The sequence below is a fragment of the Chamaea fasciata genome, unplaced genomic scaffold, assembly GCF_029207755.1.
Source record: "Chamaea fasciata isolate MVZ Bird 193981 ecotype frontalis unplaced genomic scaffold, bChaFas1.0.hap1 SCAF_17, whole genome shotgun sequence".
Taxonomy (NCBI): Eukaryota; Metazoa; Chordata; class Aves; order Passeriformes; family Sylviidae; genus Chamaea; species Chamaea fasciata.
Window position 1 is genome coordinate 12,228,801 of NW_027094102.1, and position 140,239 is coordinate 12,369,039.

The following is a 140,239-nucleotide window of genomic DNA, read 5'->3' on the forward strand; positions in this document are numbered from 1 at the left end:
AGGCTGCCCTGCGCTCAGACAATTGAAACCCGAGACAACATCAGGCACAGCGGGGTGGGGGCAATGAATAGTTGTGCCGTGACCCTGCTCTCCTCTCTCAGCCCAGCCTGACACGAGCACGGGAGCTCTGCAGCAGGTACATCCCCCGGACAGCCGCATCCCCGCCCGGGATGCCCATGGCACATCGCAGGTGCCCCAGCCGAGCACCGAGGGCACAGAGAGGCAGCAGCTCGCTTGCCCACAGGCCTGCCGAGCCTTGCACGGGCACTCGATACCCCGCGGCTGTCGCTGGGTGCAGAGCTGGGCGCTGCCTGCCCCTCCACGCCTCCAAGGAGCTGCTCATTACTCGCACACTCGCTTCCCTGGTACCCTATAATGAGAAAAAAAAACCCCAAAGCTTCTTTGGGTTCTCTTTTGCATTTCCAGCTGCAGAGAAACAGATTTAGTCCGGTCTGAGGTTTTGGGCAGCTCAGGATATTTGGGCATCAGTGCAGAAACCAGTGTTTGCCATGGAGCAGCCCCAAAGACACGGCAGGAGGAGATGATGTGGTGCCCAGCACCAGACCCATAAAGAGAGAACAACAGGGCTGTTTTCATGGAAGACAGTTCAGAGGTCTCCTCGGGGAGCCAAACCGCTTGCTGGACCATCATCCACAAGAAAAACAAGACAGCTCTGGAACCCTGGCTTCCCTGCGGTAAAAGCACCAGCTTCAGCCAGGGTGTGACAGAATTCTATTGTCTCGAAGACTGTATTTCGATGCTCTGGTAGAGCCAGCAATCTTCCTCTCCCCCACGTGTGGCTATTGTTTGAAGTGAAGAACAATTGAAGGGTGCTCTCATGGGCTAAAGATAGAACGGCAGCTGGTGCTGTCCTTTCCCCTGTAACTGAGAATAAAACAATGCCCGAGTATTGTCTGCATTGCTGGAGCGGTGACACCGGACTCTGCCAAGGGAGCATCTAAAAGATCAATGAATCCCGGGTTTATTTATAAGCGAGTAGTGTCATTTCTTCCCCAAAGTAATTTCACTTCCTTGGCTTTTCCACCAGACCCTTCTGTGCCGTGCAGTGGCCGTGGAGTGAGGTATAAATAGCCCGAGCCCGGCTGCCAGAGGGGCAGCAGGACCGGGGGTGGTGAGCGGAGCTGCCGTGCCAGGCTGCACCTTTGCTTCCCCGAGCTGTGCCCAAGCCTCCGCAGCAGCGGGCTGGGGCCAGCCAGGGATGAGGATCCCGTTCTGCCGGCAGGGAGCAGGTCCCTGCAGGCACAGCCCCGGTGCTGGGTGGGCAGGGACACAGCAGCTGGGCCTGGGAGCAGATCCCCACCAACAGCAGCGCTTCACTTCCTCAGGGAGCTTTTATAATATCCCGAGCTGGATGGGACACACTGGGCTCATCAAAGCCCAGCCCCTGTCCCTGCACAGACACCCCAACAACCCCACCCTGGGCATCCCTGGCAGCGCTGTCCAAAGGCTCCTGGAGCTCTGGCAGCCTCGGGGCCAGGACCATTCCCTGGGGAGCCTGGGCAGTGCCAGCACCTCTGGGGAAGAACCTTTCCCTGATGTCCAGCCTGACCCTCCCTGGCCCAGCTCCAGCATTTCCTCTGGTCCTGTGCCTGTCACAGGGAGCAGAGATCAGTGCCTGTTCCACTGCTCAGGAGGGTGTCACAGACTTCTAGGGAGGGTTATTACACTTACCAGCCACCAAGCAGGTGGGAGCACAGACTGTGTGTGTGTGTGGGTGTGTGTGTGTCCAGCTCAGCTGCTGTGCTGGGGTGCTCAGGAAAATCCTGAGCCTAAAAGCCATGGCACAGAGCCTTGTTTAGGGACAGGGGATGCCTTACAGGGGAAAGCTGTTGTCTGCAGTCCAGACCAGAGACTGGATACCTGGAACCAGACATTCACTGCAGTTTTGACACAGAAAAGACTGTCTTGGCCGATGTACCATAGTGAGGCGAGAAGTTCTCCTATCCTGTGATGTGAGGACATGCAGGAATATTCCTCCCTCCTGGGTCTTGAGAAAGGTCCAAGCTGAGCAGATCCCATAAGGAACTCCCATGCCTGTGTTCACTCCACACTGAACAACTGTCCCCTGCCATGACATGGGCTGAGTTCGATCTCCTGTGAGGGTTGATGACCCAGAGCAGTGGGGAGACTTCCCAAGGAGTGAGGGAGAAGGTGCAAGAGGGATGGAGATAGCAGGGGGCTGGGATGGGATCATCCCAGGAATGGGTTGTGTGGGCTTGGTGTGTATGTGCAGGACAACATCCACCCAACCTCCTCCAAAAATCGCCCAAATCTGCTCCCAGATCTTGCACCAGATGAAAACTGGTGCAAAACCAGAGCAGCTGGGGCACTGCAGGGGCAGACTGTGCCCACACAGTGTCAGAATTGCAGCCCAGCTCTGGTTCTGATCAGCCTCTGCTCCTCCCTTGCAGCCTCCAAGGCAGCTGCTGGTCATGATTTCCAAAGGCTGCCGTGTTCCAGGGTCTGTCCTGGCAGGCCAGCTGCAATTAAGGTGCTATTAAGTATTCAGATGAACAGGGGAAGATTCTCTTTTCTCTCACTGTTTTGAAGTGCATTGCCAAAACCTCACCGAAGGCTCACACCCTCCTGTAATTTTGCAGTGTTCAGTACGACTTTCATTCCTACACAGATGCTTCATCATGGCCATCCCCAGAAGAAAACCCCCAGAACCCCAAGCTGGAAAATTCAAGGAGAACAAACAAAACCTCTCCAATTTTCCCACTCTCCAGTGACCTCACTCTCTCCATGCCTGCGTGTGACCTTGTGTGTTAACTCTATACAGCAATTTCTCATGCCATGTCTCTTCCAGGAATTTTCTCATTCCTGGTATTCATTTTGGAGGCTCCCTATGTGCAGGGTCAGCCCCCAACATGCCTGTGCTGCCCAGGGCTCATGCATGGTGAGGCAGGAACGCTGCAGGAAGGTGCTCATGGCAGCAGCAGCTTTGTGTTTTCATGGAGGGTTAGAGAGGCAGCACTGCCCGCCAAAGGACAGCACTGTCCCCAGGGTGGGACATCCAGGCAGCACTCACGGTGGGAAGTGCCCAGGGAGCAGTGAGATGAGGGGATCCAGTGCTAACCCCATCCTAAACCCCACAGGAGCACCTTAACTGTGGGATGCCAGCACTGCTGCTGCCCCCATCTCCTGCTCACTTCGAGGGGGTTGTGCTGGGCTGGTGGCTGCTATCTCTGTCACCCTGGTGGGACAGGGCTGGGGGGGTTGCCTTGGAGGGGGCCTTGCAGGGCCAGGCTGAGCTGGAGGGATGTGAGCAGTCTGGCAGCACTGGCCTGTCACCTCCTGCCTCCCTGCAAGCAGACATTCCCACTCCATGGAAATATGCCTGAAATAGCCCCTCTGCAGATTGTCTTTATCTAATCAGCCGCCTTTGCACCCCTCCCTCCAGTGCATTTCAGGGAGCTGATAGTGGGGATATGTTAAGTGTGGAAACCTCTAGCAAGCTGCCCGACACGGAGAGTAATTCTCCTTCCTGCCACTTATCAGAGCCTGCTAATGGGAAACATTCCTCCTGGGGGTCAGGGAGCAGCCAGGGGATTTCTCTGGAGAGGGTGGCTGAGCCCCTGGCACCCTCCTGGCCCTCCAGGGCTGGGCAGGAGCTGGTCTGACCACAAAATGTTCACTGAAGGGGCAGCTCTGCTGTCTGGTGCTGGTGGTGCCCTGTCCCACGGGGAGAGGCTTGTCCAGCCTCGGGGGCTTGGCTGAGGAGCCCCATCCTTTTCCATCATCTCATGGGACACCAAGCACAGAGCCCAGGGGGAAGAACAGGGCTGTCTCAGTGGTCAGGGGAGATATCTCACTGCTGAGAGTGGGATCGTTTGGGCAGGCTGTTCCCTCTGGGCAAGAGCCACCTAACGAAACTCCCCTCTGCTCAGGCTGAAGTCGTGAGCTTCCCGTTGTGCCCATGGCATTTTGTGGGAGGTCCATAGGATCCTACTGCCCTGTCCCACCTGCCTGAGCAGGGCAAAGCCATACAGGGATGAGCTCCCCACCATCCAGAAAAACCACATCACAAACACCAGCGCCAAAAACACCCAAACCTGGCGGAAGAACCCTTCAGCAGCTGCTGGAGTGACCAATTCCCATTTCCCCTTCCACAGATCTGCTTGGCCTTTGATGGACCCTGCTGGAACCTCTTCAAAGAGGGAGAGAAACCAGGGTGAACAGAAGGAACTGCAGGAGGAATCTCCGAAAATAAAATCTCTTTAAAGATAAGGCAGGGGAGGGGGTGAGCAGAGTGCGGGGCGAGTACATGCCCTGAGAAGAATGTGTGAGGCTGGGCCAGCTGGTGGGTCTGGGCCAAGGGCTCATCCCACTGCCGGGGCGCTTGTGGCAAAGGTACTTGGCACAGGACCCACCAAAGCCTCGGGTCCCTCCAGGGAGTGGGTGGAAACCTGACTCCGAGCCCAGGACAGAGAGGCAGAAGACCCTCAGGGTAACTTCAGAGGGACCTGTGGTCCCCCAGAGCCTGTGGCTCTTCAGGACGCTGGAACTCTGCCATCTTGGCAAGACTGAGCATGCCATGGTCAAGAGGGACCTCAGGAGTGGTGTCCCCGTGGTCTCCCCTGGGGGGTTGCAGTAGATACTTTGGTGGAGTTCAGCTCTGCACCAGCTGCTCACAAATCCAGATGATGACCTGCACTCCTGAACACTAACCTGCTGAGGAGTGCCCATATGGGACATGGAGATGGGGCCCTGCACCCCATTTTATCCTGACGTACCCAAAGTCCTTGTTCATGCTGCAGGTTCCCCTCCATGGGAGCATTTCAGTTCTTGGGGGAGTCTGGCACCATGCAAAGCACTGACATTGCACTGCACTGCCAGTGAAGGCAACATCAACCCATCCCTGAGCCCAGGCATCCTCCCTGCTGGGGCTCAGCCCTCAGGGGATGGGTCTGGAGTCCTCCTCCACCCCATGAATCTCCCAAACTTCTCTCCAGAGCAGGGTGGGAGGGCAGGGGCCTTTCTGCTGGGGGGTGCAGAGATGATGGCACTGGGAACCCAGACTGGGGGGGTGTAGCAGCAAACCTGTGTGCTGGATGGGAACACTGACTGTGGCTGGGGCTCCGATTCAGGACAGGTGCTGGGGCTGCAAAAATCTCCCTGCAGCCTCGGCTGTGTGCCCAGGCTGAAGCCACACGCCCAAAGCAGCCTCCAGTGCTGCTATTCTGGCTGTGACAGAGCCTGTGCCACATCCAGCCTGGGCACAGCACTGCACAGCTGATCCTGAACCACCCCTGCCTCAGTTTCCCCCACTGTCAGGAGGGTACAGCAGCCCCAAGTTACTCTGGGGTGTGAGAGGTGCTGAATGAGGAATATCACACCCTGCAGCCACGGGCCCTGGTTCTCCAGGGTAGAAACCTCACTGCACTTTGGGTGCCAGCAGCTAAATGGCTTTTTCTTGAGCTGGTATGGCACCAGGGTGTCCCGTTCCCATCTCAGGCACCCCATGGTGGGGCTGCCAGGATGGAGGTGTGCTCCAAACTGTGATCACCGTGCTGTACACAGCACCTTTGGGTGCTGTCTGGGTAAAATGGTGTGCAGGAAACCCAGCAACATCTCTGTTGAGAGATTCTGAACTTGTCTTAGTCGTAAAACAAGCTCCCAAGCCAAGGTGAGGGGTTCAGGCAGCAGAACCTGGAGGATCAAGCCCCAGGGCCCTTCCCCTCCTAGACAGTCTGTCTGGGAGAAGCTAAACCAGAGCTGAGTGAGAAGTTGGGATGTTCCAGCTGGAAAAGCCAGGGGCCACACACATCCCACCGAGCAGCAGCTCCCCTGGCATGGTGTGATGCAGGAGCAACAGAAGCTCAGGTGCAGGAGGAACTGGCAGAGCTCTCACTCCTCAGCTCCCCACTGGAGCAGGCAGAGCAGGCTGGGAGAGCTGAGCTGCCTTCCCAAGCTGCAGTCTCTCACTTCTGCCTTTGTACTCGCCTGACAATACAGGAATAAAAATAACCAGGCTGCATTTGCAGAGAGATAAAAGTGAAGTTTGCCTTTTGTGTCTGTCCGGGCAGTGGGACAGCAGCACCAATGGAGCTGTGTGGACATGACACATGGGAATTTCTGACATATCTTTTCCCACTCTGACCTTGACAGACACAATAAAAAGGGGCTTTGCAGCATGCACAGAGCCACTCAGTCCTAGCACCAAGGTCAGTAATACAGAGCATGTCTGTGTGCACGCGTGTCCCCTGTACTAACCCGCTTCACTCCTGCAGGGTGGCTGGTCCCAGAGGACAGGGGCTGCCTCTGGTAGCACAGGGGAGGGTGGGACAGACCTGGATCATGAGCATTTTTGCTGAGGACTGTGTGTTTTGCCAAGTTGTGGCTCCATTCGTGATGGCTGCGCCGTTCCAGAGCTCTGCAGGGTGGCACTGCATTAGATGGATATTAAGAAGCACAGTCATAAAAGCGCTTTTCCAAGCAGCTGCCACAGCAGCCTCCTAGAGGGGTCTTCCCAGGGATAATCCATCTAGCCTTGCTTTTATCTCCCTGCAGTACCACCCAGCACAGCAGCCCTGGGTCTGTGTGCAGGGCACCAGGGCTCCAGCGGGTCTGTAGAGCTGGGATAGGTCTTAGCTGAGCTTATCAAGGACAGGGATGTTATTGACAATCCCACCTAAAGTGGGAATGTGGATTTTGACACCAAAACGATTCCGACTCACCCAGCTGGGACTTCCAGTGTGGGGATGACAGCAGCAAAAGGGAAATTATTCAGTAATTGTCTCATCGATATAATTTTTATCAGCTAGCAGTGTTGTCGCTGTCTTCTCTCACTCCCTAGAATTAAAAGTTTGTTTGGTGTCTGTGTTGCTCTTGGTTCTCAACCCAGTGGCGGGTGCTTTCCCCGTGCACTGACCCCTTTTCCGTCCCTCCTTTCCGTGCTCAGGTGTCTTTCACTCTTTGCTGCCGCCAAGTCTCCCTGAGATGGACAAGCTGCTGGACATGAGCGAGTTTGGGGAGGCAGCTCCATACCTGCGGAAGAGCTACACGGAGCAGCTGAAGCTTCAGACAGTCCCGTTCGATGGTGAGAGCCCCGGGCTGCCCAGCACAGCCCCGAGTGTGTCCCCGAGCCTGCCCCTCTGCCACGGCTCCCTCAGGAGTCCTCCCTGCCCCTCAAGGCACCACAGGCACTGCACAATTCCCCCAGTACCCTGGAGGGCAAGAAGATCTCACTAGTGAGAAAAGCAGGGTTTTGACTTCCCCCTGGTTTGCTGAGGTGTGGATGGAGGTGATCCTTCATCTCCCCCGACTCTGAAAGGCAGTAGGGCTGAGGGACTGGTGTCAAAGCCTTCTGCAGCTGTTTCATTTGGAGGTGTCCTCTTTGTCCCAGCCACCCTGCTTTTCCATGGCTTGCCATGCTCAGGATCCAGGGCCCAACTTGCTCCTTGCAGTTTGGCAGAAGAGTTTTATTTCCTCACACTGTCCTCTTCTCATGAATGGTCTGAGTGCAGGCACACATAGGCAGCAGATTTCTGTCAGGCTAGAAGTTGACTTCACTAAAGTAAAAAGCTGCCAAACATGAAGGCGGCAAAGAAACCCCAGGTCTTATGACCAAGAACATAGGAAGGAATAATCACTGTCCTTCCACATTATCAAACTGCATTTATGTGGCTTTTGGTTGACTATTTCACAGGGTGTCCTACATTTCAACCTGTATTATGTCTCCTTTCCCCTTTCCTTTCCTTTCCTTTCCTTTCCTTTCCTTTCCTTTCCTTTCCTTTCCTTTCCTTTCCTTTCCTTTCCTTTCCTTTCCTTTCCTTTCCTTTCCTTTCCTTTCCTTTCCTTTCCTTTCCTTTCCTTTCCTTTCCTTTCCTTTCCTTTCCTTTCCTTTCCTTTCCTTTCCTTTCCTTTCCTTTCCTTTCCTTTCCTTTCCTTTCCTTTCCTTTCCTTCTTCCATTTCTCCTCCAGGAAAGAAGCGAGCTTGGATCCCAGATGAGAAAGAAGCCTACATCGAAGCGGAAATAAAAGAAAGCTCTGGTGGCAAAGTCACTGTGGAAACCAGAGATAAGGAAGTAAGCAAATACCTTTCCTTTTCCAAGGGAGAGCAAGTGTGTGTGTGAGGGGGGATACGTGTGACAGGATCACGTCTGAAGCCATGAGCTCTTGCTGATAACCCTGTCCCGCTGATAGTCGTGCCCCGGGGGCACACACACGGCAGTGTCAGCACACGTAGCCCAGTTCCTTGCCAAGAGGGGCACCAGTTCAGCATCTCCCACCGAGGGGTTGCTGTCACAGCCGGGGTGTCCTGCGGGACACGGCGGGGCTGGCCCAGCAGCGCTCCTGCATGGGGAAGCAGCCCCAGCACAGCCCTTTGTGATGCTGAACCGGTGCCCGGCTCATCCCGGAGCCAGAAACGACAGGTAAGGGGCCAATTGGCCAATTCCTGCTCCTTTCAGCCCAGATTTGCGGTGGGGTGAGCTCTTGGGAGGACAGGCTATGGCTGGTGGTGAGGCTCCAGCTTTCCGCGGCAAGGCAAGCAAGGACCAGCTGGTATTTGTCAAGATAATATCCAGTGCAATTAGCTGCAAATGAGCTTAATTAATATTCCTTTCTTGGCTCTGGGAGTCTCATGACCCTGCAACTTCACTGCAGAGCAGAGACTCACACTGGTAGGAAACTGGGAAAAAGAACAAGGACCTCACCAGGCAGTAGATGATAGACTTTGTTATTTCTATTTCTTCTCTAGTCAGAATAGCACTAAGGGTTTGTGCCTGCTAAATGTGGGGGGGAAAAAAGTCAAAAGTCATCGTCTTTGAAAAGTGTTAAGGCTTTGAAAATATTTTTGTCTGAATTTTGGAAAGGAAGTAAAGAGATTTGCCCTCTCCAAAGTAAAATTTGTCATAGAGGAGTTATAAATTTTAAAAGTTGATTCTGATATTCAGAACACCTTCAGATTCTGAGAACAGAGCAGTTTCCAAACCTTCTTTTGCTGTTTTCTCTTGAAACTGCCTTTTTGATGATTTGTCATGGATTTACAAAATCAGAAACTGTATCAGCTTTCCCTGGGTAAGCATTCCAGCAGAAAGTTTCAAGGGACATAAAGCCCTCCCTTATCCTTCTGTGTACCCTCCTCCTTTTAACACCTGGTGCCTTTTAACACCACACACTTCATCTTCACCCATAAAAGAGGTAAACCTCTGAAAGATTTAATTTAATCTTTATTAACAAGACCATTTGCTAAATCCAGCTTCACCCGTCCAGGCCAGATACGTAACGTGATATTTTCCCCGTGCTTGGTCTCGTGGGATTAAATAAATCCAGTTTTAAGTGATGGGGAATAGGCTTCAGCTGTTTGCCCAAATAACCAGGGATCTCTTGGAGCAAAGGACAGCGTTGGCATGGGCTTTTAGGCTGGGAGGGAGAACACGGGATGGGGGTGTCAAGCACATTGTGGGGGAACAGTTTGGGCCCCTCTGCCAGGCTCAGCAAGACCCCTCTCCCTGAGGAGGGAACAAGCAGGGCTTGCTTGTCCCAGCTGGGCTTTGTGGCAGAGTGCTGCTGGGGCTGCCCTGGGCCTGTCACCCCAAAACCTGGGGCAGCCCTGCCAGGATGACAGCAGGCACCGTGGCCAAGGCTGTCCCCAGCATGGGACTGCCAGGGTGTCCTTCCACCTGGCAGGTTTTGGGGTGTTGGGTGAGGACTGGGCTCCCTCTGACGTGTCCCCCTCCTCCGACAGACACGGGTGGTGAAGGAGGACGAGGTGCAGCCCATGAACCCCCCCAAGTTCGACATGATTGAGGACATGGCCATGCTGACACACCTCAACGAGCCCTCCGTGCTCTACAACCTGAAGCGCCGCTACTCCCACTGGATGATCTACGTAAGCCCGGGGCACCGGCGGGGTGGGGAGGTGAGGGGCCACCGGGACACCCCCGTGCCTCATCTACCCCTTTCCCCCCTGCAGACCTACTCGGGGCTCTTCTGTGTCACCATCAACCCCTACAAGTGGCTGCCCGTGTACACGGCGCCCGTGGTGGCAGCCTACAAGGGCAAGCGGCGCTCGGAGGCACCGCCGCACATCTACTCCATCGCCGACAACGCCTACAACGACATGCTGCGCAGTAAGCCCTGCCCCGGGGGACCCCAAACTCAGGACTCCGGGCTCCTGGGGCAGGGCTGAGGTCGGGGCAGCGCTGCCCTAACGCCGGTTCCTTCTCTTCCAGACCGTGAGAACCAGTCCATGCTCATCACGTAAGTGCCCCTCCATCCCCTCGCCCCGCCCGGCCCCGCTGTGAGCAGAGACCCCCGTGCTGTGCTCCCTGGACGGGCACCCTGTGCCCAGAGGAGCCCCCCCTCCCCGGCAGTGTCCCCTCCCCGTCCCGGCCAGCTGTCGCCCTTCCCGCCCAGGCTGCCGCCGCCACCGTGCCAGGTGACAAAGCCCCGCGCGGGCCGGGCTCCCCCGCACCCCGACAGCTGCGGGAGCTGCCGTGCGGCGCCCCGACCACCGGCACCCTCCGGGCAGCGAGGGGAAAGCGGAGATGGAGGCCAAGGCCGCGGGGAGATGCTGGCCCGAGGGGCGGCGGCGGGGGAGGAGGGTGACGTGGGAGGGTGGAGGCCAGGTTGATTTCAAGTGACATATAGATAAGGGCTATATAAAGGACTCTAAAGGACCCTTCGCCGCTGCCAGGAGCCGCGGACATTTTTAGCCCGGGCCATGGCCTAATTAGGAAAGGCAGGGGCTGCGGAGCGATGCTTGGCGCGTGTCCGGTGGCGGCTCCGCTGCCCGCTCCCCCCGGCTCTTTGTCATCTGGGATTACAATGGGAGAGCGGCTCACTAACTATAGGGATGAGCTCAGCGGGGCCCGCCGGCCCCCCGCAGCCCACAGCGGGCACCATCCAGGCCGGCACGACGCCGCTGCCATCTCCGAGATGCCCCAAGAAAGCCGGGCGTGCTGAGCCGTGCCGGGCTGATCCCGGACAGCTGCAGCCCCGGGGCCCGGCCGTGTCCGCGGCGGGCAGCTGAGCCCCCGCGGCACTCCGGGAGCCGGGCACGGCCGGGGCTGGCAGCCGGGGGGGCACGGACAGCCTGGAGCTGGCTGTCGCTCCAAAGGCGAGCCCCAAAGCCGAGCACGTACCCCCCGCCGGCCGGGGCATTGAGAGCTCCAGCTCCCCATCCCTCTGAGGCTTTGCTTCTCCCTCCCGTCGCGGGGCGCAGGCCGGCAGGGTGTCTGGGATGAGTTGTGCCTGTTCTTTGCCTCATGCCCTTGATCTGTGTGTATTTCTGTTACTCTAAGCGGAGAATCTGGTGCTGGTAAGACTGTAAACACCAAGCGGGTCATTCAGTACTTTGCCATTGTCGCAGCCTTGGGCGACACACCGGGCAAGAAATTAGTAAGACCTTCTTTTGAAACAAGTTCTTGTTTTCTTCCTTTCTTTCTTAATTTTTTTTTTTTTTTTTTTTTTAAATTTTTTTCCCTCCTTCCCCTTTGTTCTTGCTTTTTCTTCCCCAACATTTTGCGTTTGGAAACGTGTTTTGGTCTGACCCACCCAGGGCTTGGCTTTTCCCTGACTTTTGAACAAGCAAGGCTTGAAATTATTCTGCTCAAGGGGAAATGGATTTTTTTGTTTTTTTTTTTTTTTAATATGGCTGCACCCGTGCAGCCTGGAAGAGGTGCTTTAGTTGTTCTCTTCTCTTCCTCCTTCAATACCCCGGTGATCTTCCTAAGGAGCATTAAAGGGATGAAGCAAACCTTCCATTTCCTACCTTGCCTCTTTTAAGCCTTGCTTTTCAGCATTTTCTCCTTTTTTTCCCTCCTTTTTGTTAATTTTGACCCTTTTCAACCTTGTGCTTTTCTTGCTCTTGTTTTGAATCTTGCTTTTCTTTGGTGCTGGTTATTTTTGAGCTGCCCTTGCAATTGCTTATTTCTTCTGGATACTTTGAGGCTCCAGCCTGCTTTCCCCTTGTGCAAGCAAACTGGCTGCTTTAGGTATCACACAAGCAATTCTTCAGCATTATTTTCTTTCCTCTTCTTTGAGTTTGAATTTAACTGTTCTTGCTTTTTGATGCATTTCTTTATTTTCTTGAGCTAATCTATTTAACAACTTTTTGGCCTCTCCTGTAAAGTTTAATCCTCTGAGGTTTTTTTTTTTTCCTTGGACTTTTTTTGGCACTAAATGGTCATGCCCTGCTTTTCTGACCATGCTTCTTGTGGTTCTTGCCTGGCTTTTCTGGATTTCTAAAGACAATTTTCTCTCCTTTCTCTAGGCAGCTCTTGCCACTAAAACTGGGGTAAGTGTTGTGGGTTCTTTAATGCTGAGGACAGAGTTCTGCTGCACCACAGAACTATGATGGGGTGACGTGTGGGGCCTCTGCCTTAGGTCTGGGAGCAGCACCTGGTAGTACTTAGTTCTCCACTTGGCTTTGTATCTCCCTCCTTCCCGTAGCTGGAAGTTTTGCTGTTTCATCTCCTGGTGTCTTTCTGCCTCCAACCTCTCCTTGAAGGGATACTTACTCTTCAAACATTCATTTCTATCCAGTGTTTGCCTGGGAGTGGTGTGGGCTCCTCCAAAGGTGAGGGGAAGCCTTCACACCCTGAAGATCCTCCTCAGCCTCAAAGCCCAGCTGGGGCTGGTGGTGCTGAGGGGCAGGAGAAGACCCTCTGCCACAGGGGTGCAGCCCTGTGCTCTGGCTGCAGACCCGTGCCCTGCTGGTGCCCAGACTTGCAGAGCCCTGGACTGGCGCTGCCCACGGCTGCAGGCAGCTGATGCCCTTGCCTGGGGGACATTCCTGAGGGGTTTGCTCCAAGGAAACCCAGCAAAGGTTCAGCCCTTGGGGCTCCCAACACCCCAGGGGCTCAGTCCCACATCCTTGGCCCTTGATTTCTCTGAGCCTTTAGCTGGTGCACGCCCTTGGCTGGGGGGTCATCACACAAGTGAGCACTTGGGCAAAGAGAGTGAGGCAGCTCAGGGCTGAGCCTGTGGGTCTTGGGGCTGCCCTCACGGAATCTCCCAGGCCTGGCTGAATTTAGAGATAAGAGATCAAGGGATGCTCAGGTGATAGTGTGTTGGGAACTGTGTGATTCACAGCTGCTCCCTGCCTCTTTTGCCCTCACATGCCTGGAGCTGCAGAGGTGGGGAGCAGTTGTGGTTCCAGCTTTGGAAAGAGAGGTTGGCTCTGGCTGGGCAGCCCAGAGCTGGTGCTCCCCACCTGAGGAAAGCCCTGCGGACTGTAATGTGTCAAAGCATGGGCAAAGCTCTCATGAGAAATCCTGCAGGTGCCTGTGCCATCAAACTCTCTATCAGGTGTCAAATCCCACCGTCCTTCATGTGCCTTAGCATCAGTCTCTTGCTCCTCTCCTCAAATCCTTGTCCTGCTTTACCTGCATTGGGCAGATGCTGTCTCTTTATTTTTGAACAGAGGAACACACTTGGGAAAAACAAGGTTAGGAGAGGATTTATCTCAGGGCTTGCTCAGGAGAGCCCCAGTGTTCCCAGCAGATCATGCCCACTGGGACTTGTGGTGTATTCCCATCACACTGGGACCCTGCAAAGCATGCTGTTGGTGTAGGGACCTCTTGTTTCACAATATGCTGCTGATGGGAGCTCTCCTAGACTTTGGTTTGGTGGAAGAGGAAATGCCTGATGTCAGGGAGCCTGACATGATTCAGACTGTTGGGACAATACAAGCTTGCTCTTGGTTGCTCCTAAGAAAGGGGGTAAGGACAGCTGTGTGCAGAGGGGACAGCAGCCTGGGACTCCAGTTGAGGCGAGGAGAAGGCCACAGAGGGCACTGCTGCAAACCCCAGCTGTGCTGGTCCCTAAACTGAGCTGCATGGCCTGGGCACACAAGGAGATGCCTGGGGAGCAGCAGGTCCCACAGACAGCTGAGGAGTGCAGCAAGGAGCCGCTGGCACTGCCCCGTGTCTGTGGTGACAGATCCCCTCTGGCTGTGTGGGAACTGACACATCCTTTGGTTTTGCTCTCCAGGGCACCCTCGAGGATCAAATCATCGAGGCCAACCCAGCCATGGAAGCTTTTGGCAATGCCAAAACCATAAGGAACGACAACTCCTCGCGTTTTGTGAGTGCCTCAGCGGGGCAGGGAGCTGTGGCTGCTTGTGTGGGCTGCCTGCGCCGTGGGTGGCACTGGGGGGTTGTGCACTGGCAGCCACAGGCACGAAGCAGGCAGCTGGGTCTCCTTCCTGGTGGGACTGGACTGCCAGAGCCAAGTTCTGGTTCCGTCAGTGCAGCAAATGGTGGCCAGCACAAATGGCCCTGGTGTCACTGTGGCTGGAGAGACATCCCTGGCAGGAGCAAAGCTGAGAGGGACAGTGACCACAGCCGGGAGTGCTCTGGGACAGACAAGTGTGAACCTTCCAGGAAGCAGCACCGTTTTTGCTGAGCCCAGCCTGGCTCTGCTGTGGCTCCTGTGCCTGGAGGGGAGGGGGGCACTGCTGGGGGAGACCCTGAGCCCAGCACAGAGCAGGGGCTGCAGGCAGGCTCAGTGTCACAGGGCCCTGCAGAAATGGTCAGTGGTAAGAATAGACCTGAGGACAGGGCTTTATCTGCTGTCAGTGAAATTTCTGCCTGCCTGGTATTTAAACCCTTGGGCAATGCTCGTTGAGCTTCTTCACATTACAAACCAAAGAACTTCACCCCTTTACAGAGCCCAGTAATTTGCCTGGCATCAGCAGAAGCTCGAAAGCAGGAAATGAATTCAGTTTCCCGGAGCTGTTCAGAACTGTACATCTGTAGCCAAGGCCAGCACTTACATCCTGTGTGTGTTTTCAGGGCAAGTTCATCCGGATCCACTTTGGCCCCTCGGGGAAACTGGCCTCTGCAGACATTGACATCTGTGAGTGGCTGCACTGGGGAGGGAATTCCTCCCACCATTTGTGCTCAGCTCTGGGAAGGAACAGGCCCTGCTCTGATCCCTCTGCCCTATTTCATTCTAGATCTTCTGGAAAAATCCAGAGTGATTTTCCAGCAACCCAAAGAGCGAAGCTACCACATCTTCTACCAGATCCTCTCTGGGAAGAAACCAGAGCTGCAAGGTGAGGCAGCCAAAGGTGCAGCACAGCCCTTAGAGCAGGATGGCCTGGAAACAGCTTTGCTAGCTGTGCAGAATCATAGGATTGGTGGATAATTCAGGGTGGAAGGGATTTCAAGAGGTCATCTAGCCCAGCCTCCATTATCCTCACAGGCTGAGGTGCCAGACTAAAGCACTTTCTTCCACTTTGTAGGAGCAGAGGCCACCCAGGGTCCATCTGCAAGGTGTGCTTTGCAAAGCTGCCTTGCACAGAGTCCTCGTGGGGTGGTGGGTACAGCACTGGCCTCAGTGTGGTCAAAAATCCCAAAAAATTTACTCATTTTGGGATAGAGGGAAGTGTTTTGCAGCCTGCTCAACAACTGAGAAGACCTGTTTCAGGTGAGCTTGGAAACAGCTGCACAGCTCCCTCTAGGCACTGGTGTAGATGTGATTCCCAGGACAGCCCCACCTGATTTGAGTTTTTGGGGCAGCTCTGTGCTCTGAGCAGCCTCCCGGTGCCCCATCACACTGGGGAAACCTTTCCCCACGCGGAAGGATGGCTGGCACAGCCCCCTGGGGTGGTCAGCTCTTGGCTGAGGGCTCCTGAGCATGGTGCTGAGCAGTGCCTTATTAGGCAGGTCTGAGAGAGCAGTAATCTTATCTGGAGTCACAAGGGCATGGTGGCCACTTCTAAATCAGTCTGCAGCCAGGCCACATCCCAAGATAGCAAGCAGGAGGCAAGCACAGAAGAGGTGGACCCATGTGTGGACCTGCCTGTGCTGGAAGAGCCAGCTCCTCTCCCAGCTGGTGCCCTCTGGTTGAGGCTGGTGAATCCTTCCTGCTCCATCTGTGTGCAGGGCCGTCCCTCTGCCCGGGGATGTCCCTGCCAGGCTGGCCTCAACCTCTGCCTGTCATCCCCCTACAGATATGCTGCTGCTGTCCCTCAACCCCTACGACTACCACTTCTGCTCCCAGGGGGTGACCACGGTGGACAACCTGGATGATGGCCAGGAGCTCATGGCCACTGATGTACGTGCACAGCCCTGGGCCTGGGGAGGGCACAGCCTCCCTCTGGGCAACTCTGGGGATGTGTCCTGCTTTTCTGTGTGTCCCTCTTTAAGTTAGCTGGGAATTCCCTCTGGTTTGTTGGTGGTTGTTGTGAGCCTAACAAGAGAGGCAGAGTGACCCTGATCTCCAACAAGAGCCCAATCCAGGCAGGGTAGGGAGAGTAATTCCCTGAGTCAGGAAAAGGCTGTGGCACATGAGCACTTCCCGTAGTGCCCGTGAGAATGAAGATCACAGAGTCATTAGATTTGGAAAAGACCCCCAAGATCATTGAGCCCAACCTGTGATCTATCCCCACCGTGACACCCAGCCCAGAGCACTGAGTGCCACCTCCAGTCCTTCTTTGGACACCTCCAGGAATGGGGCTTCCACCACTGCCCTGGGCAGCCCCTGACAATTCCTGACAACTTTTTCTGTGAAGAAATTCCTCCTGATGTGCAACCTGAGCCTCTCCTAGCACAGCTTGAGGTTGTTCCCTCCCATCCTGGCCCTTGCTCCCTGGGAGCAGAGTCCAATCCCCCCTGACTCCCCACTCCTATCAGGGAGCTGTAGAGATCAGCTTGAGCCCTCAGCTTGGAAAACTCCTCTTTGTGGATGCTAGGCCAGTCCTTTTGCTTTCCTATAGGTCTTGTGGGAGCTGGAGGCACATTCAAAGCCCGTGGACAGGATTCCTTGGTTAGGTGCCCACCAGAGAGGACACCCTGCCCACCCCAGGACAGGGAGAGTACCTTAGGAGACAGTGGGAGAAGGAACCAACCCTCACCAGCAGTGGTGAATTTGTTCTATCTCTACTGCTTTGTGTCTCCTCAGCACGCCATGGACATCCTGGGCTTCAGCAACGATGAGAAATACGGCTCCTATAAAATAGTGGGGGCCATCATGCACTTTGGGAACATGAAGTTCAAGCAGAAGCAGCGAGAGGAGCAGGCAGAGGCTGATGGCACTGAAAGTGAGTGGGGCTCTGTGCTCCAGACCTGCCCAGGCTGGGATAACTCCCCACTCCTGGCCTTGGAGGTCAGTGACCCTGACCCCAAACACCCCACACTGTCTTAGGCTCTGCTGGGTGTGCACCAAGGGCTTGTCCTTGAGCAGGAATATTTGGGACAGTCTCTCTGCAAGGTGGTCTCATCTGCATCAGACTTGTCTCAGCTGCACCACAGGGTGTCACACCCCAGTCTCCTCCTGCTCCTCCTCTCTTGCACTTCACTGGGCAGCATTCCAGGCAGGGCATCCAGAGAGCTGGACCTGCTCAGCTCACAGCCTCCTGAAGAGCAGTTAGAGTAGGACACAATTGCTGTCTGACACTTTTCCTGGTTTGTTGCACAGCAAAATCCAATGCAATTCACAGATCTAGGAACAGTCAGGCTGCAGAGCAAACCTGTAGGGAGAGGGTGACGTTCCAGCATGTGGAAGGGCGAGATGGGGGAGCCCTGGCACATACTTGGAAGGTTTCAGCAGGGATCCAGCAGAAATGACTGCCTGGATCAGTCTTTGTCATGTTAACATTCATGAAGGAAAAGTTCTCTTTGCCTCAGGAGTGGCAGCATAGGCTTTAGCTGCTACCTGGTAGTTAAGGCTTTGATATGGCAGTGATTTCCCTACAGAGGGGATTTTCTAGCTACAATGTGCTATTAGGAGTTTAGAAAAGACAATCACCTCTCTTCTGGTCAATTCAAATTCACTGTGTGGAAATTCACACCTCCACTGGAAAACGCATAGAGAATCCCAGATCAAGAAGACTAAAACCTGCTAAGCATTTGATAAGGTGCAGCAGGCATCCAAACAGTAACTTCTCAGGCAGGACATTCAAACTGTAAAGCATCATAGACTATCCAAGATGGAAAATCACATTAGACACTGGAGGAGACTCTGGAGCAGGTGGAAAACCTAATGTGGTTAGTACTGATCATCGTAAGAGCAGGTCATTTTTTATTTTGGTTCCTTTTTCCCTTCCCAGACCCTCCCTGTGGGCTCCTCACACCTTTGTGCTGCTTTCCAGGTGCTGACAAAGCTGCCTATCTCATGGGAATCAGCTCAGCTGACCTCATCAAGGGGCTGCTCCATCCTCGTGTGAAAGTGGGCAATGAGTACGTGACCAAAGGTCAGAACATGGAGCAGGTGAGTGACAGGACAGCAGGACATGTGTCCCCTGCTCACGCTGGGTTGCCACTGGTGTTTCACACTGTCTTGGGTGTAGCAAAAAAGCAGCAGGAGAAGGTGTAACCACAGTTCTTGGCTTTTAGGAGCATGGAAAATGGGTGGCAGAGCTGGCTGATAGCTCTGCACATCAGCCAAGGCTGGAGGTTCAATGCAGTGTCTTTGAAATGTGGGTTGGATCCCAGCCAGAGGAGGTCCAGGTTCTATGGATCTGCTTCAGACACAGTCACACTCCTGTGGAGAGTTCAGCCCTGAAAATTAGAAAACCCTAGATATCTAAACAACTTGATCTCCAAGTTGATCTCGTAGAAGACTCAAATGCACCAAACGGGTGTCTTGTCAGATTCCAGCCACACCCCAGCTGGGAACCCAGACGTGGCCTGAATAGCGCAAGCCAGGCCTCGAGCACAGTTCAAGAGGACCTCAGGAGCTGGTGTCTTATCCAAAGTGGGCTGTAGCTCCTGCCAGGCACAAGGCTTCTGAAAATGTCACTTTAAACTGAATTTATATCCTAAGACCTTGCAGGCAAGATAGTCCAGGTAGGCAGGAACACACCTGTGAGGAATGTAAAACTGATTTCGGAGCTTGTACTGTAACCACGAACACCTTGGATCCGTCTGTCCATCCTTTGTGTGCCAGGAGGAGCTGTCTGTCAGCCTGTGGCTCCTGCAGGAGCAGGGAGGAGCTCACTGTGTGCTCTGGGTTTGCCTTGGCAGGTGCTCTATGCCGTGGGGGCCCTGGCTAAGGCCACCTACGATCGCATGTTCAAGTGGCTGGTGGCCCGGATCAACAGGACCCTGGACACCAAGCTGGCCAGGCAGTTCTTCATCGGGGTGCTGGACATTGCAGGCTTCGAGATCTTTGATGTGAGTCCTGCAGGCCCCTGCAGGGGTTCAGGGGAGTGTTGTAGGGGCAGATCAGTCCCCTGGTGTTTGAGAGCTCTGTCTCCTCTAAGAAACTGCTGGCCTTGATGAGAAAAGGAGCTCTTGTCTGGACTGAGGTGTCTGGAGCAAACAGGCAGCTCTCAAGGAATGATTTAACACTGCTGTGGGCACATCTCTAGTGATTGCTGGCTACCTGCTCTGGTAGCAACACAGCTGAGCCCGGCAGGCATCACCCTTCACACCCAGGGAAGGAGCACAGGAGTCAATCCCTTCCCTTCTGGAGCTCCTCCGTCTGACTCAGCTCTGTTTTGTTCCTGCAGTTCAACAGCTTCGAGCAGCTGTGCATCAACTTCACCAACGAGAAACTGCAACAGTTCTTCAACCACCACATGTTTGTCCTGGAGCAGGAGGAATACAAGAAGGAAGGCATCGAATGGGTCTTCATTGACTTTGGCCTGGACCTGCAGGCCTGCATTGACCTGATTGAGAAGGTAGAGTGTGAGGCAGGGCATGGAAATGGTGCTGCTGAGGGTGGTTTTTTGCAAAGGCTGCAACAGGGACGCTCTCTGCTACCAAAATTAAATTATTCCCTCCCCAGTCCGTGGCAAGTGCCCAACTTTTTTTGCCCCCACGCTTACGGCTCAGAGCCTCCGGCCCCTTGAGACCTTTTTGACACAAAATTTAACTTTATAAAAACATGGAAATTTTGTTTCTACCCACTGGGGAGCCATAAAACCTGGTGCAGCCTTTTCCTCCAGAGAGCAATCATCTCTTCCCCTTTCTTCCTACCCACTTGCAGCCCATCAATGCCTCTAACTTCAGCATTCACTCATCCAGAGCAGCTTGTAGAAAATATTTCCACCATTGCATAAAGGAAACTGGTTTGTTTTTTTTTTTTTTTGGAAAGAAGCAATCCTGGAGAGGATCCCTCCTTCTCAACAATCTGTTGGACCAGGGCAAACTCTCGTGTCTTGCAGGCTTGGCCAGTCCCACATGGGGCTGGGAGGTTAGAGACAGCCTGGAATATGCCAGTGGCAGCTTGGCCCTCTGGCCAATGCCTTTCACCTGGATTAGGATGGGATCTCCCAGGTCAAGCCCGTGCTCGGTGGCACAGAGAATCGCGTTTTGGGATGCGATGTGGCATCACTGAGCTCAGTCCTCCTTATTCTCCCCCTCTCCCTGCAGCCCATGGGAATCCTGTCCATCCTGGAAGAGGAGTGCATGTTCCCCAAAGCCTCTGACATGACCTTCAAATCCAAGCTCTATGACAACCACATCGGGAAGTCTCCCAACTTCCAGAAGCCGCGGCCGGACAAGAAGCGGAAGTACGAGGCGCACTTTGAGGTGGTGCACTACGCCGGGGTGGTACGTCCCTGCCTGCTCCTCCCAGTCCCCACCCCTTCCCCTGGCAGGGACAGCGCTGTCCTGACCTTTCCTCTCCGGGCACAGGTGCCCTACAACATCGTGGGGTGGCTAGACAAGAACAAGGACCCCCTGAACGAGACAGTGGTGTCCGTCTTCCAGAAATCCCAGAACAAGCTCCTGGCCTCTCTCTATGAGAACTATGTGGGCTCTGCTTCAGGTGAGGAATGCCCTCACCCCGTTTTTTACCTTGGTCTCTCCCCTCCTCTCCTCCATGCCCAGCTGTTGGTGCAGCATCCCTGTTCCTGGCAGCCCAGGCAAAGGGAAAAGCCACATTGATCCCTAAAATCTTCCCTGGCCTCAGTAGGTGGGTGCTGGTTTAAGGGCTTGTGAGGGGCTGTGGGGTTGTTGTGGTGGCCCTGTGACTTTGGGAGTGTGAAAGGGGTGTCTTGCTACCAGGAGATGAGGATCAACACCCAGAGCTGGGTGCTGTGGGAGATGTTTTTGGTGGTCGGTGCCGTTGTCCTGCAGCAGGACACAACCATTTCTGCTTTAGAGACAGCAAGGGCTGTGGGAATTTTGGGGGTGTTTTGGGGTGCCCCTGACTCCTTCAAGGCAGGCAGATGTTTTGCTGATGTAAGTAACCAATATTTCAACCCAACAGAGGAACCTCACAAGCCAGGGAGCAAGGAGAAACGTAAAAAGGCAGCTTCTTTCCAAACAGTGTCGCAGCTGCACAAGGTGAGAGCCAGCCCCTCATCCAGGGCCATGAGGGAAACATGCTCCGAGGGTCCCACTGGCAGTCCCACTTCCCTGCCAAGACTCCTGGCTTCTTGCACCCCCTGGGGCCTGAAGGACCATGAGATCACCTGAAGGACCATGAGATCTCCTGAAGGACCACCACTAGGCACAAGCCCCCAGCTCCCTCTCATCCCTGGGCAAGGGGCCTGTGCCTGGCAGAGCCCCAGCTCTGTCCCTGTGCCCCCAGGGCAGGACACGAGGCTCCAGGCTGGGAGAGCTCCCCTGGGGCTGGGCTGGTGCTGCTCCTGCCCTCGCAACGCTCGCGGCAGCCCCTGCGCCTTTGAGAGAGCGGCAGTTAAGACTTGTAGTGATGTTTAGATAATTAATTACATGAACATCACTTTAAGTCTGTGCTACTTCTCTCCTCACTCCTGTCAGCGGGAAGGACCACCTTTGGGCAGAAGAAAATCGAGGAGGATCTTGCAGGTCTCTGGGCAGGCAGCTCCCTGGCTGGGGGGTGACCTGTCCCATTTTACAGCTCAGGATGTCACACAGCTCCATCCCATGCTCACCACAGGAGTTACTTGTCCAGCCCAGAGCTCACCTAACTGGAGAGCAGCACAGAGGGTGCCATGGCAGCCTTGTGGTGACAGGGCAAAGGTCACAGCCCTGAGGCTGCCACAGCTCCAGAGTGTTTGGACAACGCTCCCAGGCATGGGGTGTTACTGCTGGGGTGTCTGTGCAGGGCCAGGAGCTGGGCTGGATGATCCCTGTGGGTTCCTTCCAACTTAGAAGGAGTTCACCTTGAAGAAGCTCTGTGACAGAGCCCCTGTTCAGGGAAAAATGTGACTTTCTTCCTTCTGGACAAGTCACAGGCCCTGGGGAAAGGTGTCTGTGGTGAGGAGTTGCCCCATGGTGCTGTGGAGCTCTGGGAAGGTGTTCCTTTCCCTGAGCTGGTCCTGGACAGGCAGGGGAAGGCAGCTGGAAAGATCAAGGGTAGAGATGCCTTGGATAGAAAAGGAGGTGCAGTCTGGCTCAGCAGGGCCTCCTGTCATGACTAAAGGGGGTGAAGCACTGTGGAGGTGAGGGGAAATCCTGCATATCTTAACATTCTCTATGTGGGCTGGAACTGCAGAGTGCTGAGCACAGAGCTCTGTACCAGGAATATGCTCAGTCCCTTGCCCCTGGCTCTGCCCTGCAGCAAAAATTTACCTACAAATGCTTGGGAAGCATCTGGCACAGGAAATTTTTGTAGCACAGCAAAACCTGCCCAGTGCCATTTGGCCTGTCTGCGAGCCCAGTGCCCTCTGCCACCCTGGCAGGAGGCACTGATCCTGCCCCAGGGGTGGATGTCCACTGCCAGGACAGCAGGGGGAAATTCCCCCTTCCTCATGCCGTAAGGGGCTCTCAGGGTCTGCTCCCTCCCCGCCTGTGGGGGAAAGGGGCTGGAGAGAAAGAGAAGCATTGCAGGGAAGCAGAGCTGTCCCCCTCAGCCCCTGTGTCTGCCCTGCAGGAGAATCTCAACAAGCTGATGACCAACCTGCGCTCCACCCAGCCCCACTTTGTCCGCTGCATCATCCCCAACGAGACAAAGACCCCAGGTACGGGACAGCTGGGGCAGCAGCCTGGCAGTGCCCCTGGGCACAGCCACATGTGGGAGCTGGCAGGGATTCCTGCACCCACCCTCTCCCCAACCCTTTCCATGCTGCCACTGAGCCCTGACCCCATCTCAGTGTTCACACTCCTGTGACCCAGATCAATCTCCTCTGCTGGGGAGAATGAGCTTTGCCAGGCTCCCATTTTGGCCGTGCAGCCTGGCACTTGTGTAACAGCAGGCATGGATGAGTCTTCCAGGCCGAGTTCCACCATCCAAGGCCCAGGCTGCAGCACTGGTGCTCAGCACAGACCCGCAGGACAGGCTAACACCCGTGTCCAACCCACGGGATGTTCCCAGGGTTCAGACCCAGGCTGGAGCTCCATTTCCTCTGTCTTGGGCCGAGCATCTGCCCCATGTGTGTCCTCCCCCACAGGAGCCATGGATTCCTTCCTGGTGCTGCACCAGCTGCGGTGTAACGGTGTCCTGGAAGGGATCCGCATCTGTCGCAAGGGATTCCCCAACAGGATCCTCTACGCGGAATTCAAGCAGCGGTAACCCCCTCTTCTTCCTCACCCAGCACGTGTTTCAAGGGCAGACAGACTTGTCCTGGCTCTGACCTGCTCCCCAGCTTGTGCAGGGCTGGTCTGAACCCTCACACACCCCCAGTGCCTGTCCAGTTTGGGATAGCTCTGCTACTGGCTCTGGGCTGCAGACATGGAGAGTTTGGGATGAGATCTGGATGTCTGAGATGCTGAATGCAGGGCTGGTGCAGGGGGAGCTGAGGATCAGCTCAGGCCTCTCTGATCCTGGCTCAGATTTCTCTCTGCCCTTGGGGTGGATCTTAGGTTCTCACCTTAGGGACCCATCCATGCTGCTTAGCCCAGGCCTAGTGAGGCCAGTGGCCTCCTTGCACAGTCTCCCTGATGTTCAGGGACTGAAATCTGCCAGGGCTCCCTGGTGCCTGCAGTCCTGTGCCCTGGAGCAACTGGTTCACATGCAGCTCCAGCCTTCGGTGCGGCCCCATGGCTCCAGTGGGAACTGGCATTCCTGGGGCTCTGGGATGATGGTGGTGCCGCAGTCTCCTCTTGCATGGCTCCTTCTGCTTTGCCCCGCAGCTACCGTATCCTCAATCCAGCAGCCATTCCAGAGGACAAGTTTGTGGACAGCAGGAAGGCCACAGAGAAGCTGCTGAGCTCCCTGGAACTGGACCGTGCACAGTACAAGTTTGGTCACACCAAGGTGAGAGTGGGCAGCTGGTCCTTGGGAGGGAGAAATTTCCCCTCCTGTTATTCTCCGTGCCTGTCTCTGCCTGGCGACAGCCCTGCACTCTGCAGGGTGTGTGTGGCCCTTGAAGGGATGCAGGAGGGCAGAGGAAGGTGCAGGCTGGGAAGAGAAAAAACAGCTCTGAGCAGGTCACTGCTGCCTGACCTCATCCCGCCCACCACACCATCCTGTCCCTGCTGGGGAGCATGCTGTGCTCAGGGCAGGTCTGGTTCCCTGTGCTCTGTGTGGGTGCACCTCCATGTTTCCCTGGCAGGCTGTGTTACCCCTGAGCCCTCTGTCCTTCTGCTGGTGACTCCGCTCTCTTGCCCACAGGTGTTTTTCAAGGCTGGTTTGCTGGGCTTGCTGGAGGAGATGCGAGATGAACGTCTGGCCAAGGTCCTGACAATGCTCCAGGCCAGGATCCGTGGGTACCTCATGCGTGTGGAGTATCAGAAGATCATCAGCAGGAGGTAGAGCTGTGGGGGCAAAAGGCAGAACCTTGTGTCTCCTTGTCTCTTCTGCTTGTGTCCATGGGTTTGACCTGTGGTGTTTGCCTGTGTCTGGCAGTGACTGGTCCTGAGGGATGGAGGCAAACTTGCAAGAGATCTGGCATGGCCCTGGTAGGGGAGATGTAGGTGTGGGGAGCCTCTGGTTTCCACTGGAAGATTCAGAGGGAGGCAGAGTGAGGAGAGCTGAAATCCAGGCCACCTCACCCATCCCAGCAGGGCCACTACAGTGTGCAGACCATGTCCCATTCAGTCACCATTCTGCCATTTGTCCATCTGGTGGAGAATACAGCCACATCCAGGCCTGCAGAAGCCAGGATGGGACATGGGGAATGTCCACCCCCGATGATACTGTGCTTGTATTCCCCCAGGGAAGCCCTCTATACCATCCAGTGGAACATCCGTGCCTTCAACGCTGTCAAGAATTGGTCCTGGATGAAGCTGTTCTTCAAGATCAAGCCTTTACTCAAGTCTGCTCAGACTGAGAAGGAAATGTCCAACCTGAAGGAGGAATTCCAGAAGCTGAAGGAGGCTCTGGACAAGTCTGAGGCTAAGAGGAAGGAGCTGGAAGAGAAGCAAGTCTCCATGATCCAGGAGAAGAACGACCTGGCTCTCCAGCTGCAGGCAGTGAGTGCCTCACCCTCTCTCTGGGGCTGTTAAGACAGTGCAGGGTCCGTGGGTAGAAGAAGGAGCAGAATGTCCCAGACCCCTCCTTCAGCCTCTTGCAGTTCTGAAGCTCTCTCGTTGCCACAATCTGTCTGAAGTACAACCTAAGACTGCAGACCTGAAGTACCATCACATCCTGGGGCTGTCACAGGGATCTGTGATCCCCTGGCTCTTGGAAGAGTGTTCTCCTCACAAGCGAGTGGGAGGGGAATGGCAACGTTTGCTTGCCAAATTTTGTGCTGTTTTTTGTGCCAGTGTGTCCTTCCTCTGGAAAGACTGAATTCTCTTTGGCCCTGGTTAGTGTGAGTGGTTGTCCTGCAAACCTTGATGATGGGCAGTTACTGGAGCTGTATTTTTGGTACACCTGAGTACCTCAGGCTTGCTCTGCCCCTTCCACAAGGAGAAGGCCAGGACAGCAGGGCTGAGAGCAGAGTCCTGGGGCAGAGGGTGAGCACTGGCTCTCCTGTGCCTTTCCCAGGAGCAAGACAACCTGGCAGACGCAGAGGAACGCTGTGATCTGCTCATCAAGTCCAAGATCCAGCTGGAGGCCAAGGTGAAGGAGCTGATGGAGCGTGTGGAGGACGAGGAGGAGATGAGCTCAGAGCTCACTGCCAAGAAACGCAAGCTGGAGGATGAGTGTGCAGAACTGAAGAAGGACATTGATGATCTGGAGATCACGCTGGCCAAGGTGGAGAAGGAGAAACACGCCACGGAGAACAAGGTAACCCCTGCAGGGTCCAGCCTCACTGCCCTGGGACCTGAGTGCTTGTGGGGACACCAGAGAAACATCTGGGATAAGGCTGCTGGTGTGGGGGAACTGGGGCAGGGCAGTGGTAAAAGGGGGGTATGAGAGAGAAAAACCCTCTGTGTCCCACCTCATTGCCCAGAGAGCTGTGGGACAATGGTTCTGTGCTGTGGCAGGTGATTTGAGGCATGGAAAACCAACCTGGTGGGGCCAGCCTGGCCAAGGGGAGAGGGGCTGGCTGCTGGTGGGGAGCCCAGCTGCTGTTGCCCATGGATGGACTCTTGCCTTTCAAGGGCTAGGCTGCTGGGGTTGCTTCCCTCTGAAAAGATGCTCTCTACTTTTGTCCTCACTGAACCAGGTTAAAAACCTGATTGAGGAGATGGCTGGTCTGGACGAGATCATTGCTAAGCTGACAAAGGAGAAGAAAGCCCTACAAGAGGCCCATCAGCAGGCCCTGGATGACCTGCAGGCTGAGGAAGACAAGGTCAACACACTGACCAAAGCCAAGGCCAAACTGGAGCAGCACGTGGATGATGTGAGTCATAGGCCAGTGAGAATAAAGCAAAAGAAGTTTGAGTCACATCGCCAGGAGAGCCGAAAGGCTGTCCCTGAGTGGGATCTGGAGTGTGGGATTGTTACCAGATCCCCCTATAATATGGCCAGTTGATTAATAATCCCATTGACAAACTACCCCTGAAACAAGAGGTGGTGTAGAGTACCTCATGGACAGCAGTCCTGGGCTGAGGGAATGGGACTGGAGACCAGCAGGGAAACACCTCTGGCTCCCAGGGGATTGGTGAAGTTCCCACAGCAATGGACATGGGTAAGGGTGAGGCTGCAGAAGGTCCTTTCCCTCCCTACCCCACCTCTCTTCATTCTCCAGCTGGAAAGTTCTCTTGAACAAGAAAAGAAGGTCCGCATGGACCTGGAGAGAGCAAAGAGGAAGCTTGAGGGAGACCTGAAGCTGTCACAGGAGTCTGTAATGGATCTGGAGAATGACAAACAGCAGCTGGATGAGAAGCTCAAGAAGTGAGTGTGTGGCACGTGCCTTGACTCTGGGCTTGCCCTGCACCTCTAAATCCAGCAGATGTGTGATCCCTGCAGGGGTGGCTGGGCTGTGGCTCTGGGCCCTGCTGTGTGACCAGTGCACAATGAGGGCTTGGTTTTCCTGGTTTTCCTTGGTTTTCACTTTGCAGAGGGGCTGAGGAGCTTGTGACAGGCTCATAGACCAGGGCACAATAGACCCTCCTTTGTACATGGGGCTGGAGGGGAGGGACCTGCCTGGCAGGATCTGACACACTGCTGGGGCCTCCGCTGCAAGAACAGACTTCAGTCATGTCCTGTTCTCATTGGGGAACTGGAGAGCACCTTGGGACCTCGGAGGGTAACTCTCAGAGCCAGTTGTTTGCCAATTTGGCTACTTCAGCCCTTCCTGTGAGCCTTCCATGAGCTGCTGCTTATCCCTGCAGTCCCTTTCCATTGTGGGTTTGTCCGTCCTCTGGCCTGGGTGTAAGCGTGCAGGGAAATTTAGGAGCCACAAGGACCTGTCAGGACAGTGTTTGTCTGACCAGAGACTCTATCTTCTGTCTGTACAGGAAAGACTTTGAGATGAGTCAGCTGAATTCAAGGATTGAAGATGGGCAGGTGATGGAAGCCCAGCTGCAGAAAAAGATCAAGGAGGTCCAGGTATGGTGGGAAGAACTGTTCTTACATCCTGGGAGTCCAAAATTTCCATTAGACGTGATGTGCTGGGGAATCTGCACATCAGATGTGCCAGTCCCTCTCTGAGCACAGGGGCATCTCCTTGGAAAAACTGGCATGGGTAGCAGGATCCAAGCCCTCTGCCAAAACATGGCAGGTTGAAAATTAAAGAATTGAGGTGAACACTGTCACCAGCCTGAGGAAGAGCTTCTAGGATGTAGTTCTCCGTCCAAAATAAAACCTTTAATCTAAAAAACAAACGGAAACCCCAAATCTAGGACACTGGGCTTCTTCCTATTGGAGACAGGTCCCCCCAATCATGAAAGTTCCCATTAAAAGAAACTAATGCCAGCTGGATCCTGATGGCAGGGAGAGAGGAGAGCAGGTGCTCCAAACGTGCTACCAAGGAGCACCTGCCTCCCAAAACAGCCCAAGACCGGTGGTGGCTCTTGCCTCTCATCATCATCAGAGATACTGCCCCACTGTGGAGAGCAGAGACGCTGGAGCTTCCCCCAGAGCCTGGCGCATCTGCCCTTTGCCGTGTGTCCAGGGACGCGTTGAGGAGCTGGAGGAGGAGCTGGAGGCCGAGCGAGCGGCCAGGGCCAAGGTGGAGAAGCAGCGGGTGGAGGTGTCGCGGGAGCTGGAGGAGCTGAGCGAGCGGCTGGAGGAGGCGGGCGGCACCACGGCCACGCAGCTGGAGCTCAGCAAGAAGAGGGAGGCGGAGTTCCTGAAGCTGCGGCGGGACCTGGAGGAGGCCAGGCTGCAGCACGAGGCCACGGCGGCCGCCCTGCGCAAGAAGCACGCGGACAGCGTGGCCGAGCTGGGCGAGCAGATCGACGGCCTGCAGCGCGTCAAGCAGAAGCTGGAGAAGGAGAAGAGCGAGATGAAGATGGAGATTGACGACCTGTCCTCCAACGTCGAGTACGTCACCAAGAACAAGGTAGGTCATGGTTCTCCACGGGGCTGGTTGGTTCTCTCCTGTGGACATCAGTGCAGCGGGGTGCAGCGTGACCAGCACAGCCACGTCCATGGGGTGGTGTCTCAAACAGCTCTTTGCCATGGCCAGGTCCATGTTTGACCCATAGCTTGTCCCTATGTCACTATAGGATGTTTTACTTCTCCTAGTCAAGTCCAGAGGCTCTGGGAAGACATTTCCTGGGAGGCTTGACTGCAGAGAGCCACTCTTAGCTTAGCAGCGAGCTCTGGCTGGCTCCTGCTCTCTGCCTTGTGTGCCCATAGGATCCACTGAGCAGGACAGGCTGTCCCAGGGTGGGAGACCCGTGCTCTGTGGCCAGAGCTGAGCTCAGCCAGGCTGTGCTTGGTGCCTGCAGGCCAATGCTGAGAAGCTGTGCCGCACCTACGAGGACCAGCTGAACGAGGCCAAGGCCAAAGTGGACGAGCTGCAGCGGCAGCTGACGGATGTGAATGCCCAGCGGGGCCGGCTGCAGACTGAGAACGGTGCGTGGGGCACAAGGCAGGGGCACCCTGCTGCCTCAGGAGGGCTCTGACTCTGGGCTGTCTGGCTGGGGGAGTGGGGTTCAACCACGCAGTCTGTCCTCCTCCTCCCATGGAGGGAAAGACTAGTTGTGCCTCAGGAGGGATTCCTTGCTGGCATCCCTTTGCCTTTAATTGGTTGCACATCTGCCCATGGCCCAGCTTGCCATGGTGGGGACACAGCTGGGACAGCTGGAGGCCACAGGCTCTGGGGGAGTGTGGGCTAGTGCACATTGCAGCCCTACAGCCCTGAAGCAGCAGTTTTGGCCGTGTTTGAACCCAGGGGAGCTTACTCGGCAGCTGGAGGAGAAGGAGTCCTTCATCAACCAGCTGAGCCGTGGCAAGGTCTCGTTCACACAGAGCATTGAGGAACTCAAGAGGCAGCTGGAGGAAGAGACCAAGGTGAGGTTTCAGGGCATGGCTGATCTCTGAGTGACACTGTGGCAGACCCTTGGACTGGGCAGGTGGGACATACCCTGCACACAGGGCAGCTCTTCACCTGGGAAGGACAGAAGTTCCCTGCTGCTGCTCCCAGTCCTGGTGCTACGGTCTGTGTCCTGGAGCCACCTGCTGCTGTCTCTTCCTCAGAGCAAGAATGCCCTGGCCCATGCCCTGCAAGCCTCCCGGCACGACTGTGACCTGCTGCGGGAGCAGTACGAGGAGGAGGTGGAGGCCAAGAGCGAGCTCCAGAGGAACTTGTCCAAAGCCAACGCCGAGGTGGCCCAGTGGAGAACCAAGTACGAGACTGATGCCATCCAGAGGACTGAGGAGCTGGAGGAAGCCAAGTAAGTCGGCACAAGTTGGTTCCTTGTAGGTGGCGGCTTTCTTTTTCAGCAATGGAGCTCTCCCAGACCTGGGGTGACACGGCACGGCCCTGCCTGGATTGGAGGCTGTGGGGCGGGATGGCAGTGGGGCAGGGAACGCTCACCCTGGTGCCATGGGCAGGAAGAAGTTGGCCACGCGGCTGCAGGAGGCAGAGGAGGCTGTGGAGGCCGCCCACGCCAAGTGCTCCTCGCTGGAGAAGACCAAGCACCGCCTGCAGACCGAGATTGAGGACCTCTCGGTGGACCTGGACCGCGCCAACTCGGCCTGCGCCGCCCTGGACAAGAAGCAGCGCAACTTTGACAGGATCCTGGCCGAGTGGAAGCAGAAATACGAGGAGACCCAGGTGGAGCTGGAGGTGTCACAGAAGGAGTCACGCAGCCTGAGCACGGAGCTCTTCAAGCTCAAGAACGCCTATGAGGAGTCCCTGGACAACCTGGAGACCCTCAAGAGGGAGAACAAGAACCTGCAGGGTAGGACTGGGCTCAAGCACTCCCCTGGGGCTCTGCCAGGCTCCTGTTCCATGTCCTCAGACACGTGGGATTTGGTCCCTTGTTGGCCAGGAGGGGACCTTGCTGCTCAGCCCACCCACTGGAGGGATGCAGCAGCCCTGCTGGGATGCCAGTGTGTGTCCTGCCCTCATGCTGGGGACACTCTGGGAGGACAGGCAGAGCCGCTTGGCTCCTGTCCCCAAATGGCTCCTGTCCCCAAATGGCACTGCCGAGTGCCATGGCTGTGGCATGACACTGCCTTGGGGGTGTTGCTGTTGGACAAACAGCTCTCCCCAGCTCCTTAATGCCTCTTCTGTGCTCTCTCCCAGACTGCAGAAATGTCCCCAAGCAGAGCCTTGGCTGCTCTCTTGAGGGCCTGGGGGACATCAGCTGAGCCTGGGCAGGGGGATGGGGATGTCACTTGCACAGGGCTGGCCCCACAAACTCCTTCCTGACCAAGCTCCTTCTGTCCCTGGCAGAGGAAATTGCTGATTTGACTGACCAGATCAGTCTGGGAGGCAAAACCATCCATGAGCTGGAGAAGGTGAAGAAAATGCTTGAGAGCGAGAAGAGCGATATCCAGGCAGCTCTGGAGGAGGCTGAGGTGAGTCTTTGCTTCCCATGTGTTCCTGCTGCCCCCAGGAGCCACTGGCACCCCCTGCAGCTCTGGTCTGATGTTGCTGGGGGGTGACAGTCCTGAGCCAGGCTGTGACCCCTGGGAATCCCATTGATGGGTGCTATAAACGATTCAAAACATGGGTGGGAATGAGTAAATCAAATTTAATTTGAACCCATTAAAATTACAAAGCCAAGGGGGGACAGAGCCAGCAGCCTCATAGAACCTCTGTCCACCACAAGCTCCACTCACAAGATGGTGTCTCTGCCTTTTATCCCCTGAGGGTGCATTAGCTCATGAATATTCATAATCAGTCCTTATATGGCCTCATGGCCCCGCCCACAGCCTACAGCTTTGCCCATATATGGATACTTGGCTCCTCCCAAGGCCTGTCAATCAGTCCTCCCGTGCCTTCTGATTGGTGGAGCCCTTCTCGTGTCCTGATTGGCAGTGCCATGTTCCCCTGCCCGGCCTCCTAGCCACAAGTGTCCCCAACTCCTGCGGCCTCTCACCAGGGACAAAAAATCCTCCCTCCCCTCCCACATTTTTACACCCACATAAGTCACAGCTGCCAGGCAGGAACCACAGGAGAGGAGGGGAGGATTGGAGGGAGAACAGAAAAGGGTTCAGGACTATACTGGAACAACAAAAAAAAACCCAAAAGGACGGTAAACCCCAACAGAACGCCCCACCATACTCAGCAGCCCTTTCTCATTTGCATGAGCCAGTCACCACCCCTGATTCATAACATGGGGGTCCTGTGACCCCTGCAGGCACTGGGTCGGCTCCACCTGCTCTGTCCCCCTAGCAAAGGGCTGGGTGACAAGGCCAGGGCGCGGTGGGTGGCCGGGGAGAGCCCCTTCCCAGGAGCCGCCTTCCCATGGCTGAGCTGTCTCTAGGGAGCCTTGGAACACGAGGAGAGCAAGACCCTGCGCATCCAGCTGGAGCTGAACCAGATCAAGGCTGACATGGACAGGAAGCTGGCAGAGAAGGACGAGGAGTTTGAGAACATGAGGTGTGTGGGGTGAGGGGACAAGGCTGGGCCGTGGCCTTGGAAGGGCTACCGCAGGCTGGTGTCCCCAGGGGACGGGGCTGATGTGTGGCCTCTCCTGCAGGCGCAACCACCAGCGCGCCATGGACTCCATGCAGGCCTCGATCGACGCAGAGGCCCGGGCCAAGAACGAGGCCGTGCGGCTGAGGAAGAAGATGGAGGGGGACCTGAACGAGATGGAGATCCAGCTGAACCACGCCAACCGCCAGGCCATCGAGTTCCAGACGCTGGGCCGCCAGCTCCAGGCCCAGATCAAGGTTGGGACAGATTCGGTGCTGTCCCTGCTACCAGCCTGGCTCCTGGCTGTCCCCGCTGACCCCACGCTGCCCCACAGGAGCTGCAGATCGAGCTGGATGACACCCAGCGCCACAACGACGACCTGAAGGAGCAGGCGGGTGCCCTGGAGCGCCACAACAACCTGCTGGTGGCCGAGGTGGAGGAGCTGCGGGCAGCGCTGGAGCAGGCAGAGAGGAGCAGGAAGCTGGCAGAGCAGGAGCTGCTGGAGGCCACCGAGAGGGTCACCCTGCTCCAGTCCCAGGTGAGGCACTGCCGAGGCCTGTGTCCGCACTGGTGGGACAGCCAGGAGCCTGTCCATTCAGCAGTGGTGAATGACCAGCCCTGGTCACACTGAACCTGCTCTGTGTGCAGAACACGGGTCTGATCAACCAAAAGAAGAAGCTGGAGGCAGACATCTCCCAGATGAGCAGCGAGGTGGACAATGCGGTGCAGGAGTGTCGCAACGCCGAGGAGAAGGCAAAGAAGGCCATCATGGATGTAAGAGAGTGGTGGGGACTGTGCTGTGGGGTTGGGGAGGGTCTCACGACATCTCCACTGAGCCCCTGGTCTGGCAGGGCTGCCTGGCCTTGAGCTGATGTTCCCCTGCTCGTGGCCTCACAGGCTGCCGTGATGGCAGAGGAGCTGAAGAAGGAGCAGGACACGTGCGCACACCTGGAACGCATGAAGAAGAACATGGAGCAGACCATCAAGGACCTGCAGACGCGCCTGGACGAGGCAGAGCAGATTGCTCTCAAGGGGGGCAGGAAGCAGATCCAGAAGCTGGAGGCCAGGGTGAGAAAGTAGGGGCAGATCCCTGGCTGTGTTCTTCAGGAGCCGATGCCGGGGTCTGCCCCAGTCCCTGTGGCACCAGACTCTGCCCCATCCCTCTGAGGACAGGTGGTGCCTCTGGGGGACCAGGGGACAGTCCCCAAGGGCCTGCCAGGCTGGGCACAGCTCAGGATGGTTTTAGCCTCTGCTGTGGCTTCTCTGAGCTGGGAAAGTGTCTTGGCTTTAGCTGGGCTGGCACTGGTGCTTGGGAGCCAAGTGCCGAGCCAGTCTGTGGCCCTGCAGGTGCGGGAGCTGGAGGGAGAGCTGGATGCGGAGCAGAAGAAGATGGCAGAGGCCCAGAAGGGCATTCGCAAGTACGAGCGCAGGATCAAGGAGCTGAGCTACCAGGTACAGCAGCTCTGGACACAGGTCCAGCTCCGATCCAGCAGCCCCTGGCACAATTCTCTTTGCTTGGCCTCGTGTTACCCAAGAATCCATCCACCAAGCTCAGCCCAGCCTGGGCTTATTCCGGGCTCTGTGTGGGGAATGACAACAACTGCACAAGCTTCTCCCTGTCACAGCATCCTCTCCCTGCTCTGGGTCCTTCTGCCCACACCTCCTGAGCTGGGTGATGGGACACAAGGAGGGGACCATGGGACAGGTGCTGTGACACAGGGCCGGGTTGGTGGGGCAGTTTAGTGTGTGTGAGCTGGCACCACTGGGACTCTGATAAAGGTGGAGGTGAGGGGCTGCTGGGTCTGGCTAAGGGAGCTGGGGCATTTGCAGGCTGAGGAAGATCGGAAGAACCTGGCTCGGATGCAGGACCTGATTGACAAGCTGCAGAGCAAGGTCAAGAGCTACAAGCGCCAGTTTGAGGAGGCCGTAAGTGCCCATCCCTGCTCTGGGACAGGGGACAGGGCTGTCCCTCCCTGGGACTGCCTGCCATGGCTGCCAGGGGCCACGAGAGCCCTATGGGGAGCTCGGAGCCTGCTATTCCCCGTGCCCCATGCACCCAGCCCTGCCCTCTCCCTGCCCAGGAGCAGCAGGCCAACTCCAACCTGGTGAAGTTCCGCAAGGTGCGGCACGAGCTGGACGACGCCGAGGAGCGTGCCGACATCGCCGAGACCCAGGTCAACAAACTGCGCGCCCGCACCAGGGACATCATCTCCAAGGTGGGACCCCGCTCCTGGGTGGGAGCTTGGGGAGGCGGGCGGGGGCTCCTGGCAGCCCTGGGGCCAGTGGAGTGACCACAGCGATCCTGCTGTGGCCTGCTGCCTCACCTGCCACCGATGATGCTGAAGTGTGGCAGAGTGCTCCCTGCCTCTGGATCCCCCCTTACTAAAGCCCTTTGGGGATTTCTTCCAGCATTAGGAGCCTGGCTGCCCTGCCCTATTCCAGCTGCTGGGATCCCTACAGCTGCTGCTGCTGCTGCTATCCCTACAGCTTCTGCTGTAGGTTGGAGGAAAGTGGCTGAAACAGTCACTGTCAGCTTTGCGCTGCATGAATAAATGTACACCTGGCAGGACTGGCTCTGTTGTGTGTCACCGGGTAACCAGGGCCTTGGCCTCTGCCCCTGGGGTCTTGGGGAACGTTTCTCACAGGGAGGCACAGGCAGGAGAGAAGGCCAGTCCTCCCTCCCCCAGCTCTATGGCCCTGGCTTGGGACAAGTTTTGGGAAAAGAGCCCTTTCCTCGTACCTCCCCACCAAAACACATCTCTAACTGCAGGGGGCCCAGAGCTGAGGCACGAGGCACAACAGACCTCAGCCACTACTCCTGAGATCATAAAGCCCCCTAATACAGCCCTGGAGGGGGTTGTGGCTTGGGGAAAGGCACTGGAAAGAAAGACATCTCCACTCATTTTTTTAAAATAGATTTCTTTAATAGTTTCCATTTAGTATGTTTATTTGCAGTTAGCAAATAGGCATTAATCAGGGCAGCACGAACCTCAATCATCAATCCATGGGGACAGTGCAGACTTCCAGAGGTATTTGTTAGTGCCAGGGGTCCCAGCTCCCTCTCATCCCAGCCCAGAGCCTGCTGCCACCTCCATGGGTCTGGTCCCTCTCACCATGAGATTCTTGAAGTATCTGGCATGGATAGACATACCAAAGGAATGCGGCCTCAGCTGGGATGTGCCTGTGACCCTCTGTGCACTGGGGCAGAGCCTGTTCCCTGGAGCCCAGCACGCTCCACCCCTGGAGGAGCTGCCAGGCGTTTCTTCCCTGTGCCCTTCTCTGCACCATCAGCCCAAAAGCAAAACCCAGCCTGTGCTCCCAGGCCTGGGAGGTCCCCCACGGATGGTGTGGGCTCAACTCAGCTTCCCCCAGGCCCATGGGGCAAGGCCAGAGGCAGCTGGCCCCAAACTGTCTTTAAAACACAGAGAGGGGAGTGAGACTGCAGGGTTACAGCAGCAAGCAGGGCTGCACCAATTAACTACACTGTGGAAAAGGCATCCCTTAACTTAAAGCCTTTTAATTTGAAGCATTTATTTTAAGTGTACATCTATTACAGTTAAGAAGAAGCAAAGATACACCAAAAACACAAATACCCAAGAACAAAAAAGGTACAGATGAGAAAGAAATGAGCTGAGGGGAGGGAGGGGCCGGGTGGGGGTGACCTGGTGAGGATCAGAGGTGAAGCTGCCACGGCAAGAAGCTTCCCAGGGTATCCTCACCAGAGGGGGATGCAGCTCCCAGGGAGGGACACCAGGAGCTCCTGCAAGGCTCCAGCTTTATGCACAAGCTCAGCAGCCCTGACCACCCTGTCAGAGCCCACAGCAGGACACTGAGGTGTGGGAGAAGCGAAAGGAGAAGGGACATGTTCAGAGACAAGTCCTGCCCCTGGGGCTGGAACCTCCTCCAGTCCTCCAGCCCCAGCACAGGGAGCCTCAGGGTGGGTTCCATGCTGCTGGCAACGAGGAGACAAAAGGGTGCAGCTCTGGGACGTCCTCACCCCTTCGGAGCCTGGACAGAGCTGAAGTCATCTGGTCAAATAAATTAGAAAATGTTAAAAATATTCAGATGGGTGTTTCAAAACTGGTTTCTTTTAGCTGTAGCTGCAAGACATGTCTCTGACTTAAATGTAGTGGCTTAAGAGTAGTGTATCTCATTCCTGGGTATCTGAATGTGTTGGAGCAACATGGTGTTGGTGAGCAGGCAGGGCATGTGCAGGCTTGGCAATCAAGGCTGCCAACACCCCATTCCCCCTTTCCCAACATACCCTACAAAGTTACTTTCAACCAGGAGTGTTTATTCCCAGCATTTAACACATTCTGATTAAAACAGATCCAGGAAAAAAAAACGGACATCTCCAGTAAATATTGCACTTTCAAGATTAATGTGTGTGTTGATATTAAGGACTGAAAGCAGAGACTGACATAAGACTTCCAGGCATAGCAGGTTAACATCAAGAGCAATGGTCCTGAAAAGGATTTTAAAACCAGATTAGTTACCCAAGAAGGGACAAGCCGCAAGTTTAAAAAATTAGTACATTTTAATGCTAGTGCTCCGTGAAAAAGCCAACCCCTGTTGCAATTCCACCACTGCTGAAATGTCTCTGTTCTCCAGCGCTGCAAAACGCCTCCTGCTGGGAAGGAGCTGCGGGAAGGACAGCAGCAGCAGAGGTTCTCTCCTAATGCACAGATAGATTTAGTACCAAATGATCCAAAAGGCGATGGTAAAGAGGTGACTGGAGCTGGGGCTCTCAGGAATGAAAAGCACACACACGCACTCACACTCATGCTCTAACCAACCCCAAAGCCCTGATTCCAAAGCCCAGCGGAAGAGTTACACCTGCAGGGAGTCCTCGTGGTGGCTCTGCACGTGGCTGGTGGTGGGGTCCTGCTCAGATGGGCTCCTTGGACCTCACACTTGGAGGGCAATTGCTGTGCTTTTCGACTTGCTCGTCCTGGCAGCCCTGAGAGAGCCACACCTCAGCTGGCACATACAGAGAACCCTCATGTCGGCAAAACCCCTTCTGCCAGCCCCGCCGGACTGGGAGAGAGGAAAAAAATAATACAGGCTGGTTTGTGCAGGTGATTATTTTTATCCCAGAACAACTGGAAGATACATCCCTGAATGTGTTGCCCAGAGAGCCGTCCGAGTGTCAGAGGTCAGAGCTGGGGGCCGGCAGGGGCGGGGGTGGGACGACGCTCCGCAGCTCCCAGCTGCACACACACACTACACAGCGTATCCCTGAAAATCCCCGGGCTGCGAGGGACCCTCCCAGCTGTCCGTCACAGGCTGGAGGCGGGAATTACTCCTCGGAGAAGTCTCTGTCAATGTCCATGTAAGCCTCGTCGATGTAGCTGACTATGGCACAGGGGGACGTCCGGTCCGGACTGAGCAGTATCGAAACAGTCTCTTTCCAGTAGGTAAAACTAATACAGGAGCTCTGCGGGCACAGACAACACGGGGGTCAGTGGAGGCCACAGCAGCAAACACCCCCCAAAGCTCTTCCTGTTCAGCCTGAGCTGCCCAGCCCCACAGTGTGACCAACACTTTGGGTTCCCCATTGTGCCCTCCCTCCCTGGGGCCCAGCAGCAGGGCTGGGCGTTGAACAGCTACACCCTCTACAAGCAGCTGCCCACTCTCCAGACGCACACAAGGACTCCCAGTGCCTCTGGCAGCTGCTGAGAGCAGCACAGGGCTACCCCACCCCACCTGGGCCGGTACAGCCATAATCCCAAACCTCTCCTTTGCTGTCCAGCCAAACACAAACTGGGACCCTGTGGTGCCACCAATAAGCCAATGCTGGAAGTAGTTCCCACTCCCAAGATGACACAAAAACCAGCACACTCCCTGCTCACATCGTTCCTGCATTATTCCCCCAAAGCCAAAGGCCACCCCAGCAGCCCAACACCAGGCCATGTGTCACCCACATAACTGGATAATTGGTTCTTTCTACCCACAAGTGACTGAGGACAGACCAGCTCTGGCACAGAAACCTGCAGGCTGCTCCCTTGGCTTCCAGCAGCTACATTAGATTCTGGTGTTTGCCACACCAGGAAGAGGGAACAGTCTGGCTAAGGTGCTAACTAATCTGGGCACTGGATTCTGTACTGCCTCCCCCTTCCTGGCCATCCTGCCAGCCCTGCCTCTCCACCCCACTCAGCACAGGCAAGTCTCACTTGTGTGTGCACAGACCTCAGGCTGTGTTTACAGGGAAGCCCAGCACCTGCCTTGTGGCAGGCTGACTCTGGGCTGTGAAAAGCACCACAGGAGTTACACTGGGGGCAGAACTTCCTCCCTTCTTTCCCTTCCCAACCTCCCATTTTTGCCAGGGGACTGGCTGACAGATGTTGCTGTGATTGACTCCTGCCATGCTAAGAGAGTCACCTACATTTTCTAAGCAGGTGCTGTCTTTATCCTTGTTGAGGTAATGCTGCTGCCAGAATCGCAGGAGACTGTGGAAGTTGTTCAGGATGAAGCCAGGGTATTTTTCTGTGTATTCCATCTGTTGCAAGGTGCGCAGATAAAAAGGGAGCTTTTCTTTCCTTCGGGCCAGCATTAGGATAACTAAACTTGTGTTCAAACAACTGACATTTTCCTGGAAGTAAATATGACACAGCAAAAAAATCTCAATACCAAGATACCTGTTGTATGCATGTCCCTCTAAGACAAGCCTGTGGAAAGCACAGAGTGGAAGTGTTCCTGCACACAGCAAGGAAAAAGGGACATGGGTATCCTCCAGGGAAACCAGGCTCCTCCCTGCCCCCAGCCCTGCTCACCACTCCAGTCCCAAAGGCATCTGCAAGGTCCCTGCCAGCTCTTTACCTGTGTGAGTGTCTGTACATGGATAATATTAATGAGACGGAAGAGGAAGGACATCCTCATGGACATCTGGGACATGTAGGACAACAGGCGGCACTCGGACAGGACTTCTGCAACTGCAGCAAGAGGAGAAACAGAATCACCAGCTGCTGGAGGTGCACTCATGCTGATCCAAGCACCGGGGCAGTAAGAACTGCTGCTCAAACTTTCAGGGTGGCATTTCCCTTGTCTAAACCCCCAAACTGTCAAAGGCCAGATTTCCATTAACCATTCTCACCACTGAACACCCCCCAGCCCCACCCCATTGCTTCCTGTTCACCTTTAGCATCAGACTGATTCTCAAACCGGTCCAGGGACAGCGTGATGCAGCGAACCAGCATGTTTGAGTCCACCAGAGAGCTGTTGATCTGATTTAAAAATATCTGGAACTGAACAGAAACACTTTTTAGTGTTGAGTTTAACAGATTTAAATATATTAATACTCAGTGTCATTACCTGTTTGTTATCTCTAACGAGGTAAGAGGAGACAGCACTCCCACCCCCTCCCTCACCCAGCCCAATCCAACACTGGCACTGAAGGCTGACCAAAGGTTCCCTTAAAAACACTATGGAATGGAAAAATGCCATCCTGGCATCCCTAAAATCTCTTCTGAAGCTATGTCACTCCAATAAAAGTGAGATTTCATACACTATTTGTTTTGAAAGAGAGAATTCCTGCAGCTCCATGTTTTCCTACACTGATTTTGTACAACCAGACAGCTAGGGAGGAATACAGTGAGGGAGTCACACAGAATGAGAACTAAACCCAGTCAGAGATCAATAAACAGGAAGCACAAGGGAAATATAAAGACATTCTCTAGAAAGTTCAAGTTAATTTACTAGAGAAAAAAAACAAAATTAATACAGTTTTCTTTTAAATACATTTACACATCCCTTCTCCAAGGTCTACCAGACCTAACAACGAGAGAAATTACAGTAACAAAAGCAAGAGTGTAAGGCCATTCAGAACCTACCCACCAGCTGATGTTATGTGTCCAAAGTGCACAAGAGCATGAAACCACTTTGCATAGCGCTGTTCATTGATGTACAGCTCAATTTTATAGTTAATTACATAAGCCATGGCTTCTTAAAATGTCTCTAAGTTCAAGTAACATCAAATATCTATGTATGTTTCCAGTATCAACTATTTTAAGCCTTAGTCATGAAGGAATTTCCAGTGGAAGCTCCAGTAAAAGATTTTTTGGAGCTGTCTCAATGTCCACAACTATCACTGAACCGCAGATCTGGCGACTTCACAGGAAATGTTCTGCTACCCTTGAGCCTGACCTTAGACCTCCCTGACCATGGAACAGGGCAGCGTTTGCTGACCAGCTCAGCACTCACTGACTCAGGACAGCTGGAGCACTGCTGAAAACACTGAGGGCCTTTGGCAGTTCACCCCTTAATGTTTACTGTGCCCCCAAGCTCGAAAACCACATCAAAACTAAACGAATCCTAGTTTTAGTGCTGCGGTGTAATTTGGGCCACAGGGGGCAGCTTTTACAAATATTTACCTTCTCATCTGTGTTGATGTACTTGTTGAACCTCTTGAATGCATCAATATTGAATTTCATCAGCTCTCCCAGAAGGTCAAAGTAACTCTGAAGCACATCCCGTGACTTGCACTCACTATCAACAATGCAGTAGAGAATATGCTGGCAAGGGAGGAAAACATGTTATTGCCACAGCTTAGTCCAAGCCAGCAGCACAACAGACTCTGATTTAATCAGTTTTTAAAGCATTTATCTGCAAGTTCTAGGGGTACTGAATGTCATAACACCAAACTGAAGACAACAATTCAGATGAGTCTCCTGTTAAAATAACTTGCCAGTGATGCTGGTTTTACAAATGGCTGCATCTGGCTGCCCCAAGCAGAATTTGCAGGTATTTCTTGTAAGTGTTCCCAGTATTTGTCATAGTTACACAGGAATAAGGGGCAGTTTTTCATTTATTATTGTTGTTGCATCTATTGTGATTTCTCCAGTAAACTGTGATCCTGACTTACCTTCCTGAGTGTTTATTTCCCCATTACTGCAAGGGGGCAGCTTGAGTGGCCTTCATTTCCCCACTGAGTTTTAAACCCAGCATAATATTTAACACTACATTTTTATCCACTTTTGGTTCCCTGCAGATAAATCCTTATTGATGGCTATGGAGGATACCTGACATAAACTTATTTACCTCCAGGAGTCCTCTCTTGAGGAGGAACATCTGGTCTGCATAGGAGGTGGTGCCTCGCAGAAAACTTTCAACTGCCCTTGCTTGCCAAAACCTGAGAAAGAGAAGAAAGGAGGTGTTAGTTTTGGGGCAAGGGAAGTACTTGATCACAACTGTAATTTAAATCCAATTTCCTGATCTGTGTCATTCCACTCTGAAGCTGGAGTGAGACCTGTTGATCCTGCAGAAAATCACTGGCTGTGATTTCTTCACACCTGCACTGCCACCACAGCACAACAAAGCCAGACCTTTCCACAGTTTGTTCTCCAACAATCTCAGCTGCTCTAAGCTGGATGAAACCAAAGCTACAGCCAAGGAGTCTCAAACAGCTCATCAGAGGCAAGGTGAACCCACCTGAAGGAGGATTCTGCTGGTTCCTTCTTCATGACCTGAAGTAGTCTGGTCAACAATCCTCTCTTCCCATCACAGACAAGGCTCCTGTAGCAGACAGAGCAATGACAGCTGAGTGGAAGGGCTGAGCACACACACTGAGCACTGAATCCAGTCACTGATCCAGAGCTTCTGATGATCAGAATCTCAGTATTGAAGTACACAGTACAAATATTGTGCTAGTTTTACCAGCAGAAGAGTTCTCCTCACTGCCCCTGGTAAATATCTGCAGTAGCTGCAACACGACTTCCAAGTAAATCCAAAAGAAAAAGTTTCGATGATTTCAGATTTTAATAATTTCAGAAACACCAATTCACACCTTGTGTGAATGAAGAGATAAGGAAAAAAGCACTACCTTTGAGCTTAGGAATGAAATAACCCCCTTTTTTTCTCCCCCCAAAAAAATGTAAAGGAAAGCCTAAATTCCATTTAGGAGGCAGAGCAGAGTATGGAAGGCTGGATGCTACATGAGGTTGTAGTAAAAGCATAGAGGCTGTACAACTGCAATCCTACTTGTATTAAACAGCACCTTCAGTGCAGTATCCACCTGCATTAAACTCATACAGAAGCAATGCCTTGATCTCACAGATCAAGAAAAGCAACATGAAAACTAAATGCTAAGGGTGAAAAAAAACCTGAGTTCTTCCCTATTAAACACCGTATTATGATAATAACTGTAATCTAGAAATCCTCTTAGAGATTCCCTTTAGGAGGGAGGCAAATCTGCTCTGTTCCAACCAAGTCTCTGCTGATACCCTGGGAGTATTCTGACAAACTAAATTCTGCAAACAACCTTCCATCTGCTGAGGTTTATACACCAGAATAGTGTGTTGAAGAGATTATTAGATCAAAACAGTCCATCTAACAGATACTCAAATGTAACAAGAGATTCTGCAAGTGGTTTAACATGTTCATCTAATTTAGCTTATTCTGGTTATTACCTGCTCCTAAAACACTCTGAGCAAACACTTGAATGGGTTCACACAGCCTGGAAATGGACATTTATGTGTGCACACACTGCTCCTGGATGCCAGAACTAAGATTTATTAGCAGGAGCAATTAAGGATTTGAGGGATCACAGTTTACTGTCCAGGTCTGTCTGCAGTGCCTGACCTGAGGAAAAGCCAGACAGGCAGACCCAGCACATCACAGTGAAGTCTGAGCCATGAACTCAAACCCCTTTTTTTAGGGGTTTTACAGTTGCTTTTGTTTTTAAAGCACCTTATTCTGAGCATGAGCACATCTGAGATTTGCTAATGACCATCAACATTCCACAAACCTGGACACCTCCCACTGAAAGGAGTCACTGAAATCAACGAGTGGTGGACAAACAGAGGTCAAACAAAACAGCTGATGTCAAACTTCCAGTCTAAGTGCTTCCCAAACTGTTAAATTGCTGACCTACACCCTCAGTCCCCTCTCACCTGTCGGTGTTGACAACAGCATCCACCTCAGGGATGTTGGCTTTATGGGAGATTGCACTCAGCTCATTCAGCTCCTGGCTGTTCAGAAGGAGATACTTGTTCCTAGAGCAAGACAGTGGGGGAAGAGGGGAGAAAAACAGGATCAATTCAAGAGGCAAAAATGCAATTCCATGAAAAGCAGAGCCACGGGCCTGCCTGCAAGGGCTGCAGGACTGGGCAAGCTGCTTTCTCCTGGCTGCTCTTCACACCATTCCCACTCTGCTCCCTGTACCAGGCCAGCCAGCTGCAGCTTGGAAAAACATCCTCCAAAATTTACCAAATGCCACTTCCAACGCTGAGCAGCTTTGAGATGATGGTTCTTTACTGACTTGTTTGGGATCTCATGGTTTGTAAATATTTTCCTCTGGTAATGCTCATTGAAAAAAATAAAAATCTCAGAAATATTTTGCTGAATTTCAGATGAAAATAAATATTAAATAGCAAACTTTTTCACAGCTTCCTGAAGTTTTTCTCCACCTTAGAGTGATTGCTCTTTTTAAGTAATAAATCTCTTTCTAAGAAAGAAAGCAGAAACTGGAAAAAAAAGACTCAAGTCATCCTGGCATTTTATTATCTGAACAAACTTTACCCTGGAGATATTTTAAAACATCATGAAATGTAAAGATACAAATAAAAATGGATATAAACTCCAGGAATGTATGTGAATTTTGTATCACATACTGAACTTTTCATAATGAAAATAAATTACTTTGTCTGTAAAGTGAACGAAATGCAGAATAAATTTGGCAGGTAGAAATGTAATCCAGGGGCTCCCTGTGCCCCATAGCTGTGTGCTCCCTGAGAGTCTTTCTGCTTCTAAGTGTTCAAAATCAGACAGCAAAGATTCCTTTTCAGGAAAGCTCAGGGAGCAGCAGATGCAGTGATGAGTGTGAGGCTCCTTCTTGCTTCCAACACTGTCATCAGGTTAGTGCTCAGTGAGGCTCCTGTGTAAAGCTTCCTTTGATGTGGACTGAACACCTTTCTGCAATGAGAACAGAGCCCTTCTCTCCCTGCAATGAACAGCTCTGCAAGTCTGGTTTGGACACAATTTCACTGAATTAATATCAGCATACAAGTTCTTTGCTCTCATCTTGTCCTCAGTTAACTCAGCTTATCTGTGATTTCACAGAAAGATCATGTAATTATTTAAACCCCCAAACAGATTCCACACATTCCACTTGCTCAAATGTTACAGCTGGCAGCTGTTTTCTGCTCAAACAAGCCCGAGATCTTTGTAGCAGCCACTTAAGTAGTAACCTCATCTGTAGAGATTTTTTATTGGAAAACCTGGAGTGATTCCCAGGCAAACAATGTCTTGCATGAAGGATTTACAACAGGTCAGCATTCCCACCCGGTCTGTGTCCAGCAGCTCACCATTCTCAAAGCCAATATTCCAATATTTACACAGAGGTTTGTAAGGAAGAGGACACCATCTCCCAGGACTGAACCAGAGCAACAGGACACTGAGGGAATGCAGGCTGCAATTCCACAGGTCACAAACATCTCTGTAACAGCAGCGCAGCATTGAACAACCCCAAACTAACTGTACCACCCCTTCAACTATTCCAGCAAGATTTCCTAAGGGTGCCTTCTGAAGGCAGACAGAAGCTTTCTTCCTATTTCCCTGGCTCACTGTCAGCTCTCAGTAGAAGGCAAAAAAGAGGAAAGATGCCTCATTATTCCTTCAGCCAGAAAGTGTTAACTCATCCTGTACATATTTTAGCTCATCTCAACACAAGACAAAATGGGCTGGGTCTAACCACACCAGACACATTCAGACATGTCCACCACAGAGCAAATTCTTGGGCTGTTCCAGCAAGAGCTGAAAGGAATATGAAGTTTAGGGACACCTGGAACCACCACCAGGCAAACAGCACCAAGCCACAACCCACCACAGCTTCTCATACTCACTCATGGTGGTCACTGAAGCTCTGAAGAAGCCTCAAGAATTGTATCTTTAAAGTAATGTCCTAAAAGGAGACAAGAAAGGTTAAAAAAACATTATTGCTTTAGTATTTTTGGCTATCATTAGTTACTAAGCTGGCACGAAACAGCTGAATGGAAAACCTTTCCAAATCAAACCCCTTTGGACAGCAGAGCAAGTGACTTGAATAAATGGAGAGGCTCCACTCCCAAAACAGAAGTGGAAATTGCCTCCAAGCCTATGCACATATCAGGTAAAAAAATTCCTTCTCACTGCAAAGGTAAAAAACCTTAGAATTGTACTGATCAATTCAGAATGTCTAGGTTTGGAAAAATAAAAAATATAAGGAGTCCAGCACAAATACCCAAACCCCCCTCTAAACCTGACTGTGGCATAATTTGTACTCTGTGCCTCTCCTAGGTATCATTTCTTTGATGTTTGGTTGTCTTCTACCACTGGCCTCCAGGGTCCAGAAATTTACTTCTTTCTCAGTTCCCAAACTGAACATATTCCTTAAAATCAACAAACAAACTAGGAGAGAGGGGAGAGGCAACATTGGCCCTGCTAAATTGCTAGCATGAGCTGAGGATAGACTTCAGTGAAATCAATAATCCCCCAAAATCTGAATGCTACCACATCTCAAGTCACTGGTTACACCAACAGCCAGTTACTCAGCACAGCTCCTCAGAACCGTGTGCCAGGACAAAAATCCCCTCCAGAATTCCCAAAGTTTCTCACCGGGCTGCAGTCACAGTTCTGGTTGTGTCCATGCAGAACCAGGGCTGAGGCTGAGTGCTTCCTCCAGATGAGTTTGTCAAACAGGTTGTTGAGGCCAGGAATGAGCCTGAACTCTGCTATCATTTTATGAACCTGGGGAACAAGAGAGGTACAAACACGTCTGCACCAGCCTCAAAGACAGATTTCATGTAGTCTGGAAACAGATGGGCACAACGATGTCATTCTCTGACAAAAGGATGTGAATTCTTGTCTCAACCAGCAAGTGTTTGTGTTAACCACAGTGCAGCAGCTTCCATTTGGTGGACATGGATAGAAAACAGACATTTTGGGATAAAGCTTCACCAGTGCTTCAATTGATCACTGTGTCTCTGGAAGCAGCTTTGGGCATCAGGGCTTTCAGCACACTGAAAATACATCTACAGCAAACAGCTGTGCTGGGGATATTCTGCAGTCACTCAACCCCCTGAGCAACCTTTCCCTCTCCAGACACAGCGCTGCAGCTCAGGCAGGCCTCTGATGACAACAAACCCCATCAATATTGGTTTTGTCCAGGTGACCTGGGCAGGAGTCCTGAGCAGAGTCCAGCAGTAACACAACCACACCACACTACTCCTTCAGGTTAAAGAGAAGCTGAACTCCAGAGGAAAAAAAAAGTCAAATTGCTCAGGTTCATTTATCAGTCTGCCTGGTACATCTCTTTTATTCATATAAAAAAGCTACTAATTTTGGTGTGAACAGCTGTTTAACACCTTCAGTCTAAGCTGGGATAGTTTTGATGTAAGAAATTTAGAAGATGATGATTGAGGGAAATCGAAAGTGGGATTCTTATCAGCTGTAGGCTTAGGACAAGCATTGTTCCCTGGGATCTGGTTACAAATGAAAACCATGTGACTGGAATGTCCAACATTCTGCAAAAATTAAGTGCCCAAGTAATGGACGTGTTCCTCAAAATCAACAAACAAAATCACTTAAAAACACCCCAGGTTGTCCCCAGATCCAGAACTGTAACCAGCAGCATTTCAAGCAGATCAATCTACTTTGTTCTATTAACGCAAATACCTGAATGAATCAAAATATCTGAAGCTTACGCTGTTTCACAGGTTTTAGTTCTAGCTTGCAGCACAGCTGATGGCTTTTTGCACTCTTCTTGGCTGTCCCACCTTTATGGAAATTATTCCTGCTGCCAGACACCTCAAATACACACCTCAGGAACTTCCAGTTCCTGAGAGAGCTCCTCCCACCCCACCCATGCTGCCCTGAGATTGCTGAGCTCAGAGTCCTCTGCTGCTCCATTATTTTGAAACACTCTTGGACACTCCGGTTTAGTCACAAAAGCAGCTCTGAGGAATCTCTCTGAGCAGTGCTCCCTGTAGTGCCCGTCCCTCCACGGCACAGACACAACAGGAGGAAGCCAAGCATGAGCTGCCTACAAGAGCCTCAACCTCTAAAGGAAGAACTCTCCACACTCAGTTTTAACTCCTGAATCTGCTCCTTTCCAAATGACTCAGATTTCAAACCTGAGCAGTTTAGTTTGCTCAGCTCTGAATTCTCACCTGACTGAGCTCCTCAGTCACGTCACTGCCTCTGCATCACTCCCTCTCCCAGAGCCCAAACTATTATAATTACTCTGCCTGAGGATGCCAGACAATCCCTGCTCTATTATTCAACCTTCAAGCTACTCTGGCTTTTTTGTGCTGCCATTCAGCTTCACAGGAATTACTCTGTTGCTTTCTCAACTAAAACTGTCTCTGCTGAGTTTGTGTCTAGAGTGTGGCTCCCTACAGCAGGAGCAAGGAAATCAGTTGATGGCTCTTCACCACAACACATACATGCATGACAGCCTAGAAAAATATATAAGGAGAGTAATTTAGGGTGTGACCATAATGAGAAGGCAGCAAAGGCCCAGATCTGCAGAGAAACACCACTTATTCCCAAGGGCGAGATCATCCTCAACATGGCAACAGCAGGAGCCAAGTCACTGCTACCACAGTTATCAATTTATGCAAATTAGCCAGCAATCAAGATTAAACCAAGGATTCGGAGATTCATTTGGGGACAAGTTGAGTTTGGGAGGCTGCACCTTGCTTCAAGCAAATGCCAGACCATTATGTCAATTATTACAGCAGACTGAAGCAGGTTTGTGATGCCCTTAATAAAATTCTATGCAAAATGAATCCAATCTAAAACCAGCAAGTCCTTTGCCTGCTCAGACTGGTACCACAGATCCTGTGCTTTTACTCCTTCACAGAAAAGAGACACCAAAAAGCAGCTGAAATGCTTGTCTGAGGGTGCTGTTGCACACTGCTGTGCCTGCATTCCAGAGCTTCCCATGGAGAACAGCTCAGCTCCAGTCCTTCCTCTGCCTGGCTCTCAGGAAAGGCAGGGGATTCACATCTGCCACACAAGTCTTATGCAGATTAAGGAATGAAGGATGGAGCATGTGTTTTAAAGGCAGAGGACTTCACAAAATAAAAGGACAAAAAAACCCCAAACCAATTCCCTTGGAAACAAACAAACAAAACCCAAACAAACTAAAAAACCCTCTAAAACAAACAAACAAACAAAAACAACCTAGCTCTGGAAAAGAAATGTCTGGGAATGCAGTAACTCAAATCCTTCAAAAATTCAACTCCAGTCCTGAATCAATCCTGGGAAGAAGTGAACTGCAGGCCACTTTTATCCTTAGTTTCCCCATCTGCACAGGGGCAGAAGTAGCAGATGAAGGATAAGAGTTGTGTTCCCAGGAAATTAAAACATAAATTCATCTTCAAAGCTAGCTGCTTCAGCAGATTTTTTGCCTTGTCACATCTGACAGGAACACAGCAGAAGTGACCCAGGGAGGGAAGGAATCCAGCATCTCCAGCTCCCTCCAGCAGCAGCAGGATGAGTGCAGGCAGCAAACAGCTTCTGCAGCATCTATAAACCTGCATTCTTGTGGGGAACTCGGGCAGGGATGAATTATCTGCCTTGATACAATGGCAAAGAAAAAGTCCGCCTAATAGATCCATGTTCTGGTAGTTTCAGTTACGTTTTGGGCTTTGTTTACATTTTATTTCAGGCCTAACAGAAGCAGCACTTCTAAAAGGAATAACAACATGATTAGGAGTTGTTTATGGCAGTGACTGTGGTTTCTGCAAGAATTATTGGGTCCCTCTGCTTCCTCTTATGCAGAATCTGCTTCTTTTAATGCCAAGTGTCTTCTTAGAATCACAAAATCCCAGGATGGTTTGGGATGGAAGGGATGTTAAATAAAGCCCATCTCATTCCCCTCCATGGGCAGGGACACTTTCACCAGACTAGGCTGCTCCAAGCCCCAGCCCTGAACACTTCCAGGGATGGGAAATCCACAAACTCTGCTGCAGTTTCAGAGGGAACAGGTCAGTTATGTTTGGGGCTGAGCCACAACTGCACCTGTATTCAGATTAAGAGATGTAGGAGATTGCCCTGGGGGCTGTTTGTGACTGATATCCTGGGAGGTTACTACCAGAGAACAAAATACTCCAGGACAAATGTGCTCCAACCCCTGCCCACAACACAGACTCTCCTGCCTAATACAACAGCCTTTCAATAACCCACACCAGTTTGGGCCTCCCAGTGCCCAGGACATCTGAATACTGAGCTGAGCAGACTGCCAAAACTGGGAACAAGGACTGCTTTGCTTTTCCCTTCACAACCTGCTTCTGACCCATTTAAATCAAACCCCAGCCGAGCTGCAGTGACTGGTTCTTCATAAGCCTGTGTGAGGCAGGGAACTCTTTTTTTTTTTTTTTTTTCAGAAGGAAGAAAGGCAAAGGAACAAATGAGTGCGATTTCCAGGCAGTGACCAGTGCAGACAGCACTGAAATGTATCTTCCCAGCTGGGAGTGTAACAGCATGCTCACACTTTGCCAAGTCATGGCAATATGCTGCAAAAATCATCCAGAGTTTCCAAAAGTGAAAGCAGCCAAAGAAGGGTAAGGCCTGAAGGGGCTCCATCCAAACTGGGCAGCAGGAGGGGGAGAACACCTGACTGCAGCAGCTCCTGCAGCACCCAGGTACCCACACACTTCCTCCCACAGGAGGCATCCTCCTGCATCCCTCCTGCAACAGAGCAGAGCAGTGCAGAGCAGTGTGTGACCAGCCCTGCCCCAGCTGTTCCCAGTGAAACACAGCCTGTTTTCTGGGCAGGGCTGCCAGGATGGGACTGCCCAGCTTTGTACCTTGAGCTTTGCTCTGGCATTCCTGTGTCCATTGATGCCTTAAGCTTTAGCTTTCATATTTTCACATTCTGTGCTGCCCAGAGGTGCAGTTCTGAGCCTCACATTAAGTTCTAGTGAGCTCTCTTCACAGAGCAGGGGGACAAAAAAAATCCTTTTCCTGCTGGAGACCAAGGACAACTTTCAGGCCCAAAAGCACAAACAAGGGTGATTGAAGGGAGGAACAAGAAGGATGGGACCTCACACTCTGAAGCTGTAATTGGACAATTAAACCCCAACACGCAAATGGACCAAGACTTATAAAAGTGTGAGACCTCGTGACCATTTGGCCATTTTGTGACCATTCTTAGTCCACCCTGGGTGTAGCCCTGGTCAGGCCCTGTCCTGCCCAAGGTGTATCCTAAAGGCCTTTCAATAAATATCTACTCTATTCTCCAGCTCTGCAGTCTCTGTTTCAGGTCAGCCTTCCCAAGGCATCACCATGACCTCTTTCATGAGCACTCAGGTTTTAAGAGACACCAACTGAGTGTGAGCATCCACTGGGGCTCACCTGATTCCTCTGCCTGCCCATGAGCAGCACACAGAGAACATAGAGCACCTCCAGCTTGTACATGATCTCATGCATGATCTTCATGGACTGGGGCAGCTGTGTCCTTGTGGAGGTGTTGGCCAGTCCACTCTCATCTGAAGACTCTGAAAAAGACAGCAAAGATGTGAGACTGAGGCAGCTTCAATAGGAAAGGATTTGTTACAGTTGTTACTTTTACACTGAACACTGCAGATGCAGGAGCAGCACACCTGCTGGAATTTTCTTCTTAACTAAAAATAGTGATGTATAGCAAATAACTAATTTGAATTACATGCTAGAGAAAAAAATACAGCTGAGAATTTAGAGGAGATAAAATCAGATTTTTAAAATTATTTTTCTATTACAAACTAAATGGCAGCATCTCCCTAAAATAAGTAGGCTCACCTGAATGAATTAATAGACTACAGCACCAGGGCACGGCAGAAAGGTAATAAAAGCAGATGGGAGATTATCAGAAGCACTTACTATTAAATCTACTTTCATTTCATAGCTCAGTACCAGTATTCTTAGGCCATAGTTAAATAAATTTCATAACCTTAGAGAGAATTACCCTGCTAAGAGCAGAAATAGGAGTATGAAGGACTTTGAGTTCTTCCAGACATACACTGCATTTTTGTCATACCGAAGGGTGAAGAAACAAACCACACATGTGCTCCAAAGCATTTTCCTATGGTTGTACTAACACTTCCACTGGAACAATTATTTTTTCCAACTAACTTCTTTAATTTAGCTGGAACTACCCTTCCTTTTTAAGAAAGGTCCACTTGCTTGGTGTGAAGCATTTCAATCTAAAGTCATGAGCCAAAGTTTTAGAGAAAATGCTGGCAAAGCCACTTACCTCAGGATTATTTTAACCACTTCAGAGGAGGTTAGGGCTGAGGGTGCACAGCACTGCAGTGTTAACTAGGCATGCAAATGGCACACACTGATGGAGGATCTCTCCTTTGGCTCATTTTAATTCAGTTAAAAAAATCAGTGTTACATGAGAACTGAATGGGAGTCAGACCTAAATGTTGCTATGTGAGATCTCCATGCAAGAAAAGGGGAATCAGGTCCAGATGAAAGAAAAAGCAACACGTGTCAAACCCTGAGAAAGGTCAAGACATGCATCAGCTGCTGGTGGGTGGAGGGATGCAGGACGGGTACCTGTGCTGCTCTGCTCTGCCTCTTCATTTGCCACTCTCATCAGTGCATCCAGAACCAAGGCATTGTCCAGCCAGGTGTACCACTCCTCCAGCTCCTGCAGGAAGCTGGAAGTCCCTGTTGTTTCAGACACTTTCCGTGTGGCCAGTTTGCACAACCGCTCAATGAAGCCTGGAATATTCAGAAGTGTAGCTGGAAAAAAAAATAGAAAGAGAAGTAATTTTATTACAATTTAAAATCACAACAAGGTACCAGCATATCTGCTTTAGGAATACAGAAGTGTATGGTTAAAAAGATCATTGAGAAGATCTAAAGATGGAAGAATTCAGTGCACTCTCCTCTTAAGGACTGGAAAAGAGCATCCATACCCCAGGAATAATTCAGTGTTGCTCTCCAGTCTCAGCAAGGAACTGATCTGGCTGAAAACTAAGCTGGCAGAAATACAGCAGCAGCCTTTGCAAAGGGCAGCTCCACCTCCCTTTTTCTCCTTGATTTTCCCTCCTGTGGTGTTTAGTGACTGAACTGGCACCTGGCAGCAGTGGGGACGGAAGCTGAGCTTTTCAAGTACTAGGCTCTGAATTATCTCCTCATAGACCAAAACAGGTGAGAACACACCACAGCAGCCGCAGGTGTGAGAGTTTTAACTGTGGAACTGCACCCTTAGAAAGAGCAGTGCAAGGACAGAAGTCACTGCTCTGCAAAATGTTTGGGGAGGTGCATTTTGCCCTCAAGAATAACTTAATTACAGGACCTGTTTATTAAAGATACACGGCTAAAGCTTCATTTCCCACTTGCAGGGGCAAGGAGAAAAGGACAAAGAATTTGGCCATGAACATTACATGAGAGAATTGCATCTCTGAAAGAACAGGCTCCTGTACAGCCTTATAATCAGTCTCTGACTGTGCCCATAAAAAATGATTAGCTAAACATTTGCTTGGCATGGGCCTACACAAATACCTGCTCCAGAAGCCCAAAAGCTTTTCAGCACAGTAAGAGCTGAAAACAGCAGATTCTACATCTGATGGTACTTTACCTTTTTCAGTTCCTACTCATCCTCCTTCTAGGCAAGACTTCTGCACTGAGAAGTACTCAGCAAAATAAGGAAAGCTGCACTGTGCCCAAAGTTTAGGCTGAGATCAGCCCCACAGATTTCCAAGCCTGGTTTGGTAACACTGGGCAACATAATTAATATTAAACACACTTCTCTTTCTGATCAAGACAAGATATCATGTTCAGGACAACATCAGATAAAATCACAGAAGGAACTGCTCCAACAGCAACCACACTGCAGGCAGTTTTAGTTCAGGAATTCATATTTTATGGAGGACATCTCTCCTATTAGAGAGCTGCTAATGGGAAGTCCATGGATGTGGCTGAGGCCCAGAAAACAAATCCAATTATTTCAAGCCACTCCGAGAGTGCTGAAATGACAGAAATTAACCCATCTAATTAGCAACACCACATGAAACCAAAAGCTAAAAAGTTTCACTGACAGCAAACATTGTTTCCAGGAAACAATCTGAGGGGAGAGAATCAAGAAAAATGCTTTTTAAGACACAACACTTTCACCACCTTTCAGAAACATAACACTGTGTGACACTGAGAAGAGGAAAACTTTATACATTGCTGAGATTATTCTGATTTGTTCACAGCACAACAATTACCTTGATTAATTTCAGCTCGGGAAGGGCCCAAGTTTTTTTTCTGCTGGGCATTTTTGGCCAGAAGTGTGTGCTTGTCATCACTGCCCGTGTCAAGCTCTGAGATGGTGACAGCCAGGATCCTGCAGAAGTTGGCCAGCTGCTGCTGGTCAAAGCTGGACACCAGGCTTGCCAGGTTGGGAATATCATCCAGCTGGATCATTTCCTGCAGGAGGCAACACCAGCTCAGTCACATGTGATGGTCAATAAGTGAACACAGGCAGATCCTCCCTGGGGAGCTCTCTGGGTTATTCCAGTGTTAGCTGACGTTTACAACTGTTGTCAGGCTTAGCAATTTCAAAAGTACGGACATCCATATTTTAACTACTGTTTTTATATTTACAAGAAATTTGGGGGTCTTTTTAAACTAAAAAACTCACAAAACCACAACCTCACTTAATACATAAATTATGTTTAGGTATCAGAAGTTTCAATTTTATTTTCCAATCCTGTCTTTTCTTTGACACTCACAGGTAAGGACTTCTCCATTATTTCTCAGTCTTTTCATCAGTTTTTTTTTAACAAAAAGATGTTGAAAACAGCTTTCAGAAAAAAAAAAACCCCAAAACCAACACTTTTTTTCAGATAAACTAAGCTTGTTTTCCTATTTCAGGAAGGACACAAACCTCAATCTTATTCTAAATAATAAAGTATCAGGTTACAGATTCCTGGCCTTCTCCATAAAATGTACACAGAGCCTTTCCAATCCAGGTTTTCCCAAGGTAACACCTCGAGTATTTTACTTGCGTCACATCAGGGCACTGAGCTGCAATGATTCTGGGTAAATAACTTCAATAACCAGGTTGGTGCAGAAGATTTAAGTGCCCTGTGTCCCCAGCCTACAACTTCTCAGAGGTGACAAATGCCCAGGAATACACAGGAAGCCTCCCAGATGTAAGGAAGACAAGCAAAGTCTGTGAAATACAATCAGCAGGCAAGGATGAAAACTGAATTTATATGAGGTTCATCTTCTTCACTTGTAATCCTGGCTGTTCTTTAATGACAGTCAGGTACTCAGATCATAGGGACACAGCTCCCATCACTGTCTGAACTGGGTAAAAGCACTGCAAGTATGACACCACATGAATAGTTTGGCTTCTTTATGAGAAGTGATTGAAGTTAATTATCACTATGAACAGGCAGGTTTCAAATAAGCTACAAGAAGTGAGAACGGCAGCTTTGAGGAGTATCCTCAGCAACTCTTCAAAGAAATAGCTGTCTCTCCTCTACTGGGCCATACAAATGATATTAAGAAAGCAGTAACCAACCTTTTTAACTCCCAGGATATCTTCAATCAGCGTTGCAGTTTGCAGGAATGTCTTTTTGTTTGTCATCAGTGTAAACAGGAACAACACAAAGTCGTTTCTCTCTGCCAGCCGCCTTGTGACTCCTTCCGTCTGCAAATGAGCGCACAAAGAGGCAGTGAGAGCCCACCCGAGCAGCTACACGGCACAGCACATGCAGGACAGCCCTACAGAGGATGCGGTGCTGAGCCAGCTGCTCCTGAAACCAGGAAATGTGTTTGTGGCAACCAAAACCAGCCCCAGTCCTTGTTTGAAGTCAATGTGGCGCCGGGATGAGAGGCTCCACTGCCGGGATGAGAGGTTTCACCTCAAGGCAGTTGTTTCCCAGTCTGAAATGTAAAGGCAACCCTGCCTGCCTGGGCACACACCACAGGGGCCTGGCTCTGCTCTGCCATACAAGCTGTGACCAGCTCCATGCCATGGTCTGCACACACAGCAGCTCCTAAACGCTCAGCACTGCTCGGTCTGAGCGACCCGGGTCAAGCGCTGCCCTAAACGGACGGGGTGAGGAACCCCAAAGTCAGGCTGAGGCATGAAAACCCAAGTTTAAGGGTGCCTTTCATGCTCTGAGCTCTGCTGAAAGAACAGTAAGGCTTTCCTGGAACTCACAACTACATCCTCACTGCTTGAAAAACTGTGTCTTATCCATGACTGACATATTCTCAGTGCTCACAGAACCAGACTAGCAAAGATAACTCCCCAATATTTACAGATAAGCATAAAAGCAGCTAATATTGCCCACAGACCATTTCTGTGATCCTGGACACTTCTCATCCAATCCCAGCAAGTAACACCAAAGTGAATTAAAACAGAGCAGCTAGTCTAGGAATTGCAAACTTGTTTTTTAGCATATTGTGCTATTCTCAGTTTGCAAAAGTTGCTTTACCTGCAGCTAAAAAAATAAATCATCCAAGCCAAGGAGAAAAGTGTTCCCTCTCTTCCCCCTCCCATGTGTACACAGATCCTTATCAGTGAGACATGATCTACCAAGACTCAGACTCTGGAGATTAGACTGATGTTTTTGGAAGAGCTCCAAGCCACTAACTGGCTCCTTTTTTAATTTTTGTTAAACAATGTTCCCTAGGTTATGGCATAATGAGGTGTGTGATGAAGTAAACAATCCTGAGGATGTTCCCTGCATGCATAATCTGAGGCCTTTGCCTTCAGCTTCAGGGTTTTAATGACGAGGTATTTCCAGAGGCCTTTAACCCAGCACCTTCCTTTGCACTGATCTGAACTAAAATCCAGCACATGGAGTGGCAGGATCAAATTTAAAACCCTTTGCCAGCCCCAATTCTGAACAAGACCAGCTGTAGCTGGGCTTAACAGGCATGCACTCCCAGCTTCAGATTTTAAGCTGGAACATAACAAAGGCTGGCACAGCTTTCCTATGGAAACACAGAGACAGAAAGATCCAAACAAGGGAACTTAAGATTGACAATGCAGCTCAGAAAACAAATTATTTGAGCAACACATCAAAATACAGAGTGATCTGTATTTAACTGAAGGAATTCTAATGTAAAGCTTCAGAGTAAGTTTAAATTACACTTCAAAGAATGTGTCTGTTGTCTTATCAAGTAGCACAAGTAAAAAGTGACCAGAAGAGTTGTACTTACACATATACACGTGTTGTACAGTATGCTTAAACAGTCCTTGATGAGGTCATCACTTACTGCAAAGGAGAGAGGAGACAGTCAGCCATTCCCTGCCAAGGAACTCCAGGGGCCGTGGGAGGGACATGGAGAGCTATGGGATGGGTGACAATTGCAGGCTGCCAGCTCACAGCATACATGCAAATGCCTTATGGGATAGAAGCCACAAGAAACACTCTACACCCGACCTGGTCACATGCTAAATTGTTTTTGTAGGGGGAAAGAAATGACAGTTCATGCAGTTTTCTCCACTGGAAACTCGGGCTTGTTTTCTCAGCACCTGGACTTCATAGAAAAACTTTCAATCTGCTTTACTGCAGCATTTTAATATTTAAAATATGTTTTCAGTACAGACCTTCAATTGCTTAAAGCTCCAGTTCAAGTCACTTCACCTTTGAAGTTCCCTGGCTGGAGGGCACAGGGTACAACATGACATTCCCTTCCCTCAGCAGGGCTCAGGGAACCAGCAGAATCCCAAACAGGGGAAATGAAAACACTGCAGCCAAGCTGTTCCAGTAGGAAAGTTGAGTTGAAGCCACTGCACCCCCTCTCCTTACAGCAATGTGGAAATGAGCAGTCACGTAACAAAAAGCGTGCTGTTTTCCTGAGCTGCTCATCTCACAATCTCTGTAGCTCCCATTACATAAACAATGCTTTGTGGCTTATTATTAATAATTTTGCACTGTAGCTGTAGCCACAGGAACAATAAGAGTTTCCACTGATTGCAGATTTAGAGCTTTGAGTCAAGTGTGCTGTGCTGAGTGCGTGAATCTCCGGAACTGTGCCAGAAACAGGTGACTCTCCCAAATCCCAGCACCAATCAGTACCACAGAGAACAAAGAAACCAATGATTCACTCCTAAATGAATCAACAGGAAATTGCTGGGATGGAAAGAGAAAAACAGAAAAATAGAACGATTTCTGTCTGCAACAGACAAAATTGGGGAAAAGAAAAAGAGAGAAACCACCTATTTACTTACTTTTCTGCTTCTTTTTCTGTGTAATAAGAGTTGGTCTCATGAGAATTTCTACTAAAAGCTGTAAAAATAAGATGAAGAATTAAGGGAACAATCACTGAGATGCAAATAACCAATTAATTTGTCAGTGACAAACCCAAACCTATGTCTGCTCAAGTCACAGAGGTGAATAATGAAGGCTCTACAATCAAACCCCCAACTGGTGTCAAAATCACATTGACAAACAATAGCTGTATTTACCCTGAAGAAACAGTAAGGGCTGTACAAAACAGTCTCCCACTGATAAGTATTAAAGAATTTGAGCTTGCAAGGAATGTAATTTCACATGCCTCCAGATAACATCAAGGATGGTTATCACACACCTCCCAAAATAAGAAATCTTTAGCAATATTCTGCAAAGAGATGCAAATTTTGCAAAGGCTTTCCCTAAATCTTGTGGGGCTTCAAAAACATTTCAGGTCCAGACAGAATTTAGCAGCTCCAGATTTCATCTCAGCACCAAAAAGCCACTGCTTGTGTACAGGACCCTGTATGTATATTAACATTTATATTTCTACTTAAGGAATGCAATAATCAGCTTTTCAAGATCAGGTCTGTGGTTCTGACTGATGTGGAACTGATCTTTAGTTGCTCTAGTCTGTACCACTGGTTCAGCTTAAAATATTTGAAAAAAACAGCACTTAATTTAAAAATTAAAGTTGAAACAGAAGGAACTGATGACTTCTGCAAGAACCCCTGAAAATGCTGCTGGTTTTAAAATTCAGTTTAGAATTGTTAACAGCAATGCAGGCATCACCCAGTCAGTGCCAACTCACAAAATACTTAAGAGTTTAGAGCTAGATCTATTGGTCCCATCTTAATGTTACCCTTCTTTTGATGAACTACTGATCCAGACACAGAGGAAACCACCTGACATCATTGGAGGTTACATTAAAACACTGATAAATAAATAAATAGGCATAAATATCCTTCCTTTTAAGAGGAATATACATTTTCTAGCAGTATTTGTAGTAGCAGCTGTAGCATTAATAGGGTAGAGAAAGAATGACTGCAGTGTTACAGATCTCATATTAATGGCTTGTGTTTTGGGAGGAGAATGCACACCTCAGAGTTTGGGGTTTATGGGTTTTTCTTGGGTTTTCTGCCTCTCACCAGAGGCAGAAGGAGCAGAAAGGGAATTATAAGATTGTGTTTCTTGGGATGGGGTTACAATCAGGTATAAAATCCATGAGGTTTATGTATTTGCACTCTCAGGTGTTATTTTACACGGATTCATATAAGGGGAGGAGCCACAGAGCTGGTTTTGTTCCTCCTCCATGTAAAGGCAATCAGAATAAAAAAACAGTTTAACTGGAACACATTGTAGCCTGGAGAGTACCCTGCAAACTCTGTCCTTCAAAGTGACTCAGGTTCCACAGCTCAAAATATTGCAACATAAAATCAGCACATGGCACACACTGCATCAGCAGATCAAACTCCTTCCCCTTCAAATCCTACAGCAGGATATTTGAAAACACAGAGCACTGGCTTCCATCATTGCCTTTAACCCCATAAGCCCACCTCTACTGGCCAAATCTCTGACCATAGCACCAGGTAAATACAGTGGATCTGATATTCACCATCTCCAGCCCAAGGGGAAAAAAAAAACTCAAGCCCCGACCAACCAAACCAAACCTTGTCCCCAACACATACAGATACTGTGCAGTATGTTAAAATAATTTCTACAGAAGTACCACTATTTCCCTTTAAAAACAAGGGAAATTCAAAACATTTTCATGGTGTTCTCATTTGCTTGGGTAGCTGAAGGCTTCTGCCCTCAACTGACAGCAGCAACTAAACCAGTTCTCATTTCAAAACAACATAAACAGCAGCTTTAAGTGAAAGCAAGCTAAGTGTGACAAGAAATTAATAGCAAAATCTGTTTAGTTAAACTAAATGAAAAGGAGTATCAATTAGTTCACTGGAAAATAGAAATCATACATTTCTAATGAAAGCCAAGCCAGAGTCGGGCACCAAAAAACTGAGCAAATGGGTATTTGTGCAGTGTAGAATTACAGCAAATAAACAAAATGATAAATGGCCAGAATGTCCACAGAAACATTACAGTTCTGCTCAAAAACTTTGCCACAGATGAAGCAATAACCACAGACAACCTGGTTAAGACAGAGACCTGGTATGCTTAAACTGCCATAAATTCCCCAGTGTTAAGTGAAATTCTCACTGCCCCAATGCCAATTGTGTTTTATCTCACAACCAGGAATCATTTGAAACTGTCTTCATACAGAACTAAAGGTCTCATCTTTTTTAGGGTAAAAACAGACTGACTAAAGAATTAGCCAAGTATTCTATATCATATAAGAACAAAACACCTCACTTTGGATGTAATACCTTGAAAAACACACCCTTTTCCTATTTTGATTAACAGAAAGTGGCCCAATTCTAATGCTTGACATCAAATTGGTATAGTCATTCTGTAGCTTGTACTTAGAAGCTTCAAAGACCTCACTGAAGAGATTTTTCAATGGGATGATTATCATGCAGAGCTTTTGATACTGAAAAAACACACTTACATCGACTCCTCCAAACAAGTCAAAGGTGTATGTGTTTGGAAAACTGGACTCTTGAGCAGCTTTTCTGTCTTCTGTGACATAAACCATGGCTTCCATCGAAAGGAGTGGAGAAATTTCCTGCATGTAGGGAAAAAATAAAGAGATGGCTCAAAAAAAACTAAACCCTGTTCATCAGTATAAACACAGTTGTCTCCTGTTATCTGTGGACTAATCACTACCTGCATCCCCAGCTCTTACCAGCCAATTTTGGACAGATACCATCATGCAGACAGCTTAAAAAATTAATAGAGCATGATCACAGTAGACTTTAAAGAAAGCCACAACAACATTATCTCCGGCTTTAGGAGAAAGGGTGCAGGCAGTACCTTTAGGATGCTTTGGCACTGGGAGAAGTCGCTGTTTGGGTGGCTGTGCTCATACAGCTTCTGCAACAGCAGGGGGATCCCATTCCACTTTGCCTGTTTATCTCTCTCCTTCAACAAGGCCTCTGTGATCTGCAACAAAGATACAATGTGATTGCCATGTGTCCAGTGCTTCATAACCAGGAAAATAACCCCCTCACCTTCCTGGAAAAAGAGCTTACAAAATCCAGTACCTTTTTCCATGCAGCAATTTATCCAGGACAGGGAGCTGCAGAACTTTACAGATGCAAAGGATCTTAAGCAGCACAGGGCTTAAAGCAGATGTCATTTAGAGTACATCATCTCATGCTGTACTTTTATATTGATTGTGTATTTTTAAATGGGAACACATTAGCCTCTGAACAATTCCATTAGCAGGACTCCAATTGACAGGTCAGTGAAGGAGGAAATGGGTGCCCTGACACTATCTCAAATTACACTGGTCTAAGATGTAGATTGCTGAGGATGGAAAGGCTTCATTACTTGATGCATTCAGCCAGAAAGGAGTATTTCCTCAGCCAAGTCCCTGCAGTTATTATTGGTCACAGCAATAACCCAAACCATGAAATTTACAAGCAGGAATATATCAAAGATAGAGAGAAAATTCCCTCTGTAGTCTTGGGCTGGTTGCAAATGGAGATCACCAACTAAATCAGCAGAACAAGGCTAGCATTATCCTGAGAAACAGGCTGCAACCACAAAAAAGAACACTTGGCACTTGCTACATGAGCTGTCCAAACTTTCTTCAATGTTCCTCCTTTTTCCCTTAAGTAAAAGAAAAAACTTAATATCCATCACTGTGTTTAACACCTAAAAAATAAAAGTAGTAGCACAAGACTAAAATATTCTGCTTTAAATTCACAAAAGGTATTTTGAAGCCTTCCAGGTTAACACCAGGAGATTTGTCAAGGAGGAGCTTAGGACATTCAACTAAAATCCACCATCCAGTCAATGCTGACCAAACCTTAACTCCTTTCTTCTCTGATAGCTGAGAGGTAACTACACCAACCCCAACACAGGGACTTATCCTTGCGCACAGGAGAAGGTAAAGCAGACAACAGTTCCAGAAGGATTTTTGGCCGGGTTTATAAATGTTTTATGTGCCCTCCAAATAGAAAACTCCAATCCTCTCTGGTCAGCACCCCAAGGTGCTGTTAGAAAACAGAAAATCCAGAGCTGAGAGGGACCCACAGGATCACCCAGCTCCCGTCCCTGCACAGACACCCCAACAACCCCACCCTGGGCATCCCTGGCAGCGCTGTCCAAAGGCTCCTGGAGCTCTGGCAGCCTCGGGGCCGGGACCATTCCCTGGGGAGCCTCGGCAGTGCCAGCAACTCTGGCCAAGAACCTTTCCCTGAAATCCAGCCTGACCCTGCCCTGACACATTCATGGGTTTGCTCTTAGTGCCAGGCCCGCACCCCTGCGTTGTTCTCATTCTGCACCTTTCTGTAGTTTAGTGACATTTCCCTCCCACCTCCTTAAATCTCACTTCTCATTCTTTCAGCCAAGACATCAACCTCAGATTCATCTCAGTGCACAATTCCAAAGGGCCATTCAATTCCTGATTAGACAATTATATGTAAATATAATCCAACTTCTGACTGAGAATTTAACCCTTTTCTCTGCTTGTTACACAGGAAGACCAGAAAACTGATTCAAGCTGAGAACTCAGCCTGGCAATGTAGCTAACTTGGGTCCTCACCCTCTTTGTAAAATTCTCAAGGACTTACAATTCTTTTCTGATGAAATACCTAATTTTTTAGGTAAATAAGAACTTCAAGGGTCTTGAAGTACTAAGTTTTCTTTCTACAAGCAGTGATTGAAGCAGCATAAGCACACCTGGGGCACAAAATTCTCTCCAGTTTTTACCTTCTCCCTGCTTTTTGATTTCTGAATCAGAGGAATCAACCAGCACTGCTGGAGAATGAAACGGTTTCCTTCCAAGCAGGTGAAACAACAGAGGACCAAACCAGAAAGCCAAAATGACTTCTCATCATTTGGGCTCTGGGTCAGCTCCTTGGAAGTCACAGATTCCATTTCCCCTTGAGATACCAAGCACAGAGGGAGCCAAAGGAGCTCTACCACTGCCCCATCCCAGGTGTGGGAGGAGGACAAACCCACAGGCAGTGGGAGGAAAGAGGATTAATTGCTGGGCAAAGTGCAAAGAACACAGAGCAAAATGCCAGGGAAAGAGTCCAAGGCTCCAGCTCCAGCTGATGTGGAAGATACCACAGGCAGGGATGACGTGCACAGACTGCAGTCTCAGGTTCCAGCAGCACAGAGCAGAATTCAGCACTTAAATGCTCTCAGGAAAGTGCCAAACCCTTTAATTAACATTAAAACCTTGTGTTGGGTTTAACACCACATTGTTAATCACATGTATGCTTCTTGGTTTGGGGCAGGATCCATCGGAGCCATCTCCATTTCTGTACTAGCAGGGTTGCCTCTCCCTGCCCCAGGCTCCAAGAGGCAGCCACAGGAAACTTTCAGAGCTGAAATTCTGAAAGAGTGAAGCAAATGTTTCCTTAACCTCCTCATCATTTAAGTGCTTTCAAAAAAAAAAAAAAAAAGTTTTCTTTCTCTTGATTTAACACATCTTTGGTTTCACTGCAAGCTCTGACTTGTGGTCCCTGCTCTGTATTTGAGGCTACCCCGGATCTGGATATTTCCATTGTGGCCGGGTGGTATTTGCCAATGCAAAGATTTTGGATTCTGGGAAGGGATTAAAATTCAATCAGACTTTGTGGAGCTGTCTTTCTTCACAGCCCTTTTGGTTAAAAACTGCATCTCCTGTTTTCCATAACAGCAGCTAGTCAATGCTTTTCATTTATAAGCAAAAATCCTTTTCTTTTTGGGGAAATTTTACTGAATAGTCATCAAAATCAGCACCGGTCTTTTGGGGCTCCTTTCCTCTGTGGAATTTTTTGGTCTCATTCAAGCACAAAAAGTGCAATCCAACACTGATTTTCTTCATTCACTGAAAAACTCTGGATAAAATACCTGAAATCTTGCAACAGAACTTGAAAAGGTGGTATAATCTAGCAAGTAGAGGCTGTAGCAGCCCAGCTGGAAGAGGTATCCTATAAAAGTCAGGACCTCCCCAAGTGCTGCCAGCTGGGTTTGAAATTGTCACACCTTACTGCTGTTAGAACACAACAGAGTCAGGGTCACTTCTGGGGAAAACAAGAGCAGCAGCACAGAAACCTCTGTAAGAGCCAGGTCCAGCAAAGCAACCTGGTACAAACACCAGGACTGTACACGGTCACTTCCCAGATTGCTGTAACACATCCCAGTTCTGGCTCACAGAGAAACCTGAGGACAGCACACTGGGGCTCTCCTCTGCTCCAGGCAGATCCCTGACAACACAGAGGCACACACCAGCTCATCCTGAGCTGCCAGGCTGTGTCCCAGCCCAAAGCTGTCTGTACAATCCTGGTTTTACACCTGAATGCTGTTCCCCAGCCAGGTGATCACCACCTCACCAGGAACCTCCACGTCCTCCACGGATTTGCTGGAAGGGCAATCAGAGACCTTGGAGAGGATTTAAATTCAGAGATAAAAAATGTGTCACCAGCCCAGCCATGACTGCAAGGTAGAACAGACTGAGTGGTTTTCCCTTTAAAGACTCCCAGGGAACTGGAGCTCAGGATTTCCCAGGAGATTACTCCAAAGACTGATAGCTACCATAGGAACACTTTCTGACAATACAGTTTCAATAACTTTTGTGCATAATTTTCCTTGACAGTATACAAAGGGCTGAAAAAAGACACTGCACACAACTCTAAGTATTTATCTGAAATTTCCTTCTAATCTTAGTGTCTTTTAAATCCTTCCAAAAATGACTTGGAAGGGACACAGAAGGACTGTCAAGCCCAGCCCCTGGCCCTGCATAGACACCCCAAAATCCCACCCTGGGCATCCCTGGCAGAGCTATCCAAGCACTCCTGGAGCTCTGGCAGCCTCGGGGCCGTGCCCATTCCCTGGGGAGCCTGGGCAGTGCCAGCACCTCTGGGGAAGAACCTTTCCCTGATACCCAGCCTAAACCCCCCCTGACAGCATTGATTTGCACGATCGTCAATAAATAATGATGAATAATACTTGCATTTTCATTAAGTGATATGCTAATATTTGCCTAAATCCATCCCTTGATCAGTCTAGTCTCCCTTTCACTTGTCCCCCTCCCCTTTGCTCGTCCTCCAGGCACAGCCACTCCAGCAGCACAGGAGCAGCTCTTCCCTCCTGCTGTGTCCACGCCCTGGCAAGCGCTCAGCATTGTGCTACCAGCATTGCCTAAACGTTTTCTTACTGCCCTGAGAACTCCTGGAGCTCAAGTTGCTCCCAAATCCCTTCCTCTTCCAGAGAGGATTTTTCCCCCCACCTCTGTTCCCGCACCGTGACAATTTTCCCTGCCCTACAAAGCAAATCTCTGATTTTCCTAAGCTTGTCTCCACCCCTGTGCTGAGCTGTGGTCAGTGACACCTCTCCGTGTCTTCCCAAAACTGCCAACAAACCAAAGGCCCAGCAGTGGTGACAGCAGCAGAAATACCAGCAGCTCATCCTGCCTTTGCTCTCCAGGGAAGGGTAAACAGTTTCCTGATAAAATTGTGTCTCTAGTTCACATTTTACCCTTCAAACATTTCACTGTCTTGCTGAGTGCTCACTACAGGAGGGCGTTTGCTGTCATCTTTCAGAAAGCCAAACCAGTGACTCAGGTGTCCAGGCATCCTTCACAGCACTGAAGGGTTCCTGCTGTGACAGACTTCACAGCTATGACACATCACTGAGAAGGTGTTTTAAATTCAATTTCTCATTGCAACCATCCATTAAGACTGGAAGAGCTGTTAAGAAAAGCAGAATTTCCATTCCCGGGATTTTCCATGAGCACTTCTGAAGTATATATTCAAATGTCTTGAAAGTTTAAAAGGAAACAGACACAAGATGATGGATCTTGACAAAGAGATGCAAGCACATGGTCTCTATGTATTTTTAATAAAATTGAAGCTTTTCCATACCCTTTCCTTCAAGTCTTTTAAGCTGTACCTTTAAAAAAACTCAGGAAACTAATAACTGTGCAATTAAATGTTTAATTTTCCTCTCAGCAGTAATAACCTAAGAAGTCATCTCTGACAGACTGCCAGGAGAATGATTATTCAGGATTTTGGGGAGTGCCCCACCATCCCAGCTCTGTATGGCATTTTCCTTTCCAGTCACTAACAAACATCCATCAGCTTGGATAAGCTGTGTCCTTCCTCACACAACTTTTCCCACAAAAGCCTCTAAGCAAGGAAAATGACCCTGCAAGTTTTGGTCTTAACACAACAGCTTCTGCAGGAACACAGCTGCTGGCCCATGCAGCAATGCTGGAAAGCATTCCAAGGGAGAAGCTGAGAACCGCAGCCCTGCAGCTCCGGGGCAGAACACACTGTGGTCAGTCACCAGCTGAGCTCTGATCACAAACAGGGCAGAGATATTAATCCTAAAAGGAAACTCTGCTGGGAGAAATTCATGTAGGAGCAATTATGTCCAGCATCTTTCCAGTTCCTTGATTCTTCAAGCACAGATCAAGATTCCCTCAGCTGGATTGATTCCCTGTTTCTCCATCCTCCCCAGCCCTTCTCCTGCCAAGCCAAAACCCAGGCATGAACCCAGGGACACCCTGTCCTGGGATCAAACATGCCACAGCTTCCAGCCAGGCCTAACCACGCCCATAGCTCCCAGACTACAGCTCTGCTCACCACAACTGGAAGGAGAGCTGGTCTACCAAGACAAGGAACAGGTCTCCTGAATCTCGAGTCCCCACAGCACTTCCCAGAGCAGGACAATTCCAACACAGACCTCTGACACCACCAAATTCTCCAAACCCACTAGAGGATCTACCAGATCAGAACAGAGCTACTAATGTTTCCTTTGCTGACCTTACTCTCAGAGAAAAACAGAAATCAAAAATAAATCAACTAATAAGTATAATTATATTAAAATTAACTAAGATTTTGCTTTCTTTTCCTTGGAACTTCCTAAGTTTCTTCTTTAATTCATTTTAAAAGAAAACAAAAATCTGTAGGGCTATCTAAGAAAAAGCAGAGGGATAAGGAGTATCACATCCACCTTTTTCTTCTCACTCATCTTCAGCCACACGAAAAAGAAAATTAAGACAACACAGCTTAAGTGTAACGCAGCCGCTTCCTGAGCATTTCCAGTGCACGACAGAGCTCTGGTCCTGTTACATAACAAAAGCACGTCCAGGCTTTCCAACACTCCCTCACTGTCCTCCCCTGAAGAGGCCTAAGCCTGCTAACACCCACACAATTAGAGCTACTCAAGTGGATTATATTCACTGAATGTTGTTTTGCTGGTGCTTTGTTTGTAAGGAGGAAACAAAAAGCTGACTTAAAACTAAAATCTTTACTGACGGTTAGGAAGCTACTCCTGCTGATAACCTGCAATGGCAAGAGATGGAAACCTGGATGTCTGAGGAAGAAAATGTTTTCTTTCCATAGAGCTTTTTTTAGAGTGGATAAGGACTATCCCGCTAAAGGAAGTGTCTGCTCCTAGGGATAGCCAAGCATGAAATACAGCTGGAAAAATGGACTCCTTTTTTCCATTCTGACTGTTACAGCTAAGCCTTGGCAATCCTGTCAGGGTGAGAGCAGCTCTTGGGACTGCACCAGGAGCACTTCAATAAATCCCTGGTCAGTCCATTATTACACTGCTCTGTCTACAAGGATTCCCCGAGCTGCACCTAAATGCCATATCCATGCTGTTCACAGCTGGCTTGCAGCAGATGAGGTGTGTACCTTCTTGATCAGCTGAGCCAGAGCATTCTTGGCTTTCAAGGAACAGCAGCACAAAACTTGTCCCAGAGCCTGTGATCCACGGCACAGCTGTGCCCCAAGAAGGACAACACACCAGGCCCCTCACAACCAACATTCCTCCTTACTGGAAATGTGTCACTTTTGGAAAGCTGCTCTGCTGCTGGCTCACCAGCACCTGCAAAGCCCTTTGCAGTGGCTCTGTGCTCAGGGCAGGGCAAACCCTGATCCAAGGTTATGCAATCTGACACCAACACTGAGCTTTGCGTGCAGGGCAGCAGCTGATGGCAGCAATATGGATACAAGGGATACAGGAACAAATAATGGCAGTACCTACTGAAATCTGCTTTAGCTAATCAACTTCTGATCACAGAATCATTTAGATTGGAAAAGACCTCCACGACCATAGAGTCCAGCCTGTGACTGATCCCCACCTCATCAGCCAGCCCAGAGCACTGAGGCCACATCCAGTTGTTTCCTGGACATCTCCAGGGATGGGGACTCCACCACCTCCCTGGGCAGCCCCTGACAATGCCTGAACCATCCTTTCCAGGAAGAAATTTCTCCTGTTGTCCAACCTGAACCTCCCCCGGCACAGCTTGGGGCTGTTTCCTCTCGTCCTGTTCCCTGGGAGCAGAGCCAAGCCCTCACCTGGCTGTCCCCTCCTGTCAGGGAGTTGTGGAGAGCCCAAGCTCCCCCTGAGGCTCCTTTTCTCCAGGCTGAGCCCCTCTCCCAGCTCCCTCAGCCCCTTCTCATATGACTGACCCCCCAGCTCTGTTGCCGTTCTCTGAATAACTTATTATTAATAATAAATCAAGACACCAACTGGCAAGGAAGCCAAGGGCTCTGGGTAGGTGAGCACAGCAGGAATACACAGATTTCAGAGCCTCAGCTGACCTCCAAACTGCCAGATATTCAGGGGGCTGTTGCTGTCAAAAATGCTTTTGTGTCCCTGCAGAATCAGAGTGATGAACTTTCAGGTGCAGGCCTGTCCACAGTGATCCTTCCCAGCTCACAGCTAAGCCCCTGCTTTCCTCATACAAAAATGGATCTTGAGATCACCTAAGAATAGTACACAAAGCTTTGTTCAGGGTGAAATGCCACTGCTGCTCATGGCAGGCACCCCAGCCTCGAACTGTGTACCCCAATCTCCCCGAATGAACATCTTGAGAAGGGATTCCCCTCCTCACAGGACACCAGCAGTGCAGTCCAGGCAGCACATGACCCAAAACTTCCTTCCAAAACACAGCGAGAAAGAGCTTCAAGGACACTCTCATGACTTGCTCTACACCCCCAACACAGCAACCTGACCTGCTCTCAGGCTCTGCAGGAGCAAATCAGTTGAGAAATGTAAGCAAGGGCTTCCCCTCTGCCATTGAGGAGTCAATTGCATGAAAACAGCAAATGTTTTGTTAAAATATAGAACTTTAAACAAACAAACAACAACAAAAAATAAAAACCCAGCCAAAACTGCCTAGTGCTTCTTTAAAAGTTACATCAAAGCGGTTTATATTTAGATCGTCTACAAACAAAAAACTGATTCAAGGTGAAAGTACAGAGACACAAAATTTTAAAAGTTCAGAATCATTCAGGGAGTTGTTATTCCCCCTGCCTTGGCTTAAGTGAATCACAGAATGGTTTGGATTGGGAGGGACCTTAAAGCTCATTCAGTCCTTTCCACTGTCCCAGGCTGCTCCAAGCCCCAATGTCCAGCCTGGCCTTGGACACTTCCAGGGATCCAGGGGCAGCCACAGCTTCTCTGGGCACCCTGTGCCAGGGCCTGCCCACCCTCCCAGAGAAGAATTCCATCCCAATATCCCATCTAACCCTGTCCTCTGGCAGTGAGAAGCCAATCCCCTTCTCCTGTCCCTCCGTGCTCTTATCCAAGGTGATTTACAATATCCTCATACAGCATTTATCAAGTGCTGGGAGCTCTGTGTGCCCAAGCTTTAACGCCCAGGGCAGCACAAGGATGCCAAAATTTTTCAAGTAAAGCAAAACAAAACCCCAGCACCAAAACCCCACCTCAACCTTGGGCATTATAAGGTGTATGCAACCAACAGGAGTTTCCTTGACTGCTACAAAAGCTTAAAAGCCCAAAATGAAAACAGTAGCACCGAATTTTTCAGGCAAAGCCCAGAGGTGGAAGCACCAGCAGACAACAGAGGTGCCTAAGTTTGGAACAGGTTTACCTGACTGAAATTGCAGTGGCTGAGGAGGTGCATGAAAGAAGAGTGCAGAGGTGGACAAGGTAAGGCAGTGAAACAAAGTCTGTCCACGTGCTGTAGGAAATCCACTCCTAAAGCAACCCCAAGGAAAAGAGTCAATCCAGGTTTATATACGTGCAAATTACTGGCTCTTCTTAAGGATGAACCAAACTTGCAGCTGAGGAAGCAGCAAAATAAGGACAAAAGAGCTGAAAAAAACCACCTGCTTTTTTACCTCTCTGCTACAGAACAAGGCACAGGCATTCATGATGAACATGATGCCTTAGGACTTTGGCTTTTATGTTTTTCATATATTTGGAATCCTGTAATTCTTTATCGTGTATAACTCTAAATTCCATACAGAGTGTTAGCTATTGCTTCCCCGTTTTGGTCAGACACAACAATTCCTCTCCAGGCCTGGGAATCAAGGACCCCTCACTCCCTCAGACCTTGAGAGATGGAAACAAAAGTGAGTTGGGGGGAGCAAACTTGGGGTAAATGACTTCATTACCTGAAGATGTAATTGGAGCAAACTTGTAAAAGTGTGAAAACCTGTGACCCGTGGTCCATTCTTGGGTGCAGCCCCTGGGGGGCTTTGTCTGCCCTGGATGTACCTGAAGGTGCTTCAACAAATAAAACTGCTTTTTATTCCCTTAATTCTGTCTGGCCCCTGTTTTTAGGTAGTCCCGAAAAGGCATGAAACAAATCTTCTCTTAATAATTACTCAAAATCTTTGTTTATGAAGGAAAATGCTGTTGTCTGCATTATTAAATTAGAGAAATGCCATTTTCTATTCCACACTTCAGCTCAATAAATCAGCAGCCGAATGCAAGACCTTTATCTCATGCTTCATTTTCCAAGTCTTTGCCCCACTCTGCATTTAATCCGCAAGAAAAATGCCAATTATTCTCCGGAAAAAGAAATTAAGAGCTTCTCAAAAAAAAGCCAACATCAGCGCACGACAGGCACAGGCCCGGGGTAAGGAAGGAGCTGATTTCATTCCTTGGTATTTCCCAGCATCATCAACTGGGAAAGATGACAAATAAGAAACAGACCTGGAGCAGTTCCTCATAAAACCACCTGCGTTACAGAGCTAAAATGTCTCCTAAGCCCTAACACCACGAGGCTGCCTTTGTCCAGGAAATACGTTTAAATTTCGACGCTGCATTGTTACAGTCCCAGGCAGAGCTTCCTTTCTTTGCGGGGAAGGCCACACCGACCCGAGAGGCGGAGAAGGGCTGGGCGGACGCCCGTGCTGCCCCTCGGAGCTCCCGGAGCGCGGCTGGGGCCGGCCGGGCGGCACACGGAGCCCCAAGGCGGCGGGACCCCCCGTGCCGCCCCTCCAGCGCCGGGCCAAGGCCCGAGCGCCTCCGGGGAGCCCCGCAGCGCCGAGCCCGGGCTGGGAGCGGCCCTTCTCCCCGAGCGGGCCCCGCCGGGCCGGCCGCGCTCTCCGCAGCTCCGCCAGAGGCCCGGCCGGGAGGCGCCGCAGCCCCGGCCCCGATCCCCGCGGCCCTCCCCGCTTCCCCCGCCCGGCCCAGGCGCCGCGGGGCGGCCCCGCCGCGCCTTACCTGCGCCCCGCGGGTCAAGCCGCGGCCGCTGAGCTGGCCGTGCCGCAGCTGCGCCAGGATGTTGGTGGTGGCGGCGCGGGCCCCGCCGGTGGCGGCGGCGGTGCCGGGCCCCGGGCCGCCCCCCGCCACGGCCGCCATGGCCTCCGCGCTGGGGACACAAACAGCGATCCTCCCCCGGCCGCCCGCCCCGCGCAGCCGCAGCGCCGCGCGGCAACATGGCGGCCGGAAGGGGCCCGCTGAGGGGGAGCGGGCGGGCCGCGCCTCTGGGCGCTGCTGCCGCGGCGGAGCTGTCCCGCCGGCCCCGCCTGCTGCCTTCATCTCCACCGGGATGCCTTCATTTCCATCGGGATGCCTCTGTGTCCACTAGGATACCTTATTTCCACCGGGATGTCTCTATGTCCACTAGAATACCTTTATTTCCCTCAGCAAGGCCCCAGCCCACATCGTTTTCCGTTTAAAGAAAAGCTCACCGAGAACTCCGATCGCAGTTCGTTTCTGTTAAAGGCTTTGTAAGATGGAACGACACTGGGTAAGGGATAGTTGAGGCTGTTGTGTGTTGTTCTGAGCCACCAGCCCACAGCACTAATCTGAGATTAGCTCAGTTGGTCATAATACCAAAGTTTCAGTTCCTCTCTGGGCCAGTGACTTGGACTCGATCATCCGCGTGGATGCCTTCCAACACAGACAAATCGGGGAATCTAATCAAGATCCATCTAATTACTCACAGTAGCCACGGGCAGATGAGTTCTCTCAGCTCCAACCACCTCATCTCCTGAGCCTACAGCCCCTCGGTTCTGCTGCTGGAAGCTCCTGGATGAGGGTACCAAAATGCCCTGGTCAGGAGGGATCTAATGAGCTGGAGATCTGCCTCCTGTCCCATTGTTTTCCTCTGCCTCACAGCTGGGAGAATGCAGAGTTCCGGGACCTCACCCAGCACTGAGCAAAGCTGTTGGAGAAGGCCTGGGGTTTGTTTTCTGCAGATGAAGCGATGAAGAGCATGTGAGATGTGAACAGCTGGAAAATAAAAAGATAACCTACGGTGACAACAAGGAGCCACTAACAAGAGCTTCATCGTTGTCCAACAATGCCTGGTTTTGGGTGCTCCTCTCTCAGAAGGGCTGCAAGGGCTTTGTCAGTGCAGAATTCCTGCACTGTCCCAGCTGCCATGGGAAAGCAGGACACAACTAGAAGGTCTGTAGCTTACCAGTCCTTTCAATATGCCTGGCCAACACTGCAAGTGTCTCTTACCACAGCTCATTCACAACTGCAACAGGATTTCTACCCCGAAGGATAAAATGGAAATTTTATTTAACTTTACAGCACAGTACAGGTCAAAACAACAACAAAAAAATATTCTCAAGGCAACCACAGAGCAGCACAGAGTGGGCACTGGTCCAGTTGTATTTAAGTATTTCACAGGGATTTATTTATCCTGTACCTCTACCCCACTCAAATAACTGTAACTTATGTGTAGCTTGCTGCAGACTCCTCATTTTTTCAGCAGGCTTGAAGAAAGTCCATCACTTTTCTGCCCCCCTTTTTGTTTTTCCTGTAGAAAGAAAACCTCTTGGTCACAGTGACTCCTCCTTTTCTGGTCACTGCACACACCTGGTGCAAAGACACGAATAATGTATTTAAAGGTTTGGATGTGCTGCTCAGCTGAACACCGAGAGGTTCGTGAACATCTGTTTCAGAGCTGCAGTTTCAGCCTGGGCTGAGTCCCCTTGCAGACAAGCCTTATGCCTGGCTCCCGTTCAGCTCAGCTGGGGCAGCCCGGGGGTGGCTGCACTGACCGTGGTACAGGGAAATACGTGGGGCCCAAAGGGAAGTTAGAAAGAGGAAGGAAATGGGGAAATAAGAGATAAGCTTGTTAGATTCTTGAAAAAGAAAGCAAGCAGACTGTGGAATCAATCCAACATCTCCCAGTCCACCCTCCAGCTGGACATTTACTAGAGTGGTTTTCAGGCAGGAAGTGCTGAGCCACAATGATCTGAAACGGGGACTGAGCACTTTCCCATGTTCCAAGTGCTCCTCTCCTGCCATGCCATCCTCCAAGCCCAAGAGAACTGCCAGAGCTACAAATCTGAGCCTTCACCTCAAAATAAATAGGTTTTCTCCGCTGGGCAGCAATCTTTCAAGAGGAACTGCATGTTTATAAAGTGGCCAGAGAAAAAAAGATCGAGCATGCAGAGAGCTGAAGTTGCAGTAATTCCTGCTTTTCCCCTTATGATGAGAAACTCAGGCTCATTTTTATAGAACAAAGTAAGCTGGGGTCTTTCTGTAAGCCTGTAAAAGTCACAAAATGCAGTAAAAAAAGGTATATTTAACATGTTGACCTTTCTTTTCCTGGACACCTGTTTGATATTCAACTGCAACTGCAACCAACTGCTTTGAGATCACCAGCTCGACAGCATGAACAGCTGGTATCTGAGTCATGAAAGGAGCAGGAGCAGAATTTAATGGGAAGTTGTTTCACTTCATAATAGAATTCACATTGTGAGGTACCACACTTTCCATTATGAAACTATAAAAATATATATTCCCAGAATCTGAAACGAGTTCAATAACTTAAACTGATGATACAAAGAGGATCAGGTGTTATCTAGGAAGACCTGTCCCAGTACTGCAAGCTTGGAGTTAAAAGACTGACTGGGGCAGCTCAGGAGGGAGTGTGAGCTTTTCTTAGAGCTTCTCTTCTCTCCAGCTTTCTCCGAAGAGGCATCTTGAGGGTCTTTTGCATTTTCCCCTTCCCCACGGTCAGGAGCTCTTTTTAAAGTGAATTTCTTGGTTTTCTTCCGTGAGTAGAACTCCCTCATCAAGTCCTGCACCTCCCACTGCTCGTGTTTGCGCCTCCTGCAGCAGTGCAGGGCGGCGGGGTCGATGGGGTGGGCCTCGGTGTTGAAGATGTAGCCGCCGGCACTGAGGACACACTCCCCGAACGGCGTCACCACCACGTCAAAGTCTGAGCCGTCGTTGTGGATGAAGTTGTCTGGGTCAAACAGCAGGTACAGGTATTTGATTGTTTCAGCCAAGAAGAAGGATTCCATGCGATTGTCCAGCCTGTGGTCTCTCAAGTCTTTGATCTACAAGAGAAGAAACAGAGTGGGTTACAGTTACATTGAATTCTGTAAGTTATGAATTTAGGGAGAAAAGTAAAACCAGCTTGGAATTCATTTCAGTGAAATAGCACAGTATGACACCAACTCACCCTGTGTCTTATCACAGGATGGTTTGGGTTGGAAGAGACCTTAAAGGCCATCTCAGTCCACCCCCCTGCCATGGGCAGGGACACCTTCCACTGTCCCAGGGTGCTCCAAGCCCTGTCCAACCTGGCTTTGGACACTGCCAGGGATCCAGGGCAGCCACAGCTGCTCTGGGCACCCTGTGCCAGGGCCTCCCCACCCTCACAGCAAAGAATTTCTTCCTAACATTAAACTCATCCTCAGTTCAGTCTGGGCAAGGAGAAGAGCTTCCCATCATTTCCCCACTAAAGAAAAAAAATCATCAGGTTTTTACCTACTTACTGCCAGTATTTTTGAAGAGTTTTTCGTAAAATAGAGCTTGATAGCATGTTTGAAATCCTCTATTAAATAACTTTATAGAAATCACTCCCTGCACTTCTTGTGCATTTGATTAGATTTTCAAGGCATAGTGGGAAAGCAGAATCACACACCTGGCAGGAGGAGCCTGCACAAGAGCCTTCCTGCTCAGTTGCAACACCTACTAGAAATGCAGGAGAGACTTCTGGTGCTTCCCCATGTTTTGGGCCCTGGGGCAACAGGCCATGATGGAACTTGGCCCACTGTGAGGAAGCTATGACCAGAAACATGACCAGCAATTATCAGAGCAGCTTCACAGAGAAATACAAAAGGCTTGTTGGAAAAAAGTCACGTTTTCCCCAAAATGATTGCTTGACTCAATGGCAAAACATCGCTCATGAGAACACCTTCTGAAAGCTGACTTTTAGCAGCCCTTCAGCTGCCATGGGAGATGATTGAGCACTCACAGTTGCAAAGCCACAGTCCACCTTGCTGATTTTCTCTATGGACTCCACGGCGTCTCTGCCCAGCTCCAGCAGTGTGGGGTCTCTCGTGGCCCGGTACAGGTACATGGCGCTCTCAATCAGCTCTGCAAAACACCCCAGCACGGCCAGCACAGACATGAGCAAACCATACACACAGCCAACATGAGCCAGTCCTTGAACTAATTTAAAAATACTTCAGCATAATCAGGTGAACAGCCTGGCTTGCCTGGCTCCAAGCACAGATTTTCCTTTTCCTAAGAATGTGCTACAAAGAAATTCCCTCTAAGCAGCCTGCAGCAGCTCAGGTAAGAGTGACTAATGCTCCCTCCCACATTCAGCGAGTGGGAGAGAAGCAAGAGACAAAAAGATTAATACTCAGTTGTCAAAGTTAAAAAAAATGTTTCTGGAAAGGATTACAAACAAGAAATTCAATCCTCAAAATACAGTTTTTAAACAATACAGTGGAAACACTCTATACAGAAAATGTAAGCACCATGGTGTGTTTACTTACTAAAGAAACAGGTCTTTAACACCTTTGATAGTTAGGGGTGATGAGTATTTTTGGTAGATTTGTCCAGTGTGGATGTCACCTGAACACTCAGACCAAGAGGAAGTTAATTATTCTCATTTATATTTATGGACCCACTAATCAGGTTAAGTTTTTTTTTTTTTTTTGGTCAGAGTTGTAAAAAATGAGAAAAAAAGAAAGATAATTTCCTTACAGTATCACAGACAACACAGAATCCCTCCTAGATGCAGAACTGGAACAGTCTATTCACACTCACTTTCACTTCCTGAATTTAAAGGACACAAGCAGTCCCTTTAACATTTCCCATGACTGAAGCACCCCATGCCACACAATCTAACACTTGGACATGACAAATCCCACACCATGAACAAAATTCGTTACCAGGCCACCTTTCTATAGTAACACTATGGTTTGCTTCCTGTTTCCTTCCTGTCTTTGTGAGTGGGGGAAAACAAAATGTGCAGCTTTAACTCTGAGAATCCCTGCTCAAATCCATGCAGGAACTGAGTCAGAGCAAAACTGGGGAGGGAATTGTGGTGTTACTAACATTTGATCTCCCGCCCAGAGCTAATGCAGGAGTTCATGTCCCTTTCAATTTCAGTTCTGTTTACCAGGCCTGAGGGGATATCCTTCCCTCTTGTCCACTGTGTATCCCTGGGGAATGTTGTAGAACTCGGGCAGGCCCCCAAACTGCTTCCAGACCGTGTAATAGTTGAGAAAGGTGCGCATGGCATTATCCACATCCCCAATGAGGCTCTGAGAGACAGGAAACAGCAAAGAAACATGGCAGTGAGGGAAAACCAGCCCAGGAACTGATACGGTAACACTGCTGAGCTCTAGGCAAAGAAATACCCAGCGACAGAAATGGGTATTTCAGCAGGTCTGAGGGGTGTAACTGAACTGGGGCAACAGGTAAGACTGAAAATGCTGCTTTTCTGGTCGGTCACATTCCCACACCTGAAATAATATGAAGGTTGATTTTTTTTTTTAAAGAAGGTTGTGTTTCTTCAGTCAAATGTTTAGTCAATCACAGCATCCAATCTCTTAGTTAGGAGAACAAAGTCTCAGTCCCATCATGAAGACTGATGACAAAGTAAAGCTCTTAACAGAAAGAAATTCAAACAAATAAAACATTTGTGAGGAGACAGAAAAAGGAGTGTGTGTTTCTTTTTCCTTGCATTCCCATTTGGATTATGGGACCACTGTCACAGGAGCTTGCTACAACAAAAGTGCCCTCCCGTCATGCTAAATGAGAGACTGTAGACAAAACCAACATTTTCTTCAACATCATCTTCTATAGGCTCAGGCTACTGCACATTTCACCAGAGAACAAACCAAACTTTTAAACCTGAACAAATGAGGGTTATATTTGTAACTTTCTTCTTGAAGACCAGCCCCTGACAGATGAACAGAATCACCAGATGCTGCTGGTATGACAGCTCTTACCTGCAGGCCTGGCCAATAGGCCTCCAGGGACTGGAACACAGGCATGGACACTGTTCCTTTGTACATCTGAACCCACAGGTACCAGTCATCAAACTTGGTGTAATTTTTGATAGCTTTGTTATATTCTGTAAAGAAACAGATGGGTAGGTAAGCCATCTGTAACAAAAAGAAAAAAAAAAAAAAAGCTTATTTTTAAGAATGAGAGAAGCCCCTTCTTCACTTGAGCCATGTTCAATGACTTCTCAGGGTTGCACACTTTGATAACTCTCTTATCACAGGCTGTTCAGAAGTATTTCAGCAAAGCCTTCAGAACAGTTGTGAACGTGCCCCATTAGATCCTTCATCTCCTCCTGGCACAGGTGCTGGGCCCCTTCCCACAGGAAACAAACACTCACCTAAAAACATGGACATCAGCTCCTTGTCCTGCAGGAGGATGGCTCCTTTGACCAGGTACTCGAAGTAGGAGTCCACCCCTGCCCCAATCCCAGCATCCTGGGCCACCCACTTGGCAGTGACCACATCAATGTGGTTCCCCACCTGGAGGGAGGGAAGGACAAGGAGAGAGGGGCTTGAAGTGACACAAGAAATCCTGGTCCTTTTCTTTAGACCATCAGTTTCACACATACACAATGTGAATACACATTCCAACCAGGACATATTTATCAGCATCAGAGAAATACAAACTGCCGAAAATACAATTTACATGCTGATACTGTATTTTATATATAGAATGAACATTTTATGCTTCCAATATCAACACTTCACTGGCCAAAACAACACGTTATAATGCTACTGTAAAAATGCACAATTCCAACATGAAGTGTCTGCTCCTAATTCTGATCTTACAAAAGAATACAGAAAGATGGAGAGCTGCAGAGACAGACACAGAGGCCAAGAATGTCAAAGGCACAAGAGCTGCTGTGTTAATATTTACATAGATGCTGGCACTCTTCAGCCTGTGAACAAACCCAGCTGATGCAGAATTAAATACACAATCATGTTCTTCTTAGCAAACAGGAAAAAAGCCAGCAGTGACTGAGGATTTGGGGTATAAATCAAAAATAAACAAATCCCAGAGCAAACAAAGGGAAACATTTCTTCACACAGCCTATGGATAATTTGTGGCAATAAACACAGGACATAAATAATTCTGTTTCACTTCATATATGCAACACCAACACTTCACAGAGGTCAAAAAAGCAGCAATAGAAAAGAGCAGGAGACAGTGAACATGGAGATAACACCGCCAGCTCTGGATATTGCTGAACCCCAGAGCTGCACAGGCTGCAAATATCTCAGTGCACTTGCCATGCTCTTGTTCTCTTCCGTAGGCCTTTGTCCCACCAGGCATCAGACAGACCTTTCATTTAATCCGCTCCAGCTGCTGTCACAAGAGCTGCAGCACCCCGCAGGAGACATTTGTCTCCCAGCCACATCTGGTGTGGGCCAGAACAATGGGATAATGTTGGGCTGCTGCAGCACTTCAGGGATGGGGATGCTGCAGGTGCTCAGGAACAATGTCAAACACGAGCCTTCAGCCCTGTTAGGAGCACTGTGGCTGTTTATCCAACTCCATCGCCTCTCTGTTGATGTTTTTTTATTTAGAATTGCATCCACAAAGCTCCACAAAAAGCAGCCCAGCACACTCCGAGTCCATTCCTCACTCACCAGCCCAATGTCCGAGCGGTTTTTCCACAGGGCCTTCAAAGCCTTCCTGGCGACATCCTCGAACACGGGGTCACCAGTGAGGTGGCTTAGGGTGGCAAACTCCACTATAAAGGTGCCAATTCCAGCAGTACAGGTGACTGGGGTCTCCCCAGGGTTTACTCCATGCAGCAGGTTCACTGTGCCATAGGGCATCCCAGTTGGGGTCTGGAAAGCTGAGACACAGAATTTTGGGGTCACAGGGTGCTCAGTGTTGTGTTTAACAGACTCTCAAGCAAACAGGCCTCACATCCCACTGCACACGGGCAGGAAGAGGGTCTGCAGGAACTGCAGAGAACAAAATGAGAAGTGGAGTGTGATCCTGGGAGGCTCAGAGAGGTGTCCCAAGGAACACACAGTCCTGGGAAGGTCCTGGGGATCTCTCCCACCTTGCCACAGCAGCAGACTGCAGCCCCACATTTTTTTACAGCCCAAGCAAGGTGGTCACTAGACACAGTGGCCAGCAAACAGTGAGGCTGTGATCACTCCATGGCTGCACACAGGGGAATAGTGCCATGCCACGAGGGCACACAGCCCAGCTGCAGCCCACAAACAGCACATCAGGCAGCCTCTGCTTGTCTTTACAAGCTGCTGTCTCACAGCCTTTATTTACCATTTCTATTAAATATATTTCCCCTCAACAAGCAACAAGCACACTGATGTGCTAAGCACACACAGCACTTGGCATGCACACATACAACAACATCCTCCCTACAAATCAAACTTGGAGCACTGGGCTTGGAGCTCAGGGAGCACAGGACTGCTTCTGGAGCTGGCTCATGCAGCAGTGCCTCTCCCATGACAGGCAGCAGGCAGCTGCTGAGCCCAGCACAGTGACCCACACCAGACAGGGGCTCACCTGGCAGCAGTTTGCGAGCGGCTTCCTCAGCCATCCTCAGGAGAGGGCCCGAGCAGGGCCAGCCTGCTTCCACTTCCAGCCCAGCCTTCCTGGAGAGCAGGTGAGCAGAGAGGAGCCCTCCCACCACTGCAAGGACACAGCACAATCATTACACCGTGGGGGGAGGAATGAGGCGAAGGCAAATCCACAGAAGAAGAGGGATTTGTTTCTTGCTGCTTGTTTGCAGGGCAGCAGAAATGTGTGGAGTGACAGGACGAGGGATGATGGCCTCAAATTGACAGAGGGAAGGGTTAGAGGGGATCTTGGTAAGAAATTCTCCCCTGTGAGGGTGGGGAGGCCCTGGCACAGGGGGCCCAGAGAAGCTGTGGCTGCCCCTGGATCCCCGGAAGTGTCCAAGGCCAGGCTGGACAAGACTTGGAGGACTCTGGGACAGTGAAAGATGTCCCTGCCCATGGCAGGGGTGGAATGGAATATTTTTCAGGTCCCTTCCCACCCAAATCATTCTCAGATTCTATGATATATTTCTTTTTCGTAGGAAGAGTCAAGAATTTCTGTGTGACAGCAGCTATGAGTCATTAGCTATATTTAGCTGTTAGCTATTACTTATATAGCTAATACAGCTATATTAGCTAATATTTGATATTTCACAGGCTTGTCTATGGTCACATAACAACCACAGAGAAATTACACTGCTGCAAAAATTGGCACAGAAATATTTGGCAGGACAAACCACAAAAGCATAACTAACAGCTTTGTGACCTGACAGTGTCTTTTAGCTGGATGGCACTGAAGCAGTCAGGCATTCAAGGTGCAAGACTCCAAAGACCTTCATGATTTTGAAGACAAAAAAAAGAAAAAAAAAAGAAAAAAAAAAGAAAAAAAAAAAAAAAGAAAAAAAAAATCCTAGAAATTGATAACCTCTACTCCAAGAGAGTATATGCAAAAGACCAAAGCATAAAAATCTGTATGCTTTCGGTGAAAAAAGTAATTTATTCCAAAGCTGAAAACCTCACACCAGAATACTGAAAGTGCCACATCTACTTCTGCTTTTGTTGAGACAGGAAGCGAAAAGGGATGTGCAAAGACTGAAAGGAAGTGACGCTTGTTTGAGGTTTTTCTCTCTGTTTATGAGTCCTCTTACTCTGCATCCCAAATTCCCTCTGACCACCTCCTCACCACCACCTCTGAGACTCAGAGAGGAAGGAAAGCCAACACAAACCCCACCTCACCTCGAATGTTTGTTTCAAAGACAGAGGCGTTGACATCAATATCGAAGTCCACCCCCTCCTGCAGTACGTTGACAACTCGCTGGAACTCGGAAACATTTCCCAAGATCTGCAGGGAAACAGAGAATCCGGCTTAGAGTTCATGGAAGAACAAAGAGCACTAATTCGGTTTTACTATGCTGTGAAATCATTAACTACAGATATTACTAAAAAACTGACTGGTAGCTTAATCTCGTTTCAAAAAGCTTCTTTCACACACTTTAGGTCTTTCCTCCAGAGGGTGTCAGGAAAGGTGAGCTCTGCCACCCCTCCCAGAGGTGATGCAAAGGAAAATTCTTAGGTCAATGAATAACTGACTTCTGGCACCACCGCATAAAATCCAGGTGTACAGGTGGCACACAGAGGCCTCGAGCAGGCTGTGGGCCCTCGGGGCTGGCTCCTACTCACCAGCAGCGTGTCCAGGGCGTCGATCAGGGTCAGGGAGAAGCTGCGGAGGGGAGAAGCGAGGTGAGACCCGGCGGAGGGGACGGCCCATCCCCGCCCCGCGGCCAGCCCTTACCTGCCCCAGGTGTCCTGCCCGTCGCACGTCAGCGGCCGCAGCTCGTCGTAAGGGAAGGCGCTCTCCAGGTAGTGCTCGTAGGCGTGGTAGAACATGGCACGCACCCGCTCCCTGCGGCACAAGCACGGCGCGCTCAGCCCCGGACCGCCTGGGCCCCGCACCGCCCGCTCCGTACTCACCGGTAGGAAGCCACGTCCAGCCCGCGGGCGGCCGCGCCGCTGCCCGCCGGGAGCCGCAGCGCGCAGAGGCACAGCAGCGGGCCGAGGAAGCGCTGCATGGCCGCGCCGGGGCCCTGCATGGCGGCGTCCCTCCGCCGGTCCCTCACCGGGACTCGCTCCCCTTCCCCGAGCGCCCTCAGCGCCGCCTCAGCGCCGCCTCAGCCCTGGCCCCGCCCCTCCTCCCCATCCAGCCAATGGCAGCGGCGTTCGCCTCCCTTGGCCCCGCCCCACCCCGCCCTCCAGCCAATGGGAGAGATATCCAACCCCTCTCCTCTGCCCCTACCAGCCAATTGAAGAGGTCTGTAGCCCCGCCCCGCCTGCCAGCCAATGGAAGAGTCTCCGCTCCTCCCGGCCCCGTCCCTCCTCCCCCCTCCAGCCAATGGGAGCGGCGAGCGCTCGGCGCAGGCGCTGGCGGAAGCGCTGGGCGCCGGCATCCGGGGCGGTGCGGGGGCGCGGGGCGAGCGGGGGCTATTGGTGGCTTTGGGGTGTCGCAGCCGCCTCGGTGGGGCCGTGGCTGCGGGAATTACCCCCGGCACTGCGGGCAGAGAGGCGGGAGGCTCCTGCGGTACCTCTCCGGAGGCTGTAACTAGCCGTGTTGATGGCAGGAAAGAGCCTGAGCGGGCAGGGCAGGGGCGGAGCAGCTTTAGGTGCTGCTCTCAAGCCCCAAAATAAGGAAAACGAGTGCTGTGACGCTCCCGTAGAAGTGAGGTGTTGGCAGCCGGGAAGGTGCCGGTGCCGTGTGGGACGAGGCCGTGGTGCCTGGCGTCGCTCCTGTGCGGTTCCTGTCGGGAACAGGGGCTGGAAATGGGCCAGAACATTCGTGAAGCGATTGGGAGGTTGCTGCGCTGTAAGCATCTCTCCTGACAAACCTTCCTCACGCTGTTTCTCCTCGTAACTCAAACCCAGCTCCGGGTGAGGTTCGTGTGATGCAGCAGGAGCTGCTTTGGAGCCCGTGCATGGGAGTCCTGCAGTGGTGCCACCCTCCTGCACCGGGACTGGGCTACAAATGTGCTGTGTCCCCTGTCTCGGGCAGAGGTGGATCCAGGACACCGGGGCACTGAGTCCCCGGGGCTGTCCATAACTTCCCCGACAAGCCGTGGGTATGGGATGCCCCATCCATGGAAGTGTCCCAGGCCAGGCTGGACGGGGCTTGGAGCACCCTGGGACAGTGGAAGGTGTTCCTGCCCATGGCACGGGGTGGGATGAGAGGAGCCGTAGGGTCTCTCCGGCCCAACCTGTTCTGGGATTCCGTGTGAGCTGTGGCTCACACCAGGAAAAGTTCCCCAGCCTGCATTCCCAGCATGGTCACGCTGATTTTGGCACCCTGCAGTTTAACCAGCGCGGTGAATTTCAACATCACAGCCATTGGCTGAGCTCTCCCTGCACCTGCATTTTTAGACTTGGATTATCCACACCAAATCCCTGCTGTTCCTCCCACCCATGCCCATAAATGAGGAGGGAGTGACCGAGGCAGGGAGAGCAGAAACCAGAGGAGTGATGAATTAACCCTTTAGATGGCAGAGGTGCAACTTTTGAAATCTAAACCAGAACACTTGGATTGCAGGAGAGGAAGGGGCTCGAATAACCCAACACTGTCATCTCACAGCAGCTATAGACTCACAGAATGATTTTCTTTGGGAAAGACCCCAAAGATCACTCAGTTCTAACCACCCCACCATGGACACCGAGATTTAGCATCAAGAGGGGCTGGCTGTTGATACTCTTTAAGAAAATAACCCAGTTTTCCCCTGTGCTCCCAGCCTGAGGCCATCCCACTAGGTGTCAGTGCACGCCCAGGTACCAGCACGATGGCCGCACAAAAAGCCACCGAGAGGTTTCCAACACACCGTTCATTGGCCGCAGCTGTAATTTGGGTTTCTGGGGCCATTTATCAGAAAAGTGTCTGCTTGCCGATGCCGTGCCTCAAGGCTGCGGGAGTGTCTCACCGTGTTCCTGGGAGAATCAAACTGCTGGAGCTGATTTCACTAAAAGCTGTCACAATACATTACTGGAATACTTTTTATTAAAGTTCATTTTCCAGGCTGTGATTTAACAGTGTTCTAGAGCACTGCTGTTTGCTGTACACTGGAACAGTAATTTCCCTATCGAAGCCACTTATTCAGTTCTCAAAGTTGACTGCAATCTTTTTGAAACAGATGCGAGAAAAGCAGGACTGGACAGAGGCAGAGCCGTGCCGTGTCCCCTCCTGGCACCAGAGGGAGGAGCAGTGTCCCCATCCCGGCACCGGGGAGAGCCGGGAAGGTGGGAATGCGCTGCCATGAGGGGGGGTGGGCTCGGGGAGGCAACGTCACGGCTGCTAATTGCACTGATCAAAGACAAAAGAGGGGATGAACAGAGGGTGGTGTAAGTGGGATTGAATCCAGGGGGTGATGGGCAAGAAAGCAACGGCTGGGAGAGCCAGCTGGATCCCAACTGGTTGGGAAAAACTAAAAAAAAAAACCCTGGGTTTGGTGCAGTGGTGTTCACCCTCCTTACCGTGTCTTTAGGCAGCCAAGCACCCTGCGGGTGGATTTAGGGGCAGATGGCGCTGCGTCCTCCCAGGCACCTCCTGAGAGGCGCAGGTTGGTTACAAACCCCACCTGAGCCAGGTGACTCCTGTGGCCACCACAAACCCCTCCACGGACGGGCTGAGAAAAGTCTGTGGGAAGCCAGGTGGGCTGGAGGGGACAGCGCTGTGCTCAGGCAGCCCGGACTGCTGCACAGCCCCTGCGCGTTGGAGAAACAGCAGCTGCCAGCTGGTGCCGTGGAAATCACCTGTGTGCTCATTAATAAATAGAGCTGGTGGGCTGGAGGTTATTTGGAGGCAGGAATGGTTGTCACGGTGGCTGTGGCACATTCTGGGAGACATTAATGTGGTTTGCACATTATAGCATACGAGTTACATAGGCTGGGCTGCAGTAAATCAAGGAAGATGCAGGGAGTGGTGTTTCCAAATGGGCAGAGCACGTTGCTGAAATATTTAGGCTGCATCAGAGTTAAGTGCTTCTTCAGATGCCTCATTCCATTTCTGTCTTTATGGCAAGGCTACTGGCAAAATCATCTGAACTTTGGTTTGGATGTGGGAGAGGCTGCAATTACAGGGGCGTTGAGCACTGGTTTATGACCTCTTTAGGCTGAGGACATGTTTACTACTTGCTATTACCATAAGTGGTGCTGCTGCCCTGCTTGCAGTTTTGATGGCCATTAAGATGGAAACTCTATGTAAATCAGGATCCCTTGTTAATATTTATAATTCATGGTGGGATGTAGGAGTCTGTCTGCCATGAGAAGAACCGTAAACAGGAGGTTTATGAACACTGAAAACTGTTGCTAAGGTGGTTCTCTTGAAATAATTTTCCTTTGCAGCTGAACATCAAGTCTTAATTTTAGTAGCACACGTAGCAGGATGGAAATGATGATTGATTTTTCTCCAGGTGCTGTGGGCTGCTTAAGTTGAGATTTCACTATAAAAGACTAGACATTTCCAATTGCTTTTTATAAGTTCAGAATTGATTTTATTTGTTTAGCACCTGACTAACATAATAAAGGAGAAAAATATAGTCAGACAGAAAACACAGAAAACTGATGGGCTGGCTGGTTTCTGGCCTTCTTTTGGGTGACTTGAAGCCATGCTCCTGCCCCAGGTCTCTTCCAGATGGATCACACAGAAGTTTTTGCACGGTGTTCACAAAGAACTGTGGCTTCGTATAGACTTTGAGTTTTTGTGCAAGTTTAGCTCGCTGTTGGGATCTTGACAAGCGAGAAAGCAAAAATAAAACTGAGTTAGCATCAATGTGTCTTGGTTTTTATTGTGGGGACTTGTGGCACCCACATTACCTGACACCAATAAAGTCCAAAACTGCCCCACTTGTGTGAATGAGGCTTCATTTTCTTTATCCAAGACAAAATTTTCCCCTGGGGAATGTGGCTTTGATATTTTTTTTTTACCCAGCAGATTTGGAGGTGTTCAGGTGAGTGGTGCCTGCAGGCAGAGAGGGGACCTGCAGAATTTCTGTGATATAAATCCATCATGTCCTCCCAGTCCAGGGGCAGATCCTCAGGGGAGAATTGAGGGTCTATCTGCTCTCAGCCCCTTGCACCACGATGGTCAGGAGGGTCTGCACAGGCTCCTAGTGCATAATTTGCTTTTTTTGGTGGGCTTGCAAAGAAAAAAAATGGACAAGAAGGGTTATTTAGCCTTACACTAGTGGGAAAGGGGTAGGAAGTTTGGTTAGTGGTTCCAGCTCAAACAGAATTTGGTCTTTGACATTGAAAATGGTTGTTGTGTCGGGGAGAATCCCTCACCTTTCACGTGAGCATGGTGAGTGTGGTAAGAAGGGCTGAGTTGGGTTAGAAAGGCTGGGTTTGATACAAAGGACTGAGTTTACAGCTGGAGAGAAGCCATGAGAAAAAATTCCCATGGCTCTCTGGAAACACAGGTGGCAGAGACATTTTATTCCCTGGTTTATGGTCATGTGAAATAAATTCACTGCAACTTGTCAGTGAACAAGGATCTGCTGCTGCTGGGCAAAGGGCAGGGCAGGGGTGAGTTTGTTTCTCTGCTGCAGACAAGGACTCTGTGCAGGAGTGTCTGACTCTGCACTGCAGGACCGGGGGAGGTGGTTTGGAGTTGCTGGGAGATTTCCCTGGCATTTGGGAAAAGGGAGTTTTGTCCTGAGGTTTTGAGGGGGGACAGGGGAGGAAGAGGGACGCCACCAGCAGCCACTTTGGGACAGTCAGGGCTCAGGCTGGGGTTTACATGGCAGCCAGAGTGACACAAACTGGCCCTGTTCTGTGGTGTGGTGTGAACAGCATAGAGATGCACCAGAGCACATCTGAGGAGGCACTTTTCCAGCATTCACCTTGGGTTTGCCTTTTAAAACAACCTAACACCACCTGGAGCACAGGCTGTCCAGAGAAGCTGTGGCTGCCTCATCCCTGGAACTGTCCAAGGCCAGGTTGGAGCAACCTGGTCTAGTGGAAGGTGTCCCTGCCCATGGAACAAGGGGAACTTTATGGTCAATTCCAACCCAAACCATCCTAAGATTCCGTGATTACAGCTGCAACACACTGTATGTCACTTATTAAGGCATGTGGGTGACAACCCTGATGGCTGCCTCTGTCCCCAGACTGATTTTGGGGCAAGGGTAAAGAGTAAGCTACTCCTTGGTAGTGCTGTTTCAACCTGCTCGGGGTACTTATCTGAAAAACCCTGAAAGACATTGTTCTCTGTGAAAATTACTTTGATATTTGACCATTGCCAATGTTGCAATGTAGAAATTCCCATGAAAACAGCACAAATGATCTTTGGAAATGGTCATTACTGGAAATGACCAGCCTATGGGGCCAGGGAAGGGAGTGGTTTGGAGTGGGAAGGCAAATCAGAGGGAAGCCCCAGCCCAGCTGGTTTTGGTGACATCTCCCATGGGGACTCCTGCTCAGCTGGGCTGGCTCACAGGAGCCTGAGCCACCTTAGGAGCACCAGTGCCAGGTCCTGGCAGGATTTGGGTGGGATTCATGTGCTGGCCATACCTCACTCCTCCCTGCAAAAGGTGTGATGATCTGGACAATGAAATCCAGCCAAAATGCAGCCCAGGCTCTGTCACCTCTTCATCAATTGCCTGGGAGAGAATTCCCAGCTGGGTTTTCTGCAATAAACACCTGCTTTTTTTTGTCCATGCTGTTGGCACTCAGTGCCTTCAAAACTTACATCCCCTTCTCTGCACACACACACACTGAATAACCTCCTCCTGCTGAGGTCCTGGCCTCCTTTCCTGGGGATCTTCATAATGGCATTTTCAGTGTCTCATCCATGATTGATGAGAAGCATTCCAGCAGCAAGATGATTTCCTTAAAAGCTTCACTCTGCAGGTGAGCAGGTGGCTCCTGACCCTGTCCTGGCACTCATCCTCACAGAGCTGTTCTTCCCCTCCTGCAGTGTGAAAGGAGATGGTGGGGACCTCTCCTCTCCTCTCCTCTCCTCTCCTCTCCTCTCCTCTCCTCTCCTCTCCTCTCCTCTCCTCTCCTCTCCTCTCCTCTCCTCTCCTCTCCTCTCCTCTCCTCTCCTCTCCTCTCCTCTCCTCTCCTCTCCTCTCCTCTCCTCTCCTCTCCTCTCCTCTCCTCTCCTCTCCTCTCCTCTCCTCTCCTCTCCTCTCCTCTCCTCTCCTCTCCCAGGAGGACCACAGGGACATTTTGATGTCCCCTTTTGCATCCTGGTAAAAGCTGTGGACAAGGACAACTTTTGACGGGGAGACCCAACCCCACACTGGCCACATCTGGGGCAGCCTGGACAGATATTCCAACCAGAAAATGAAGTGCTAGCCAAGGTGTTTTTGTTGAAACCTCTCTGGCAAATGTTTAGTGGTTTGTCAAGAACTGAAACAATGGCAACTTTGCTTTAAAAGCAAAACTTTCAGTTTTCAATTGTTAGTTTGGGATTATTGATAAAAATCAAGAATGTTTTCACTGGCAGTGGCTTTTCAGAGCAGGATTTGGTGACTAACCACCTGCTCCCTACACAGTCAACCAGAACTGTTTTGAGGCAGCTTTGCAACCCCTGTGTGCCTGCTCCGTGTGCCCAGAGAGCTCCTGTCCCTCTGCACAGGGCTGTGAGACACAACCCCACCACTGTCACTGCACCGTGGGTGTCCATCCATGTCCAGCACAGGCAAAGACGTCTCTGCTGCTGCCTGTGTCCCTCTGGGCTCAGCACCCCGGGCTGCTCTGGGGCCCTGGGACAGCCACTGCTTCTGCTGTGCCATCAGGGGATGTGATCCTGCCCCTGTGCCCAGCCCTGGGGACACCTCTGGGTGCCGTGTCCAGCCCTGGGGACACCTCTGGGTGCTGTGCCCAGCCCTGGGGACACCTCTGGGTGCTGTGCCCAGTCCTGGGGGCACCTCTGGGTGCTGTGCCCAGTCCTGGGGGCACCTCTGGGTGCCGTGTCCAGCCCTGGGGACATCTCTGGGTGCCGTGTCCAGCCCTGGGGGCACCTCTGGGTGCTGTGCCCAGCCCTGGGGACATCTCTGGGTGCTGTGTCCAGCCCTGGGGACACCTTTGGGTGCTGTGCCCAGCCCTGGGGACACCTTTGGGTGCTGTGCCCAGCCCTGGATCCTCAGCACAGCAGGGGCAGGTGCTCCTGGAGCTGAGGAAGGGCCTGGAGCATCTCCGTGCCCGGGAAAGGCTGAGGGAGCTGGGGCTGCTCAGCCTGGAGAGGAGCCCCAATGAGAGGGGCCCTCAGCCCTGGGTGTCCCCGTGTGTCCCTGTGTGTCCCCATGTCTGTCCCTGTGTGTCCCTGTGTGTCCCCATGTGTGTCCCCCTGTCTGTCCCTGTGTGTCCCCACGTCTGTCCCCCTGTCTGTCCCTGTGTGTCCCTGTGTGTCCCCGTGTGTCCCCACGTCTGTCCCCCTGTCTGTCCCTGTGTGTCCCCATGTCTGTCCCTGTGTGTCCCTGTGTGCAGGGAGGGCAGGGCAGCCCCAGGCTCTGCTCCAGGCCCAGCAATGGCCCCAGAGCCCCGGGCAGGGCTGAGCCCAGCAATTCCCCTGCACAGGGGCACAACTCCTGCCCTGGGCAGTGCCCAGCCCTGAGCAGAGCCCAGAGAGGCTGTGGGGGCTCCTCCCCGGGGATGTTCCAGAGCCCTCTGCATTCAATCCTGTGCCCTGTGCTCTGGGATGGCCCTGCCTGAGCAGGGAGGTGGCACCAGATGTGTCCCTGTGGTCTTTTCCAACCCGATCTATCCTGAGATTTTGTGGTTCCTTGGTACTCTGCTCTCCTCTCCTCCCAGGAAAAATCCCGTTCTGGTACTGGCTGCGGGCACAGGAATGACCACAGTGCTGCAGCTGACACAGCTGCCAACACAGAAATAATTTTAAAGGAAATCTGTGTGTCTTTATTAACAATTGCTGCAAGTGGTCCAGTAGTGTCCATGTCATGAGAGGACAGTTTTCATGGCAGCTCTGCTGCTGCTGTCTGAACACTCAAATGTCAGTGGGCTGGAGGGCTCTTTGTTCTCTTATTTGAAGATGATATTTATATCTATGATATTTATTTTTTTTCTCTGCTAATGTTATTTAGAGCCTTCTAGAGAGCCTTGCAGGTGAGTGCTGGCTCCGTTTTCATGCCAGACAAAATGTGTGTTATGAAGCACCAGTCACCACTCCAGCTGTGGAGCTCCTCTGAGGCAGTGAGGTGACACGGTGGCAGTGGATTCCAAAAGGACAGGCTCCCAGATGGGAAAATGACAGGCTGGCAGTGCAAAACTCCCTGCAGTGACCTCTCAGCTCTGCTAAAACAGGTTCCTGTTCATCAGTGTGACAGCAGAGCTTCTGAGCTCTGAAGGCTGATGTCCACTGAGTGACTGAGTGCAGGACAAAGCCAACTCCTGAACCCAACCCCCCCCCCTTTTTTTTTTTTTAGTGATGTGCAAAGAAGAAACCAGCAGTGATCCAAAGGGACATCCAGCCCCCAATCATGGCACCCTTATCTGCGGCTCAGGGTGGGTAGAGGATGCCACAGTCACTGGGGGCACTGCACCTTCTCTTGTATCTTTCCTACAGTGTTTTGAGGATAAAATGCATTTCAAAGTTGTACATAATTTATCACTGATCAGCTGTAGCCTCACGAGCCCCCATTACAGCCTGCATCACACCTGCTTTTCCACGTCAAACATCTCAGAGCTGTGGCTTGTGCACCTCAGCTTTGCAGTTGAGATTTCTCGTAAATTGGATGAGCACCAAGAGGCAAATAACAATAACAAGGTACCACCCTACCACAACAATGCCCTGCAGCTTTGGGACCAAGTTCAACAGGATTCTTGCCAACAAGTCTGAGTTGAATTTTACTCATTTTGAGACCTGGTTGTTTGGGCTTATTTCCTGTCTTTTCCACTTTCTTGTTTTTTTTGGTTTTTTTTTTTTTTTTTTTTTTTTTTTTTTTTTTTTCTGGTGGGGTTTTTTATTGGGATTTTTTGTTGGTGGTGTAATAAAACTCAATGAAGGTTAACAATAGAAATGGGTTAGAAGTTTACAGGACCGTGCTTGCGTATTTAAAAGCATCTTGGAGAACATCTTCATGTATCATACAGTCAAAAATGTAGTGAATCTAGTGAAAGCTAGTTAAAATTCAGATTATGCTTATCTATGTTTTAATCAAACAAGTCTTTGTGGGTAATACCTTGTACCAACACACACTTTCTGAATTTTTGCACATGCATACGGCTGAAAGAGCTGCTTTCATAGCTGAAAGGGGAAAATATGACCTTTTGGAAATTGTGGAACTTCCCTCTGCTTTCTGAAAATAGAAAAAAAATCCAATGAAAAACACTCTGAGAGATTTCTTTTGCAGATTAGGGAGAAATCTTTTAACCTGCAGTCAAGGAAAGCTCAAATTGTCCTCTGCAAGCGTCCTCACTAGTCTGTGCAGCAGATGATAAATGATCCCTGTGTTAGGTTTGAGGGCCCAGCAGGGCACAGTGGTCAGGACATGGGCTGCAAAATTATAAGGCTCTAAAACTTTTGAGCTCTGTCTGTTTTCCTCCTTGTTTCAGAGACTTAAAGGGCCCAAGATCTTTTCAAATTTCATTTTTGTTAGTGACATGACAGCTGAGATCTTTAACTGGATGGCATCACCTGGACTGAGATAGAATCACAGAATTAGAGAATATCCTGAGCTGGGAGGGACCCACAGGATCACCCAGCCCAGCCCCTGTCCCTGCACAGACACCCCAACAACCCCACCCTGGGCATCCCTGGCAGCGCTGTCCAAAGGCTCCTGGAGCTCTGGCAGCCTCGGGGCCGGAACCATTCCCTAGGGAGCCTGGGCAGTGCCAGCACCTCTGGGGAAGAACCTTTCCCTGAAATCCACCCTAATCCCACAGCTTCATGCCAGTCCCTTGGATCTGGTCACTGGGTTTAGGGAACCAAAGAAAACTCCTGGGAGCCACTGGCCAAAGCAGTGCAGGTTCATGGTACATCAGTGCCTTCTCCAGGCACTGCCACATGTCTTGAAGTTTTAAGTAATGTTGGGATGGCACGAGATCATCATGGACATGAGTGCCCGTGCTGCCTGGTGTGGGGCCTGTGGGGTGGATGCGGAGCACCAGCCGAGAGGTGCAGCAGCCCAGCCTGAGGTTTGCCCCCTCACAGGGGCTGGAGCTGTGGCTTTTTAGGGTCTGCTGGTGTCACCTGAACTGCCCAGTTTGCCCCAGAAGCACCCCGTGGCCTCCAGCCGTGCTGCCAGCAGAGGTGCAGCCAGGGCTGCGAGGTGAAGGGCCAGCTCATCTCACAACTGCTGTCTGTCACTGCTGTGGTGTTGGAAATGCCGGCACTGCCCCCGAGATCAGAGGTGCCTGTGCTCCAGAGGCGAGTGAGGAGCAGTCACCCCGCTCTGCAGTGCTGGCTGTGGCTGCAAACACGTTCCCACTCTCAGGGCTGCGGTGGAAACGTGGCTTTCTGAAGGTTCTCATGAGAAGCAGGACCTGTCCTTCCTGGCCAAGCTGGCTCTTGCCTTCTCACCCTTGCTGTCTTCTTTTCCAGAGCCAGCTGGGAGCTGGTGTTCCTTGTGTGGTGTTTCCCCACATCCTCTGGGAGACTCCCTCCCATCCACCCCTCCCTGAAGTGTGAGTCTCCCAGTCTCCACTCACCACTCCCCATTTGTATCATTAAGGAGGGCAAATGCTCATTTACTGGCTCCTGCCTGTATTTTTCCCCACCTCAGGGGCTGGGATGGATGTGCAGCCATGGTAGGACATGGGAACACCATGTGTCTCCTGGCTGGGATGCTGGTGCAGGCCATGTGGGAAGACTTTTCTCCATAAGACCAACCATGCAGTGCCTCTGCCTGAGTGATTTGGAGGCTGTTGACCTACTCAGTGAGTGTCCGGGTTGCGAAGCCCCAGAGCTCACTCAGAAGAAGTGCTTCTCCATAGCTCCATGTAGACTTTTTCCTTTCCAGGCTTTGTCTTGAGTCTTAGAATCACAGAATGGTTTGGGTTGGAAGAGACATTAAAGCCCATCTGGTTCCACTCCCTGCCATGGGCAGGGACACCTTCCACTATCCCAGGTGGCTCCAACCCCTGTCCAGCCTGGCCTTGGACACTGCCAGGGATCCAGGGGCAGCCACAGCTTCTCTGGGCACCCTGTGCCAGGGCCTCACCACCCTCACAGGGAAGGACTTCTCCCTGAAATCCCATCTAACCCTGCCCTCTGGCAGTGGGAAGCCATCACCCCTTGTGCTCTCCAGCACAAGACCTTTTTCCTGCACTGCCACAGCCTGACACTGGGAAATGCAGTCATACATCAAAGCCAGCAAATAGGAAATTAAAAACGGCTCCTGAGGAAACAAAGCTTCCAAATCTTGTATAACCCCTCTTGTCCAGGTTGGCAGCAGCATGTGAGCTTTGGATCCTTTGATTACCATTTTTAAGGTGTAAAACCATAAGATGTATCACAGAATCATCACGATGTAGTGGCCCTTTCTTTGGGAAGGCTTAGCAAGGGTTTGGGGCCTGGGAACAGATGGCCATTTTGCTTTGGGGATAATGTACCCTAAATCTTGCTTTACCACAAACTTTTGGAGAAATCTCATCTAGCAGACAGCCCAAATGGAGGTCAGGGGTTGTTTTGCATCTCCCATCTACACCAACCAAGGCTGGGAAATGGATTCTCCTGCATTTCCCCCTCATTCCCAAGTACTGGGAGAGCTGGGCTGCAGTGAGGAAGAGGGAATAGGAAGGTATAAGACAAAGATCCCAAAGTACTTCCCATCACTGAAAGTGTCCAAGGCCAGGTAGGATGGGACTTGGAGCAACCTGGGCTGTGGAAGGTGTCCCTGCCCATGACAGGGGCTTGGAACATGATGGTCTGGAAGGTTCCCTCCAACCCAAACCATTCTGTGATTCTTGTGAGGAGCTGGGGCTGGGCAGCTGGGAAATCACCTGGCAAAGGGAGCTGCGATTGGGGTGGGAGCAGTGCCAGCAGGGTTTGGTGAGACCCACAGCTTCCTTGGCAGAACTCTGTGAAGTTTCCATCCCTGCTAATAAATCACATGAGCGTGATCATAATGACAAAGGAAATAATTACTTCTTCTTAAGAAACTCATCTCCTCGCAGCCCAGGGCCCGTGTGTGGAGCAGTGAGGAGTTTGCAAGTCCGGAGCGTGGGAGGGAGCCGGGGCTGACAGAACCCGGGTGGTGAGTGCCAGGTGTGAGCGTGGGGGAGCTGCAGCAGCCAGGCCTGCCCTGCTGCAGGTTCAATAAGGTTGTTCAGAAGTCACCTGAAGGCAAAAACCTGTGAGCCAAACCCTGCAAGGTGCTAAGGCAGCTCCTGGTTATGTGGCTAGTTCCAAATCACCCCCAGGTCAGCCAGCTGCCTGTGGCAACCTGCTGAGCACCCCAAATCTGCAGTTTGACCATGAACGCCATTGCTAAGCCCTTAGTGGGATGGCAGCTTCAGAGAGCTGATCTGTGCCTGGCTGCTGTATAAGCAATGACTTTGCTTCCTATGTGTCTATCTCAGCCCACCATTAGCATTTAAAATCATTTCTTACTGATAGGAAACAAAACACAGCTTTGAAAAAAAAAAAAAAAAGTCTATCCTGGTGATGGGCTTTGTTTTGCATTTCTTTGTGACAAAAGTGATTAAACTGCTAAATCACAGCTGCTTTTCTCATAAAAAAGACAAAGCATCTTTCAATCCCTCCTTCATTTCAAGAGTTGCAAAAAGCTCTAGGTAAATGGGAGTGATTTGATCTATCTTGGCTTTATCACTGCATCTCCTACACCCACAGGCTCCCAAGCAGGGTGTATTTGCTGTCTCATGGCCTAAAAGCTTCCCGTGTTACTCATAACTTAAACACCGAGAGAGAGATAAGGGATTGGGTTTGGTTTGTTTCCTTTCAGAAGAAATGAACATTAATAAATATCTCATTACCAGAAAGTGTCATAGTGAAAGTACAGCGCTTTCTCCCGTTCCACTGTTGGCTCTTTAATTTTCACCGTGGTTAAAGAGCAACATGAAAACCCTGAAAAATGATCCCAGTCACACTCAGCTGAGTTTTCAATAACTGCTGGATCAGATAGGGCCGAGCTCCTATCGCGGGAGATGATCAGATATGGGGCAGCAACTGCTGCAGAATTTGCTCAGCACAAATTATTCCCCCCTAATGTCCACTGAAAGGTGAAAATCTGCTGTTGCAGCACCCATGATCTTCAGTATTTCAGAAAACTCCTCAGGCCCTGAGGCTGGTTGCAAGGGGCCCTGGTCCTGCTGTGAGCCATTTCCTGTTACATCTCCTGTCACAACCATTGCTCCAGAGAGAGTTGCTCTGGAGAGGGTCTCCTCCACCAGCTTGTTTCAAGGAGAGGTGGATGTTGATGCCCCAAAAAGTTGTAAGCTGTTTGTGGAGGTGGCCAAAGGATCTGCTGCACTGGAGGGCAGTGGAGGCCCAGGCTGATTTCTGGCCATCAGGTTCATGGTTGTTCCAAAAGGTGGGAGTGAGGATTCCTCTGCTGGGAAGGATGGCTGAAAAGGACACCAAGAAAAGGTGCTCAGAAATCATGGAACCAGAATACCCTGAGTTGGAAGGGACATACAGGGATCATCAAGTCCAACTCAATGAATGCCTAACTCCAAATGAAGCTCCAAGAGGCAGAAAGAGAGGAGAGCATCAAGCTGGGGTGAGATGGAGCAGTGGGAAAGGAGCCAGTGGTCAGGATTGTCCCCAGGCAGAGGGTGGAGAACACCCCAGCGAGGAACCTGTCTGCTATCCTTCAGCCATGCTTGGGACACAAGTCTCTCTGCATCCACTCTCTGGAGTGGAGAACGGAGAATGGAATCATTGCCAAAATCACCCCACAGAGCCTCAAAAAATGGCTTGAGCCAAAGAGACAACACAGCCTGTCCTGGACAACCCCAGCAAATCCACTGCTGATTGGAGAAAGCCAGTGGCAGAGAGCTGCCATGGAATGTGTGCTTCTGTGCACTGTTCCCCATCAGGCAAAATCCCTGCCTTCCAAACCCCACCAGCAGCTCTTGCTGCTGCTGCTGGGAGTGATTCAATGCCTGGGCTTGCAAATGCTTTTGGGTAAATTGTGTCCTCCAGCACCACGGGAATGGAGAAATGAATGCAGAACACACAGCCAGGAGTGAGGAGTGGAGAGGGCAGTTTGGAAAATGGGTGGGCGAGCAGAAAAAGGCCAGAAAGCAGAGAAAAGTCCATCTCCTGAAACTGGTAGAAGGGAAAGACCCCACAGCTTTTAGGCCAGTCTTCAGACACGAGTCCAGATTTTAGAACATGTAGGGTTGGAACTACCGTGGTTTATTTGCTACAAATTATTTACAAGGCCCTTCAGTGGGAAATAAATTTCACAGGACAATGCCTCCAGGGAAAATAATATGTGTTTGGATGGGTGATTCATCATTCTGCATTAAGCCCATAAGCTCAGCTGACATCGAGGTATACCTGATAATCTCTTATCTAAATAATTTCCCCTTGAAATCCTCCATCTGTGCAGCTTTGTGCTGCTGATGGGAGGATAAACTGCTGGGCCAAAACTTCTGCTGGGAAAACTGGCCTTGTAGCAGCATGGTCAAGGTGGGGAGATGCCGAGTCCTGCCCAGAAGACCCCACACCATGCTGGGTTATGAGGAAGACACCAATGGTCCCAGGCAGCTCCGGAGAGGTGGTGGAGGGTAGGGGTGGAGGGCTGCTCTGCTTTTTTTAAAATGTGGGTCCCTTTAAAGCTTCTGAGAATGTCCCACCTGGTCATGGCTTGGCTCCTGACCAGTACCAGAAGAAGGCTAAGAGCAGAGCTGTTATCTAGCTTGGCCAGCCTGGAATTGCCTTCAGACTGAGACATCTCACCAGAATTCTCCAAATCTTTGCTTTGCTGCTCCCAGTTTGGGTCACCTTCATTAGGCACCCTGGGATGAGGCCAGGCCCCTGTGCTGAGCTCCCAGAACACCTTCCACTGGTGTGATGCTGAAAACATCAAACAAACCCCATCCTTCCACAGTTTCCCTCAAACTCCATTTTTTTGCCTTCCTCTCAGCATTCCTGTTTTTCCTGCTGCTGCAGGCACAGGGGTTTCTCCATCACGGGCTGTTTTTTGGGGGACACATGGATGATGTGTGAGTCTACAGACCGTCATCACTGCATGCTGTGTGTTGGGGCGGGACAGCTCCGTGGGATGGGGATAGAGCTCGGGATGTCTGTTGTGGGTCTGGACACGGGTCCTACAGCACCTTCCCATCCTTTTTTTACAGCTGTGCTGCAAACCAGGGCCACCCGTGTGGGATTGCGACCAAGCTGCCACGAGGCCTGCTCCTGGCCTGCTGGCACCTGCCGTGCCAGGGTGATGGGAACCTTGTGCTGCTGAATTCACCAAATTAGTCACTAATTATAGCAGCCGCCCACAGTGTCCCCAGCACCCGAGTACCTGCAAAGGTCATGAACCCCGTGATTCAGCCGTGAATCCGCGTGTAACTCTGCTGAAATAACAGGAAATACGGGCATAACGAGGCGTCAGCCCATGGCTGATGGTGCCGATAGCACGTTCCCTGCTTCTCTCTTTGCCATGGAAACAGGCTCGGATGGCACCCAGAAGGGCACATGCTCTGCAGCTGCCTCTCTCCTGAATCCAGGCGCTGGGTTTGCCTCCTCTCCTGGCTGGCAGGGGTAGCTGAGCCCCACAGCAGCTGCCCCACAGCTCCGCCAGCCCTGAGGGCTGGAGAGCGCTTCTGCAGGGAATGTCCAGCCCAAGTGACGCCCCCAGTCCTGGCCAGCCTGGAGAGGAGGAGGACACGGAGTGCATGGTGCCCATCCCTCTGCATCCCTCTCCCACGGCATCCCAGGGCCCCTTCCACCCTGGACCAGCTCCAGCAGGGAGAGGTGGGAGCAGCTCCCCGTGCTGCTGGTGGCTGGGTTCTTTCCACTGACACAGTCTCTGGGCAGCAGCAGGGCAGGGCTGCCAGTAAACAGAATCACTGGAGCCTTTCAGATGTGGGTATTTCGTTTTTCCTCCTGTTTCTCCGCAGGGAAAAGCTGTGAGCAGAGCTCTTCTGCAGGAGTTTTGGGGTGTCAGGAGGAAGGGGCTCTCAGCCTGGGGGCACATCTGAGTGTCTGCACGGCCTGGTAGGGAGCAGGGATGGGTCTTCCCCTTCCCTGCAGCAGCTGTAGCACAGGTGGTGGGCACAAAAGCTGTGTCTGGCCCTGTTTTGGGCAGGTTTCTCTGCCCCTAAGCCACCTCATGAACCTCGTCACCCACAGCCATGGAGCTGCTCAGCCCTCTGACTCCTTCCCTCTCTGTGAGCTGCTCATCCTCTCCCAGCTTCTCCCACCTCCTCCTGGCACCCCCAAGCTGTTGCCTCCCTCATTTTTCCCTCTCTGACTCCTCAAAGCCCATCTCAGTTCCCCTCATGCTCCCTGCCCCTCGCTCAGCCTCTGTGGCTGCAGGATTATCTCTCCATTAATGTGCAGTTCAGAAAACCCAGAGCATTTTGGAAGGGTTGAAGTGATCTGTGAATTTGCTTTGAATATAGCAACGTGTTTTGGCTAAAGGGAACAAGAGAACATTTTGAAAATGTCAAAATATTTTGTTTAGGCTTTTTTTTTTTTGAACAAAATGTTTCACTTGGTAGTTGACAAAAAAAGAAAAAAGAAGAAAAAAATCAATTGAAAAGCTCCAAAACAGAATTTTCCCACTTTTATTTTGAGATGGCACCTGCCTGGGAGAACTCAAACTACAAAGGCACAAAAACCATTTTCAATGGTAAATAATGTCCAGGCACCCAAGGGAGTTTCTTCAGTGGAAGTCAAAATGTTACAAAGGGAGTCAAAACATTCCCTGATTTTGTTTTTTGTTCTATTCGGTGGGGGGAAAAACCCTGTCCTTGCTGGGCCTGAAAGGAGAACTTGTGTTCATTTTGATGTTGGCTGCTAAGCAGAAATATTTACAGCAGCAACGTGATAGGGACCTCAGGTTTGCTTCTTGTGTTAGAGAGGGAATTAATGCTGGGATCAGGTTGTCCTTGGTGATCCTTTCACTCTGCCCCTCTGCTTTGGCTTCTCATCCTGTAGGATGAAGGGTCCAGAGAAAATCTTATTTCTCCATGTTTGTCTAAGTTTGCTCCAGCCCCTTCCCTGCCCTGGAGATCCTGGAGCTGTTTCTGAAGGAAGCCTGGAATTCCTTTGTTTTTTCAGAGCCTTTCTTATTTCACAGAATCCCAGACTGATTTAGGTTTGAAGGGACATAAAAACTCATCCTGCAGTGGGCAGGAACATCTTCAACTGGACCAGGTTGCTCAGAGCCACGTCCAACCTGATCTTGAGTGGTCCCAGGGATGGGTCATCCACAGCTTCTCTGAGCAATCAGGTACATTTCCTGATGGATCTCCCTGTCTGGCCTTGTTCTGCTGTCCTCTCCTCCCCACTGGTGGGGTTAGAGCCTGGGGTCATGATCCATGTCATGGATCATGTTTGCTGCCTTTCTGTCTTTCTGCCTTTCTGCCTTTCTGTCTTTCTGCCATCTGGTTGTGAGTCCCACGCAGCTTTTAGAGCTCATGACTAATTTCAAGTAAACTTGCCCAAAGACTTGAAGGTGGGAAGTTCCTACCAGGATTCCCACAACAGGGAGAAGGGAGGACCAAGTGGGAATGGTTGATCTCGTGGTGTTTTGCCTCCTGGCGGCATCTCCAAGTCTTGGGTGACTCTTCTGGTCCTTGTCAGCATGAGCTGTAATACGAAATGCACCATTGAAACAAAACTATTGAAAGACAATTATTTTTGTTAAACAAACATAGGGGGAGAGGCTGAGGGAGCTGGGAAAGGGGCTCAGCCTGGAGAAAAGGAGGCTCAGGGGGGACCTCCTGGCTCTGCACAACTCCCTGCCAGGAGGGGACAGCCAGGTGACCCAGGGAACAAGGGATAAGGTGAGAGGAAATAGCCTTAAGATAGGAGAGGTTTGTATTGGAGATTAGGACAAATTTCTGCACAGCAAGGGTTGTCAAGCACTGCTCTGGACCGTGGTGGAGTCCCCATCCCTTCAGGGGTTCAAAAGCCCTGTGGATGTGGCCCTTGGGGACATGGGTTGGTGGTGGCCTTGGCGATTCTGGGGGAATGGTTGGACTGGATGATCTTAGAGGCCTTTCCAACCTAAATGGTTCCACGATTCTCTGACAATCCAACCCTTCCAGTAAATCCCACAGCCCTCCTTGCATGGTTCCCCCACCGGGGTGGTGGGAAGGAGACCTTTGTGTTGAGCTGAGCAACATCTGAGTTTGCCAGTGCGTATTCTCACTGTGAGAATTACAGACATTTTGATCAACATTTATTAGTCATCAGATAATAGACACCCACAGATTTTTATCTGCTGTCTCTTGTGGCCTTTTAGGAGGTTTGCAGCAGTTTTGCAGATCACTGTCTGATGTATCACCTGGGACCAATATTTTGCTTATAGCTGAAACTCCTGAAGCTCCACTTGTGCCAAAAAATCATCTATACAGTTAGAAAAAGTTCTTCCAGTGGAGCTTTGTGAATGTTTTTGTACAAAACTCTCAGGTGGGGAAATCTTCAGTTCATCTGAAGTACAGCTGGTTTGTGAACCAGCTAAAGTCTCAGAGCTGACATGCACTACAAAGATTCAGTTTTTATTCTGTATCACCTTTGTGTCCTGGTGTTTGCAGGGAAAAGCACAAAGTGATATGGATGTGGTTTAAAGGAAGACAACCAGAGGAAACCCGAAGGATCCATAAGTGCGAGAAATATGGATGTCTATATACCTCTAAGCACCATTTGGAATTCTTTTCCCATCTCTTTCCTCCTCTCCTCTCCTCTCCTCTCCTCTCCTCTCCTCTCCTCTCCTCTCCTCTCCTCTCCTCTCCTCTCCTCTCCTCTCCTCTCCTCTCCTCTCCTCTCCTCTCCTCTCCTCTCCTCTCCTCTCCTCTCCTCTCCTCTCCTCTCCTCTCCTCTCCTCTCCTCTCCTCTCCTCTCCTCTCCTCTCCTCTCCTCTCCTCTCCTCTCCTCTCCTCTCCTCTCCTCTCCTCTCCTCTCCTCTCCTCTCCTCTCCTCTCCTCTCCTCTCCTCTCCTCTCCTCTCCTCTCCTCTCCTCTCCTCTCCTCTCCTCTCCTCTCCTCTCCTCTCCTCTCCTCTCCTCTCCTCTCCTCTCCTCTCCTCTCCTCTCCTCTCCTCTCCTCTCCTCTCCTCTCCTCTCCTCTCTCTTTCTCCTCCTTCTTTCTTCACTCTTTCCTTTTTTCTGTCATCCTTCAGTCAGTACATCTCCCCTTTCCCATGCCTAGCAGATAAGGTGGCTGTTTGATAGCTGCTGTGATTCCTTAGCTCATGAGTGGCTCCTTTCCTCCCTGTGGGGGCTGCCCCGTGTCACGCTGTCTATGGATCAAGTGGCACAAATGCACTGATGGCCAGAGCAGCCTGGAGAAGTAAGGACCAGCAGGGTTTTGGGGCTGTCTGTGGCCCTTTCCCCACTCGCTCAGCGGTGGTGGATCTGATGTTTGTGCCCTGATGCTCTGCAGAGCTGCCCCAGCAGCTCCAGGCGGGCTCAGCCAGGACACCCATCCCAGCTGAGCACCTCCCAGTGAGGGTAACTGGGGCAGGTCAGATGGGTGCTGAAGGTGGCACCTACCCAGTGAGAGGGCTGGGGGAGGCAAAAAAACGTATTTGAAAGTGTGGCACATTTGTTATGCCCTGGGATCTGGAAGGGAAGAGGAATGAAGGATCAGGTCCCCTTGGGAAGGAGGCAATCCTTTGGAGGTTGAGCAGGAGGGCAGGAGCTAATGAAGCTCAGCAGAGCAGAGGGCAGTGCTGGGGGGCTCTTGCCCCTGTCCTGGCTCTCCAGGAGATTCTGTGTCCTGGCCCAGGGATTGAATAGCTTAAAGGCCCATCTCCATTAACAAATACAACCATCATCAGTGCTGGATCTATCAGCAGAGAGAGGTCTCTGGAGGCTGCCCTAGAAGACTTTCAAGGATCCCTTTTAAACCAAATTATCCTTCCAGCCCTGAGATGGGGCTCTGTCAGCTGTTGGGCAATCAGATTCCCCAAGGCTGGATCTTGGGAATTTCTTCCTTCCCAGTGGGCCTCACGGGCAGCTTGCCCTGCTCTCCTCACCTGAGCACAGCAGGAGGTTCCACAGGCAGGGTGGGATCTGCCTGTGCTCCCCCTCAGATCTGCCACTGAACCAAGCAAATCCACTCATGTACTACTTATTTCAGGAGAAACAAGTCCAGGCCTTTGGCTTTCCCTTGGAGCCCAGTCAGGATGTCCTTCCTCCTCAAGCTCAGTAGAGCTCCCACTTTTGGGATCTGCTTGGTCAGACACCTCTGATGGACCAAAGGTCCACCTGCCCTGTGTGCCCAAACCAACTTTTCTCCCACCAGAATTTTCATAGAGGAGCTGGTTTTGATCCCAAAGCCTCAAGACGACTTTCCCCCCCAGTTTTGTCACTCTTCTTTCTGGATTCCAGCCCATTTGAACCCAGCAGGAGCCATCAGTCAATGTGTGGTGTCCATAGATTCCCCAAAGCACCACCAAGCCGCTGGATTTTAATTCCATGGCTCAGCTTCACAGGGAGCTGGTTTGGTTCTGCTAGAAAGGGACAATACAGAAGCTCATGAAGTTTGAGATGAGAGAGAAATCCAGTGCAAGGCAGCACCGGGCTAGGTATGACATCCATAGAATAACAAGTCGTGTATATGTGTGTATACATAAATGCATAGGCAAATAGATATTTGTGTGTATAGAAATACATTAAAAACCAGACATATGTGTGTGTCTATATAAAGCACGAACAGGCATATATGAGCGTGTATATATGTAATATTTATTTTTATATATATATTTTTAAGGAACTAATATCATTTGTGCTGTGCTCCATTGCTGTGACAGCCCCGGAGTTGCCATCACAGAGGATTTGCCTGTGCCCACTAGAGGCCAGTGTGCACCTTGAATTAAGCTGCCGGTGCACTGATCCCCAGCCATCGGGAGGACCGTGTTTCCTGCGGGATGAAGCCCTGTCGCACAGCAGATGGTGGCCAGGGCAGGGCAGGTGGCTGTCCTCGGAGGGATGGGTAAACTCTTCCAGCTATGAGCACTGCGTAATCCTGGAAAACCTTGGAAAATCCTGCTGTGCTGTCATGGCTTGGGCATGGGACCTCTTCTCCAGCCCTGCAGAGCCAGGCAGGCACACCCACTGGGTGTCCTTGGGGACAGGTGGGACGCTGTGGTGCAGAGCAGGTCTCATAGCTTCCTGTGCCTGTGCCACTGCCACCTGGACACCAGGCTGGTGCAGCCCAGAGCCCCGGGCTGGAGCTGGGCTAACAAACCCTCTGTGGCTGCAAACAGCGAGGTTTGGATGGCCCTGAAAAGTGAAATCAGTTCCTGAGGAAAAAGGGAAGCCCACTGCAACGCCTGGTTGAACTGAAGATAGAGTGTTTCATGTTGTTTCACACAAGTTTTCCCCTTAATGTGAGCAGCAGCAGCAGCAAATTGAGACTCCTCTCTCCATACGAGGTGGTTTCGACGCGATAACAGCAGAGACTTTGGTTAGTGCATGCCAAAATGGAACATGCAGCTTTCAAACTCTGCCCAAAATCGGTGCATTTAGCCCAAATTTGCCATTCCCAGATCCATGTGGGGTGCCTCTTCCGCAATGGGGGATGAGGGCAGAGAGGGGGATGAGCCGGGGAGGGTGGCACTGGCCTCTGAAGGGCAGTGAGGGGGGAGTGTTTTGCTGTATGAGCTCCTTGATAGTACAGCTGTATTTTGGGAACTCTTCACCTGCAGTTGGTGTTTTTAAAAACCTTGTTTATTGCTTGGCTCCCTTTATCTTTAGGAGACAGAAAATGAGACCGGCGTTGCTCCTGTGGGTAACAACTTCTGTCTTTGGCCAGCATGAGGGAAACAGGGATGTCCAGGAGTACAACTTCATGTTCTGTCAGAAGGCCAAACCCAAATGCTCAGTCCTAAGTCCCTTTTACTCATTTTCCCCCCCTATGGAACAAATTAAGACAAGAAACAAAAGCAAGGTGATATTTTTCCCAGAATCTTTCCAAAATGTATTCTTTCTGCCTCTTGCACTCATATTCACAACTTGGATGAGCTGAGATTTACTTCAATATGACCTGACTGATGTTAAAGTCCCAGGAATGTCCCCAAGGACTGGGATGGAGGGTCCATCTCAGTGGTCAGAGGCAGACACCACAAAAGCAAAAATGGTACATGTGTATACAGTATCTCAGGTTGACCTGTCCTCAGGTCAGGGGAGTTCTTCTGCTTACTTAAAAATGGGCATTTTCCCCTTGCCCCATGCCCCAGAGCAGCTACTGGCAGAGAAGACCCAAGATTTGGTACTGCTCAGTGCCAGCACCCTGGGGCAGGATGCCCCTGAGGGACTGGGATCAGAGGAGCTGACAAAACCAAACAAACGATTTTTTTTTTTCTTTTTTTTTACAGATAATCCACATGAGCAAAAGCCTCCAGGGGAGGATTCGGGGTCACTGTGTCAGGGCCAGAACAAGTGGAGAGCAGCCCTGAGGAGAAACAACATTATTAGACCCTCTTTGCTCTCACCCCCACACCCCAAAGCACAGCTCTGATGGAGGGTGGGGATTATGGGGCTGCATCCCAAGGCGCCCATTCCCCAGCCAAGAGTGTCTCAAAGGAGTGCAGCCAGCCAGGGGTTAACCAGGATCCTCTCTCCATGCACAGCTTTCCTGCCAGCCTATCCACTAACAGAATTAGCACTGGAAATTTGTGCACTGTGCTATGTAGGGGGAAGGAAAAAAAAAAAAAAAGGAAAGAAAAGCACGAAATACATTTAATCTCTCATTTCAGGATTGCTTTTGACATCTAAGTTAAATAAAATGTTCCTGAGGTCATTAAAAATCAGAAATAGTACAAGATTTGGGTTTACCATAGTTTCAGAATGAATCAGGTTTCTGAACTTGTTTTAATCTCTGTATAATTGCTTTTCTGTATACGGTAACCTTTAGAAAATGAGTTTAATAATTAGTCATCTCAAACTAGTTAAGGACAACATCCTGCCCTCAGTTCAGTTTTATTTTCAACAAAAAACCAATGCCAAAGTAAATTCTTCACTATGGTTGGAAACATAGATTCAGGCTACATGTTCAGCAGGTGAAACAGGTTGCATTAAGCCCCTAAAAGTTTGAAAGTTCAGCAATTCTCATCTTGATGGCTTTGCACTCTCCCTCTCCAAGAAAAATGGGAAGAGAAGAGGAGAATATGAAGAAGCAGCATCAGCCATGGCTGGTCCCTTGGCTCTGCCCCTCCTGGGCACAGAGTCCCAGAAGACAGCAAGGAGAGGGTTTTACTGGATGGTAAAAGGACCTCATTCCCGGAACCTGCTTTTCCCAGGATGGCAGGCCTGGGCAGAATTCAGGAAGTTTCCAGCTCCTTTGGGCCCGTTGCTGGTGCCGGCATTGCCTGTCTGGAGATCACCATGGCTGGGTGAGTGATCAGAGTGATCACTCTCAGGGCCCTCTTCCTGTTCTCACCACCATCTCCCCTTTCCCTCAGCACTTCCCTCCCTTTATCAAAGTCTCATCTCCTTCTCTCTCCCCATCCCACTTCAGACCACCATGCAGGTGTGGATGTCTCCAGTATTTTCTGTTTCCCAGTGCCCACAGCTTATCCTCCCTGGTGGGTCCATACCCGCCAGGTCAGTGGTTCAGCAGTGTCACTGTGCACAGCTGCTGTGTCCCACAGAACTGCCCTTGCCCTCAGGAGACAGAGCTGCATCCCAGCACTGCCATCCATCAGCTATCCCCCTCCTCTTCCCTCTCGATTTCTGGCAGTCTGCTGCAAATCTGGACCATGGGTTTCCTTCACTATCCTCCTGCACACTCCCTGTCTCCATCACACTGGAAAAGGCACTGCAAATACATTCCTCTCCACTGACTTGTGTTTAATTTAATTTAAATTTCCAAAGGTGTGGACCTGCCACCATTTCCCTGGAGGGATTATTCCAGAACCTGATAGATCTCATTCTGGGAAATTACTCAAGCTTCCTGCTGCCCACCTTATATTCCCATTTCATCTCAATATGACAAAGCCTCTGGTTGGTGCTGTAGGAGCTCCTGGTTTGCTGACCAGGTCCTTCCTGCTAAAGCCAATAGTTTCCATGGTGCTCAGGCTGATGGCAAATGCTCCTGGCTTGGGGTGGCCTTCCTGGCCATCCTGTTCCTCTTGGAGGGACAATGCTGCCATGCTGTTCCCCTGGTGTCTGCAGAAGGGGTTAACCTGCCCTGGGCACTGCATGTCCCTGATCCAGCTCCCAGCCCTGGGTGCCCACTGAAGCCAGTGCAAAGCTTCCATCAGGGATGGGCTGCAGCTGTAATCCCACAAATGTGCTAATATTTGGATCGGGAGCACTCAGTGCTTAAATGTCTCTCGCAGACAGCTGGGAGTGTGTTTTGCTAAAGCAAACTGCAATTACATGTAGTATCTTCAATTTGGCTTGACGTGCTGCCTCTAGAAAGAAGAGATGTGTTGTGTTCTGGGCTCTGCAGCACAGGCAGTGTCTCTGACCCTCTCTTGTCTCCCCTGGAGCCCCCCAGCCCCTCTCCTGGGCTGCCTGGCCGGGAGAACAGAGCTGAGGGCAGCAGGGAGGAACTGCTGATGCAGAGCTATTTCTGTCACAGCACGGAGCATCGTCCAGCACTGACCAAGGAAATGAAACTAGAGCCCATGCGGAGACCAGAGCAAATCCAGGAGCAAAGGCCAGTTGGGAACAGCCACCTCAGTACAGGAACCACAGGGAGCAGCTGACCAGAATGCAGTGACAGCTCCAGTCTGGAGCAGCGGGATCAGGGAGTTTTCCCCAGGCTGAGCGCCCACCTAGGATTTGGACTTGGATTTGCTTTTCACTGTCTTCATGGAATAAAGGCATAATTAACACAGCCTCTCTATTGTCCATGAGAAGGTGAGGGTCTCCTCCCTCATATCAGGGAAGAGCAACAAGCTGGAGACAAGATGATGAACTAGATCCACTTTTGCTGCTTTCAGAAAGTTCTTTTTGGCTCAGAAATGTTAGATGAGCTGGTAACTCCTGGTAAAAGTAGCAGTCAAGTTCCCTGCCCAGTCCCACACACTGATACTCACAGTTGGTTTTTTGTCCCACCTTCTCCTCTCCCTTTTTGTTGCAGTTCTCAGCTTTTACAGTGCAGGAGGCCAGAAAGTTTCTCATCAGTCCATTGTTACACTGGACTTTGGAAACAGCCATGCCAGAAGTGAAACTCCCCTTGGGCTCATGGCAAGGAGCAGAGTCCTTCATGGGCCAATCAATAGTCCCCTAATACACCCTCATCCTGTCAGTCCAGGTTACTTGCAGGAATATTTCTGTTGCCGAAGTTTTCTATGATATTTTTTCAAACCACTCATAGCTCAGGCCAGTTTTTGACCGCACTCCTACCCTGTGGTCTTTGTACACAGCACCCACCACATGTGGGGTGCAGGTGTTCCACAGATCCTGGACCACCCATTCAAACATTCTCACTGGAAGCCAAAAAGAAAGCAGGGGTTTGTGAATAAAGTGCCTTAAGACAGAAATCTATGGTGCCTCAGAGTGTCAAGAGGGAGAGGGTCTCCCATCGGTCCCACTGCATCCATTAGAAATTCTCAGCTATCCCGTTTCTGTGGCAGAACATATCTGTGTTTAGATATCTAGTCTGTGCCTGTGTTTCTGGAGCTCCAGGGCTCCTCTGGAGCTGCAGTGGTGTGTGTTTGTGTAGATCTCAAAGACAGAGCAACTCTGGGTCTTTACAGGGGATTTGAGTGATGGGAATGCTGATACCTGGAAAAGTTGGCTGGCTGCAGGAGCTTTCTGGGCTGTTTGGTGTGAAACATGTTTTTGAGTCCAGGGCAAATGTTGAGCATGAGGAAGAACAAAGCACTCCAGGAAACAAGGCAAACACCTCCCCAGCGGGGCAGCACTGGAGCGTGGCTGGATCTGGATCACACAACCCCTGCTATTCCAGACGACGTTGTGAAGGGGAGATAACTGCAGTGATCACTGTCCAGCATGGGCTTCCCACAAACCAGAGATGAAAGCACTCACTGGTTGGTGCCCATGGTGCTCTGGCACTTGCCCATGTCTAACTGGTTCCTAAGGTTGCACCCGCTCCTCTTCTGAAGGTGTGGTGGCACAGGTTCTGCCTGAAAGCACCACATCTGCCTGGGGCTGTCAGACATCCTGCTGCCAAAGCACCCTTCCACTCATTCCCTGTGTTCTACGGCATTCTGTCCAGCAAGGCTCAAAGGCACCTGGATGTGGAGGGTCCAGGTGTCCCAGCTGGTGGCAAAATCACCCTGGGCTTGGGTGGCCTTTGTGGCTGGTGGGGAAGGAAGTGTGGGAGGTGGGAGGGCCAGGCAGGAATGGCACTGTCCTTGGCCTGTTGTCACTGTCATGCTCGGTGTCTAAATAAATGCCAACGAGCTCTCAGCAGTGGCTGGGGCACGCCCAGAGGAATTCACCAAAGTCAGCATCTAAATAAGGACACACTGGACTTGGGAAGCTTGTCTGTGGTCTGCCTGTGGAGTCAGCGCAAGAAGGTCCCTTCCCCCTCCCTTCCCTGTTTGATTTCTCTTCACTCCTGAACAAATGAAGACAGCAGCTGTGTTATTTAACAGTGTGTGTTTTACTACCAACGAGGAATGGGCCTTTAAAACAGGCAAAATCCTCTGTGCCTTTCCAGGGAAATGTGGAATTGCAGGTTTGGCCAGGATGACCCAAACAATAAAAGTGCAGCTGGAGCATTAAGGACAGAGTTGGTGGCAAGGATGGTTGGGTTTGACTGGACTAACTGGAATGGTGATCAAAAGGACAATTATGCTGCTTTAGGAGCAGAGCCATTTGCCACATACTACTGGAATGGCAAACCCTAAGGATTGCTGGATATTCAAAGACAGGATCCAACATAAAAAGAATTTAAAAATCTCTCTATTGCTACTATTTTTCTAAAGGTCACTCAGATACCACAACCATTGCTTCCCAATGAAAACTTTGGATGGCATCCAGGAGCAGAGGTTGTCTGGTGCTGAGCAAAGCAGATGAGAGCAGCTCTGGGGGCCAAATTTGAGCTGACCTGGAAATGGCCACCATGAGTACTAGGAGGGATGAAACCACATCAGTGCACAACTCCACACGTGCTCAGCCAAAATATTTCCCCTGTTCTCAGCTGACTGCTGCCATTTGCCTCTTTGAGCTGCCTTGACCCCAAAGCGTAGTGTAGGCAAACGTTGAGTCTGGGGGAAAAAAGAGTGAGTTGAATATTCATGCTGCCGTTTTGAGGATAGTTGTGTGGAGAATAACTCTGACATGAATGACACAACACATCCAACATCTTGTCTGAAGCACTCAGCAAGGAAGCTTGAGCGTGCAAGGCATTTTTGAAACCTAAATGGGAACGTTTTCGTCAGCTCAGGTGGCAGTCAAAGGAGGGCTGGTGCATCTTTGGGGTCAGTTTGATGCAAATGGGCACTTGAGAAGAAATGTGATGGTTGGTTAACCAAAGACGAGCGGTAATGTGTGCTAAAAAGGCCATTGTATTGATTGAAATGCATCTAGAAAACATCAGGCTGATGTAAAACATGAGTAATCAGCACAAGCTAAAGGCTGTTTCATGGAGCTCACCAGCATGTGTTTGTGAGCACCCTTCATTAATAAATCAATGGGATGTTCTGGGTTCAAAGCAGCTCTCGGGGAGCTGCTGGAGGCAGTGGCTCTGTCCCAGGCTGCTAGAGGACGTGGCTGTGCCTCCAGAGGGCTGGAGACTGCCAGAGTGCTCAAGGGCACCCAGGGAGAGTGGACAGTGCTCATGGAGGAGGCTGGTCCTGGGACAAGATGCCACAGGGAAGGATCTGCCTGCGGCACTGGGGCTCACTCAGGACCAGCAGCCAGCTCCTGCTGGAGGTTTGATTTCACAGAGTACATCCATCACTCTTGTCCTGTATCCATTGCAGAGATCTCGAGTGGCTCTTACAGAGGCCTCCAGTCCACAGATAGTCAGAGAGATGCTGTGGGTGATGTAGAAGATTCTGGCAGAAGCTGCAGGTCAGAGTGAGCTGTGGTATGGCCCTTAAAAAGCTGTGTTTTCTGATAAATGACTGGATTTTCTCTGCCTCCATCCTCTGCTCCCTCAACACTTCTACTGCCAGTTACCTGATGGACTCAGACATTTGTGTCTATGGGACCTTCTGCACATCCTGGGGACTAAGAGGGTTCCCTGATTCCTGGAGGAGAGGTTCCCATCCTCTCTCTCATTCAGGGACCACACAAACCCCTTGGGATGCTTCATGACAGAACTGACGGGGTTGATCTGTCCCCAGTCATGTGTGGGGTGCAGAACACCTGTGCTGATGCATGGGAAATATTTTGCATAGGGAACACTCCTGCTGCAGCTACTCTGCATTTTTGTGGTCCTGGAGCTTAAATTTTGCTCTCCCCCAGTCTTCAGAACTGACCTGGAGTTCTGACATCCCCCCCATGTCTCTTCTCACTCCATGATTTGTGTAAAATCCAGCACTGCTGTCCAGAGCTGGTTTTGGAAGCAGAGGCCACAAGTGAACGATTGGTCCAACTTCTTCCCCAGGGCATGGGACAGCAATTCATGGACCTTTTCCTCTCAGAGCTGGAAGCAGGACCAGGCAATGTCAGAAATAAAGGTGTTTTCTGGCTGCCCTCCCCTCCCCAGCACCCACCACTTGCAGAGCAAGGCACATTTCGAGCACTTTTCCGAGCTGCTGAGGAGCTCCTGTCCTGGCACCATTTTTAGCTGCCACATCCTTCCACTCCTGCGGTTCTCAGCCCGTAAACGTGAGCTAAAACATGCAGTGGTGTGAACTGCAGATGCAGATCCTGCTCCCAGCCTGCATCTCCTGGCTGCTCCAAGGCTGGGAGCAGGCTATGCTGGTGGCTGGGGGGAGATTTTGGTGGAGGAGAGAGCCTAAATGGCTTTGGGATCCCGGGAATATTGCCGGCTCCGTGCTCTTGGGTCCCCCAGCCTCCCCCTCCTGATGGTAATGCAGGCTGATGGCCCTGTCACGGCGAGGGGCTGTGACAAGGGCTGACGCTGACGTGGCCCTGGGGTGTCACCGTGCCGTGGGTGTGTGGCGGGGCAGGGGTGTCACTGCTGCCCGTGACAGTGATGCTGCGGGACACGGGGTCACCGCGGCGAGACGGCGATGGGCCCTGACGGCTCCTGTGCAGGGACAGGAGGGCTGGGATGGCTCCTGTGCAGGGACAGGAGGGCTGGGACGGCTCCTGTGCGGGAACAGGAGGGATGTGACAGCTCCTGTGCGGGGACAGGAGGGCTGGGACGGCTCTGGCACTGATGCAGCAGGAGCATGGTGACATTGCGGTGCCAGGCCGTGTCCGTCACCCGTGGTGGGGGAAGCAGTGCAGGTCATGGGGTGTGGGGTTGGAAGGAACAGCCTCCTCCATCCCAGAATCACAGAACGATTTGGAAGGGAACTTCAAGCCCATCTCGTTCCACCCCCTTGCCGTGGACAGTCTGCCACCAGAGCAGGATGTTCATGGCTCCATCCACCCTGGCCTGGAGCTCTCATGGCTGTGATCTCCCGGGGTTTGCAGTGCAAAGCTTGACTTTCCTGAGGATCCTAGAAATCAATGTATAAATCCAAATTCACTCTGGTGCTCATGGCTTTGCACCTCTGTGGTGAGCAAACCACAGGACTCCTGTTTGAGCAGCACATGGAGGCACAGAATGGCCTGGGTTGGAAGGGACCTTAAAGATCATCTCATTCCGAACTCTGTTTTTCTGACCTTTCAGAAATAGAATAGTTTTGTAGGGCATTTTTTTGGAAAAACTCACTGTTCAGTTGCATACATAATGCTTCTTGCAGAGACCACCAAAAACAAGATACTTAAAAATGAAGCAACCTATTTTTGGCCCTTTCCCTACTTCCACCATCAATTCATGCAGGAAAATTGAGGTTTTACTTCAAGAACTATGCATTTTTAATGGATTTTATTTACATAATTTTTCTGTCTAATAACATGGGTTTTAAATGCATTAACTGCAGCAGAGTTCTCTCAGACCTTTGGAGAAAAGAAAGTACAATAAAGATTCTTGTCTTCTAATATTCTGGGTTTCAGGCAAAAAATTATACTATGAGATAGGAATGCTTAAAAAACCTATAGTTTCACTGAACAAGAAAACCGAGTTAGAAAAGAAAAAAAAATGTATTGGAAAACATCTATTTGCCCACAAAATAATGTAAAAATAATGAGTCCATATTCCTCTTTGATGTGTGTGGCACATGCTCCTTTAAGGAGAAATTCTGTATTTCAGAGATAGTGTGCATATCGTGGAATGAAACGGTTGTTATGGCAACAACTCTCAAAAGCAAGTACTTAACTGAGAAATGTGTTCCACATAGCCATAGAAAAATGAAAACATGAAAACAGAGACAGGAAGAATGGACAAACAGAAGCAGTATGAGATGGCAAAGCCATTTCTGATTTTCAGACACGCAGAGAAGCAGAACTGAACCAGCTTTGGGGATTTTTTAAATTTTAATTTAAAGGTAAAGTTTAAAGCTGCATCCGTTCCTGGAAGGTTCAATATGTCTTTTATTTGATGTTGGTGATCTAATAATTAAGAAGTGCCATATCATATTAGCCCACCTTTATTGCTGTGGAACAAGGGGGGGATGGTGTCTATTTGCTGCTGTGTTCAAACACACCCCCAGCCCAGGGCACAGGGAGCCAGCTCTCCGGGGAATCTGCACCTCCAGGATCCCTGGGATGGCTGGATGCACTCTCCTGTGGCTCAGAGCCGTGTCTTTGGGACTTGGAGGTCAGAGAAGGGTGGTGTAACCATCTTCTCTCAACCACCTCTGGTACCTGAAGGAGCTACAAGAAAGATGGAGAAAGCATTCACCTGGAGTGCCAGGACAAGGGGGGATGGCTTCAAACTGGCAGAGAGAACATTAAGATTAGAGATGAAGATAGAATTGTTCCCTGGGAGGGTGGGCAGGCCCTGGCACAGGGTGCCCAGAGAAGCTGTGGCTGCCCCTGGATCCCTGGCAGTGTCCAAGGCCAGGTTGGATGGGGTTGGAGCACCCTGGGACAGTGGAAGGAGTCCCTGCCCAGGGGGTGGGATGCGCTTTTCCCTTCCCACCCAACCCATTCCATGATTCTCAGATTCTCTGATCTCCAGCCAGGTTGAGCTCCAGCCCCACATGCCCAGCCTGGTCTGTGCAGCCCCGGCCACCTCCCAGATCAGCCCAAAGCCCAGTGGGAGAGAGGGACAGAGCAGCACTGGCTGCCCTTGGCACGGCTGGTGTCTCATCATCTGGACACCAGACCACTACCCGTCCTGCAGGGAAAACCCCTCTGGTCTTTCTCTTCCTGGGCAAATGGCATTCCTGAGCCCCAATCTACTCATGGGGTTAGCCCAGGACAAGCAAGCAAGGCAGAAGTCGTTGTGGCCAGACCATGTTTTGTTTTGGGATCCATTTCCACTTTTTTAGTTTGGCAATCCAGACTCCTTCAGCACTGGCAATAACTTCTACCTTCATAATCTCCCCCATTTCATAAGCACACACCTGAGTTTTGCATGAAGACCCCCAGGCAGGTCCCTGAGCAGCTCCTTTTGGCTCTGCTCTCCTGGCTGGTAACTTCATTCTGCACAGCCTTCCCTTCAGCTGGACCCACATCCCCTTTGTAACTCCTGTAACTCATTCCATGGAGATTCTGGGAAGAATCTCTATTGAAAGACTGATTTCCCATCAGGCTCTGTATGCAATATTTTGTTTAAACCTAGACAGATTAGCTCCTCTGCTCCTCTCCATTTTTCTATTAAAATGATATTAAATTAGTTTTATGTGCTCTACTTTTGATAAAACCTCCCTGATTTTTTTTTTTTATCTCATTTTGTATTTGCCTCCATGTCCTCAGAGGTCCATTTCTCAGTAAAATTTTCTAAAGTGAATGGAAGGGCCTGAAACCAGAAAGCAAAGCAGAAAAAAAAAAAAAGATAAAAAAGGTCAAATATTTGATGTAACCCAAACTGATCTTCCCAATTTCTTTAACTACTCTATTCCATACTGGCCATGGCAGTGCCTACAGAGGTGACAGAGGCATGGAAACTCTCTCACGTGTAGAGCGAGAGGTGCTCAAGGTTTCACTCTGTAGTCAGAGTGGGCTTGCGGCATCACCAGGTGAGTGCTGCAGCTCATCTGCCTTCCCTCTACACCCACATCCATCCTTGTTTTTCCAGCATGATGACCTCTTCCTGGCAGGAAGCAAACATACTGGAAGCCTGAGTTCCTGAGGGGAGACCTGAGTGTGTGGTGGGGGGACTGGTGTCTTGGTTTGGAAAGACAGGTGCCTGCCAGGGAAAGCCAGAGCTTCCCTTGGAATGGAGAATGTAAACCCCCTCCCTCTGAATTATTATCATTTTGAAATTAATGGGCTCTCAGGCGAAGATATGGGAATAGGAATAACAGTTCTGTACTAGGAATATCAAAAATACAAACGTAGTAGTACAAAAAAAGCAAACAAACAAACAAAAAAAGAAACAAAGTCAGAACACAGCCTGACAGCCTGTTGCTCAGGGTGTTGGGAGCAGCCCAATCAAGTCCTCCTGCAGTGACAGATGTGGTTCTGTTGGAGCAATGATCCTGCAGAAGGGCGCAGTTTTCCTCTGACGGTCCAGTGGGGCTGAGATGGGTCTGGTCTCCCTCTGGGAATCCAGTGCAGACAGGCTGTGCTGGTGTTCTGAATGCCAGGTTTGATCCAGGCAGGAATGCTGGGCTCCTCCCCCTGGGTGGAGCATCTCCCAGTGGGATGATGGGATTGTATCAGCCCTGCAGTGAGCCTGGATGGCCCATGGACAGCAGATATCCCCTGGAGGGAGGATGGGTCCTGGAAGAGATAAAGAACCCTGCCCCACCTGGTTTAACAGCCGCCCATTAACAGAAGGCCCCCACGCCCGCCCCCCTGGAGTTACGAGGAATGGCTCATAGAAGAGATAAAGAAAACACCTCCCCAACCAGTTTCAACAGCTGGCAATAGAATACATATTTTGGTTACATCCTGCATTGCATCTCAAGAGGTCTGTCTTTGCTGGGTCCGGCTGGGTGTGGGAATGGTCTGGGATGGGATCCTGCTCAGGCAGTGCTGGCTGTGCCCGGATCCTGTGCTGTGACTGCCCACACTGGGGCACTCAGAGCCCTCACTGGTGGGTGTCAGCCCCTGCTTAGCAGTGCCAGGTGTTCCTGTGGCTGCTCACATCCCATGAGATCCTTCTCCAGGAGGAAAAAGCCTAGGACACGTGGGGATAGCACCTGGCTGCAGTGCTTCTACCCCTCACTGACCTCCTCCAGCCGAACTCCTGAGGGTGCTGGTGATCCTCATGTTCACACCTAGGGCAGGTGCATCACTCCCAAGGTCTCTCCCTTTGGAGCCTTTCCTGTGAGCTGTGGTTCTGTCTTAGAGCAGTGGGGAAAGGAGGAGTCTGCAGAGCCCAGGAATCCCAAGACTGTGCCTGACCCTGGAGGCTGACACCCCTCCAGAGCCTCCATACATCTCCAGTGACTTTTCTGGAGCTCCCTGCAAACCCCAAACTTCATTTGGGAGACAGCAACAGACTGGCTGGATGAGGATTTATCCAGTGCTGTGTGTGACAAGCGGAGGGAAGGATTTCTCAATCTAACCCAGGGCTGCCGAATCCTCCTTGGCAAATAAGTCACTTACATGTCCCAGAGGCAAAGCAAGAATTTGTAAATGAAAACTTTTTCAAATAAATCTTTTGTAGGATTTACAAACCTTCTGATCGGATTTGTAACTCCAGACACAGATTTGTATACTTGCTGAGAGATGTGAAGGATTTAAAAATCCATCTCTTGACTTGTGAAACAATCCAACGTTTTAGAAACCAGGTAGCTAAAGCTAAGACTAAAAGCACACAGCACTTGGGCCTGAAGGTTTAGTGACAGGATTTATACATTAGAACAGGGAGATAATGTAACTCAGGTGTATTAAATCCTGATTTATTAACAAACTCAGAAGTAATAGCTTTACAAATAACTCCCAAGACATTTAAAAGCCCTTAACCCTTGGAGTACTTGCATTTGTCAGGCTGCCATCTCTGGGAATGTCAAGAAATATGTCTAAATATATCAGGGAAAATTCAGCTGCACTGCAGACAAGCCCTGCAGCCTCTCTCACCATGTTCCTTCTTCCACAGGAGCCGGGAATGACTCCTGAGGGTCTGGGAAGGGGTTTCTGCAGGTGCTGCAGACACTCCTGTCATGTTTTGGAGGGCTCTTTGGTCCCACTGTGCTCCCACAGTTGTCATGTCTGCCTGCTTGGTGGCATGGGGCCCTGTCACAGCCCTCTCCTGACATGTCCCAGTGCCACCACAGCTTCTCAGCCTTTGTGGAGTGAGGGTTGGGCTCAGGAACCTCTGTTGGGGAGGGTGTTTTGGTGGACTGAGGTGTTGGGGAGAAGGCTGGCAGCACTCAGGGATCAGGACAAGCTGTTTCCATCACTGAGGGCTCTGTGGAAAAGACTTTCTGGGGAGATTCTCGTGCATTGTCTCTTTGTCCTCTCCAGCAGCCTCAGGCTTTTCCAAGTTACCTCCCATCCTGGCTACCTGGCTTTGAGCTCCTTGGTGAGTGGAGATGGGGGTCCTCTTCTTTGGGATGATGAGGAAGGATTTCATCCAGCTGTTCCAGCTGTGTGCTCTTGTATCTTTAAATCCCTTGGGTTCAGCAATGACCAGAAGCTGATTTCTTCCTGGTTACAAGCAATTCTGCAGCAATTTCACCTTTGACAAATCTGTTGGAAGACAAAGCTTTCCTCTGCAGAACAACCTCTTCTCCATTCACACTTATCCCAAACACATCAGTAGAATAAAGTGGCATTTCCAGAGCAGTTGTAATTTTTAGATAGAAAAACCATAATTACCTGAAGGAGTCTGTCAGAGCTGCTAATTCCCCTTTCCTCTTTATTCTGTGCTCCATTAGCTTTTGTTTAGCATAAATGAGTCCTCAGAGCAGCGGCATGGCCCAGGGAGCAGCGTGGCTCAGGATTGCCCTGGGCACTTGGCAGGCTCCAAACCCTCGGGCAGGGAGAGAAGCCCAGGGTGTTTTCAGCTGGTGAAAGAGCTCGGTGGTGTTTGTGTCCAAACTTGCCTGGAAGCAAAATGACCATTCACAACAGCTTGCTCTGTTAGTGGTGTAAAGTGCACTAGAAAATGATTGTGAAAATAATAGCTACTTCTTGATGAGAGAGCCAAGAGCAGCAGCAAGGGCCGGAGCGCTGTGTGCAGGAGGAGCTGAAAGGGAAAAGGCACTTGACACCCTGGGTTCAGCTTGCACGAACAATTAGGCAGTTTTAAAACTTCTCTCTTATTCCTCTGCTGAGCTGTTCTCTCTCCCTTCTATTTGGCTTTTTCACAAATGTCTGCTCATTATTTTGGGGATGTTTTTCCACCTTGCTTTGATCGGGGCTGGTTCCACATATCATGGGAGCACCCAGGATGGGAGCACCGTGGATGTGTAGCTGAAGCTCTCCTCCTGCTGAGGGACATGGGCCACTGCCCCAACTCAGTCACTGCAGCAGCTCCAAGGGTCTCTCCCTGACCTCTCCACTTGTTTTGTTCAGCTGGAGGAGACTGAGGTCAGATCTCACCAGGGAGGGTGCCTGAGGGACAGGCACTGATCTCTGCGCTGTGTCCAGGGACAGGACCCGGGCAATGGCTGCAGCTGGGCCAGGGAGGCTCAGGCTGGAGATCAGGGAAAGATTCTTCCCCCAGAGGTGCTGGCACTGCCCAGGCTCCCCAGGGAACGGTCCCGGCCCCGAGGCTGCCAGAGCTCCAGGAGCGTTTGGACAGCGCTGCCAGGGATGCCCAGGGTGGGGTTGTTGGGGTGTCTGTGCAGGGACAGGAGCTGGACTCAATGATCCCTTCCAGCTCAAGGCAATCTATGATTCCATGTTTTTACAAATATATTTAAGATTTGAGGTCCTTTAGGGATGTAGTATCTGCTGTGCTTCCCTCTACGTGTTCAGTTGAATATTTTGCTTTAGACACTGAGAGGTTTTCAGTTTCTCTCTTGAGTTGTCTCTGGTTTGTGGTAGACCAAAGCCCTGATTCAATAAAATATTCAGTCCCCACTGAACTTTAATCACATACTCAAGCTCAATTTTATTCAGGAAAGCTCTGAAGCATGAGATAAAATCTCAAGTGTTTTCAACGATTTGGTAAATTTTGAGTGAGGGGCTGGGCTCTGTTGTCCCGCCAAAATGTTCAGCAGAGCTCTCACTGAAGGCAGGGCTGGGATTGGGGTCACTCTGTGAGTGTATTTTTTGTGGTGCTGGGCCAGAATGAAGTTCCCAAGGGCTTCTGACACCTTGCAGTGAGAGAAAAAAGAGAAGGTAGATGGATGCCCATCTGTCCATCCATCCCTCCTCCATTCATCATCCGTCCCTCCATCCACCCATCCATCCATCCATCCATCCATCCATCCATCCATCCATCCCTCCATCCATCCATCCATCCATCCATCCATCCATCCATCCATCCATTCCTCCATCCATCCATCCATCCATCCATCCATCCATCCATCCATCCATCCATCCCTCCATCCCTCCATCCATCCCTCCATCCATCCATCCATCCATCCATCCATCCATCCATCCATCCCTCCATCCATCCATCCATCCATCCATCCATCCATCCATCCATCCATCCATCCATCCTCCATCTTGGGACACTCTCTGTCATCTGTCTGAGACTCTCACAAGTTTGAGCGCCATGGGGCAGGCAGGGAAGAAGAAAAACAGGTGACAGTGGCACTTAACTGATGTAACCCAGAGCAGCCAAGGAGACTTTGGGTCATCCAGGTGCCCCCTGCTCCATCAGGAACTCTGCAAGCTCTTGGATGAGCACAGCAGCGTCAGCACTGCCTCTGCCTCCACCATCCTAGTCATGATTTCAGTGACCAGAAGGGAAAGGGTTAAACCCCAAGTAATTAATACAAGAAGACTGTTCATTACTATAAGACGTCTGTGTGTCGTTAAATTTCATTTCAGCTTTAATTAGACAATTTTTTTTTCATATAAAAGTCTTTGTTGTGTCAATTAGTTGATTGACTATCATCTGGTTTCTGGGTTAGTGAAACCTGATCCATTGTGAATGAATTTGTTTATCAGGGAAAAAGGACCAGGGGATGGAAAAAAAAAAATTCAATTAAATGTCGATGTGTGGAGTGACAAGCAGTATTCGATAGGGCTTTTAGTTTAATTGCTTGTATTTCATTAAGAGATGTGTTTATCAAGAGAATTCTTCATTTTCAAAAGATCTTGGATGTCTTCTTGTTCACTTCTGGCTTTTTAGGTACTCCTGAAGTAGTCAAAAAACACAGGAGGCTATTTTTTCAATTAGAATAAGTACTTTATTGTGACATATCCTAATACTGTTACATCACTGCTGTGTGGTGACATCCACATGCAAATTGAAGGGGACAGGGTGTGTTCCTACATCATCTGACAGTGTCACCAAAGATCCTCCTCTCCCTTTGCTGCTCCATGGCCTGTGGGCACTCTGAAAACAGCGTGTTCACCACTAAAGTTTGTGTGAGGAGCAAACTGTCCAGCTCTAAGCCCTGGGAACGTTTTGGAAAGCCTGTTTTAAATGTTTTAAAGGCTGTAAATCCCTTTGGGAGGAGTGGTTTTCATTCCTGTTTTATTTGGATTCCAGCTCGTTGCTTGTGGTTGATAAATGAAAATGAAATGAGCTTTGGGAGGGACTGGCAAGAGCTGTCCACAGACAGAGTGGTTGTAACTCCAGGGCTGGTGTAGTTACGCAGGGCGTCCCTGAGTAAGTACAGCCACCCTGGAGTAACAAGATGAGAAACTGGTTCATTTCTGTAACTCTCTGTTTGTTTCTAATCTAACTTTTCTAAAACCTGTGAGTAGATATGCCTGCAGCTGAAGTTGTTTGGGAGATGGCAACAGGATTCCAACAAAGCTTCCAAAAGGTTAAATAGTTGTTTTTCTGGATGTCCAGGTGCCCAGGGTCAGGGAGCCCCTGGATGCAGAGTGTGATGATGGGGGCTCACCTGGAGGGTGGTGGGACAGGGGTGCCCCATTCACGTGGGGCCTCCAGCATCACTCCTCCAAGGGGGGCTATCAGAGCTCAGTTTGGGATGTGTATTGGATGTATATTCCTTGGGAAAAGGAGTACCTTTTAGCCTGGATGTAGGAAAATACCTGGCCAAGTGATCAGTCTGTTGGGTGTTCAAGAGACCTTCAGTGCTCTGGTCTGGGTGACAAGGTGGGGATCAGTCACAGCTTGGACTTGATGATCTTGGAGGTGTTTTCCAACCAGTGATTCCATCATTCTTTATGGAGGAGAACTGGAGCAGAGGAGCCCCTGTGACAGCCAGTCCTGCCCTCTATATATGCAGGAAACTCCACTGTGCATCACTTGGGTGAGGGGATCAATCTGCACCTCAGAGCTGATTGAATTCCTTGCCCTTGAGAGATTTGCTTTTCAGATATTGAGGCTTGGGAGCAGGGAGTTTCTCTCCATGGATTTGCTCAGTGCCCAGCAGAAATCCTGGCAGGGCCTCTGGGAGTATCTGTATAATAAGTAGCTTTAATGAGTGCTAATTACACCCAGCACATGGGTGGAGGAAGCTCCTTCCTGAAACCCATCAGTGTAGTTCAGCATTTTTTGCCTTGCCTGTGCTCTGTGCTCCTGTTTGCTTTGGAATTATAGCCAGGACACGGCCTGTCCTCAGTAAGTCATTATTTCTCCTGTCCTGTGATGAGAATTCACATTCAAAGAGTCCAGGTAAGATGCTGGGAGGCAGCTCGTGAAGCAACTAGCAATTATACCCTCCCTAAACATTTTGTCTGTTATATTACACCAGCATCATGACAGTGACTGTGAAACTGGGACTTTTACAGGAGTCAACCGGCCAAGCATGGAGAGATCCTCCATGTTGTTCCCTCTGGGGGCAAACTATCACTGTACAAATGGAAAGACTCAAGATTTGGGCAGAGCAATGCTGATGTGGTTGAAGAGTCTCTATTTTACCTGAATCTACTGAAGGAGGATAAAAAATTAAAAAGGGAAAAAAAAGAAAGGAGAAATACCAGACCAGCCTTTCCAATAAGGCTTCGTAGCAGAAGCAGCAGCAGAAGGTGAAGGGTGGTGGGGCCCTGGCACAGGATGCCCAGAGAAGCTGTGGATCCCTGGAAGTGTCCAAAGCCAGGCTGGACTGGGCTTGGAGCAGCTTGCGGTGGTGGAAGGTGTCCCTGCCCATGGCAGAGGGTGGGATGAGATGGGCTTTAAGGTCCCTCCAACCTAAACCATTCTGTGATTCTCAGATTCCTCTGCTGCAGAGCCCATGAGCTGTTCCTGGCAGTGAGCCCGTGGGGAGGGCTGCCAGGAGATGCTGCAGGAAGCTGGATCAGCATGCCCAGCAGCTTCAGCTCCTCAGCCACCAGCGTTTTGTTCTCATCCCTAAGAAGCCATGGAAGTTGTTCCTATCAACAAATCTCCCTCATCCCACCAGCGGCGTGTTCGCTCTGATAAGGGCGCAGTGTAATGGCAATTATGTTTTCATTTGTTGTGAGAAAACTTAATGTGCAGAGTGGCAGAGATGCTATTCATCCGCTGTTAATTATCAGCTACTTACTGCAGGGAATCATGCAAAAACAAAAAAGTGTAATCAAATGCAATAAAGGGAAGCAGCTTGTGCTCTCGCCTCCATGCCGGCTGGAATTAGTGCCTGCCCCCAATTATCACCAATAATGCAGCTTGGCCCCGTGGGTGACCTTGCCTGGGGCTCTGCAGCAGTGCTGGGGACATGGGTGCCAGGGCGGAGGGGTGGGCAGATCCTTGGGACCACGATCCGTAATGCAGCAAAACCATGGGACTGGCTTGTGTGGTCTCTGCCCGTCCCAGCGTGGGCTCTGAGAGGAGCTGCAGGAGCATCCCAGCAGAGCACAGCTGCATGGAGGAGCTCCAGCCTTTTTCACACGGTTGTGTTCCCCTCCTCCAGGCTGTGGGAAGCACCAGGAAGGGCTGGGGGAGTGCTGGGGCAGTCTCTGGTGCCAGGAGCAGGTCCAGGGCCAGTCAGGTGTTGGAGGCTCACCTGGTCAGCATCCCTGGTTTTCACCCACACAGCCCTGGTCCGACACCCAGTGTGGGAAAACAGCTGTGCTTCATGTTGGGCCCGGTTTGGGATTCCCCAGGACAAGGGAAGTGCTGCCCTTGGACAGGAGAGGGGCTGGTGAGGGATGCTGAGGTGTCCAAAGCTGGAACAGGGGACAGGTGGGGAGAGGCTGAGGGGCAGAGCTGGGTCTGTTCAGCCCAGGGAGAGTGAGCACAGTGTTCAGTGCTGACAGCTGAGAAGGTGCATGGAAGGTGGGTCAGGCTCTTCCCAAAGGCACACAGTGGGAGGATGAGAGGCACCAGGGAAGTTCTGCTTAGTTGTAAATGTCATTATGTCACCCCATGGTGGTGAAACACTGAAGCTGAGGCTCAGAGAAACTGGTGGGGTCTCTGGTTCCAGGGATATTTTGGACTCCAGTGAGGAAAGTCCTGACAAACTTGCTGCAGCTGGACCTACTTGAGTGTGTGGGCTGGACTAGAGACTTTCAGAGCAGACTTTTGACCCATGAATTTTGTTCTTGGAAGGCATTATGATGGTTTTAATTTCCATGGACATGGGATAGTTGGTGGTTCCTCATCCTACTGAGCTGCCTGTGCTCTCCTTGTCTCTGGTGACCCAGGGAATGTCTGCATTGTGATGCTGAGTTACACCAGAAGTCAGTGAGACACAAAAGCTGCCTTGGGAGGAGTGAGAACGACACGAAAACATTTATTTGAGATGGCAGGAAACAGACTATTGAAGAGACAAGGCTGGGATGCTCCTTCCCTGAGGGAGCTGCTGCCTGGAGAGTGCACACCCTGCCCCTGCAGCCAGAACATCACCTACACCAGCCTGGGGAACAGCCTTCCACGGGCATAAAGCTGCCCTGTGGGTGAGAAAAGAAGGAAATAACCAGGGTGCGATCTGCACAATAGCACAGCCCCTGATGAGGATTGTCACTAATGCATTTTTGAGCACTGTGAGCTCAGCAGCCTGACATAATGTAGGAAGCGCTTTAATTCCCAAAGAAAGATTTTTTTTTCTTTCCCTAGAAAGTAATAAATAGCAGCTGTAACTTCTCTGAGGCAAATTTCACTGCAGATCTGTGCCATATCTACTGAGAAACTTCCTTCTGAGTGTATCCATTAAAGATGTTAACAGGAGGAATGTTACCTGTGTTTGCATCCCCTGTGAGTACCCCTGCACCGAGACTTTACAGAGGTTTGCACCCGAAATCTCTGCCTGTGTCACAAGACCTGGATTTTGAGGGGTTCAGTGCTACCCCTTTGTCTTTATCACACAAATATTCTGGCTGAGTTCCTCAGACCAGAAGAGGGGCTCACCCAAAACCCCACCAACACATTCAAGCCTTGAAATGGACACAGGTGCAAATATTATTCAGTATTTGAATAACAACTCAGTCCTTGATTACTTGGATCTTTCTAGGAATGACCAGGAACAGAAAAAAAAAAGGGAAAAAAAAATGAAGTGAGATTCATCTTCTCAGCCCTCAGCTGTGAATTTTCTGCTCAGCTCTGCTGCTGATACTGAGAGAGCAGATGCTTCCTTACTCTGCAGAAACACAGTGTGTGAAACAGTATTTTAGCAGCTTTATCTGATATTTTATATCTCACTGTCAAACATAGCAATGATTCCACTTCTATTTGGGTAAGTAATCTGAAAAGAAGGCAGCAATAATCTCTCAGGAGAGCCAGGCACGGGACTAATTACTCCAGCTAGAGATTTGTAAAGACACATTTTCAGTGCTGGGATTTTATCATTCCACAGGGTAATTAAAAGACAACCCTGTCAAAAGAAGTTTTGCAGTCTTAAATATTCTTTTTCCTCTATGAAGAATAACCCTTTCCAAGCCCAGCACTGGGATGGCTTTATTTCCCAAGGATGAGTGAGGGGTACGTATGGTACCTGCCCACCTGCCAGCTCAGTGTCACTCTTGGTGGCTCTTTCTGTGTCACAGGATGTCTTGGGGGAGAAGGGACCTTAAAGATGGTCTCATTCCACCCCCTGCCATGGCAGGGACACCTTGCACTGGACCAGGTTGCTCCAAGCCCCATCCAGCCTGGCCTGGGACATTGAGTGTTGGGAAGGTGGGACACTTGGTCAGATTGTCACGTGCTCTAAGTTGGGGTTGAGCATCAGTGAGCAGCCAGAGGAAGAACCCCTGCTTGGAATTTGTTTCTTCAGTGAAGCACTTGCTAAAATCAGAACAATTCCAACTGAAAGAGGGGAAATTTAATTAGATATGCAGAAGGAATTATCCCCTGTGAGGATGGGGAAGCCCTGCCACAGGGTGCCCAGACAAGCTGTGGCTGCCCCTGAATCCCTGCAAGTGTCCAAGGCCAGGCTGGATGGGGCTGGCTCAGTGGAAGCAGCAATGATCAAACCAGAGGTACAAACCAGGGGTACAAACCAGGGGTACAAACCAGGGGTACAAAAGCTGACTGGCTGCCAGAGGGGATTTAGACCCAGCTTGGCAGATACTTGGAGGGACAAGTGACGTTCAGGACAAACTCTTTGGTTTCTTGAGGTACTTCAGATCTCTGGTCATAGAGTTGGAGTTCTTAACACCCACAGCCTCCGCCAAGGCTGGTGCTGGGTTTTCCAAAAGCTGTCACTGAGGCATTGACTCTTCTGGACAGCTTGGATAATTTGAAAGTCCAAGTGTGGTCTTGCCTGCAGGTTCCCCTGGCTCACACAGCACAGTATGGCAATGACATGGAATGGTCCATGCAGGTGAAAGCACAGGGGGCACATCTGCACTGCCTCATCCAGGGGATTCAGGCCAGCTGGAGACCTCTGTCTCCTGCCTGTTGTCCATGCAGCCCCTTCCTGCACCTTCCTCCTTGAATCTCCCTGTTCTTAAGATGGGTTTTCAGTCCAATAAAGGATTTGAAAGTTAAGGAGTTAATTCCTAGAGAAACAAAAAAAATCTTTGGAGCTGATTTTAGTGTCCTTGGGTGGAAAAGGAAACCAGTGGGCAAAGTCTGAGAGCAAAGCACTGCACCTGCACCTTGTCAGCTGTTTTTTCTCCTCTCTGCTTGTGCCTTTTGATGCACGTGGGGACCAGGGATACGGCAGCCCAGGGACACTGATGTGACACATGCAATGAGAAGGAATTGGTGCAAAATTCAATGTTTCACCAAACCAGCATCACCCAACTGCCTGTTCCTTGGCATCCTGCTGGTTTCCATCTTGATCCAGGCATTGTTTAATTGCCTAATGGTTATGCTGAATTTATTTATTTAATTTGCCGTGAGCCTGGAGAGGTGGAAATTTAGCATTAGGAGATGACTTAACAGAGCAATCCTTTTCATAGAGGCTGACTCCTCATGATGTTTTTCCCTGAAGAAGGAATCTGTGAAGATTTCAGGCTCCAGCTGTGCCAAATTCTGGCAGATGGCAGCTAAAGCCCTGTGGCAAGAGTGGTGGATCTGGTGTGCATCACCCAGCTTGATCTTCCCTCCCAGCAGCAGCATCCTTTGCTTAGGATCCTCCCTTCCCTGCATGGATCATTCCTCAGTTGGAGGCTTCTTGGAGATACAACAGTGGGAAAACCTGAGCATCAAAGAGCTGCTTGGCCTCTGCAGGTGGCTGCTGGGCCAGGAGCTGGTTGAATTGGTAAAAACTGTAAAAGAGGGTCTAAAGGAACATGCAATCTCTCCAGCTGAATTCAGCTTTCATGGAATAGCAGTCTCTGATCATGGAAATGCACCTGGGGAGGGCAGGTCAGCCTTCTTCATGTCCCAGCAGTCTCCAGATTTCCAGTCCAGTTTTAGGAGCAGTGAAACTGGAGAGACTCCACATTCCCATGGGCAAGTCAGACCCTCTGGAGGAAGAGTTAAACAGCAAATTTAGGTGAGTTTCCCATTTTCTCCATCCCAATTGCACCCAGGCAATGGGGCCTAGCTGCAAACATTAATCAGATCAACCATTTATTGGTTTTGTTTTTTCCCAAATCCCTATTAAGAAACTTCCTCATATTTCTATGAAGACAATTCCCTATCACCCTCTTTATCTGGTAGGGAGTGCTCTTATCAACAGGAACTCCATGCTAGAAACAGCCTAATTAAGCAAAATTAACATTTTATCATCCAATACTAACATTTAATCCTATATTCATGCAGCCTACTTTAAATATACTCCCTGTGCATCCCTTCCTGTAAATGTCTCATGCTCTGCCAGCTCCACTCTGTTTTTATCCATAAGGAATTGAGCTCATACCTGTGACAGGTGCAGAGTGTGTTGAATCTTTTGATCATCACACAAACCACTCATCCTCATGTCCTTTAATCTAAGCAATGCAAAGAAAATCCTATGCACTCGCTTTATGCTCCTTCCATCTCCCCCAGTTTAAACAGGAGGCTCCGCAGCTCCAGATCAATGGACCTAAATTGTTTGTCTTTAACTTAGGTGGGTTTAAAGGAAAGCTGCTCAGCCCAGCTGTCTGCAAGTTCACAGGATGGGAAGGGCTCTGTGCTGTTTAGTGATGGGGGAATTTGAGTTCCCTTTGAAACTTGGTTCGGTTTTTTTACAGCAGTCAAGTAATTAAACAGGAGAGAAAAAATAACATCACTTACTGCTACATCCTCCCCATCCTCCTTGTTGCACTGAAACTACAAGTGAAATCCTTTAATTTATCAATTATTAAGAGTTTCTATAATTCACAAATGTGTTTTTTTTTTTTTCCTTTTCTCCCTCTGGGAATAACTCCTGAATAATTTGTGTGAAATAGCCGATATTCCCATCTTGCTCTTGGTTCACATGGGTGGGGTGAGCCATCTCTCTGCTCCTGGTTCTGGTTCCCAGCCAATGAGGCAGGAATATTGGGATGGAAGATCCCACTTTGTGATGAAGCACAGCTCTGCTTTTGGTGAAGTGTTCACTCACACTTTCCCCCTCTATTTAGTAACTGAACATTGTGGGAGTATAAGAGAAAAGGGACAGTGGAGGATCTGGGGCTGGTAATGGTGCTCACACAGCTTGACTGCAATCCCTGTGAATCAAACAGGTTCTGCAGGTTAAATCCCAACCAGTGTTTTTTGCTCTTGTGTGCTTTCCTACAGCCTGAAGCCCATTGGCTCCAAAAACCTTGAATGGACCCCAAAAAAGGTTTGTACCATGAGAGAGCTCCATACAATCTTCCTATTTCAGCTGCCCAAAGAGGTGTGAGGAGGGTGTGGGAGACCCCCCCACTGAAAATGCAGCCTGTGTTTTACCTCACAGATAAAAGTTCACTTCAAATATAAATATTCTGCTATGAGCGGGGAGAAACTTTCTCACCGTGGGGCCCCGAATTCTTTATTTAGAAAAGGCAGATGCTGTTCCCTTTAATGCTGCACCAGGAGGTTACGAGCCAAAAACCAAAAACCCCAGCCCCAAACACCAAGTTCCCTCCATGCTTTGCAAAACAGCACAGAAAGCTTTTTTCCATTACAGTGGTCACAGGCCATTTTGCTCTTCACTGGTGACAGGGGACCATTAGAATACAATCCCTGATGCCTGCGTATCATAATGAAAATCATATTTCTTCCCGAACTGCTACATCAATTGTCTTTTTAGTAACCTGGGAAGTGTAGCTCTATGCAAACCAGGGAATGGTCCTTCACTCTTAATCTGTTCCCCTGCAAGATAAGTGATAACTTCTTAATGTAACTTTCCAGTCTGGTAAATAAGAAGTAGCTACAACATGATCCTGTGGTTTAAATTGAATCGTCTTCCTGAGACTGAGTAGCTGCTTTCCATCCTCCCCTGGGCAGGAAAACTGATTTTGATAAAATCAGAGCATCCCTCTCCATCTCTCTCCCTCTCCTTCCCTGGCACCTGCCTGAAAATCTGCAGGCAGGCCCATTTGCATTTCTGAAATCATGTGTTGTGGGAACTGAGCCTAACAAAATATATGTTGGTGGCAAGATGCTGTCCCAGCTCCTTGGTGCAGCACTGCATGGAGCAGGGATGGAGTGAGGGGCTTGGGACTGTGTCTTGGGTTGCAATGCAAGATGTATTCTATTCACAATCTGTTGAAACCAGTAGAAGAGCTGTTTTTCTTTGTCTCATAACTCTGGGGGGGGCGGGGGTGGGTGTCTCCTGTTAATGGGCAGCTGTTAAACCAGCTGGGGCAGGATTCTTTATCTCTGCCAGGACCCATCCTCCCTCCAGGGGATATCTGCTGTCCATGGGCCATCCAGGCTCACTGCAGGGCTGATACAATTCCATCATCCCACTGGGAGATGCTCCACACAGGGGGAGGAGCCCAGCATTCCTGCCTGGATCAAACCTGGCATTCAGAACACCAGCACAGCCTGTGTGCACTGGATTCCCAGAGGAAGTCCAGACTCATCTCAGCACCACTGGACCCTTCTACAGGATCATCTCTGCTCCAACAGAACCACATCTGTCACTGCAGGAGGATTTATTTGGACTGCTCCCAACACCCTGACCAACAGGGTGTCAGGTCTTATTCTGACTCTGTCAGTGTTTCTAGGATTTTTTTGTTGTTGTTGTTTACTTGGTGTTTTGGGGTTTTTTGGGGGGGACTTTTTTGTTTTTGTTTTGTTTTGTTTTTGTTTTGGGTTTTTTGGGGGGAAGGGGTTTGGGTTTCTTTTTGGGGAGGGGTTGGGTTTTTTTTGTTTTGGTTTGGTTTTTTTTGGAACTACTACATTTTTATTTTTAATATTCCTAGTAAAGAACTGTTATTCCTATTCCCATATCTTTGCCTGAAAGCCCCTTAATTGCAAAATTATAATAATTCAGAGGGAGGGGGTTTACATTCTTCATTCTAAGGGGGGCTCTGGCTTTCCCTGGCAGACCCCTGTCTTTCCAAACCAAGACAAACTGGCATGGAAGTGAAGGGACAGGGGGAGTGGGGATGGTGGGGCAGGGAGGAGACAGGAGTGGGGACCCCCAGTGCCATCCCTGCACTGGTGCCACCACTCTGTCAGCACTGATTGTTTTCCCTGTGACCTGTCAGCTGAACTCTGTGTGACACCCTGTGGCCACCAAGTCACTGGCTGTAACTGCTCCTGGGGCAGCCGGTGCATCCCAAATGGGATAGGGCTGGGGGGTCCCGGGGAGGGCAGTTTGGGTCTGGGATAGGCAGCAGGCACATCCTGAGCCCCTTTGGTGACATCCCACCACCACTGCAGAGGTGCCCAACTCTTTGCACAAATTGCAGACTCCAGCGCTGCCTTTCACTCGTGTGGCACAAACACAGCAGGGAATTTGGAATCCCAGGATCATTAAGCTTGGAAAAGACCTCCAACATCAAGTCCAACCACTGACCCAGCACGGCCAAGCCCACCACTAACCCATGTCAGGAAGTCCCATATCTACCTGATATTTGAACACTTGCAGGGACAGTGACTCTGGTGCCTTGAGTTTCAGCTTTCATGTATTTCAGGTTCTGTGCTGCCCAGGGCTGCAGTTCTGAGCCTCATATTAAGTGCTAGTGAGCTCTCTTCACAGAGTAGGGAGGCAAAACAAATCCTTTTCCTACTGAAGACCAAGGACAACTTTCAGGCCCAAATGTACCAACAATAGTGGCTGAAGGGAGGAACAAGAAACTGAAACTGTAGTTGCACAATTAAACTCCAATATGCAAATGGACCAAAACTTATAAAAGTGTGAGACCTCATGACAGATCAGCCACTTTGTGACCATTCTAAGTCCACCTTGGGTGTAGCCCTGGCCAGGCCCTGTCCTGCCCAAGGTGTATCCTAAAGGCTTTTCAATAAATATCTACTTTATCCCCTGGCTCTGTCCAGGCTCTGTTCCAGGTCAGCCTTCCCAAGGCATCAACTCCACCCCTTCCCTCGGCAGCCTGCCCCAGGGAATTCCTGATGGTGGCAGATACTTGGGTGTGTTGCATGGAAGTGGCCCCCAGTCCAATCCCTGCAGCATCTCCTGGGGACTGGGGACACCTGCCCAGCTGAATGACAAAACCTGATTTTCCTCCTGGAGGTTTGACCTTTTTGTATTTGTACTTACTGTACTGCCCCAAGCCTTTCTATTTTTAAAATAGAATCTAAGATTTGGCTCCAGGCAACAAGTCCTCAGGAGCTTCCAACCCCTCCCTGGGCACAGGGATGGTGCCAGCACCAAACACCCACCTGGCTGCCCCTCGCCACTGCAGGCAGCTCCAGAGGGTCCCCATTCCTTTAAATCCCTTTTCCAGGCACCCCAACATGGAAAAGAGAGGAAGGACCCCGGCTCCAGCTTGGTCAAGTCGCAGCACACTGCTGTCTTCCCTTTTCTGTCTTCTCCCTCTCATTCACGTGCACCTTGAGGGACAAATAATTCAATCTGCTGGTGGATTGGCAAAGACTTTAATGAAAACACTATTTATTTGTTGTTGTCTGATACATCAGCAGAGACAAGGCGAGGGACTGAGTAATAACAGGTCTGGAAGGGGCAGGGCAGAGCAGAGCATGCCACCAGCATAGGAGCGTTCCAAAAAAATGTGTGATTTCAGTTTCTGGTTTAATTAGAATTTATTTTAAGTGGGTTCACATCAACTGATGAAACAACTGTCATTGATGAACTGCTGCTGGGCAGGCTCGAGTAGATTTTCATCTCTAACCAGCAGCTCAGGCAGCTCATGTGAGAGGAGACTGAGGAAAGTCCATTAGGGACAGACATCAATTTAAAATCCCTCATCTGAAGGTGTATTGAGGGGAAACCATTAGAGAATTGTCATTGGCTAACTGATGCAAACCCAGGGCTCCCCTCAAAGCCAAAATGCTGTTGTAGGCAGCTTGCTGTGTTACCTGCTGGAAGAGGGGTGGCTCTTACCAGAGCATCCTGACCTGAAAGTTCATGATGTGTGTGGGGAAGGGTTCTGGAGACTGATGGCAAACAGATGTGAACCCCCGTGGTCCCCAGAGCTGCTTTTGCAGGCCATCCAGGGAAATTTACCTCAGGGATAACTGAAAATGCCATTCTGCTCATGGGCAAAGTGAGGCACAGAAAAGCCAGGCAAATTCCTCCAGCTTAACATGTCTGTGGGACACCACAGCAATAAACTCGGTTTTCCTGAGGATTGCTCCTGCAGTCCAACACCTGTGTTGTCCCTCACCCTTCCAGGGCCTCAGACCCTCAATCCAGGTTAATTAGGAACAGCTGGATGCTCCTGTGCTTTGGAAAAGGCCCTGGGTGGGGTTTGTTTGCCAGACCTGCAGGGAGCAGTGTCCTGGGTGGTGCTGGCAGGGGCTGATGCAGGGACATTCCCCAGGCCAGGAGTGACCCGGGGTGGGAAATCACAGGGACAACTGTCCAGATCCTTGCTGTTCACTCAGATGCTGTTTCCCATCACATTTCACTGAGGCTTGGGATGAAACTGTCCATCAGACTTCTGCAGCTGGTTCTCCCAGGGGATGAGGGCTGGTCCTTGGTCTCACGAGAGGATGTTGGTACCAGACCTGGCTCCTGGAGGCAGCCTGCCAGTGGTGGGTACCAAAAGCAGAACTGGCCTGCAGGATGGATGCTGGGAGAGCAGTGCCCAGCTTCCCTGGGATTGGCATGGAGCTGGAGGAAAAGCCCAGGAGAGGACCCAGCCACCTCTGAAGCACTTCCCAAAGAGGAACCTGTGAGACAGCAGGAGCCACTGGGGTGGGCATGGAGAGAAAATTGAGGGAATCACTGTAAGGAAAGATAATTATCTATTTATGGCTGTTATAAAGAAACTGTAATCATTACATGGACAATTAAAAACAGGGGAAGCTGATCACTCTGGTGCTGTTTCCCATCTCCTTTCACTGCAGGTGCCAGGTGAGGGAGACGTGGGATTTGTCCCAGGGAGGACCTGGGATTGTCACACAGCAGCTCCTGCTGCAGATCCCGACAGAATCAGGGCAGAAAGGGAAATCATCCAAAGGATGTTTGACACAGTAGGATTTGTTTTTACCTCTTTCCTTTAGAAAGCAAAACAAGTTAGGAAATTACATGCATGCTTTTGGAATGAGACAGTAGCTCAGGGTCATCTGTGTTTATTTCCAACATTTTATCTTATTTCCGTGGGCACTTTCTCAAAACAAAGCTTTTGGGTTTTTCCTTTTCCAGCCCGAGCTCTGAAAGGTAAGTTGAGGTCTGACCTGTCACAAACAACCCAAAATCACACTGCAAACACATTCCTGCCACTGTCACTCCCCTCCCCTGTCCACTTGCACCATGACTTATCTTTCACTGTGTGCTCTCCTGGGAAAAGGAAGGATGCAAACACAGCCTGCATTACTCAGGGCCACGCTGATGACCCCCAGATTTAGATGACACTGTCTCTTCTTGTGATCAAATCAAGCATTGACCTGGCAACAGCAGTCCAGCTGGGGTCCCAAAGCAGGGCGGGCATGCCCCTCCCTGCATCCCAAAACTGTGATGGGGACCAGGGCTGGCATCTCCCTCCCTGCATCAGCCTCAGAATGTGATGGAGATGTTTTCCTAAGCCACCACACTGGGAGCCACCAGCCCAGCTCACTCCTCCAAACCAAGCAGCACATCCTGGGTGGGTTCTGCAGGATCAGAGCTCTGGAAAGGTTCATTTTCCAGCTGAGGCAGTGCCTGGCCTGGCAGCAGCAGGGGGTCTCTCCTGCCTCCCTGCTGGAGAAAGCAGTTTGGAGGGGGAAAAGAATTGGGAGCTATTTAATTTTAATTTTTTTTTCAGCAGAAAGAGGGGAAAAAATTCTGCTGCATGTGGTTTTTTTTTTTCCCTCATCTTTATTATTTTTCTGGACTGAAACGGATTTTTTTTGATATGTTGAATATATTTAATATTCAAATGCTGTGAATTTGCAGGACAGAGCAGACAGAGACTGCCTCTTGCGATAAGAGACATTATTACTGTTGTGAAGAATTCCTTTAAGATTCCATCTTAATCGTTCTGCTATTGAAATGGAAGAATAAAGTAATAAAATTAGATGTTTTGAAAAGACTTGATTAAAAAAGTAATTATCCTGCCAGCTCGTGGGTTCCCATGTCCTGCCAGGTTCCTGCAGCTTGGGCCCTCTCCTCTCCTCGCCGAGCTCCTGGGCAGAATCCCGTGGGGATGGAACGACTTTGTGTCACGGCATCTCCAACCACAGCTGCTTCCCCTCTCCTCCCTCTGGCCGTGCTTTGGGGCTAGTTTGGGGGCTGGTCCTGTGCCCCACAGGCTGGGATTTGTTGGGGTGCCCTGTGCAGAGTACAGAGTTGGACTTGAACCTTGTGATACACAGGATATTCCTTGGTTCTGCCACTCCTCTCTCCACCCACCCCAGGCAGAGCCTGAGCAGCCCCACACGTCCCACCCTCCCCTGGCAGCCCAGTGCAGCTCTGGATGCCCAGGGGTGACCATGCGTGGTGCCCTCCAGACCCCCCTGGAGGCAGGGAAAGCCTGGGGGGAACGGCACAGCTCCCTCTGGGAAGCCTCAATTCCTGCTTTGTGGCTTCACCAGCCTGTGGGAGCCTGCACAGGAACCCTGTGAGGTCTGAGGCACTCAGGCAGCACTCCCAGCTTGAGACGCATCCCTTGGAAGTGTTTTATGCCATCGTGTACCATTTCCGGGTGACAAACTGGGGCGGGGGTCCCCTGTGCCCCAACCCGGGGTCCCCACAGCCTGCACAGCTCTGGCCAGGACAGGCAGGATGATTCCCCATGCCTGGGACACCCTCCTGGTCCATGGGGAGGGGGCAGAGCCTGCCCAAGCACTGCCCCAGCTGCAACTGGCCGTGCTGGGGGGGCCAGGATTTCCCCAGGAGGAGGAGAGGAGGGGTGGCTGCACTCTGAGCTCTGCTGGGCCTCCCAAACCCTCTCAGCTGTAATTGTGCAGCTCATTCATTCTGCATTTCTAATGGGGAAACACAGATGGTGACAGCTGAGTGCAAAATGCATCTATTAAAATCTGCTGCTGATTGTTCCTCATAATGGGCTTGGGGTTTTCTGAAATATGCTGCAGAGAATCCACATCCTCATCAGGATTGGGGCAGGTTTACAGGAGACTCGTGCTTGTGTCTGTCTCTTGCCCATTGCCAGGCTTTTTTTGGCCATTATTTATTATTTTCACAGCAGAATAACTGGAGATCCATTCCTGCTGGGGCTCAATGGGAGTTAGATATGTCCTGGCTGAATAAATTCTCCAGCTGCAGACGTGAGGATGCCTGTCCCAGGAGAAGGGCTACCTGCCCTCCCGGGCTGCCCTTTAAACAGCTGGAAGCTCTGGTGGCACCTGAAAAACCAGCGTGAGACCTGCTGGACATCCTGAATGCAAGGATATTTAGTCTGAAGGATAATCTTGAGGAGAGAAACTGCCTGGCTCTCTGCACAATATTCATTTTCACATATGAAGCTCCTTCAGCTGCAAGGGGTCGATCTTAATCACTTCAGGACAGAAGTGGAAATGTATTTGGTCACAGGGAGATTTTTGGGAGCCAGTGAGACCAGCCCCGTGCAGCCAGGCTCCTTCTTCTGGGGAGGAAAACACTTTTGTGCTAATATTCATCACTTTCTGCCTGAGGAACTTTGGTGAAGTGGAGAGGAGGGACAGTGGGGACGTGGCTGAGCATGGCAGGATGCTGTGGGCATGGAGGGAATGAGGGGGCATCTCTCCCAAGCCTGGCAGCCAGCTCAGAGATTTATTATCCATAATCCCCCTTCATCACCCATCACCTGCAGGTCAGGGCACCTGTGGGATCAGCACATCCATGGAGGCACCAGCAGAAAAACTCCCAGATGGGGACAGAATTCAAAGCCAAGTGCAGACATCCCCACTCCTGCCCACGCTGGCCTCCCTGCTGCCAGGCTGGGTGATTCCACATCCACATTCCACAGCCCTGCACCACCTCCCTGCTCCAGGCCTGCCTGCACCACTCACACTCTGCTCCCCTGCCATGAGAAGCCAGGATTTTGCTGGAGAACATTTCCAAGCTGGCAAGATTTCCCCCAAGGCGGGGCCCGAGCGGAGTTCCCGGCGCTCTGGCAGTGACCTTATAATTAGTGGTGTGGAGGACACTGCTCCCAGCCCGCTCCCTGAGTGCCTATATTTCAGTTTGGGCTACATCCAGCCCTGGTAAATCCATTAATTGCACTTCACACAGTGACATTTACTGACGAATGAAAGATTTCATTTTGTCCAACTGCTTCCTGAAGCTCGGTAAGGCCTCGGACCAGCTCCCCTGAGCCCTGGCCCCCATTATTGAAGTACCAGCGCTGGACTTCCTTGTTACACGCACACACCCCTCACCTGTGGGGAGGATTGAGCCAAAGATCTTTGCCCTGATCTCCACTGCGCTGCTTTGACCCAGGGGCTGCAGAAGGCAAGGCTGGATTCACCCTCCCCAGCCTGGCTACTGTGCCGTGCAGGGACACAGGAGGCATCTCACTGCTGGGGAGAGAGAGGAGGTGCATTAAACTTTCATGGAAACAAGTCAGTGACAAAGGCAGAACATGAGCTCTTCCCTTGGCAGCAGCTCGGGAGGAGCCTCCAGGCCCAGCCCTGCAGCTCAGGGACCAGGCAGTGATGCCAGGGAGGGCAGAGTCTCAGAGAGCTCTGATCCGTGCTGCAGGGGATGTCCTTGAGGCCATGGTACCTCCAGGTGTGCTCTCAGAGATCTCCTTTGTCCCACCGCTGTGTGGCTCTAGCCCCCAGGGTGTAATGAGACGGTCAGAGATGACAAAGCTTGGGAGGAGGGTGCCTGAGCTCTGGGGCAGGTTTGGGAGTAGCTCCTGAGCTCTGCAGAGGGAGCTTGAGTCCATGCAGAGGCCCTTTTCCAGGATGGGATCCTCCTGGAAATCCTGCCTGTCTCTCCTCTGCCTCAGCTCTGTTCAGCCAATTCTAGACGCTGTGGAGGGAGAGGAGAGGGGTGGGATGGAGAGAACAAATTCCTGTGAGTGCTATGTTGGAGCAGCCTATGTTTGGAGCAGCTTCCACAGCAGCTTTGAACAGCCAGCTACCTTCAGATCAGAGCAGCTTTCCCCTCCAGGAATTGTCCATCAGGAATTCTGCCTCTGCTCACATCCCATCCCAGGGATCCTACCATACTCACCTCAACCCTGACCCCTGGCAACCCCTCCAAGAGGAACTCATCCCACATCTCTTTGGGTGCACCTTCAGTCCTTCCCAGGAGGGCTGCAGGGGCTGTGGACCAGCTGCTCGCCTGCATCCTGTAAATGTCCATCAGTGGGAGCTGCCACCAGCTCACCTTGGGGCATCCAGGGAGAGCTCCCTGCAAGCAAAAGCCCTGAGCCTGGCCCCTCGATAGCTGCAGCACCCAGTATTATTTCTGGCAGATCACTGGTGCTTAAATGACAGCTACATTAGCTGAGTCAATGCTGAGGATGTAAATGTGCAGCTGGCAGAGCTGGTGTTTAAGCAATAAGACATGACAGTAGCTGGGGTTTGAAGTGATTAGTGCCTGTGTTGGCTGTGCAGAGAGGCAGGAGGCTGAAGGTCAAGTGGCTGGGAGGGCTGGCAGAGCACAGGGATGCCCGTGGTGGGCACTGCAGGGCCCTGGCAGGACAGGGCTGGGCACACCCTGAGCACCCGAGGGGACCTTGCCCCTGGCCAGCAGACACTGAGCTGGTGTGCTGACCTCTGTGAGGACTTGGTTGGGCTGTCTGTGGCACTGCTGTCCACTCCCTGTCCCCCTGCAGGTGTCTGTGTGCCCCCCCTCCATCCCAGCTGCTCCAGCAGGACAGCTGGAGGCAGGCACAAAGGTGATCCCATCCTGGGGGACACAGAACGATGGGATCAGGGGGTACCCTGAGCTGGGAGGGACCCACAGGATCACCCAGTGCAGCTCCTGTCCCTGCACAGACACCCCAACATCCCCACCCTGGGCATCCCTGGCAGCGCTGTCCAAACGCTCCTGGAGCTCTGGCAGCCTCGGGGCCGGAACCATTCCCTGGGGAGCCTGGGCAGTGCCAGCACCTCTGGGGAAGAACCTTTCCTGATCCCAGTATTCCAAATACACCCTAGCTCTTGTCCTCTTCTTGTCTCATGGTTAGAAAGCTGAGCCTAAATTCTGACTCTTCAGGCTGAACACCCCTGGCACAGCCTTGGCTTTGGGATGGCAGTGACCTTCCTCATTAACTGGCCTGCTCCAGGAGGGAGCTGTGAGCTCAGGGAGCATCCTGCTCCTGCTGCTGGATTTGGCAGACAGAACACCTCACCCCTGGCTGTAGCCCCTGCAATGCCACACTGCCCTGTCACCTTCCTTCTCTCTTCTTTCTCCACTCAGCACAGGAGAGTTGTCCCATCCACTTGGCTTTCTTCTTGTCCTGTCTCTGTGAGTCTGAAGGTGGCCCTGGGCATGGGCTGAGGGACAGAGCCTGCCTGGAGCCAGGGCAGGATAAAGGCAGCAGTGGAATAGCCAGGTCACAGCAGAGCCTGAGCTCCAGGGGCTGCAGAGCAGGGGGCTGTGGGCTGCTCTGCTGCTGCTGGGTATTTCTCACCTAGCTGCCTTCATGAGGGCAGAGTTGCATGAGAGTGATTTTAACCCGTCCTTTGGAGAGACTCAAAGTTCATTTAAGCCCAAGAGGCAGGTGGGTGCTCCCCAGGAGCAGGGACTACTCAATTTATTGCACAACACTCCTGGTGACCTCCCTCTGTCCTGCACTTGTTTCCTCCTGCCAAGGGAGAGGTTTAATGGGGTGGCTCAGGGGAGACCTGCAGGGATGTCACACAGCAGGCCTGGCTCTCATGGGGAGAGATGTAAGACCTGGAGAAGAAGGAAATCAATGGCAGGGGAGGATTTCAGGTAGCTGAGATCCCCTCCAGGGTCTTCTCACATCAAAAATGCTCCCACAGCAGAAAATTCCCTCAGACAAGAAGACCTGAGTGGTGATATTGGGAAATGCAATTATTCATGGAATGATGGAATGGTTTGGGTTGGAAGAGACCTTAAAACTTATCTTGTCCCACCTCCCTGCCATGGGCAGGGGCAGTTTGCACTAGATCAGGTTGCTCAGAGCCCCATCCAGCCTGGCCTGGGACACTTGCCGGGATGGGGCAAGTGTGCTGAGCTGGTGTGTGTGCTGAGCATTTATCTGCTGGGCACAGAGGGGACAGGACAGGACAAATCCAGGTAATTACTGACTGCTCTTGTGGTCCATGTTGGTACCCGTGGTGTAGGCAGGAGCACAAAGGCTGCTCTGGGAGCTGTAACACAGGCTGCTTGGCAGGGGCTGATTTCCAGGACTGCTGCAGCAGCACCCCCGGGGATACTGAGGGTGATCCCCAAACTGGTGGGCAGACAGGGGCCAGGAGTGTTGGTGTGATGGGGAGATGATGGTGCCCGGAGGAGAGACGGGGCAGAGGCAGGAGGTGAGGACCCAGGACAGGACAGGTGATCTGCACCTTAACCTTGGCGGAGCCACACGAGGGGTGGCACAGTCCAAAGGGATCCTGGGGCATATTTATCCTGGGGACTGGGAACAGCTGGAGGAAGAGTGCTTGGTTCAGGCTGGGGGGTTTTTATCTTCATTTCTTCTGTTAGAGCCGGGATTAAATGCTCGAGAGACGTAGTTTTTGTGTTCGGACTCAGATGTTTATTAATTCTTATCTAAAGTACAGTCTCACGAGTTGTGAATTCTAACTAACAAGGTGAAAAATGGCTCCATCTCTATCTCTTTCCAAGGCCTTTTAAGCCCAAATTGTCCCATTGTGAAAGGACACCAAAATTATTTTTACTTTTAACCCAATACCCAAACACTCGTGGCCCACAATGTGAATTATTCTATCCAATTACAGTACACCACCCAAACCCATGAAGAAGAAGGTGAAAGAAGAACTTAGCCTATGCCCTAAATCCTCCATCTTGCTTTATATATATTACTATATACTAAAACCTTAAACTCCAAGTTTCTCCACCCTGTGATATCACACACTTCTATTCAAATGACACACTCACAACCCCAGTGCTATCACTCAATTTCAGAAGCCTTCTCCACAGCCTCAGGTCAAATGCAATGTTTTCTTGAGGGTCAGTGCCTGTCAGAACAGGAAGGCTGAAATTCTCAGCTTCCAGGGTTCCAACATCAGGTGGCCTGTTGGGCTGTTTTAGTGGATATAGCCCAGTGCACCTCCAAAAGGATCAGTTGGACACAACAATTACCATGGATGAGGGAGGTGAATGAGGCCACTTGCTTGGAATCACCACTGATCCCAGCTCCATGGGCATCCAGGAGCCCTGGGGAGGAGGACAATCCCTGAAGGTGGTGCTCCAGCCCTGCTGGGAACACAGCAGGATGGTGGCAGGGTGGCAGGATGTGTGACAATAGGAGGAAGAGCATAATTAAAATACCAAGTGGAAAGAGGAGCCCGAGCGGGTCCCTGTAGGTGACAAACCCAAGGTCTAATAACAAAAATGATCTGCAGGGTGATTCTCCCCTGAGAGCAGTGGTGGGGGAAGGTTAAATGGGATGAGCAAAGCTGCAAACTTAGGCCAGGTGATGATGGTGAGAAATGTCAGCTACTCACACAGGGCCCAGGTCAGTGACTGCCCTACAGACTGCCCTTCTGTGTATCATGAAATCTGTGTCCCAGAAGGACCAGCTTCACAGCCTGTGAGGGGTAATGCTGGTCCGGGTTATTCTTGATGCAGGTGCTGCCCCTGTCCTTGGTCAGGCTTGGCAGTGAGGGCAGCAAGGTGAACCACTCCATCAGCTGTGTGCTTGTCTGCAGGAAGGGAACTGCCTAAAAATGAGGGGAAAGGACACCAGAGCTGTGCAGAGCGCAAGAGGCTGCAGAGCAGCCCGAGGGGGTTCAGTAAAGCTGGTGGGGGATTGGTTTGAAACTGAGTCAGAGAACTGCTTTTCCCAGCAGATTGTTGGGAATGGCTGAGGGAGCTGGGATTGTTCAGCCTGGAGAAAAGGAGACTCAGAGGTGACCTTATCACTCCCTACAATTCCCTGAAAGGTGGCTGTGCTCAGGTGGGGGTTGGTCTCTTTCTCCAAGCAGCAACTGACAGAATGAGAGGACACAGTCTCAGGCTGCACCAAGGGAAATATAGGCTGGATATCAGGAAAAAGATTTTTACAGAAAGAGTGATAAAGTACCGGAATGGTCTACCCAGGGAGGTGGTGGTGTCACCATTCCTGGATGTGTTTAAGAAAAGACTGGGTGTGGCACTCGGTGCCATGGGTTAGTTGAGGTGTTGGGGCTGGGTTGGACTCGATGATCGTGGAGGTCTCTTCCAACCCAGTGATTCTGTGGTTCTGTTGGAGCTGGCTGTCCCAAGGAGGTGGTGCCAGCAGGGTCAGGAGGGGTTGGCACAAATTTATGGACAACAAGTCACTGAGGGGATGGACAGGGCAGGGTGATCTCTCTTGGAAGTGTTCAAATCCAGGTTGGATGGAGCTTGGAGCTCCTGGTCTTGTGGAAGGTGTCCCTGTCCTTGGCAGAGGGTAGGACTGGGTGATCTTTAATATCCTTTCCAACCCAAATCATTCTACAGTTCCAGAATTCTACAATTTTCTGTTCCTGAATCTAGCAGCTGAGGGCCACTCACCAGGGCAAGCCTGGATGCTGTCCCTAAGGCAGAACAGGCAATTTTAGTGGCTCCTCACCCTCTTTACCTCCCTTTTGCAGAGCCCTTTTCTTTGCAGAAAGTGTTTAGGATCTCGCCCAAACGTGGCTTTTTAAAACACGTGCTCAGGAAC

At 50.5% G+C, this 140,239-nt stretch overlaps 3 protein-coding genes across 4 annotated transcripts; 1 reads left to right on the forward strand and 2 right to left on the reverse strand.

The window, feature by feature from the left end:
* Positions 1 to 6,936: 6,936 nt before the first annotated feature.
* MYH7B (myosin heavy chain 7B) lies at positions 6,937 to 34,736 on the forward strand. 2 transcript variants are annotated; one of them, XM_066198965.1, is made up of 42 exons: positions 6,937 to 7,063; positions 7,948 to 8,051; positions 9,716 to 9,859; positions 9,944 to 10,100; positions 10,203 to 10,230; positions 11,274 to 11,370; positions 12,245 to 12,268; positions 13,966 to 14,058; positions 14,769 to 14,832; positions 14,933 to 15,031; positions 15,932 to 16,035; positions 16,882 to 17,020; positions 18,071 to 18,189; positions 18,945 to 19,094; positions 19,433 to 19,603; positions 20,298 to 20,477; positions 20,562 to 20,694; positions 21,139 to 21,215; positions 22,729 to 22,816; positions 23,246 to 23,363; positions 23,928 to 24,051; positions 24,409 to 24,545; positions 24,953 to 25,208; positions 25,726 to 25,968; positions 26,351 to 26,527; positions 26,876 to 27,021; positions 27,588 to 27,678; positions 28,244 to 28,633; positions 29,025 to 29,151; positions 29,471 to 29,589; positions 29,776 to 29,972; positions 30,133 to 30,482; positions 30,980 to 31,104; positions 32,016 to 32,131; positions 32,232 to 32,424; positions 32,502 to 32,705; positions 32,816 to 32,941; positions 33,065 to 33,235; positions 33,515 to 33,619; positions 33,998 to 34,093; positions 34,249 to 34,383; positions 34,577 to 34,736. In XM_066198965.1, the coding sequence occupies exons 1-42, from the start codon at positions 6,964 to 6,966 to the stop codon at positions 34,580 to 34,582; spliced, it is 5,823 nt and encodes a 1,940-aa protein (XP_066055062.1). In that variant the 5' UTR covers positions 6,937 to 6,963; the 3' UTR covers positions 34,583 to 34,736. The 2 variants fall into 2 exon arrangements, with proteins under 2 accessions (XP_066055062.1, XP_066055063.1); XM_066198966.1 differs by lacking the exons at positions 6,937 to 7,063; positions 7,948 to 8,051; positions 9,716 to 9,859; positions 11,274 to 11,370; positions 12,245 to 12,268 and having other exon boundaries at positions 10,054 to 10,100.
* A 1,704-nt stretch (positions 34,737 to 36,440) lies between these two features.
* On the reverse strand, positions 36,441 to 71,053 carry TRPC4AP (transient receptor potential cation channel subfamily C member 4 associated protein). The gene is made up of 19 exons (XM_066198733.1): positions 70,870 to 71,053; positions 60,250 to 60,378; positions 59,885 to 60,001; positions 57,318 to 57,375; positions 56,303 to 56,358; positions 54,651 to 54,779; positions 53,347 to 53,548; positions 51,686 to 51,874; positions 50,501 to 50,643; positions 45,755 to 45,886; positions 45,004 to 45,062; positions 43,054 to 43,155; positions 41,594 to 41,677; positions 41,204 to 41,294; positions 40,537 to 40,677; positions 39,303 to 39,411; positions 38,987 to 39,099; positions 38,553 to 38,759; positions 36,441 to 37,604 (listed from the first exon to the last, which is right to left on the reverse strand). The coding sequence occupies exons 1-19, from the start codon at positions 71,005 to 71,007 to the stop codon at positions 37,467 to 37,469; spliced, it is 2,337 nt and encodes a 778-aa protein (XP_066054830.1). The 5' UTR covers positions 71,008 to 71,053; the 3' UTR covers positions 36,441 to 37,466.
* Positions 71,054 to 72,155: 1,102 nt separating this feature from the next.
* On the reverse strand, positions 72,156 to 81,552 carry EDEM2 (ER degradation enhancing alpha-mannosidase like protein 2). The gene is made up of 11 exons (XM_066198913.1): positions 81,396 to 81,552; positions 81,217 to 81,327; positions 81,105 to 81,144; positions 80,661 to 80,766; positions 79,432 to 79,557; positions 78,537 to 78,748; positions 77,264 to 77,405; positions 76,869 to 76,993; positions 76,034 to 76,178; positions 74,876 to 74,997; positions 72,156 to 73,952 (listed from the first exon to the last, which is right to left on the reverse strand). The coding sequence occupies exons 1-11, from the start codon at positions 81,512 to 81,514 to the stop codon at positions 73,461 to 73,463; spliced, it is 1,740 nt and encodes a 579-aa protein (XP_066055010.1). The 5' UTR covers positions 81,515 to 81,552; the 3' UTR covers positions 72,156 to 73,460.
* Positions 81,553 to 140,239: the final 58,687 nt, after the last annotated feature.

What these genes read in the sequence shown, in the direction of transcription:
- MYH7B (XM_066198965.1), top strand. Translation starts at nt 6,964, where the DNA reads ATGGACAAGCTGCTGGACATGAGCGAGTTTGGGGAGGCAGCTCCATAC. An exon ending in AACACGCCACGGAGAACAAG is followed by an intron (nt 25,969 to 26,350) that starts GTAACCCCTGCA and finishes TCACTGAACCAG; the next exon opens with GTTAAAAACCTGATTGAGGA. An exon ending in AGCGCCAGTTTGAGGAGGCC is followed by an intron (nt 34,094 to 34,248) that starts GTAAGTGCCCAT and finishes CTCCCTGCCCAG; the next exon opens with GAGCAGCAGGCCAACTCCAA.
- TRPC4AP (XM_066198733.1), bottom strand. Translation starts at nt 71,007, where the DNA reads ATGGCGGCCGTGGCGGGGGGCGGCCCGGGGCCCGGCACCGCCGCCGCC. An exon ending in ATATCCTGGGAGTTAAAAAG is followed by an intron (nt 53,549 to 54,650) that starts GTTGGTTACTGC and finishes TGCCTCCTGCAG; the next exon opens with GAAATGATCCAGCTGGATGA. An exon ending in CCAGCAGAATCCTCCTTCAG is followed by an intron (nt 41,295 to 41,593) that starts GTGGGTTCACCT and finishes TCTCTTTCTCAG; the next exon opens with GTTTTGGCAAGCAAGGGCAG.
- EDEM2 (XM_066198913.1), bottom strand. Translation starts at nt 81,514, where the DNA reads ATGCAGGGCCCCGGCGCGGCCATGCAGCGCTTCCTCGGCCCGCTGCTG. An exon ending in CTTTGAAACAAACATTCGAG is followed by an intron (nt 79,558 to 80,660) that starts GTGAGGTGGGGT and finishes GTGTCCTTGCAG; the next exon opens with TGGTGGGAGGGCTCCTCTCT. An exon ending in TGGACTGTGGCTTTGCAACT is followed by an intron (nt 73,953 to 74,875) that starts GTGAGTGCTCAA and finishes CTTCTCTTGTAG; the next exon opens with ATCAAAGACTTGAGAGACCA.